The sequence below is a fragment of the Canis lupus genome, chromosome X, assembly GCF_048164855.1.
Source record: "Canis lupus baileyi chromosome X, mCanLup2.hap1, whole genome shotgun sequence".
NCBI classification, from domain to species: domain Eukaryota; kingdom Metazoa; phylum Chordata; class Mammalia; order Carnivora; family Canidae; genus Canis; species Canis lupus.
In genome coordinates, this window is record NC_132876.1 from 34,821,804 (window position 1) to 34,961,209 (window position 139,406).

General features: G+C 36.9%; 1 non-coding gene and 2 pseudogenes across 1 annotated transcript; 1 reads left to right on the forward strand and 2 right to left on the reverse strand.

Moving 5' to 3' along the window:
- Positions 1-11,487: 11,487 nt before the first annotated feature.
- LOC140628990 (U6 spliceosomal RNA) lies at positions 11,488-11,594 on the reverse strand. The gene has a single exon (XR_012026879.1). It is a non-coding gene; the product is annotated as a U6 spliceosomal RNA (small nuclear RNA).
- Positions 11,595-52,294: 40,700 nt separating this feature from the next.
- Positions 52,295-111,518, reverse strand: LOC140628583 (protein GUCD1 pseudogene; annotated as a pseudogene).
- Positions 78,964-80,306, forward strand: LOC140628441 (F-box/WD repeat-containing protein 2 pseudogene; annotated as a pseudogene).
- Positions 111,519-139,406: the final 27,888 nt, after the last annotated feature.

Sequence of the window (139,406 nt, forward strand, 5' to 3'; positions counted from 1 at the left end):
GTGTTAACTGAACTTACTGTGTAGTAATTATATCACAAAATATATGTATATCAAGTAATTATATTAAACACCTTAAACTAATACAGTGGTATATGTCAATTGCATCTCAATAAAATTGGAAGGAAAAAGACAAAGGATAACAAGTGTTGGCAAGGATGTAGGAGCAAAGGAAATCCTTGTGTACTGTTGGGGGGAATGTAAATTGGTGCAGCCACTATGGAAAACAATATGGAAGTCCCTCAAAAATGTAAAAAAATAGAACGACCATCTGATTCAGTAATCCCACTTTTGGGTATATATCCAAAGGAAATGAAATCATTGTCTCGAAGAGTTATCTACATTCCTGTGTTCACTGCACCGTCATTCACAATAGCCAAGACATGGAAACAACCTGCATTTCTCACAACAGATGAATGGAGAAAGAAAATATGGCATAAATGCAATGAACTATCATTTGGTCATTAAAATGAAGGAAATCCTGCCATTTGTGGACAGCATGGATTGGCCTTGAGGACGTGATGCTAAGTGAAATAAGCCAGACAGAGAAAGACAAATGCTATATGCTATCATTTTTGTGGAATCTAAAAAAGCAGAACGTATAGAAACACAGCAGAATGGTGGTTACCAAGGACTTGGGGTCAGGGTGGGGGATGGAGAGATGTCGGTCAAAGGTTACAATCTTCTGGCCATAAGATAAATTAGTTTTGTAGATCTAATGTGCAAAAGGTGATTATAGTTAATAATACTGTATTACATACTTGAAAAATGCTAAGAGAGTAAATCTTAAGTGTTCTTACCACAGAAAATAAATGGTAATTATGTGATGTGATGGAGACATTAGCTAATACTATGGTAGTAATCATTTTACACTCTGTGAATGCATCAAATCAATACATTCTATACCTTGAACTTACACAGTGTTATATCTCAATTTTATCTCAACCTGGAAAAAAAAGTAAATCCACAATCAACCTTGAGTTAATTTTTGAATAAGAGGTGAAGTTGAGGTTGATGTTTTGGGTTTTGGTTTGTTTGTTTGTTTTTGCTTTTGTCTATTGGTATCCAATTGCTCCACCATCATGTGTTAAAAAAAAGCCATCCCTTATCTCATTTAATTGTCTTTACTTTTTTTTTAAATTAGCCATATTTGTACTGATTTAGTTCTAGATTTTCCATTCTATCATATTGGTTTATGTGTATATCCCAAAACTAGTATTATGACATCTCAATTATGGTAACTATATCTATCATACAACACATACAGGAGAGTCCATATAGGAAAAAATGGTTTCTTCTATAAATTGTGTTGGGAAAACTGGATATCCACATTCAAAAGAATAAAATTGAACCTTTATCTTACACCATATATAAAAATCAATCCAAAATGGATTAAAGTCTTAATTATAAGACCTGAAACTTTAAAACAACTAGGAAAAAATAGGGAAAAAGCATTTTGACATTAGCCTAAGCAATAATTTTTTGGATTTGATCCCAAAAGCACAGGCAACAAAAGCAAAAATAGACAAGTGGAACTACCTCAGAACTAAAAGCTTCTGTACAGCAAAGGAAAGAAACAACAGATTGAAGAGAAAACCTATGGAATGGAAGACAATATTTGTAAACCATATGCATGATAAGGGGTCAATATCCAAAATATATAAGAAACTCAAACATTTCAACAGCAAAGAATAAAAGAAAAGAAATAACCCATTTACAAAATGGGCAAAGGACTTGAATAAACATCTTTCCAAAGGAGACATACAAACAACCAATATGTATGTGAAAAGGTGTTCAACATTACTAATGATCAAGGAAATATAAAATATAAATATAAAATGAGATATCACCAGACACATTAGAATGGCTATTTAAAAACCACAAAAGATGACAACTGTTGGCAAAGATGCAGAGAGAAGGGACCCCTTGTGCACCCCTTGTGTAGGTCGCTATGTAAATTGGTACTGTCATTGTGGAAAGTAGTATGGAGGCTCCTCAGGAAATTAAAAATAGAACTATCATGTGATCCAGTAATCCTACTTCTGGATATATGTCCAAAGTAAATGAAGTCAGGATCTCAAAGAGATGTGTGTACTCTCATGTTCATGGCAGCATTATTCACAACAGCTAAAAGGTAGAAACAATCTAAATTTCTACTGGCAGATAAACAAATAAAGAAAATATGGTACATTTCAGGTATGGCATATATGTGATGGAATATTATTCAGTCTTACAGGAGAAGGACATCCTGCCTATTACCACGGCAAGGATGAATCTGAAGGACAGTATGCTAAATAAAATAGACAGAGAGACAAATATTGTATGATCTCATATGTATGTGGAATCTAAAAATGTGAAACTCATAGCAGAGGGTGGAAGAGTGGTAGCCAGGGACAGGAGGGTGGGGCATCTAGAGAGATGCTGGTCAAAGAGTACAAAGTCTCAGTTATGCAGGATGAACAAGTTCTGGGAATCTGATAAACAGCACGGTGACTATATTTAATAATTGTTTATATACTTGAATTTTTTAAAAAAACTAGATCTTAAGTATTCTCATTGCAAGAAAAATGGTTAGTATGTGACATGATGGAAATGTTATTTAGCTTGGTGGTCAGGATTTCAGAGTGCATACATATATCAAAGCATCATGTTACGCATCTTAAATATATAAAATTTTTATTTGTCAATTATACCTCAATGAAGCTGGAAGAAAAGGCATATCATGATTATTTATGGGGTGCTTGGGTGGCTCACTTGCTAAGTGTCTGACTCTTGATTTCAGCTCAGGTTATGATCTCAGGGTTGTAGGATTGAGCCCTGAGTCACTCTCCCTCTGACCCTTCCCTCCCTCATGCATGCATGCTCTCTCTCTAAATAAATGAATAAATAATTTAAAAAGATGGAGAGACATTCCATGTTCTTTGATGCAATAGCTTAGTGTTTATAAAAATGTCAATTCTCTCTATAATAGTCCAGTTAAATTAAAATCCAAGATTTATATTTAACAAAAGACACTACAGACAAAAGTAAGGCGCAGTGACCGAATGGAACTAAATAAATTTAGTGTTTATAACCACACATATGATCCGTGTCTAGAAATCAACAACACAAAGAGAAGAGCCTCAATAGAAAAATGGTCAATGGATACAAATGAGTGGTTAACAGAAATGGAAACCTCAAAAGCTAGCAAACATATGAAGAGTTGCTCACACTAATCAGTAATGAAGGAATTACAAATTAAAATAGTAATGAGCTTTCACTTTAAATCTAAGAGACTAGTGAAAATCAGGAGACTGGATGAATCTGTGTGTTGGTAAGGAAATAGGGCTGTGGGAACTATGCCAGACATTCTGGTGTTGCTCCCATAGTTTTCTACCTCTCCTTTGATTTTAGTTCTGTGGTATGTATGAAGATTTACATCTCCCCTCATGCACATATAATGTGTCCCTACTTTCTATGCTGGGTTCTTCCAGTGTCTTCTCCCTCTCGGCCTCCCCTGGAAGCTTACTCTTGCCTTCTGAGATTACCTTCCAGATAAATGACCTGCAAATATGTACACCGTGGAATATTACACAGCTGTTAGAAGCATGTACATGTACCAACATGGATGGATCCTAAAAACACAATACTAGACGACAGTTTTAAAAAGGAACGGAATGAGATAAGATAGTATTGTTTACATAAATTATAAAAATATGCACAGATTAATACATGTTTCACAAAACACTCATTCAAATATGTGAATATATATTTAACATACTAAAATAGTTGCCTGTGGGGTAAAGAGAAATGGAAGTCAAGTGTAGGCCAAGTGTGAAGTTTAAAAAAAGGATAAATAAATAAGAGGGCCTTCTTTGACCAGTAATAATAATGAGTTATGAATTAAGAAATAAGATGAACTCAAACCTTTTTTTACTTGAGGTCCAAATGAAGAAAACATCATATTTTTCCTCAAAGATAGATAGATTTCTTTATTTCTTTATTTCTTTGAAAGTGAAAGGGAGAGAGTGGGGGGAGGGGCAAATAGAATCCTCAAGCCGACATCCCACTGAACACAGAGCCCCACGTGGGGCTTGATCTCAGGACCCTGAAATCCTGAGCTGAGCAGAAATCAAGAGCCTCCTGCATAACCAACTGAACCACCCAGGTGCCCCCCAAATACCATATTTTTATATACATATGTATTGCCTCATATTTTAAATGATTTATTTATTTTAAAGAGGGTGGGGGAGAGAGTGCTTGAGCAGGGGGAGAGGCAGAAGGAGAGAGAGAGAGAGAGAGAGAGAGAGAGAATCCTCAAGCCAACACCCTGCTGAGCCCTGATCCCAACGCGGGGCTCAATTTCATGACCTTGGGATCATGACCTGAGCTGAAATCACCAGTCAGACAGGTGCCGTGCATTGCCTTATTTTTATCTTTAAGAAATTATATGCTTTTGGGGGTACTTGGGTGGCTCAGTTAGTTAAGCATCTGCCTTCAGCTCAGGTCATGATCCTGGGGTCCTGGGATGGAGCCCCGCATCGGGCTCCCTTCTCAGCCATTAGCCTGCTTCTCCCTCTCCTTCCTGCTCGGGCTCTCTCTCGCTATCTCTTTCACTATCTCTCTCTCTCTCTCTCTCTCTCTCTCTCTCTCTCATAAATAAGTAAGGGGATCCCTGGGTGGCGCAGCGGTTTGGCGCCTGCCTTTGGCCCAGGGCGCGATCCTGGAGACCGGGGATCGAATCCCACATCAGGCTCCCGGTGCATGGAGCCTGCTTCTCCCTCTGCCTGTGTCTCTGCCTCTCTCTCTCTCTGTGACTATCATAAATAAATAAAAAAATTTTTTTTAAATAAATAAATAAATAAAATCTTTAAAAAAAGAAAAATTATATGCTTTTACTACTTAGAGTTTGATTCACTCCAAAGTCTTTCATCCTTTGAAATATAAATAAAATATTCAAGTCTCTTACTATGTACCAGTCCTCCTCCAGATACTTGCAATAAGTCAGTGAAGAAAAAAACAAACTTTGCCCTCATTAGGCTTACCTTCCGGTTAAGAGAACAGGTGCCAGTAAACATAAGTAATTATTGTGTTATGTTAGATTATTTTTTATGGTATGTTAAATGGCCATCAGAACTATGGGGGAAGATAGAGCAGAATTATAATATTAATAATAATAATAATAATAATAATAATAATAAGCAGATAAGAATACCCCCAGAATAATGAGGGTAGGGGAGTCAAGTGGGGAATGGTTTACAATTTTAAACAACATGAAAAGGGTAGGCTTCATGAAAAATTTGGTGTATTTTATTTCCTTTCTCACAATATGCTCCATTTTAGTGGATATAACTTGGGTGGGGTATTTTTTTTCATTATGTATCTTTTTGTTTAAGAATATTTTTGGGATCCCTGGGTGGCGCAGCGGTTTGGCGCCTGCCTTTGGGCCAGGGCGCGATCCTGGAGACCCGGGATCGAATCCCACGTCAGGCTCCCGGTGCATGGAGCCTGCTTCTCCCTCTGCCTGTGTCTCTGCCTCTCTCTCTCTCACTGTGTGCTTATCATGAATAAATAAAAAAAATATATATATATTTTTGTATTTTCTTACAGATTGACATTTTTATAAGGTCAATTCTATAGTTCAGTGTTTCTGGTAACATTGTACTGTGTTATGTTATTACTAATTTAATTATGTTAATTCTGGAACATTCCTACCTCTCTTTCCATATGAATCTGTTGCCTTATTTCATCAACGTTCACAGTTTTTCTCATGGATCCATATAGTAGTTCACTTAAACTTTATTGAATGCAGAAAGCAGATGTTTTCTACAAGTTACTTCTGCTTACTCTAGTAAAAAGTTTTTTAAATGTTCTCTTTTTTCTTGTTTTTTCCAGGTTAAAAATAGGATGAGAATTTATTAATGGCATCAGATCATTTTCAGATAATAAAAACATACCCTTAATAGCTGCCCCTTTTACATGTTTTCACATATCATTGGTGGCAAATATAAATACCCATATGGGATTTAAAAATATTTTGAAATATGGATTTCAGTAGTATACATTTTTAAAAAGCCAATTACAATTTTACTAGGTTAAAAATCTCTAACCTAAAATATGGGATCTACCCTCTTAACAATTTTTAAACATACATTATTGTTAACTATGAGCTCTGCGTTATACAGTTGATCTCTAAAGCTCTTTCATCTTGCATGACCCAAACCTATGCCTATTGGACAGCAGCTTTACTTTTCCTCCTCCCAGCCCCTAGCAATCACCATTCTACTCCGTGCTTCAGAGAGTTTTACCACTTTAGGTACCTCATTTGTATAAATGGAATGACGCATTATTTGTCCTTCTATGACTGGCTTATGTATCACTCATCGTAATGCCCCCAAGATTTATCCACGTTGCTGCCTATGACAGGATTTTCTTCTTTTCGTGGCTGAATAATATTCCATTGTATCATATATCACATTTTCTTTATCTATTCATCCTTTTTTTTAAAGATTATTTATTTATTTATTTATTCATGAGAGACACACAGAGAGAGAGGCAAAGACACAGGCAGAGGGAGAAGCAGGCTCCACACAGGGAGCCTGACATGGGACTCAATCCCTGGTCTGCAGGATCACACCCTGGACTGAAGGCAGACACTCAACCGCTGAGCCACCCGGGCTGCCCTATCCATTCATCTTTTGATGGACATTTGGAGTTATTCCCACCTCTGGGCTGTTGTGCATAATGTTGCAATGAACATGGACACACATATATCTCTTCAAGATACTGACTTTATTTCCTTTGGATATATACCCAGAGGGGGGATTGCTGGATCATACAGTGGTTCCATTTTTTAAAAGATTTTATTTATTCACGGAGACAGACAGAGAGAGGCAGAGACATGGGCAGAGGGAGAAGCAGGCTCCCCACAAGGAGTCTGATGCAGGACTCAATCCCAGGACCCTGGGATCACACCCTGAGCCAAAGGCAGATGCTCAACCACTGAGCCACCCAGGTGCTGCCAGTGGTTCCATTTTTTTTTTATGTTTTAAGGAGATTCCATACTATTTCCGTAGTTGTGGCATTACTTCACATTCCCAGCAACAGTGTACAAATGTTGCAATTCCTACACATCCTCACAAACACTTATTTTCTGTTTCTGTTTTATAATGGCCATCCTAACAGATGTGAAGTGATATCTCATTGTGGTTTTGATTTGCATTTCTCTGATGATTAATGATGTTGAACATCCTTTCATATACCTGTTGGCCATTGGTATATTTTCTTTGTAGAAATGTCTATTTAAGATCTTTGCCTGTTTTTTTTTAATTGGGTAATTTGTTTTTTGCTTTTTCACTTTGATTGTTTCCTTTGTTCTCTACTTCTCCTACTTAAGTCTCATGCTTATCTATTTTCCTTTCATTTTGCAGGATACTTTTATAAGCCACATGCTGGTTTTACAAAATAAGTATTTACCTCTTAATTAGAGCAGGTCCATAGTAAACTGGTCAATGACCCAAATAAGCATAGAAGGAGTCTCTGCAAGCTTGCTCGTTGCGTCTCAACACTATTAGACTTAATGACTCAGAAGTTTTGCAGAAGGCCTGCATTGATGTGTATTTATATCACCAAATTCATGATACTGAGACCTGAGTGGGGAAGAGTTTAGAATTTGGGGGCTGTCCTTTTAGGGAAAATTAGTCTCTGCTTGCTTCCTCTTCATTGTTTGGCGAAGTGAGATTCCATGATTAAGAATTGTGTACCTATTTTTCCTCTGCTCTAAACTCTACTCCAGTTACAGAACATGTCTGTGTCAAGTCTCTTTCCTAGTGTCACTGTCAATTATTGCAGGTAACTGGTGGAAGCTGGGAGAAGGAAAATCCTACCACCGCCAGATTTGGGGTTAGATGTGGTCAGACTCAACTTTGCAGTCAGCTCACTGGTGAGACCAAGTGGTCTGAATCTGCAGTAATGAATTTGCTCCAAGCGCCTGTTCCAGATTGGTTTCCAGTCTTATCCTATCTGCAGCCCACACCTTCCAGTTCAGGAGGTTCTTTCTGGCTTGGATTGGGCTGGGACTTCTCTAATTATCCACACACTGTATTGTGTATCTATGAAATAATATTTGGAAGTTTTTCAGGGCCTCTGATTAATCTTATTCTACCTTTAAATTAGCTAGTGGTAAGTCTTTAAATTATATATAGCATGTGAGTGTTTGCCCTCTTTTTAAAGATGCTTTTGGGATCCCTGGGTGGCGCAGCGGTTTGGCGCCTGCCTTTGGCCCAGGGCGCGATTCTGGAGACCCAGGATCGAGTCCCACATCGGGCTCCCGGTGCATGGAGCCTGCTTCTCCCTCTGCCTGTGTCTCTGCCTCTCTCTCTCTCTCTCTCTCTCTGTGACTATCATAAATAAATAAAAATTAAAAAAAAATTTAAAGATGCTTTTGATTATTTCAGTTGATTTTTATTACTGTGATTATAAAGGAGTATGTTAGAACGCAGTGTTCTAACCTCCATCTTTCTGGTAAATATTGTCATTTAATATATAGTATATGCCTTAACCACATGCTTTAACCACATGTTTACTAATCACAGTTATTGTTAAAATATTAACCAACTCCAAAAGTACAAGAAAATAAAATAACCCACTGTTTACATTTTTTTACATTTTTGTGTATCTTTTCCAACTACTTCTCTGAGTCTGGGAAAAATTTGTGTTCTTACCTTTTTTTTCCACATAACTGCTCTGTTTCATGAAGTAGATCACAAAGACTGTGTGTGTGCAAGTGCACACACGTGTCTATGCTTAATCAAACCCCATTACGTTCTACAGACAGTCTTTACGTTATACAGACATCCCCAACTTAGGATGATTTGACTTACAGTTTTTCACCTTTACAATGGTGCCAAAGTGATACCTGTTCAGTAGAGACTACAAAATCCAAATTTTGGATTTTGATCCTGTGATGGGCTAGCAATATAATAACTCTCTTGGAATATTGGGCAGTGGCATGTTCCAGTTAGCCATGCCATCACAATGGCCTATAACCATCTGGCTGTTCACTTCCAGTAGAGCATTTAATAAATTATGTAAGATAGTCAACACTTTATCATAAAACAAGCAGTGTTAGATTGTTTTGCTTACCTGTGGGCTAATGTAAATGTTCTGAGCACACTTAAGGTAGGCTAGGTTAAACTTTGATGTTCAGTAGGCTAGGTAGAGTAAATGCATTTTCGACTTAGGATAATTTTTTAAAGGATTGTTTTATTTGAGAGAGAGAGAGAGAGAGAGAATGAGTGGAGAGAGGGGCAGAATGACAAGCAGACTCCCCACTGAACCCGGGGCCTGGTGCCCCCCACCCCAACCAACCATGCGTCCAATACCAAGACCCTGGGATCATGACCTGAGCCAAAGTCAGATGCTTATCCACCTGACCCACCCAGGCGCCCTTCAACTTAGGATATGTTTAACTCATCCTAAGTTTAGGAAAATCTGTGGTTAGTGGACATTCCTTCTTAATTTAGGCGAAAAGATGTCTATAATCGTAGTTTTCTGAGGAGTTGTGTGTTTTACTTTGTACAAAATATATTCAGGTATTTCAGAAGGCAGGAGAGGCAGGGCACCTGGGTGGCTCAGTGAGTTAGGCTTCTGCCTTCGGCTGTCATGATCTCAGGGTTCTGGGATCTAGCCCCAGATTGGGCTCCCTGCTGAGCAGGGAGCCTGCTTCTTCCTCTGCCTTTCCCCTCTACTTGTGATCTCTCTCTCTCCTCTCTCTCTCTCTCCTTTTCTCTCTCAAGTAAATAAATAAATAAAAAATAAATAAAATCTTAAAAAAAAAAAGAAGGCAGGAGAAGCTATGACAGCAGCTGCTGGCCAGATGCCACTTATTAAAGACTCTGTTTTTGCTTTTTTGGTGTCAGGGGTATACCAAAGCAAGAGAATTCTTTTTCTTGTGCTCACAAAATAATTAAATCTGCAGGCATTGACTAGAAATCTCCTTCTATTACTTCTTTGACAAGATCGTTTTTCTTAGCTTTATGTTAAAATGTTTATTTTTTGTGGAAAGATCTTTCATGTGGAAGATTAAAATATATGCAATAATTTTATTCATATATGGCATCAAGTATCCCTCAGGATTGCAAAGTTGCTTTTAAGAATGTAATGAATGTAACAAAGTAAAATAAGTAAAATATTTTGTTAAAAACAAAGGCCATGCATGATCTGTAATCAATTTATTCCAAATAACTAGACTGCTATGCACAAGCAGTTTCTATAATACATTATTGCCTTGAACTTTCTCTTTCTTAAATTTTCCCAAATGAACAAGTAAAATTCTCTTAAGTTTGAAGGCAGCAGGTAAACACATATCCTCCTGTTATTGTTTTTATGATGGATTTTAAGATTAGAAAAGTGAACTTCTGAAAATGGTCTAGCTAACTAATGCTGAGCTTATAATTTATGGGGTTCTCCTTTGACACCTTAATAGCACTGGTATATCTATCGACCTAATCTTGTTACTGCATTTACTTCAAGGGAAAGCATATTTATAAATACTGGATTGCTGCCCTTTCTTCAGGAAGGCTGCAGGAACCAGCAGCTGATTGTAACTCTCTTCTAAGTACCCTATAAGCATTTTCACACCTATGACAGATGCACATCCTGTGATTCTAAATTTCTAAAAATGAAATCATCTATGTGAAATCACTCTGTGAAATATTAAAGGTCCTAGATATATTGAAGGTGTGAGATGACAATATGATGGCTTTATCAGAATACTGATTTTTTTTTTTAAACTACGGGTTCATTCTCTATTCTTAATGGTTCTGGGCATTAAAAAGTTATAAAGTTATTCTCAAGGCTTTGAGGGGTTACCTGGGTATCTCTCCTAATTGGATGTAGGTAATTCTGTTTTCAGCTCACAAGAATTTTCTCCAAATCATATTTGATGTGTTTATTTATTAACACTTTTGAAATGTCATCCACCCTTGGTTTACTGATTCTCTCAAGAGGTTTTGGTGATGCTTCTAGTAGTTGAATTTTCTAATTTTTTTTTTTTACTTCCCTCATGCTCCCCCACCCCACTCGTCTTTGGTTCTTTTCCTAGCTTTTTTATTTCAATACTCAATTATTTTCTCTATTTTTTTGTTTTTAAGTATATATACTTAATGTTGCATATTTACCTGTAAGTACTACTTCAGTTTTGATATGTAGAACTTTCATTGTTTTGAAGGGAGTTTTAAATTCACTAAACATGTTTTTTTCCTTATAGTTAGACTCTGTGTCTCTCATTTAATGCAATGTTTTCAGACTATAATTTACATGATATTAACTCTTTGAAATTTCCACTTAACTCCAGTAAATTGTTTTTTCTTTTTTGAAAGATAATGTTCACTGAGTACTGGGAAAGATAATATGTGTTGAGTTGTATTTTAGATTAACTTTATTTCTGCTACTGCTCAAAATCTTTATATCTTTACTTACATTTTGTTTGATTTATCTTTTTTTTAAAAAAAAAATATGGAACGCTTCACGAATTTGCGTGTCATCCTTGCGCAGGGGCCATGCTAATCTTCTCTGTATCGTTCCAATTTTAGTATATGTGCTGCCGAAGCGAGCACTGATTTATCTTTTTTATACAATTGACTTAAATATCTTCAACTATAATTATGAGTTTGTCAACTTTTGCTTCCAGTTTTATCAACACACACATACCTAATACACAAACACACACACGATGGTATTATATGTATTTGGGTTCATACTAATAATATCCTTCTGATTGGTTTTATTTTTTTAATATCAGATGGTAAACCTCTATCACTACGAATGCTTTTTAACTCAAATTTTATATATTTTAGTGTTAAGATTTTTGTGCCATCTTTTTTTGGCTAGTATTTACCTAGTATAACTTTTTAAAAATTATTCTTAATTTTAAACTTCCTGTGACCATTTATTTTAGTAGGTTTCCTTATAGCAATGGATTTCTGGCTTTAAAATATATATATCAATTAATCTTTGTTTCCAATAGGCAAGTTTAATCCTTTTGCATTTATTTTTAATGTGGATATGTTTTGAATTACATATATATTTTTAAAGATTTATTTACTTTGAGAGAGAAATAGAATGTGCATGCAGGGGGAGGGCAGAGAGAGAGGAAGATGGAGAATCCTGAAGCAGACTCCACACTGAGTGTGGAGCATGACATGGGGCTTGATCCCAGGAACCCCAGATTATGACCTGAGCCAAACTCAAGTCATCAGCTTAAATTACTGAGCCACTCAGGCATCCCTATTTTGAATTATATTTTAACATTAAAAATTTTTTCAATCTATCATCCCTTTATTCTTTTTTCATTCTCCATTCCTTACCTTAGCTTAGATTTATAATGTTCTATATGAACTCCTTCTCTTTCATTTGCTAATGTAGAAACAATGAGTTGTATTTATTATTATCTGTTTATTTGACAATTATAATATACACTGCATGCTACTCTTTTGTCCCATCCCCTTCAATCCAAAAGTAGCCAGTACTCTGGAATGCTTTTCTGTTTGTTAAAGTTGTATTGTTTTATGCATTTGGTTTTTTGGTATATTTTAAAAGATACAGCACCATATAAAATTTTGCTTTGTCATTCAACATTATGTTGCTAAGAGTCATGCATTTTGTTGCGCATATCTCTAGAATATTATTATATAAATATACCATAATTTATCTATTCTTCAGTCACTAAGCATTTGGATATTTCATCTTTTGTGACAGTGCTGCTGTAAATATTCTTGCAAATGTTTCTGGCACACGTGTACAAGAGTTCTCATGTTATTGTTGATTTATAAAGTATGTAAATATTCATCTTTATAGAAATACCTGAGTGTTTTCCAAAGTAGCTATACCAATTTATACTCTCAACAGCAAGATATAAGAGATCCTGTGCATGTGACACTAGATCCTCTCCAACACTTCTCACTTTTTGTAAATCAAAATGAGGACATACTGTTATCACATTGTAGTTTGCACTTGTATTTCCCTTACTTGTGAAGTCGAACATATCTTTTTTTTTTATAAAGATTTTATTTGTTTGAGAGAGAGCAAGTACAGAAGGAAAGGGAGAAGCAGACACCTGGCTGAGCAGAGAGCCCAACGCGGGGGCTCAATCCCAGGACCCATGACATCATGACCTGAGCTGAAGGCAGACACTTCACCGATTGAGCCACCCAGGTGCCCCTGAAGTTGAACATACCTTATATGTTGATTCCTCACAAGCATTTCTATCCTACAAAATATTTGTTCAGATTTTGGCATCATTTTTTCTTTTGACTTTATGAGAATTCTTTATGTATCCTGACATAATCCTTTGCTAGTTACTTGTGTTGTAGTATCTTCTCTCAGTTTCTACATTATCTCTTAATGGACAGATATTCACCCTTTTACTATAGTCACATTTACCGAACTATTCAATTCTGGTGTTGTGACTCGTTTTGAAAATTTCTCCTTATCCTAAGGTCAGAAAGATATTCACCTGTATTTTATTCCAAAGTTTTAAAGTTGTTCCTTGAATTTTAAAAGGCTTAATCGACTGAAATTTATTTTTCTAGATGGTGAGATATAAACATATGCTTTGATTTTTTTGCAAATAGATAACAAATGTTCTCAGCTCCGTTTATTAAATATTCTCTCTGTCCTCTAGTGACTTATTTATAATTATTATTTTATTTTTTATTGTAGTAGAGTTGACACAATGTTACATTAGTTTCAGGTGTACTAGTGATTTGACAAGTTTAAACCTTATGCTCTTCACCACAAGCGTAGCTCCCATCTGTCCCATTACATAGCTATTTCAGTATTATTGACTGTTTTCCTTATGCTTTACTTTTTATTCTTGTGACTTAGTCATTCCATAACGGGAGGCCTGTAACTCCCTCTGCTGTTCAACCATTTTGACCAACTCCCACCCCTTTCCCTTCGGGCAACTATCAGTTTGTTGTCTGCATTTATAGTTCTGATTCAGCTTTGTGTTTGTTTATTCATTTTTTAAGATTCCATTCATGAGTGGAATTATAGAATATTTGTCTTTTTTGGTCTGATTTATTTCACTTAGCACCATACCACCTAGGTCCATCCATGTTGTCTCAAATGGGGTAATATCATCCTTTTGAGGGCTGTGTAATATTCCATTGTGTATATATATCACATTGTCCTTATCCATTCATCTATTGACAGACACTTAGGTTGCTGTTGTAAATAATGTTGCAGTAGACATAGGGGTGCATATACCTTCTTGAATTAGCGTTTTCATTTTTGCTGGCAAAATACCCAAAAGTGGAATTATTGAATCTTAAGGCATTTCTGCTTTTAATTTTTTGAGAAACCTCCATACTGTTTTCCACAGTGACTGTATCAAGTTACATTCCCACCAAGAGTGCACAAGGGTTTTTTTTTTTTTTCCACATCGTCACCAACACTTGTTTCTTCTCCTCTTTACCATTCTAACAAGTGTTAGATGACATCTCATTGTGGTTTTGGTTTGCATTTCCCTGATGATGAGTAATGATGAGCATCTTTTCATGTGTCTGTTGGCCATCTGTATGTCTTCTTTGGAAAAATGCCTGTTCAGGTCTTCTGCCCATTTTTTAATTGCATTGTTTGTTCTTTTGGTGTTGAGTTGTATGAGTTCCTTATTTATTTTGGATATTAACCTTGTATTGGATATATCATTTACAAATATCTTCTCCCATTTAGTAGGTTGTCTTTCTTTGTTGTTGATATTTTCCTTTGATGTGCAGATGCTTTTGTTTTGATGTAGTCCCAATAGTATATTCTTGCTTTTATTTCCCTTACCTTAGAAGATATATCTCGAAAAATGTTGCTATGGCTGATGTCAGAGAAATTAGTGTTTGTGCTCTCTTCTAGGAATTTTATGGTTTCAGACCTCACATTTAGGTCCTTGATTCATTTTGAGAGGTTTTCTTTTGTATAATGTTAGAAAATAGTCTAATTTCATTCTTTAACATGTAGCTGTCCAGTTCTCCCAATATCATTTGCTGAAGACACTGTCTTCTTCCCATTACATATTCTTGCTTCCTTTTTCATAGATTAATTGACCATATAATATGTGGGTTTATTGCTACAGTCTCTATCCTGTTCCATTGATTTATGTGTCTGTTTTTGGGCTAGTACCATACTGTTTTGATTACTACAGCTTTGTAGTATATCTTGAAATCTGGGATTTTAATGCCTCAAGCTTTGTTCTTCTTTCTCAGAATTGCTTTGGCTATTTGGGGTCTTCCATGGTTCCATACAAATTTTAGAATATTTTTTGTTATAGTTTTTAAAAAATATACCTTTGGTATTTTGATAGGGATTGCATTGAATCTGTGGATTTCTTTGGGTAATATGGAAATTTTGACAATATTAATTCTTCCAATCCATGAGTATGGAATATCTTTCCATCTGTTTGTGTCATCTTCAATTTCCTTCATAACTGTTTTATAGTTTTCAGAGTACAGGACTTTCACCTCTTTGGTTAATTTTATTCCTAGGTATTTTATTCTTTTTCATGCAATTTTAAATGGTATTTTTTTTTAAATTCCTCTTTCTGTGACTTCATTGTTAGTATATAGAAGTGCTACAAATTTCTGGATATTGATTTTGTATCCTGCCACTTTACTGAATTTATTAATTACTTCTAGTAGTTTTTTAGTGGAATATTGTGAATATCGATCCATCCTTTCATCCCAGTAATGAATCCCACCTGATTGTGGTAAATGATCTTTTTAATGTATTGCTGTATCTGCTTTGCTAATATTTTGTTGAGGATTTTTGCATCTGTGGCAATCAGGTATATTGGTCTCTAGTTTTCTTTTTTGGGGGCCATCTTTGTCTGGTTTGGGTATCAGGGTAATGCTGGCCTCATAAAGTGTATTTGGAATTTATCTTTTCTGTATTTTGAAATAATTTGAGGAGAATAGGTATCAAATCTATTTTAAATGATTGGTAAACTTCACTTGTGAATTCTGGACTTTTATTTTTCGGTAGGTTTTTTTTAATTACCAATTCAGGTTCATTACTTGTAATCAGTCTATTTATATTTTCTATGTCTTCCTGGTGCAGTTTGAGAATATTGTATGTTTCTGGATTTTATCTACTTCTCAGTGGTCCAATTTGTTGGCATATAATTTTTATAGTATTCTATTATAATCCTTTGTATTTCTGTGGTATCAGTTGTTACTTCTCTCTTGATTCTGATTTTACTTATTTGGGTCCTTTCTCTTTTTTTTTCTTGATGAGTCTGGCTAAACGTTTGTCAATTTTGTTTACCTTTTCAAAGAACTAGCTCTTGGTTTCATTGATTTCTTTTCCCTTGTTCTTTTAAAGTTTTTATTTATTCATAAGAGACAGAGAGAGAGAGAGAGAGAGGCAGAGAGAGAAGCAGGCTCCATGCAGGGAGCCCGATGCGGGACTCGATCCCTGGACTCCGGAATCATGCCCTGGGCCGAAGGCAGGCACTTAACCACTAAGCCACCCAGGCGTCCCTCCCTTGTTCTTTTAGTCTCTACATTATTTATTTGTGCTTTGGTCTTTATTATTTTCTTTATTCTACTCACCTTGGTCTTTGCTTGTTCTTTTTTCTAGTTCCTTTAGGCATAACATTAGATTAGTTTTTATTGCTTTTTTTTTTCTTGTTTCTTGAGGTAAGCCTATATTGCTCTATGCTTACTTCTTCAAACTGCTTTCACTGTGTCCCAGAGATATTGGATCATTGTGTTTTCATTTTCATTAGTTTCCATGTAGTTTTTTATTTCTTCTTTGACTGCTTCATTGACACATTGGTTGTTTAGTATCATATTGTTTAGTCTTCACATGTTTCCGGTTTATTTCTGGTTTCATACTATTGTGGTCAGAAAAGATGCATGGTATGATGCAATCTTCTTAAATTTATTGAGGCTTATTTTATGGTCCAATATGTGATCCGTTCTGGAGAATGTTCCATGTACACTTGAAAAAAATGTGTATCCTGCTGTTTTGGGATGGAATATATCTGTTACATCCATCTGGTTAAGTGTGCATTCAAAGACATTGTTTCCTTATTGATTTGCTAACTAGATTATCCATCTATTGATGTAAGTGGAATGTTAAAGTCCCCTATTATTATTATCTTACTATCAATTTTTCTCTGTATGTCCATTAATATTTGCATTATCTTTTTAGGTACTCCAGTGTTGGCTGACTAGATATTTACAATAGTTATCTCTTCTTATTGGATAGACCCATTTATCATTATGGAATGCCCTTCTTTGTCTCTTGTGACAGTCTTTTTTTAAAGTCTATTTTGTCTGATGTAAGTATTGCTACTCTGACATTTTTTTTTTGGTTTTATTTACATGATGAATATTTTTCCATCTTTTCACTTTCCTTCTGTATGAGTCTCTAGGTCTGAGGTGAGTCTCTTGTAGGCAGCATATAGATGGGTCTTGTTTTGTTTTTCTTTTTTTAAAAATTTATTTTAATTCAATTTGCCAACATATAGCATAACACCCTGTGCTCATCTCATCTTTTGTTTTTCTTTATCTTTCCCTCACTCTGTCTTTTGATTGGAGCATGTAGGCCATTTACATTTAAAGTGATTATTGATAACTTTGTGCATATTACCATGTTAAAAATTTGTTTTTGTGTTGTTTTTTTAGTTCCTCTCTGTTCTTTTCTTCTTTCCTTGCTCTCTTTCTTTGCAGTTGATGAGTATCAGTATCCTTAGTGTTTCATTTGGCTTTCTTCCTCTTTGTGCTTTGTGTATCTATGACTGGTTTGGGGTATGTTTACCATGAGGTTCATATATAGCATCCTAAGTAAATAGCAGTCTGTTATTGATTTGATGGTCATGGAATGCCTGGGTGGCTCAGTGGTTGAGCATCTGCCTTCAGCTCAGGACATAATCTTAGGGTTCTGGGATCGAGTCCCACATTGGGCTCCCTGTGGGGGACCCTGCCTCTCCCTCAGTCTACATTTCTGCCTCTCTCTCCATGTCTTTCATGAATAAATAAATAAATAAAATCTTTTAAAAAAATTGATGGTCATTTAAATTTAAACACTTTCTAAAAATAAACAAAAAATACCCCCTTACTTTTATTTTTCCCTTCTCTTCTCTTTTTACTCCATGCTCCATATTTTGTGTATATGTTGTCATATTTTACATCTTTTTATTCATATTTTTCTTATGTCTGATTATGGCCATTTCTTTGCCACTTAAAGAAGTACGTTTAACATTTTGTGTGAGACTGGTTTACTAGTGATAAACATCTTTATATTTTGTTTTTCTGGGAAACTCTATCTCTCTTGTGAATCTGCATGATTACTGGGTAGAGTATTTTTGTTGTAGGTTTTTTCCTTTTATCACTTTGAATATATCGTGCCAATCTTTTTTGGTTTGCAAAATGTCTGGTGTAAAACCAACTGATAATCTTATAGGTTTTCTCTTGTAGGTAACTTTTTATTTCTCTCTTGTTGCTTTTAGGAGTGTCTCTTTATCTTTAATCTTCAACATTTTAATTATTATGTGCTGTGGTCTGGACCTCCTCGGGTTCATCTTGCTTGGAATTCTATGGGCTTCAGGGAAGTTTTCAGTTATTTTTTCAGATATGTTTTCTACATTCTTCTTTCATTCTCTTCTTTTGAGACCCTTATAATACCAATGTTTTTTGCTTAATGTTGTCCAAGAGATCCCTTAATCTATTCTTATTTTTAAAAATTCTTTTCTCTTTTTGCTGCTCAGCTTGTGTGCTTTTTATTACCCTGTCTTCCAGATCCCTTATACATTCTTCTGAATCCTCTCATCTACTATGAATTCTCTCCAGTGTGTTTTGTATTTCAATTATTGTATTCTTCAGCTTTGATTGATTCTGTTCAATATTTTCTATCCCCTTATTGAAGCTCTCACTGAGTTTTTCCATTCTTTTCCCCAGCCCAATGAGTATTTTTACAATCAATACTTTAAATTCTTTTATCAGGCACATTGCTTATCTCTGTTATATTTAATTCTTTTACTGAGATTTTTTTCTTGTTCTTTCTTTCGTAGCATATTCCTTTGTCTCCCCATTTTGCTTGACTTTCTGTGTTTGTTTTTATGGATTAGGCAAAAGGGCTACTTCTCCTAAAGTTGCAGGAGTGGTTTTATGTATGGTAACCCCTATGCAGACTTTGGGTGTTTGATGACTTGCTTGCTGGCTGGAGCTGTGGCTGTGTATGCTAGTTACTCTTTTAAACTGTGGCTTTTTACAAATAGAATAAAGAAAAATAATAATAATAAAAGGAAAAGGAATTCAGAAAAAGAAAAGAAAAAAGAGAACAGAAAAGAATAAAATAAAAAACAAAACCAAAATGAGACAAATTTAAAAAGTAAAAGAAAATAATAAAGCAGAAAAATTTACAAAAATAAAAAACACAAAACCATGGTTTGTTTGCTGTGCCCCAGCACCATAGGGCAGCTGGTGTGGGCTTGTAGATCCTGGGCTCAGTGAGGTCACAAACTCACTGTGAGCTGGACTTGGCTCACATCTGGGCTTTTAAGATGGAGGGGGGAGAGAACATTCCAGCAGTTCCTAAACTCTTTTAATTTGGCTTTTTTTTCTTTGCCCCAGGGTGACTGGGGCTGGCATGAGCTTCAGGACCCTGGGCTTGCTGAAGCTGAAAGCTCCCTCTGATTACTGAACCCACCCTATGGCATTAGGCTTTCCAATTATGGCATCTGAACCTGCCCCTTATGGCAGCCAGATCCTGCTCCAGTCTGGGCCCTTGAAATGGAGGGTAGAGAGCATTGCCTCAGTCCTCTGGCCCCTCTAAACCACAGTTTTTCTTCTGCATCTCAGCACATCTACGGCTGGTGTGGGCATGTGGATCCTAGACTCCCTGAAGTTGGAAGCCCACCGAGATGACTGGACCTGCCCACCGCGGTGTCGAGACTCTTCTTCATATCAGGTTTCCAAGGTAGAATGAGAAAGCAGACTGTATCCTCCAGTCTCTCTGACCTGAAGAGCTTTTCCACAGCAATTCTGCCACTTGGCAGGGTTCTAGTGTTGTCTTTTAAAAATACTAGTTGCTCTTTTAAACCACAGGTTTTTTTCTGTGCTCAAGGACAAAGGGATCTGTTTCTGGTCCCTGAATACTCTTCCTCCCCATTGACATTTTCAGTGTTGAGTACAGGACTTCTTTTTTTTTTTTTTTTTTTTTTTTTTTTTTTTTTTTACTGTGTCTCCATCTCTCTTGCTGTTCTCTTGGCATTCTCTCTGTCTTTGGTTGATCAGTAGCTGCTCAGTCAGCCCTGAGTTCTTCAGGAGGATCATTCTATTAAAAGGTATAATTTGGTGTGTTCTGTGGAAGAGGTGACTTCGGTCATCCTACATTGCCATTTTGAACCAGCCTGTACAAGCATGCATTTAAATACATTTGGTGGAGGTACTTAGAGATCTGTCCTACCTTTAGTGATTAGTGTGCCACACCCTCGACCTCTGGCTTTATAACAAGAGACTGACATTGATCTCATTTCAGATAGAAAATGTTTAGTCTTTAATACATTTCAGTAACCAAACTCCTGGCCCACACTACATGCTCCAGAGAACAGCAATTTTTCTTTTTTAAGATTTTATTTATTTACTCACGGGAGAGAGAGAGAGAGAGAGAGAGGCAGAGACACAGGCAGAGGGAGAAGCAGGCTCCATGCAGGAAGCTGGATGTGGGACTGGATCTCAGGTCTCCAGGATCACACCCTGGGCAGAAGGTAGCATCAAACCGCTGAGTCCCCCGGGCTGCCCGAGAATAGCAAATTTAACTGCCTTTCATTATTGTTATATTTCTGGTTCTTAGCTATGTCCTTTTGTCTTTCTCTTTTTATATTGCACCTCTCTTTGCTAGATATTTAAAGCACAATTGGTATGTTAGACAGTAAAGTATTGACTGATTTTGACCAAACTTAGCTATCCATTTTTTAACGACATAAAACTAGATCATGAGATCTTTAAAAAGCAAGAATTTTGATTTAAATTCATATAATCTTCATATGAATATATAATAATATATAACTTGGTGTATAGTAAATCCTCAAAAAATGTTTGTTGGATAAAAGAAACAAGGGACTGTATGATCATTCATTGCCCTAGAAAGCCTGGAAAACATGAATGGAAAAATACACATGTGCAATAGCACAAGTCACCTTCTTAATTTTTGCTTTACTAAGATGTTTAAAATTGCTATTTTTAGTGATGAAATGATTAAGAAATGAACAGTATATGTAATTATCTGTTTGTCACTGTCATCACATCATGTTTTTACAAAGCTTTTGGGTTTTGTGCTTGAGCAAAATATGCATTCAAATAACCTCAGTAAAAAAAAAATAACCTCAGTATATTTGTAAAACAATATTAAACTGCTTCTATAATGATTTAAAACTGGTTATCACTCTATCACAACACACCTATTTGAACAAATCATTTTTTTGAGGATTTAGTTATCATAAGTTAAACAAAACCCAATTGTCACTGAAATTTTAAAAATGCAATAATAATCTGTTTGCCTTATTCCTTTGCATAATCCAGCACTATACAGGACTAGAATATTCTTTGAGTGATATTTTATACATTATCCATTTAGCAAACTAACTATTTCTTTTTCTTTTCTTTTTTTTTTTAAACTAACTATTTCTATTTTTGGAATTCCCAATACCATTTGCAGCATTAAGATAGCTGATTTTTCTAAAAATTTTTCAAGTTCGGTGTCTAGAACCTTTCTAATAAGCTACTAATTAATGTATCTCTCTGTTTTCCTTCCCCACATTCTTCTATTTGATGTGAAATGACCAACAGTGTTTTAATGGGCTTCTGTAGTAAACAAAATGTCACCATTAATATTGCACCTCTAGATAATTTTCAAAGCTTCTGGAGAAATTTAACATTAGCCAGAATGAATGTATTAAAGGCAATATATAAATAATGTTGGCATTAATTTATTTCAGATCCATATGCTTAAGACATACTAAATTAATTTTATTCAAAGTAGCATGGTAATCAGGGTACTTATACCATTTTATTGCGATATACTTAATAACCATGTAAAATTACTCTTTGAAGAACTAAGCTTAAAGAAATATATCACATTTATTTTGATAATGCCAATATCTTCCCTGAAACAAGGAGAGGTTTGTGCTACCTTGGAATATGGCTAATTAATGTCTCGATTTGAACATTTTAATCAAGAGTAGCATTGCATGCTCATTTACCAGGCAGCAACTGCAACTGACATGCTTCTAAGATTCTCAAATTCTATTTTGATATGCAAATAAGCAACTTTATGGTTGATTCCATCAATATTAAATTAATTCAGTATCCCTATCTTCTTCAATTCTTAATTAATTCAATTAATTAAATTCAATGTTCCTGCCTTCTTTTCTAAGTAAGTTATTGAGCATTAAATTTCTTCAGGTCAAGCATATAATAATTGGCTTAACTTTGTGCTTGGGAAGAGTAGTTAGATCATCAGACCCTAACCTAAATCTTTGAGCTTATTTGGAGTTATGAGTAGATATTGAGCTAAGTCCTAAAAGTGTGGATTGAACATAGACAGCAAATTCCATAAGGAGAAGGGTTTGGGTAGGAACTCTTTCTGGAGTTTTCTCTCCTTGCTGAAAATCTTCAAAAAGCTTATAAAAGAAAGCAAAGTCATTGCCACCAACTTAAAGAATCACTCAGTATAAAAAATGATAAAACAAATTTTACCACATATAAGTACTATTGTTAAGTACAAGTATGATGTTACTTAATCGTCTCAATAATCTATGAAATGGATTAATATCTCTATTTTATGGATAAAATAATGAAAAGAAAGTAAGTAGTAAGCACTTGATAAGTATTGACCATTTGGTTGGTGACCCTTGAGCTAAAGCTGTAAAGTAATCAGGGCCTAATCTTGGACTTAATTCTACTGTGGCATGTTTTGCTTTTGCCTCATTCTATTTTGCACTAGTTGCACTGCAACAATCCTGTCACTAGGGAGACTAGTAAGAATAATGTGGTTTAATCACTGAAATCTATCTTACAGGAATACATAAGTTCAGTATCACAAAAATATAACTATATATAAATGATATTCACAAAAGCTTGAATTTTATTCATACAAATTTAACAAGTTTTATTTATATTTATCACACCTAGCAATCAGATATAGCTGCCAATCAATCAAATAACTATTAAGTCAAAGGAAAAATGTGTTGTCTGACTTAATATGGAAAATGGAAAATGGTTGGCATCTCATTGTTTTTTGAGTTGACACATGATGTTAGATTAGTTTCAGATATACAACACAGTGGTTTAACAAGTTTATACATATATGTTCACCACAAGTGTAGCTCCCATTTGTCCCATTACATAGCTATTACAATATCATTGATTGTATCCCTTATCTTTTGCCTAGTGTCCCTATGACTTACTCATTCCATAACTGAAAGCCTGCAGCTCCCTCTCTCCTTCACCCATTTTGCCCAACTCCTATTCCTCTCCCTTCTGGCAACCATCAGTACTCTGTATTTATAGGCCAGATTCTGCTTTTTGTTTATTCATTTTTTAAGTTACACTTATGAGTGAAATCATGGTATTTGTCTTTCTTAGTCTGACTTCTTTCTTTTTCTTTCTTTTCTTTTTGTAATTTAAGATTACTGTATTTCCTTACAAGAGAAACATTTGAACAAATTCTACAGGTAGTCAATCAACTCTTGTTCAAATTGGGCACACATCAAATCTAGCACTATGGGAGTTTTATTTATTTAGAAGTGAAATTTTAACTATCAATACAAATGCCAAGATACTACACAAAACAACCACAGGAACTCTTTTCATCATTTTTATGAATTGTTCACAAACATTCCCTACATAATCCAACATATAACAGAAAAATGGTACTTCTTTTTCCTTCAATTTGGAAAAACAATATAATAATAAAGTTTAACTACTAGCAGGCTGACAGTTTGTCTATAGGTGAGAAATTAGCTAATAAAAAATAATAAGGATTCATTTAGCATTGTCACTTCCATAACAAAGTATTATTCTGATTAATAAAACTTACTACCATTAGACTTGTGGCATATACTTATACCATTACTTAATTTGTAGTATTACTCCCCACCTTGGTTCTCTTTCACAGTTACTAACATAGAAAACTGTTGCATAGTAGGGACAAGCATTTGCAAGCAAAAAAATCCCCAGGTTATTTTAAGCATAAATGTGTATGATGGAATTTCTTCCCAAGCAATGGACTTTCAAATCATTAAGAAATAACCGAAATGGAATTTGCCAAGATACTATGTCTATGTCCAAGAAGAGATGCATTTATTTATATCCAACAGAGGAGCTGAAAATCAAACTTGGTGTTTAGTTTGGGGTGGGTTGGGGAATCCAGCCATTTGAAAAATGACTGTCTTGAAAAAAATGACCACCAAAAACATAGGTTCGCTAAATTTATTTTTAAAATGATATACATATCATACACACACACACACACATATATATACATATGTGTATATATATTCTTTATCTATTTATCTGTTGATGGACACTTAGATTGTTTCCATATCTTGCCTGCTGTAGAAAGCACAATGTAAATAACTCATTACAACACAAAGGGATAATGTGATAATAAATATATGCATATAATATTGACATCATATTGACATAATATAGTATAGATAACAATTCATTGAGAGGGGGTGGTCTAAAAGAAAGACTGCATAGGAAAAGTGATATCTGAGCATGACTGAGAGATGAGTAGGCATTTACCATGAAGGTAAGAATGGAAAAAGACAGTAAGAAACCATCATTGTTCAAATGTACACAACAGCATGTTGCATGTCTTTGGCTTTTTATTGATAAATTATTTACTTCTAGTCTTAAGAACTTGGATATGCTGCTTCAGAAATAGTATAAATAAAATCATTGTGCATTAATAGAGGCAAAGCAATCCAATTTGATGTGTTTCGAAGGATTATCTTGTACCTGGCACTGTACTAGGGATTATGAAGAATGAGATGCAATACTAAATTCTAAATAGGTCAGAGATGTCTCTTGTTGGTAGCTATCCAAAGTAATATACAGATTTAATGCACATCATATCAAAATTCCAATGATATTTTTCATAGATATAGAACAAACGATCCTAAAATTTACATGGAACCTATAAAGGACTCTAAATTGCGAAAGCAATCTGAACAAAGAAGAATAAAGCTGGAAGCATCATGTCCCTGATTTCAAACTATATTACAAAGCTATAGTTATTAAGACAGTATAGTATTGACATAAAAACAAAGACATAGATCAGTGGAACAGAATAGAGCCCAGAATATAGCCCAGAATAGAGCCCAGAAATAAACCCACACATATATGGTCAATAAATTTATAACAGAAGCCTCTATACAACAGGGAAAAGACAATCTTTTCAATAAATTGTGCTGGAAAAATTGGACAGCCACACACAAAACATTGAAACAGGATGACTATCTTGTACCATATATAAAAATCAACTCAAAGTGGGTTAAACACCTAAATTTAAGACCTAAAACCATAAAACTCCTAGAAGAAGATATAGACAGTAAGCTCCTTGACATAGGTCTTGGTGATGATTTTTTTAAAAATCTAACACCACAAACAAATAAACAAGCAGGACTACATCAAACTATAAAGCTTTTGTACATCAAAGTAAACCATCAACAAAATGAAAGGCAACATACTAAATGGAACAAAATAATTGCAAATCATGTATCATATAGGGGACTAATATTTCAAATATATAAGGAATTCATAGAACTCAATAGCACAAAAACAAATGTAAAAACCCAAACAATCGAATTAAAAATGGTCAGAAGATCTGAATAAACATTTTTTTCCCAAAGGAGACATGCAGATGGCCAACAAGTACATGAAAAATGCTTAACATTATTAATCATCAGGGAATTACAAATCAAAACCATAATGAGATATCATCTCACACTTGTTAGAATGGCTATTATAAAAGATAAGAAATAACAAGTGTTGGGACATCTGGGTGGCTCAGTGGTTGGGGCCTGCCTTCAGCTCAGGGCATGATCCCAGGATCCGGGATCGAATCCTGCATTGGACTCCCTGCAGGGAGTCTGCTTCTCTCTCTGCCTGTGTCTCTGCCTCTCTCTCTCTGTGTCGCTCATGAATAAATAAATAAATCTTTTTTTAAAAAAAGAAATAACAAGTGTTGGCAAGTATGTGGAGAAAAGAGAACCCTTGTGCACTCTTGGTAGGAATGTAAAATGGTGCAACCACTATGGAAAACAATATGGAATGTCTTTTAAAAATTAAAAGTACAGCCATCATATGATACCAGAATTATACTTCTAGGTATTTACTTTAAAATAATAAAAACACTAATTTGAAAAGATATATATACCCCCGTATTAAATTGCAGCATTATTTACAACAATCAAGATACAAAAGCAACCTAAGTGTCCATTGATGGATAAATGTATAAAGAACATGTAATATTATTCAACCATAAAAAAATGAAATCTTGACATTTGTGACAACATGGATGTTCCTTGAGGGCATTATGCTAAGTGAAATAATTCAGACAGTAAAAGATAAATCCCATATATCTTTCTTATTTGTGAAATCTTAAAAAAAAAAAGCTGAAAATAGATTGGTGGTTGCAAGGGAGTGGGAGAAATGGGTGAACTGGTTTTTGTTTTTTAGTTTAAATAAATAATTTTTTTTAAAAAAGAAATGTCAGAAATGTTTCTTACTAGTAGCTTTTAGGACTTTGTTAGTATAGTATTTCATTGTCACTGTTATCGCATTGCTCATAATAGTATCTTTTATATGTTGTGATGAATTTGGATGACAAGAATTATATTTATGGTATCTAGTTTAATAGACAATCATCTATAGTTATATATATTATGCATCACTTCTATCTGGCACATCTTTCCCATGACAGTCTTTATGCCACCAATAGAAGTGTCAACTTTCACAGCATAATACCCTTTGCCAATAAGTTTGGAATGATTTGCTAAATGGAAATGCCGAGTCATGGCTCAATTTCTGGCTAGCACACTTGATGCAAGAGTTCTTTTATGAAGATGTAATTTTGGGGAGAGTTGCATTGGAATAGAAATAATAAATGACACATTTTTTACCTTTGTTTTAAAAAAAAAATTCAACTGAGTAAATTTAAAAGATTTTACTGGCTTTATTCAATGACTCATGACAATTAGACAGCAGCCTGTCTAGCAGATAGAAAGGAGCTACAGGGGTCTGTACAAAATGAAAGACTTTTATAAGTAGAAGGGAATGGGAAAAAGAAGACTAGCAAAAAGCAGATTGGTTGTAGCAAGTTCACTTTCCTTTAGGGGATGGCAGTCTTATCAGGCAGATTATCTCACTAGTGTTGACCAGATGATTCCTGATTGACTGGTTAAAATTCTATTTCTGGGAGAGTCAAAACTGTAATTACATTAAGTATTAAGCCTTGGTTTGATGACACGTGGCTTAGTACAAGTGACTCCATTTTGGGCCTGTCTTGTTTTTAACAATTTCCTAAATTTTAAATCAATGGAGAAATTAACAAGGCAGGAAACAACAAATGTTGGAGAGGATGCGGAGAAAAGGGAACCCTCTTACACTGTTGGTGGGAATGTGAACTGGTGCAGCCACTCTGGAAAACTGTGTGGAGGTTCCTCAAACAGTTAAAAATATACCTGCCCTACGACCCAGCAATTGCACTGTTGGGGATTTACCCCAAAGATACAAATGCAATGAAACGCCGGGACACCTGCACCCCGATATTTCTAGCAGCAATGGCCACGATAGCCAAACTGTGGAAGGAGCCTCGGTGTCCAACGAAAGATGAATGGATAAAGAAGATGTGGTTTATGTATACAATGGAATATTACTCGGCTATTAGAAACGACAAATACCCACCATTTGCTTCAACGTGGATGGAACTGGAGGGTATTATGCTGAGTGAAGTAAGTCAGTTGGAGAAGGACAAACATTATATGTTCTCATTCATTTGGGGAATATAAATAATAGTGAAAGGGAAAATAAGGGAAGGGAGAAGAAATGTGTGGGAAATATCAGAAAGGGAGACAGAACGTAAAGACTGCTAACTCTGGGAAACGAACTAGGGGTGGTAGAAGGGGAGGAGGGCGGGGGGTGGGAGTGAATGGGTGTCGGGCACTGGGTGTTATTCTGTATGTTAGTAAATTGAACACCAATAAAAAAAAATAAAAAAATAAAAAAATAAAAAAAAAATGAAAAAAAAATAATAAATCAATGGAGACATACGAAAAAGAGAAACTGGATAGCATGCATTAGACTGCCTAATGACAAAGACTTTCATTATTACATCCTGGAAAGATCACAGGCACAGCTTAAACACCTCCAGACCACCCCTAACAGATGTAGAGATTGGACCACTTACTCTTCTATATGGTTGAGAGCAGAGCAGAATGTCCCTACTTTGTAATCAGACAGATCTCCCAAAGAGATATGTTGGAGCCAAAAACATCCAGTTCTCTGCTAAACTCACTAACCAAGTAAATAACTCCTCCTCCTCTAGGAGAGAGGGCAGAAGTATTATGGAAATTAATTCCCTTTCACATAGAAACCTGAAGTCCAGTAAAAGGGAGTCCTCTGAACATGAATGAACAGAAAAAAATGCACACATATGACAAAAATAAAACTATAGATATCAGATCAATGCCAAAAAGCTTCACAAAACTCTTATATTCATTGAGGGTGGAGTATGTCCATAAACTTAGATATTAAAGGGTAAAGGCCAGAGTTTTTCTGCCCTAGAAACTAGAGTTGCTGTGCTATCTACTACTAGATCAATTCATTTCCTAGTGGGCATCTTTTAATTAACAACTTAATAAATGTGGCTTTCTCTAATGGTAACTTTTCTCCCACTGTGTTGCCAGCTTTTTAAAGATTTATTTATTTGCGCATGAGAGACACACAGAGAGAGACAGAGACATAGGCAGAGGGAGAAGCAGACTCTCTGCCGGGAGCCCAATGTGGGACTCGAACCCAGGACCTGAGCTGAAGGCTGAAGCTTAAACACTGAGCCACCCAGGCACCCCTGTTGCCAGCTTCTTATTTAACATGACCCTGTTTTGTTTTTCTTTTTTCTAAGTTGTACTTTTCTGAGGACTTATTATGTATAAAAATCTATACTGCTTCATATTTCATTCAAAGAAACATCAATCAGGAATCTAAATATAAATGAAAAGCCATTAAAAATTTTATGTAGCCTTTTGATGAATTGTCAATGGGAGGTTTTATTCACAAAATACCATACAAACAGCAGCTGCTCCCTGGTCTCCTCCCCAACTCCATTGTGGGTGTCTGGTGAATCTCTGTGGCTTTACTGTTTTGTTTTGCTTTGTTTTCTCATTCATTATTGCTACCTTTAACTGGTTAGTTAAAGGGAATTGATTGTCCTTAGAAATTAGATGAAGAGAAAGGATAATTATTTTCCCCAATCACAATGATAATACTGCAAGCAAGGGGATTATTATTATTTTGGTGATGATCGGTTGAATCAATTTTCCAAGGGCATAGAACCAGTAAATGTGGCAAAAGTTAGATTTAAAGTCAGTTCTTCTCTCTCTCTCTTTCTCTCTCTCTCTCTCTCTCTTTTTTCCAGAAAATGAAACCATCAAAAAAGGATCTGGAATAAGTTCCACTGACCTGAAAGGGGTGAAAGAATTAGAAAAGAATGTATGCACTCAAAATATGCCTTGTAGATGGAGCAAAAATTCAGCATTATGAACTCTTGTGGGAATATTCTCTTGGGGAATTTCTAACTTCTAAGGATTTTTTTTTCCTTTTGGCGGTACTGTTTTGAAGAGGTGGACTTTGTGGAATTTATTTTGTGGTGGCGGGAAGAGGCTCTCTGTTCAGGCTAGATTCTTACCTATGTTAATTTTCTATGTTGATTTTCTAATACATTTTATTTTTTGAACAGTTTTAGATTTATAGAAAAATTGACTGGATCATTCAGAGTTCCCACATACCATATAGTTTCCCCTATTATTAACATCTTATATTAGTATGATTATTTGTCAATATTAATGGCCAAATATTGATATATTATTCATTTAAGTCCATACTTTATTCAGACTTCCTGATTTTTAAATTAAAGTTATTTTGTCATTCCATGATTTTACTAATTTTCCATATGTAGTATTTCCATAATTAGTGTTATTAGTTATAATATTGATATTCCATGGATTTTATTAACCCATAATTGCATCCAGGAAACTGTATGTTACACTTAGTTGTCTTATCTCCTAAGGCTCTTCTTGGTTGTGAAAGTTTCTCAGGCTTTCCTTGTTTTTAATAATCTTGAGAGTTTGGAGGGGGTACTGGTTAGGAATATTATAGGAACTCCCTCTATTGGAATTTGTCTGATATTTTTTCTCATTGGGGTTTTGAGTTTCAGGGCAGAACACAAAGCCAAGTGACATTCTCATCACATTGTATCAAGAGTACAGACCACCAACATGACATATCACTCTTGTTAACCTTGACCACCGGGCTGAGGTAATGTTTGTCAGTTGTCTCCACTATAAAGTTGCCTTTCCTCTCTATCTTATGCTCTTTGGAAGGAAGTCACAAGGTGTAGCTTATGCTTAAGGAGTTGGGTATTTTTCTCCATCTCCTCAAAGGCAGAGTACCTACATAAATTATCGGGATTCTTCTGCATGGGAGATTTGTTTATTCTCTCCCTAATATGCTTTTTTTTCCATTATTTACTCAAGTTGCTTGTTTTCTTATTATTGGGTTTTAAGTGTTTGTACATTTTACACACAAACCCTTCATCACATATGCATTTTGCAAATATTTTCTCCCAGGCTGTGGCTTGACTTTTCAATCTCTTAACAGTGTCCTTTACAGAGCATGTGTTTTGAATTTTGATAAAATCTAATTGATTGTTTCTTTGATGACTCCTCTTTTGAGTATTCTATTTGAAAATTCAGCACCAAACCCAAGGTCATATAGATTTTCTCTTATGTTTTCTTCTAGAAATGCCAGAGGTTTTTCTTTTTTAATGATGTCCCAGGATCCATTTTAAGTTCATGTTTATGTAAGATTTAAAATGTATATCTAGGTTTTTTTCTTGACATATGGGTGTCTAATTGTTCTAGCACAATTTATTGAAAACACTATTTTTTTCCATTGAATTGCCTATCCACTTTTATCAAAGATTGGTTGACTATATAGGTATAGGTTTATTTCTGGACAATTTATTCTGTTCTATCGATCTATGTATCTATTCTTTCACCCAACATTATGCTATTTTGATTACTGTAGCCTTAGTGTAAGTCTTCCAACTCTATCCTTCTTCATATTATGTTGGCTATTCTAGGTTCCTTGTCTTACCATTTAAGTTTGTCAATAATTTAAAAATATCTTGCTGAGATTTTAAATCAGACTGTGTTGAATCTATAGATCAACTTGGGGAGAGGTTTTTTTTAAGATTTTATTTATTTATGCATGAGAGACACAGAGAGGCAGAGACATAGGCAGAGAGAGAAGCAGGCTCCCTGTAGGGAGCCCGATGCAAGACTCAATCCCATGACCCTGAGATCACGACCTGAGCCAAAGGCAGACTCTCAACCACTGAGCCACCCAGGTGCCCCAACTTGGGGAGAATTTACATTGTAACAATATTGAGTCTTCCAATTCATTTTCCAGTTCATCTCTCCATTAATTAGATCTTTGATTTTTTAAATTAGTGTTTTGTAGCTTTCAGCGTATAGTTCTTATATATATTTTGTTAGGTAAATACTTGAGTATTTCATTTTGGAGATGTGCTATTAATAACCATATTGTTTTGTTGAATTTAAATTTCTAATTGTTCATTTATGGTATATAAGAAAGCAATTGACTTTAATATATTAACTTTGCATCCTGCAACCTTGTTATACTCAGTGGTTCCAGAAATCTTTTGTCCTTCTTTAGGGGATTTTTTACATAAACAAAGATGTTGTCTATGAATAAACATAGTTTTATTTCTTCCTTTTCAAGTTGTATAGTTTTCATGTTTTTATTTGTCTTATTGCACTAGCTAAGACTTTCATTATGATGTTAAATAGATGTGTTGAAAAAAGACATATTGTCTTAGTCCCGACCTTAGGGGAAAAGTGTCCATTTTTTTCTGATTAACCATAATATTACCTGTAGGTTTTTTGTGGATGTTCATATCAAATTGAGAAATTTCCCCTCTATTTCTAGTTTGCTGAGAGTTATTACCATGAGTGGGTGGTGGATTTTGTCAAATGCTTTTTCTGCATCAATTAATATGATCATATGATTTTTCTTCTTTACTCTGTTGATGTGGTGGATTACATTAGGTGATTAATTTTTAAATGTTGAAACAGCCCCACAGACGATTTAGTAATGATGTATATTTTTTAATACACTGTTGGATTCATTTTTGGTAACATTTTCTTAAGGATTTTTACTTTTGTGTTCATCACGGTTATCGGTCTGTTGCTTTTCTTTCTTGTAATCTCTTTATCTGATTTTGGCATTAGAGTAATGCTGGCTTGATAGAATGAGTTCTAAAATGTTCATTCTGCTACTATTTTTTGGTAAGAGATTGTGAAGAATTAGTGTCATTTCTTCCCTAAAAGTTTGCTAGAATTTACTGGTGAAATCATCTGGACTAGGTGATTTCTTTTTTGGAAGGTTATTAGGTTATTAATTATTGATTCATTTTTAGTTATCTATTTCAGACAGTTTCTGGTTATCTATTTTTCGTTGTGTGAGTTTTGGTAGTTTGTGTCTATAAGGAATTGATTCATTTCATTTAAATTATCAAATTGTGAACATCTTTTTTTTCTTAATATTCATTACTTTTAAATGCACATGAGACCAAAAATGATAACCTCTCTTTTATGTCTTACATCAGAAGTCTGTGTCTTCTTTTGTTCCTGCTTAGCCTGGCTAGAAATTCATAATTTTTATATATCTTTTCAAAAAAACATTTGGTTTCTTTGAATTTCTTTATCATTTTCCTGCTTTCAGTTTTATTGATTTCTGCTATAATGTTTATTATTTATTTTCTCCTACTTGCATAAGGCTTCAGTTGCTGTTTCTGCTCTAGTTTCTTAAAGTATATGCTTAGGTTGTTGATTTTAGATTTTTTCATAATATATGCACTTAGTGCTATACACCTCCCTCTAAGCACTCCTTTTGTTTTATCTCACAAATTTATATAGACATTTTTAGTTTAAGTATTTTTATTTTGTTCAAATATTATAAATTTCTTCTGAGACTTCTTTGACCCATTTGTTGTATATGATTTACTCCTGACGCTGGGAAACAAACAAAAGGGTTGCAGAAGGGGAGGTGGGTGGAGGGATGGGGTAAATGGGTGACAGGCATTAAGGAGGGCATGTGATGTGATGAGCACGGGGTGTTACACTATATGTTGGCAAATTGAATTTAAATTTTAAAAAGTAAAAAAATAAAAAAGAAAGAAGGAAATAAAAAATATGGTTTAATATTCAAATACGTGAGAATCCAGCTATGTTTCCAATATTGATTTTTAGTTTAATTTCAATGTGGTATAAGATCATACTTCTTATAATTTATTTTCTTTTTTAAGGATTTATTTATTTATTTATTTATTTAGGAGAGAGAGAGAGAGAGAGCATGTACAGGAGGGTCAGAAGGTGGGAGAAACTCGAGCAGACTCTGTGCCCAGATCCCTGTGCGGGTCTCAATTTCATGACCAAGATCATGATCTGAGCCAAAACAAAGAGTTGGATGGTTAACTGGGCCATCCAGGTGCTCCTAAAATTTATTTTCTTTTAAATTTATTAAGTGTATTTTATGGCATAGGTCTGATCTGTCTTCTGTGTGTTCTATGTGAACTTGAAAAAAATGTATATTTTGCTGTTGTTGGTGTATTCTATAAATTGCAATTATATCAATTTGACTGATGGTGCTATTCAGGTGAACTATGTGCTTATTGGTTTTTCAGCCTGCTTGACCTATTAGTAACTGATGGAAAGTATTAAAATGTCCAGCTATCATTGTGGTTTTTGCTATTTCTCCTTTTGGTACTATCAGTTTGCCTTGCATATTTTGGTGCCCAGTGTTTAAGTGCACATACACTTGATTCTTAGATCTTTTTGGAGAACTGACCCCCTCAAAATTATGTAGTGTCGTTTTCTATCCTCAATATTTTTTCTTATTTCTGAATTCTTTGTCTTACGTTAATATAGTACTATAGCTTTCTTATGATTGGTATTAGCATGGTATATCTTTCTCCATCCCTTTATTTTCTATCTATATGTCTTTATATTTGAAATGAATTTCTTGTAGGAAACAAATAATTGAGTGTTCTTTTAATCCACTCTGACAATCTTATCTTTCATTGGTGTGTTAGGATCACAAATATTTAAAATACTTATTGATAGATTTGAATTAATATTATCTATATCTGTAACTGGTTTCTATTTATTACGAGAAACTTATTTTTTAACATTTTCTGATTTTTAACTGAGCATTTATATTATTACATTTTATATAGATACACTCTCTTAGTGTATCAATTATACTTTTTTGAAAATATTTTAGTGATTGCAATATACAATCTAAACTAACCTAAGTCTACTTTAAAATACATGATGCCATTTCTTGCATAGTGTTAGTATTTTATAACCAAGCACTCCCATTCCTACCTCCTGGCCTGTATGATATTGCTGCCATTCATTTTGTTTATTCATAGGCTATAATCACCCAATACATGGTGACTATTACTATTTTCAGCAAACAGTTATCTTTAAGAAAAGCCAAGAATATGAAAAGGAATAGATTTTATTTTGCCTTTATTTATTTCTTCTCTGATTCTCTTCCTTTCTTTTATGTAGACCTAATACATTTCCCTTCTCCATGAAGATTTCCTTTAAACATTTCTTGGAGGACCAGTCTCCTGGAGATAAATTCTGTTAATTTTTTAAGGTGCGGTCTGCAAAACGCTTAATTTTGTCTTCATATTTAAGGGTAATTTCACTAGATATAGGATTCTGGGGTTTTTCTTTTAACATTTTAAATATCTCATGCCACTTTCCTTTTGTTTGTACATTTTTCTCCATCTTTAGATAAGCTGGCCCTAATTCTTATTTTTATTTTATTTTTTAATAATAAATTTTTTATTGGTGTTCAATTTGCCAACATACAGAATAACACCCAGTGTTCATCCTGTCAAGTGCCCACCTCAGTGCCCACCACCCAGTCACCCCCACCCCTCCCCTTCCACCACCCCTAGTTCGTTTCCCAGAGTTAGGAGTCTTCCATGTTCTGTCTCCCTTTCTGATATTTCCACTTATTTTTTCTCCTTTCCCCTTTATTCCCTTTCACTATTATTTATATTTCCCAAATGAATGAGACCATATAATGTTTGTCCTTCTCCAACTGACTTATTTCACTCAGCATAATACCCTCCAGTTCCATCCCTGTCGAAGCAAATGGGGGGTATTTGTCATTTCTAATGGCTGAGTAATATTCCATTGTATACATAAACCACATCTTCTTTATCCATTCATCTTTCGATGGACACTGAGGCTCCTTCCACAGTTTGGCTATTGTGGACATTGCTTCTGTGAACATTGGGGTGCAGGTGTCCCGGCGTTTTACTACATCTGAATCTTTGGGGTAAATCCCCAGCAGTGCAATAGCTGGGTCATAGGGCAGGTCTATTTTTAACCTCCACACAGTTTTCCAGAGTGGCTGCACCAGTTCACATTCCCACCAACAGTGCAAGAGGGTTCCCTTTTCTCCACATCCTCTCCAACATTTGTTGTTTTCTGCCTTGTTAATGTTCCCCATTCTCACTGGTGTGAGGTGGTATCTCATTGTGGTTTTGATTTGTATTTCCCTGATGGCAAGTGATGCAGAGCATTTTCTCATGTGCTTGTTGGCCATGTCTATGTCTTCCTCTGTGAGATTTCTCTTCATGTCTTTTGCCCATTTCATGATTGGATTATTTGTTTCTTTGGTGTTGAGTTTAATAAGTTCTTTATAGATCTTGGAAACTAGCCCTTTATCTGATACGTCATTGGCAAATATCTTCTCCCATTCTGTAGGTTGTCTTTTAGTTTAGTTTTTTTTTAATTTTTATTTATCTATGATAGTCACACACAGAGAGAGAGAGAGAGAGAGAGAGAGGCAGAGACATAGCAGAGGGAGAAGCAGGCTCCATGCACCGGGAGCCCGACGTGGGATTCGATCCCGGGTCTCCAGGATTGCGCCCTGGGCCAAAGGCAGGCGCTAAACCACTGCGCCACCCAGGGATCCCCTGTCTTTTAGATTTGTTGACTGTATCCTTTGCTGTGCAAAAGCTTCTTATCTTGATGAAGTCCCAATAGTTCATTTTTGCTTTTGTTTCTTTTGCCTTCGTGGATGTATCTTGCAAGAAGTTACTGTGGCCGAGTCCAAAAAGGGTGTTGCCTGTGTTCTCCTCTAGGATTTTGATGGAATCTTGTCTCACATTTAGATCTTGCCTCCATTTTGAGTTTATCTTTGTGAATGGTGCAAGAGAGTGGTCTAGTTTCATTCTTCTGCATGTGGATGTCCAATTTTCCTAGCACCTTTAAAATTATATTTCTTTGTCTTTGTTTTTCTGTCCTTTGAATAAGATATTCCTAGGTGTGGTGTTTTGGTATTTATTCTATTTGGCCTTTTCTGAACTTCCTGGATCTATGATTTAGTGACTATCATTTTAGAAATTCCTCAGATGTTATTACTTGAAATATTTTTTTCTATTTTTATTTTCTTCTTCTTCTGGTATTTCAGTTATTTCCTTTGAAATTTTTGGATGTTCCAGTTGTTTTCTCCTTTTTTCCTTCATATTTCAACTTGAGAAGTTTCTCTTACTCTATCTTTGAGCTCACTAATTCTTTCCTTGTCTATGTCTACTCAACTGATGAGCCCAAAAAAGGCATTCTTCATTTCTGTTGGAGTTTTTAATGCATAGCATTGCTTTTTGATTCTTTTTTTTTTTTAGAAATTTTCATCTCCCTGCTTATATTATTCATCATTTCTTGAATGTCTGCTTTTTTTTTCTTTTTTTTTGAATGTCTGCTTTTTTCATTAGAGCCCTTAGCATATTAATTATAGTTATTTTAAATTCCCTGATAATTCCAGAATCTGTCTCATACCTGAGTCTGATTCTGATGCTTGCTTTATCTCTTCAGACTATGTTTTTCCTTCTGTCTTTTCAGCATACCTGGTATTTTGTGTTGTTAAAAATCAGATTGGATGCATTGGGTAAGAGGGACTGACATACACAGGCCTTTAGTGTGAGAATTTGTTAATTTTTCTAAGAATTTCACTGTGTTGTATGCTTAGTGTAGCTTAGTGTAGATACTAAAAGCATCAAATTCCTATAATTTCCTCATTTTTTGTCTCCTTGAGTTGGGGACAACTTCTCAGAGAGATACTCTGTTTTGTAACTCTTTCAGTGGTAATCCACTGTTAGTATACTAAAGTCCTATTGGTGTTATTGTAATGTGTAGGGGAGGCAGAGCTTTCTAGAATTTTCTGATTAAATTTAGTTGTTCAGTAGGCTTATGACCTTGGTCTATGATCTTCACAAGTGTTTCTTCTTGTAAAGTTCTCCCACTCTTTCTTTGGTGAGACTATAATACTAGAGTGGGTTGCAATGGGAGATATATCATCCCTTCAGGTCGGAGAAGGTTCTGGTGAGGTCTTCTCCCCCTGAGAGTTGGCCTTTCTTATGGGGAATGCTCTGGGCATATTTCAAAATGGTTACTTTCCCCAATTCCTGCCAGAGACATTGAGGGATTTTTCTTGGCTCTTTAATAGAGAAACTGATAGAGGTCTTGAAGGTCAAACTCATAAAAGTCCCTCCTAAGTCTACGGCCCTCAGTTATTTCTTCCTTTCACATCCATCCACATTTAGCCTCTAACAGTTTATCAGAATGACCATTGAGGTATTCTTGCCAGTTTATGGCTCCAGCACTTTCTGCTTCAAGAAAGCAGATATCAGATGGTTTTCCTGATCGCTTGGCTATCTATTATTCATGGGGTGGTTTTCCTGCGAACCATGTTTTTTTGATGGGTTTCTTTGATTTTCAGTTTGTTCAGCGTTTCTCTTGTAAGGATGGGAGCAGTGACTTGCAACCTGCAACCAGTGACTTGCATGTCAGTGCTCTCTCCATAATGGATTTGGAGAGATTACTTTGGACCAGATTGCTGAGAAAGTAGTAAAAGTGTGTCTCACAAACCAAACTAAATACAAACGTTTTATGTGTGCCTATAATAATTATTCGTGGTTTTGTCTCTTCATAGTTGAATAAGTACGATTCACTTTTTTCCAGTTTGTGGACATGTCTGAAAGGATTTTATCAGAGTTCTGTCAATATTTAATACTTTTGTTACTTAGGGGGTATCCCTGGGTGGCTCAGCAGTTTAGCGCCTGCCTTCAGCCCAGGGCGTGATCCTGGAGTCCTGGGATTGAGTCCCACATCAGGCTTCCTGCATGGAGCCTGCTTCTCCCTCTGCCTGTGTCTCTGCCCCACCCCTCTGTGTGTGTGTGTGTGTGTGTGTGTGTGTGTGTGTGTGTGTCATGAATAAATAAATAAAATCTTTAAAAAAATTTTTTTTGTTACTTAGGGAAAAAGTATAAGAGTGTTCTCTTTATTAAGTCCCCCAAATAGGGTGCTTCGGAGAGCTATTACATCCATTACATTTGAGGAAATAAAATGTTCATGAAACTTATTTCTGACATGAGTCTTATTTCTTAGTGGCACTGATCTGTTTGTTTCAATGAATGTCTTTTATGATTTGTCTCTATCTCAGATATTTAGCTCTAAGTCTGGTTTACCAAGACTGGACTTAGATTTAGTTGCAGAATATTAGAGTTAAAAGAAATCTAAGTGACTATCTAAAGGAGTGATGTGATTTACCCAAAGTCACAAACTAATTTAGAGACTGTTTTGGGACTGGAGCTGAGGTCTACTTCATATAGTTCTTAAATAAATAAATAAATAAATAAATAATTTTTATTTAGCAAACATTTGATGCAAGAATTTACATTATACATTATAAAAAGTTATGTAAGAATCAGTTCTTGCCATCCAAGCGTTTTCAACCTAGCTAGGAAGATAAGACAATTATACAAGTAGTTACTCTATATTGGAGAAAAGATTAAATGCCAGAGGTGGGACACAGTATATCTAGTGGAGAGATCGGTGATGTCAAGTTCCTTTTTTAATCTTTTACCAAACATATTGTCTGAAAAGAATTCCTTTCATGCTTTTCTGAATATTCAGACTTTAAGATTTTATTCTTCTGTTTAATAAAAAATAAGTATAAAACATTGATTAGGAATTTGGACCCAAATAAGACAGACTTATGTTCAAAATCTAGCTCTAAAAAAAAAAAAAACAAAAACAAAAACAAAATCTAGCTCTATGATATGCTAATTATTTGACTAAGAACAAGCTCAATTTGATTCAATTCAATAAATATTTATCAACCACCTTCTATGTACCAGGCAGTTTTCTAAACACTTGAAATATCTTAATGAAAAAAAGTAGAAAAATATGTTTGTCTGGTAAAGTTTACATTCTAGTAGATGTGTATTTTAATAGAATAATTGCATGCAATTTATGGCATGTAATTCAATTGTGCAGAGATCTTCAGGAAATGTAGTGATAGAACTTTTCTGAGCTTCTTTTTTTTCATTTATAAAATGGGGTGCTGATAGTGCTTACCTCATAGGCTTGTTAGTAGAGTTAAATAACTTAACGTGGAATGCTTTTAGTGGAGTGCCTGGAATATAGGCCATCTACAATAAATGTGAACTGTTATTATTGTTAAGGACATAGTAATTCTTATAAACTGAATTATATCCTCCCAATTTACATGTTGAAGCTCGACTGCCAATGTGACTGTCGATATCTCCTATTTGGAGGTAGGGACTTTAAGGAGATAATTAAGGTTCACTAAAGTCATAAGGGTGGGGCCCTAATCCTATATGACTGGAATCCTTATAAGAAGAGGAGGAGGCACCAGAACTCTCTCTGCCCTGCCCTGCATAAAGAAAAAAACATGTCAGGACACAATGAGAACGTGCTGTCTGCAAGCGAAGGAGAGAGGTCTCACTAGAAACCAACCCTACTGATGTCTTGATCTTGGACTTCCAGCCTCCGGAACAGAGAAAAAAATACATTTCTATTTTTTAAAGCCCCAGAGCCCATGGTATTTTGTTATTGCAGCTCAACCGAGTAATATGGTGACCTATTTGGGGATATAATTTGCAGCTGTTGTTTAAATAATGTCCTTAGTTTGTGATTTGCTTATTTCCTTTCTGGACTAAGCAAAGTGCCACCTATTAGCATAAAAGAATAAAAGTGTAATTACTTTTTTAACAGAAAGAATTGTTCCCGTGCCCATTATGAACAGATACTACAAAATAGTTTACTAGCCTAATGACATCATACCACACTACTGGAAAACTTAAGGAACAGCTATGAAGCAAGATCGGGTCAGAGTATATAAATACCATTCAATGATGCAAACTCATTCATTCTGAGGTTACAATTTTGTTTCCTGATTTTTGACTGATTTATTATTTGAATTTGTTAATAGTGTTGAGGTATAAGTGACATAACATAAACTGCATATAATTAAGTTGTACATTTTAATAAGATTTGACATACAAAAACACCTGTAAAACCATCACCATAATCAAGGTACTGAGATAGTCAATACCCCAATTTCTTCATATATCTTGATTCTCCCTTTTGTTCCTCGTGAGCCCCTCCACCCTATCCAAGGCAACTATCAATCTCCTTTCTGTTATATAGACTATTTTGCACTGTGTAGAATTTTATATAAGTGTAATCAAACAGTATGGACTCCTACATCTGGCTTCTTTCACTCAGCATAATCATTTTGAGATTTGTCCTTATTGTGTGTATCAATGATTCATTCCTTTTTATTGTAGTGTTATATATATTTTATTGTATAAATATACCAAGAGTATTCATTCATCTTTTCAAGAACATGGTGGTTGTATAGTTTTTGGTGATTATGAATAAAACTTCTTTGAACCCCCATGAAAAATATTTGCATGAAGATAGGATTTTGTTTCCTTTGAGTAAATATCTAAGAATGGAATGACTAGATCATATGGTACGTATATGTTTAACTTTTTATAAAATTGCCAAACTGTTCTCCAAAGTTACACCTTTTTACATTCCCACTACCAGTGGATGAGAATTACAGTTTCTCCATATCTTCTCCACAACTTGGTAAGGACAGATATCTTAAATTTCACCATCTACTAGATGTGCAATGGTATCTCATGGTGCTTTTAATTTGCTTTTCCCTAATGAATATAAAGCTTAGGGTCTTTTCATCGCTTATTAGCCATCTGTATATCTTCTCTAGTAAAGTGACTATTGAAATCTTTTACCCATTTTTAAATTGGGTTATTTCTTTTCATATTATTGAGTTTTGAGGGTTCTTCATATATTCTGGATATGTCTTTTATATGATTATGATTTGCAAGTATTCTTTCCTAGGCTGCAGCTAGTATTTTCATCCTTAGCAGTGTCAAAAAGTGGGTATTTATTTTTAAAGATTTTATTTATTTATTCATGACTGACACAGAGAGAGAGAGGCAGAGACACAGGCAGAGGGAGAAGCAGGCTCCATGCAGGGACCCCAACGTGGGACTTGATCCCAGGTCTCCAGGATCACACCCTGGGCCGAAGGCGGAGCTAAACCGCTGAGCCACCAGGGTTGCCCAAAAAGTGGGTATTTTGATGAAGTTCAGTTTGTCATTTTGTGATTATGCTTTCGGATCTGTATCTAAGAAAACGCTTAATCCAAAGTCACAAAAATTCCCTGCCAGGTGGTATGTTGTCTCCTGGGAGTTTTAAAGTTTTATGTTGTAAATTGCTCTCTGATCCATTTTGAGTTAATTTTTGTATATGATCTGGATCAAAGTTTATATTTTTGCATTATGAATATCCAATTCTTTATACCCTTTATTTAAAAGACTGTCTTATCTCCATGGAACTGTCTTTGATTCATAGGTTTGTAAGGTATATTTCAAATTTTCTTTTTTTTAAGGATTTATTTATTTATTTGATAGACATAGGGCATGAGTGGGGAGGAAAGACTCCTCCTTATTTATTTAAATAAAATAAGATTTTATTTATTTATTTGTAGACTTTAATGGATTTTCTACGTAGACATGCCATTTTATTTCTTCCTTCCCAATCTGGATGCCTTTTATTTCTTTTTTTTTAAGATTGATTGATTGATTGATTGATTGATGATAGACATAGAGAGAGAGAGGCAGAGACACAGGCTTTTTTTTTAAGATTTTATTTATTTATTCATGAGAGACACAGAGAGAGAGGCAGAGACACAGGCAGAGGGAGAAGCAGGCTCCATGCCGGGAGCCAGACGCGGGACTTGATCCCGGGACTCCAGCATTGCGCCCTGGGCCAAAGGCAGGCGCTAAACTGCTGAGCCACCCAGGGATCCCCCTATGCCTTTTATTTCTTTTTTGTCTAGTTGCACCAATCAGAACCTCTGATACAATGTTGAGTAGAATGAGAGTGGACATCTCTGCCTTGCTTCTAATCTTAAGAGGAAAGCACTCAGTTTTTCACCATTAAGTATGATTATAATTGTAGGTTTTGTGGATGCTTTTTATCAGGTTGAGAAAGTTCTCTTCTATTCCTAGTTTGATAAGAGGTTTTTTTTCACCTTTATTGAGATAGACACTAACCTTCCCAATCCATGGAGAATACATTTCAAGTTGCCCAGTAGATGCCTGAAACTCTGAATAGTACCAAACCCTATACATACTATATTTTCTCTGTACATACATACCTATGACAAAGTGTGATTTATAAATTAGGCACAGTAAGAGATTAACACCAATAACTAATAATAAAATGGAACAATTATAACAACATACTGTAATAAAAGCTATGTAACCATGATCACTTTTACTCTCTCAAAATATCTTACTCTTCTGTACTCACCCTGCTTCCTATGATGTGAGATGATAAAATACCTATATGGTGAGATGAAATGAGAATGACGTAGGCATTGTTACATAGCTTTAAGCTACTAATGACCTTCTAAAGATACATCAGCAGGAGGATCATCTACTTTCAGACTATGGTTGACCACATGCAACTGAAACTGCAGAAACAGAAACCCTGGATAAAGGGGACTACTGTAATTGTCACATAACATTGTGTAGGTTTAAAGTAAACAATGTGCTGATTTGATACACATATATTGCAAAATGATTACCACAGTATTACCTAACACCTGCATCATGTCACATAATTATCATTGAATTTCTGTGATGAGAACATTTAAGATCTACTCTCGGCAACTTTCAAGTATATAATACAATATTATTAACTATAATCATCACGTTATATAGTAGATCCACAAAACTTACTCATCTTACTGGCTGGAAGTTTGTCCTCTTGGACCAGCACCTCCCTTTCAGCCCCTCCCACCCCCAACCCCCTGATAACCACCATTCTGGTCTCTCTTTCTGTGAATTTGTTTTTTTTAGAGTCCATGTGTAAGTGATATCATATAGTATTTATCTTTCTCTGTCTGAGTTATTTTGCTTGGAGAGTTTGTTCTTCATTACAAATGGATGCTTGATTTTGTCAAGTTCTTTTTTATGTCTATTGAGATGATCATATGGTTTCCCTTTTTTGGTTTGTTAATATAGTGAATTACATTGATTGATTCTGTAATGTTATACCAAAACTGCATTCCTCGGATAAACTCCACTTGGTCATGATCTATTATCTTTTCATATATTGTTAGATTCAATTTGCTAAAAATTATTTCCTGTTTCTTTACATCTTTACTTGTTTTTGAATCAATATTTGTAAGGTATATTGGCATGAACAGAAATCTCACAGAGGCCTGTAGTTTTCTTATCTTGTAATGCATGTGTGTGTTTCTGCTATTAGGATAATGCTGGCTTCATCAAATGAGTGAGAAATATCCCTCTTCTTCAATGCTTTGGAAAAGTATGTGTATATGTAAATGTAGAAATGACATTTTTTCCTGTAAGTCATTGGTACAATTCACCAGTAAAGCTAATAGGCTTTGAGTTTTTTTTTTTTTTTTTTTTGTGGAAAGATTTTTAACCAAAAAATAATTACTTTTGATAGATAGGTTGTATATTTCTTTTTGACTAAGCTTTGGTAGTTCATGGCTTTCAGGGAATTTTTCCATTTCATCTAAGTTGTTGAGTTTGTAGGTATAAATTTGTTCATAATGTTCATTTTTATCATTTTTTAGAAGAATATGTAATGATGGTACCTCTCTCATTCCTAATACTGGTAACTTGTGTCTTCCTTCTTTTTCTTCCTCATCTGTCTGGCTAGAGGTTTATAAATTGAATTGATCCTCTCAAAGAGTCAGTTTTTGGTTCTATTGTTTTTGTGGGTTTTTTTTATTTTATTGAGTTCCCCTTTTAACTGTTATTTCCATTGCTTACTTTGTCTGCTTACTTTGATATATAATTAGCTCTTTCTCTTACAAGTTTTTAATGTTGAAGAATATTTTTGTCCTTTAATGTAGGCATTTAGTGCTAGAAAATTCTCAAAAGTACTGCTTTAATGGCAGTATTAAACTTTCTGGATGCTTCTCCCTCTACTTTTTACCCCTGATTTACAGGAACTTGATTATGATGTGAGTTGGTATAGATTTCTTCATGTTCCTAAACATGGTGTTTGTGAGCTTCTCCAGACTGAACATTTTCATATATCTGGGGAGATTATGCCCATCATTATTTATTCAAATATATTTTGTATCACCACTATCTCCATTAAGGAGTCTAATTACATGTATATTAGGTTACTTGAAATAGTCCCACAGATCACAGATGCTCTTTTTTATGTCTGTAGAGTTTATTATTTTCCATTCTTTTACATTCAATCTGCCTTAATTATTATATATATTTGAAGCAAGTTTCTTACAGACTGCACCTAGTTGGATCTTTCTTTTAATTGAAGTATTGTTGAAACACAATGCTACATTAATTTCAGGTGTACAATGTAGTCGTTCAGTGTGGATGCTCTTTTAATTTCACTAAATTATTTTTTGTCTGAGTGTTTAATTTTGGATGGTTTCTATTGTTACACCTTTGTTTTAAAGATTTATTTATTTGTTTGAAAGAGAGAGAGCGAGCAAGAGCACACAAAGAGAGAGAGAGGCAGAGGGAGAAGCAGACTCCCCACTGAGAATGGAGCCCAATGTGGGGCTCTCTCCCAGGATCCTGGGATCAGGACCTGAGTGGAAGGCAGGCGCTTAACCAATTGAGCTACCCAGGTGCCCTATATTGTTGTATCTTTATAACCTTATCTTCTGCAATGTCTAATTTATTGTCAATCTCCTTCAGTATATTTTTTATCTTATATATTTTCATTTTCACTTCCAGATATTTCATATGAATCTTAACTTTTGGAGCATATGCAATATAGTTACAATAATTTTTCATGTTTTCTCCACTAATCCCAACATTTGGATCAGTTTTAATCAATTGATTACTTTCTTATTATTGTGTGTTTTCCCATTTGTTTGCTGATCTTGTAGTCTTTAATTATATGTCAGACATTGGAATTTTTACTTTGTTGGGAACTGGATATTTTTTGCATTCCTGTATATATTCTTGAACTTTATCTTGGGATGAAATTAAAATACTCAGAATCAGTTTGATCATTTTGAGTCTTTTATAATTTGTTAGGAGGGACAACAACATTGTCCTAGGGCTAATTATTCCCATCTGCTGAGGCAAGAACTTCTTAAACACTATACCCATTGCCACATGGAATATGTGTTTTTCCAATCTGGCTGATGAAAAGAGGCATTATTACTGGCCCCATATGAACATGGGTCAGTCGTCCCGGATTTTTTTTTGTTATATTTCCCACTGCCCCCACCTCATGTAATTTCCTCATACATATGCACTTACCAGTTCTCAGCCAAATACCATAGGGGCATCCTCTGAAAATCCTTAGTATTCTCCGTCTGTGAAAGTTTCTTGTGTGGTATTCTGTTCTTTGAACTCTGGTCCCCTTGTCCTCTTTAGACTTTCTTTTTTTTTAATATTTTATTCATCCATTCTTGAGAGACAGAGAGAGAGAGGCAGAGACACAGGCAGAGGGAGGAGCAGGCTCCACACAGGGAGCCCGACATGGGACTCAATCCTGGGACTCCAGGATCATGCCCTGGACCAAAGGCAGACACTAAACCGCTGAGCCACCTGGGCTGCTCCTCTCTAGACTTTCAGCTCTATTTTCTTATCTCAGGGATACCAAAGTTAACCCACCTGAATTGTCCTACTCTGCTTAAAAGCTTGGAAACTCGAGCAGATAAATTCTCAACAAGATACTAGCAAATTGAATCCAACAGTACATTAAAAGAATTATTCATCATGGTCTAGTGGGATTTATTCCTGGGCTGCAGGGGTGGTTCAGTATTCACAAATCAATCAATGTGGTATAGCAGCACATTAATAAAAGAAAGGGTAAGAACTATACGATCCTCGCAATAGACGCAGAAAAAGCATTTGACAAAATACAGCATCCATTCTTGATAAAAGCACTCAACAAAGTAGGTATAAATGGAACATACCTCAACATCATAAACGCCATATACAAAAGACTCACAGCAAATATCATCCTCAACGTGAAAAAACTGAGAGCTTTTCCTCTACAGTCAGGAACAAGACAGGGATGTCCACTCTCACCATTACTATTTAACATAGTACTAGAAGTCCTAGCCTCAGCAATCAGACAACAAAAAGAAATAAAAGGCATCCAAATCAGCAAGGAAGAAGTCAAACTTTCACTATTTGCAGACCACAGGATACTATACGTAGAAAACCCAGAGTCCATTAAAAATTGCTAGAACTAATACACAAATTTAACAGAATCACAGGATATAAAATCAACATACAGAAATCTGTTGCATTGCTACATACCAATAATGAAGCAGCAGAAAAAGAAATCAAGGAATTGATCCCACGAACAATTGCACCAAAAACAATAAGATAACAAGGAGTAAACCTACTCAAAGAGGTAAAAGATCTGAAGTCTGAAAGCTATAGAACACTTATGAAAGAAATTAAAGAGGACACAAGGAAATGGGAAAAAATTCCATCCTCATGGATTGGAAGAACAAACATTGTTAAAATGTCTATATTACCCAAAGCAATGTACACATGGAATGCAACCCTTATCAAAATGCCACCAGCATTTTTCATAGAGCTAGAACAGCAATCCTAAAATTTGTATGGAACCACAAGAGACTCCAAATAGCCAAAGCAATCCTGACCAAGAAAAGCAAAGTTGGAGGCATCACGATTCAGGACTTCAAGCTATATTACAAAGCGGTAGTAATCAAGACAGTGTGAAACTGGCACAAAAAAGAGACCCCGAGATCAATGGAGCAGAATAGAGACCCAGAAATGAACCCAAAACTCTATGGTCAACTAATCTTCAACAAAGTGGGAGAGAATATTCAGCACGTCTGGTGAACTTCAGGTCTGTCCTGTATTGGGACATAGTCATTACTTCATGATGTAGAGGTGACATGGAAGCACATGTTCTCAACTTGATAATAAATCCAGTGCTGAGGGAGAGAAGGGCTTAACCATGCTTGCACAGTTCATTCTAACAGGCTTACTGGTCAGCTAAGCCACTTCTCCTCTGATGGGAGAAAGGCCAAGAGTATTACACTAGGGAAAGTCCTCTCACATAGAACAAGTGGAGTGGAGGATAAGTAACCACCCACCTCCAAAAAAGCATTCAACTTTTGGAATAAACAGACAGGTAAGGGCTGCCTAGTATTCAAGTTGAATTATAAATCTCATTTCTTAATGGTTCCAAGTTAGATTAGAAGAAGTAATTGTATGAACTATCCTAAAAACATATATACACCAATCAGAATATTCGAAGAAATTAAAAGTAAGATTTTCTGTGGAAGATGTACTCTCAGATAATAAGGCTTTGACTATAATGGCATAGCCCCCATTGTAGTCTTTTTTTATGGAGGATATTCCATGCTAGATAATTGATCTTCCCAAAATCAAACTTTGAGAAAAGGATTTAGGGTATTGAGACAGATGCTCTTTCTGTGATTTACAAGAAATACCATTTCTTAATAAGACATTGATTAGTGATCACTCTGCAGAAAACATCCTGTGTACTGAAGCATGTAATAAACTGTCAGGAAACAAATTGAACCAGCAACTAACCTTTTGAAAATTCCCTTTAAATTTACTTGATCTTTTTCATAAAAAAGAAGGTGAAAAGACTTATTTCTTACCATTTTATTCTTGATTTGGATGCAGGTCAAATATAAGCAGGAATTATAAGTGATAATGTAATATCTAGCATGCAGAAGTGTGCGTCACCTGTGGTTTAGCTATTAGAATTGTATTGCTATTCTCTTTTCAGTTTATTTTATTACATGGATAAAAGTCTTTCTTTTATTTGTCTTAAATACAGGAATTAATATACCAACAGTAGGAAAAATCGTTATCCCTCCCCACAAAACATAAGGTTAATAGTATTTGCATAGTTAGACCAAACTAAGCTACCATGCCAGGTATTTGAATATATTGTATCTTCAGTCTTGGTTTCCATTTAACTTGGCAAATAAACATCAACTTCTTCATTTAGAATACAGTGCCAATAAAACTCTTAAGCAGAATAGATGGATTAAATTCCAACTATATAATATACCTTTTAATGCAAAATATATAGCTTCTCCGTCAAAGATTTTCTAGTCCAGTGAAATCACAAAACCATCAAATGCCCTTCAAAAGCATTGTTCTCTGGAAGTCTAAGAAAAGAGTGATAAGTACAGGTTTGGATGAATAGGAAGACTCTGTGGAGGAAATGTCCAGAAATGAGATTGGTGTGAAAGAACAATTCATGGGGAAATCTCACAATGAAGAATTAGTAGAAATAGGAGGGGGGATATAAGGTAGATCCCAAACATGGAAATCATGCAAAAGTGTTCAAGATTGATGCACTGACAAATGCATCATTAATGAATTCTGAGCAGAAGAACAACGTGCTCAAATTAGAGGTTATAAGGAAAGACAAGATACAAGAAAATTTAACAGGTCTCTGTAGTCACTGAGGCTTAAAACATAGAGGAAAAATGGAGAGCATTGCATAAGAAAATAAACAAATCTGTAATTATACCTAATTATACTAGGAGATTTTAGCACAAATTTTCCCAGAAATTGATAGATCACACAGACAAGACACAAATAAGGATATGAAAGATACGAAAAACAGTTTAAAATCTCTATCTGGAGAATATATATTTGCTCCCATCACTTAGATGATACGCATTCATATAACACAGATATTGACCACCTATAAGTCACAAAACAGGTCTAAAAACAAGATATGTAGCCTATTTTTGCTGATGACTATGTGATAAAATCAACAAAAAGAGAGTAACTTCCAAATATCTAGAAAATAAAAAACAAACAAAAAAATTTAGGCTATTAATAGCCCAAAGAAGAAGTCATAATAGAAATAAAACACTTGCAACTAAACAATAATAAAAACACTCCATTTCAGATTAGGGATGAAGCTGAAATGGTACATAAAAGAAAAATGTATATTCTTAAAATCTTTGCTTACAAGATAGGATTTTATTTTTTTATTTTATTTTTTTTTCAAGATAGGATTTTAAAAATAAAAATTGCATTTGTACCCAAGTTAAGAAGGTAGAAAAACTACAACAGAGTCAACTCAAAGAACTGGAAAAAGGAAATGATAAATAGATAATAGATAAAAGAAAATCAATTTCATGCACAAATAGTAACAAAAAGAGAAAACTGACAAAACCAAATGTTGGTTCTCTGAAAGGTCTACTGAAAGAGAAAAACTTCTCTTTCAAGATTCAAACTCTCTAAGAGAAGTTCCATGACCACAGAGATTACATGTGTGGTTTCGATGTTGTTAATCATTTCCCCCAACACTTTACCCCTAGAACCTAGTACAGATACTGAAAGACTGGAAATTCATTCACATTCCTTCTAGCTCTGACTTAAAACCTGAATCTGTTATTTACTTTTCTCAATTCGAAATCACAGATCTATTGATTTTTCATCCGTTTGTCATACCTTTTTGCCCACTAAGCTTCCTTGGATAACCTTGTCTGTTTTAACTTCTGATGTAGACCCAAGACCCGGAGCTGTTCCTAGTGATTACCAGCACTTGATAAATAAAGGTCAGCTGATTGAATAAACACTACAATGGAATAGATTCAAGACACAGAGTTTGAAGAGAGACCTATTGGTCATGAACAGTGAGATATACATGTACGTGACTTCGGTGAAATGTCCAGGGAGAGTTGTAGTTTTAGGAGGCCTTGGAATAGAGGTGCCAGCCAATGCTGTGAGGAAAAGGAATCATTTTTAAAAAATTGCGGACCTCTCCATTTTTTAATAACACCTAATTTTCTACTTTAAAGGTAATGCAGAGTCATTGTATAGAATTTGAAAAATTGAGAAATGTACAAAGGGGAAAACCACACACTTTAAAAATGGGTTTGAAAGTGCCTGCGATTCACTTAAAACTCTGGTTATAACAAGATAGATCAATTGTCTGATTGCTGAGGCTAGGACTTCCAGTACTATGTTGAATAGCAGTGGTGAGAGTGGACATCCCTGACTTGTTCCTGATCTTAGGGGAAAGGCTCCCAGTGCCTCCCCATTGAGAATGATATTTGCTGTGGGCTTTTCGTAGATGGCTTTTAAGATGTTGAGGAATGTTCCCTCTATCCCTACACTCTGAAGAGTTTTGATCAGGAATGGATGCTGTATTTTGTCAAATGCTTTCTCTGCATCTAATGAGAGGATCATATGGTTCTTGGTTTTTCTCTTGCTGATATGATGAATGTGTTCCGTGTAAGGTTGTGGGTGGGTGGGTGGCAAAGGATTGGGAGTTGTTATTAAGCAGGCAGAAGACAGGCTCCTGTCCCTTAAAGAGTCCACAATTACATTGAAGGGACAAAACAAGCCCCATGAAATAATCAAGAATAATTCCCAAGTACTACATTATTAGGGGCGTAACCACACATAAAAATTAAAACTGAAATGCTGTGCCGAGAGCCAGAGGAGTAAGTCTATGATCAGTGTGGGCTGGAGAATGGAGTTAGTCAGAAGTTTCACAAAACAGGTAAATTTTTGCTTAGGCTCTGACTGGATCTCCAGGCTGGTAGGTGGTGAGGGTGACAAACAAGGGTAGGGAAGCAGGTAAATGGAAGGGAGAGACTGTATGCTGTTTGTGAGCTCTTGTGTAATGCAATGGTCTGGCAGCCATGAGACCTGAGATCTAGTTTCATCTCTGTCACTTATTCGATGTGAGTTCCTAGAGGAGTTGCCTCAAGCTCTGTACCTTCTTAGGAGTAGAGTTTCTTCTAGCTCCAGATAGTAAAGGAAATACACATCAAATCTGTCATTTCCACCACCACTCACCCATCCTGCCTCCTTTGATTTTCAGAGAAAGCCTGTTGTTAATGGAGAGTGCATGTTGATTTGAGAGGAAGAGCATTTATTTAGGCAAAACATGACTTCCCCAACTATGCTAATTTTTACAGATTTGAGAATGTTTTCCACCTGAGGCAAAGCCAAAGGCAGATTTACATAACGATTGGTATAAAAGCTACATCACCTCTCACTCAGTTTTTCAGCCTGCACCCAGGATGGGAAGAAGCCTCTGAAGCACAAATTTATGTAATGTGAAACTTTCCCTAAGAAGTACCAAATTGCATACTTAAGTACTTGTAACCAGGGATATGTTCAATGTTTTATAAGTACAGTGTAATTTTCAGAATCCACAGGCAATTTGCCTCCCGTGGAGAAATCCTCCTCAATGACTACTACATCCTCCTGCCAAAGGAAGATGAAACTCTGCTGTTTTAAAGGCAATGCCTTCCCTTTTTACCCCCTTGACAGTTTTAACAGCTCTTTCTTTCCCTTCCTTGTCTCTCGCTCTCGCTCTCTCTCCTGCCGTCTTCCTTCTTTCTCTTCATTTTCTTTCTGTTCTTTCTTACCTCTCCTTTCCCTTCTCTCTCTCCCTCTCTTCTCTCTCCCACTTCTTCTGTCCCTGTTTCTCTGTCTCTCTCTCTCTATTTCTAAGTTCCTTTCATTTTTCATATATAAGGCAGCTACACTCCCTCTCTTTTCCAATTATCCATTGAAGTTAAACTTCCCTCTATAACCCTTATTGACAAAGTTTTTTTTTTTTTCCCTTTCTGGGAATCTACATTCAGACAGTTGAAATCTTTCTTGTCAGCTTGAACTCATGGAAAAGAACCAAAGGTGTGTTCAGGTTGCATAATAATAAGAATAATGAAAATTCATGTCAACATGTCAACAAGAAGCCCATGAAAGTGAGACCACACAGTACATTGTTTTATTAATACACCAGTTGAGTAAAAATGTGAAATCTGTCAGCTAGAGAAGCAGAAAATGAGAAGTCTCCGTTAGTATTCTGAAAAGCAAGCTCTTCATTGAGTCAATTAGTTCTTGCATTTCATTCTGGAAATGCAGGAGTTAGATTCTTCACAGGGTTTTTCATTCTCTTCCGCGGTCTGCAACACGTCTTTTTTACCCTGTTGTTTCAGAAATAGCTTTGCCATCATTTAAATGTCATTGGTAGATACCTCTTGAACTCTCATCCTCCTCTCCTCTTCATGTAACCCTTCTCTGTCTTCCACAGAGCCCCAAATGTGAACTTTCAGCCTACATACCAATCAAAATGTGTTTTTCATTTTTTAATTTAGAGCTGCCTAGAGATGGTATTACTAATGGCCATGATTTTTATGCTTTCAGAAATAACAAGATTATTCAGGACCAAAAGTACAGGCATTCATTTTCTTTCTTTCTTTCTTTCTTTCTTTCTTTCTTTCTTTCTTTCTTTCTTTCTTTTGCAGTGAGAATAATGTTTATTGAGAATGGCTCATTACAAACAAAAAATATATATGTAGAAAATCTCTGCAATGCAAAAGATCCCTTTTGTCCCTGTGTGGCTGGAGTGAACAAAACCAACTGTCCAGGTGGCTTTGCTGGGCTCCCTGCATGTGGGCAGGGGTCATGGGTGCCACGTGCCATGGGCAGACGTTCCTGAAGCCTGGGTTTTCTCCAGCCTTGTTTTCATGACATGTGCAAGAACAGGTTTGCATTTGCATCCCATTCCCATGACCCTCCCAGGCAGACGGTACTATCGCAGGCACAGGTAGCTTTCTTGTTAATCTTCTAGAGGGTGACCTCTAATATGTGGCTGGCCCCGGGGACTCAGATGCTGTGACCACCCTCTGTGGAGGCTGCTTTCCATGACAGTTCCACCAGTCATCCAAAGCGTCACTTCTTCATGGCTTTCCTTGATGCATCTATTCTCACCACAATTTTAGCCAGACCCTTCCTGAGGATTTCCAAATCCCACAGCTGCCACACGTGGTATTCCTGGGTATGAAACTGGAGCTCCCTGGGATCTCGGGCCACCCAACATTAAGGCAAAAGAGTAAGAACAGTCTGAAGACACTGCTAATCTCCGACACCAAGGTGGCTAACCTATTAGCTAACCAGCTAACAGCACCTCCCTCTGGGCCAAAGGCTGCATCTGGTGTTGAGGAGCAAATAGGCTGGGTGGTCTGACGGCCTTCTTCAGCAAAGCCCGTCTCTGGCCCCCAGAGCAGCCATGGTGGGGAGGTGCCAGCTGGCTGCTGGGAGAAGATGCTGAGCCTGTTTGCAGTCCAGAGGGGTAGCAGCTGCCACTGCATCATGCCTTGGCCAACAAGAGACCAAGACGCAGGGGGACGGGGCAGTGTGGTTACTGGGGCAGCCCTGCTCCTCTACCAGACAGCTCATGAGGGGTGGGTGTCCTTGTCTCCTTTGGGAATGATCCAGTTCCCTTTGTTTTTCAGAGCAGATCTGGATTCAAAACCCAACCCCATCACTGTCCTGGACAAACTCTCCCCAGACTGATGGCCAGATTTTGTCTGTAAGGTAGGGTGAGGGGCCCTGGCACTCAGCATCCTCAGCTGTGAGTCCCTTTCTCTTTGAAAGGGAACTTGGGCTGGCTTCTCTGCTCTGTGAAGAGAGGTGTCAGTGGTTCCGAAGTACCTGTAATCTATTATTGTCTTACTTGAGGGTAACTCTCACTCCCCACAAGTGGAAAAACTTAATTCTCAAAGAAACCAAACAAGCCCCACCCCCCAAGAAAAGAAAAAAAAAATTTAAAAAGTAGGAAACAGCTCTAGTCCATGCTATGTGCAGTGCTGTGTGATCCTGGGCAGGTACCATCCTTCTCTGTCAAGACGGAAAAGCCTCAACATTCTGTGCAAAAGGTCCTGGCATGAATATTAGGGTGAGTGGGAGGCCAACGGCTGTCTCCCACCATGGCCTCAACAGCAGGCCCTAGCACCCCAGCACTCAGCCCTGTGAGGCCTGGGGCTCCCCATGCCCGGATAATGGGCCCCACTATCAGAGCTTATGCTAGTGTCAGGAGGCCTCATGGGTTAGGGGGGATCTTTGGGACACAGGTGGCTGGCTGTGTCTGGCCTTCTGGGTCAGGCATTCTTGTACACTCAGCACTGCCAGCTAGCAAGAGTCAGGGCCCTGTCTACTCCCCTGAGGGCCCTCTACTCCACAGTGCTATGGTACCTAGAGGGTGAGGGGTACGGGGCCCAGGGTCCTTCTGGCCTGAGGCCCAGCCATCTCCAGGGCCCAGAGGCCTCACAACCAGCCACAGGAACTTGGGTGGGTTCCCATCTTGTGGCAGGAGGGAGTGGTGGCATCCACCAAAGGGCCCAGGGAGGTCTGTAGCACTTCTGGGGGTAGGCAGTTCTTAGCAAGGCCTGGAGCAGCCCACAGTCCTGGGGGCCAGAGTTGGCTACATGGTCTCCAAACACGTGGATACCATCCTGACAAGTGGCATCTCCAGCGTTCAGCCCCCAGATCTGTGGGGAGACAAGCTCAGGCTTCTCCTGTGCCCTGGATCTGGTATGCAGGCAACAAGGGCACCCACAGGGCTGGAAGTCCCCTGGGCACAGTTCAAGTCAGGCTTGGGGTCCTAGGAGAAGCTCTACTCAGATGCTCTGGGGACACCTCCACCAACCAGCAGGTGCATAAGGTAAGTGGCAAGATGACACACGCAACGCTGGCAGACAAAGCAGGCATGCCTCCAGTGTCAAGAATTTCCTGGGGCTTTGTCACACAGGCCAAGGCTGCAGTTCTGCATCCAAGCCCGAGCATCTCGGGGCCTGGGCCAAGGCCTCCTGAGTTGGCCAGGCTAGGGTGGGGCAGGGTGGGGAGCCAGGGCCTGGGCACACCAGGCTCCTGCTGTCAGCTATCCAGGTAGACTAAGAGGATGTCCTCATCTGTGCCGTAACTGGTTCTGGCTCCCTCGAAGTTACTGATGCTGGTGCTGCACATTCGGTCGGCGTAGGCTGGATTGTTGTAGAAGATGCAGCCCGTGGCCCGGCTGTAGCCGCACAGCACGATGAAGTGGCCCTGGTAGTCAGGGGTGCCACAGAAGCAGCGGTGGCCACTGGGGGCAAAGCAGGAGTACTTGACAGGACTGGAGCAAAGGTCGCAGTGCAGTACCCCAGAGTTCACCAGCACGATGGCCACGTGGCCCTGTGCCAGGTGCTCCTGGATGTCCTGCACGCTCACTGTGCATTTCTCCACGAGCACCTTGCAAGCCTTGGCTTGTGCAAACAACTGGTTCACCCGGGTCTCCTCTGTGTCAAAGTGCTTCCTGTAGAAGGACTGGTTCTTGTAGCCCTTGTCAACACCCAGGGTCTGTGTGCAGAAGCGGTGCCTCACACCAAAGTGGCGCATCAGGTAGGCCAGATCAATGGTCCAGATGTTCCTGGTTAGCTGCAGCTCCCGCAGGGCACTCTCAAACTCATTGTCGTCCACCTGGCCCAGGTACCGCAGCACCATCTTGGAGCAGGCCAGGCCGCAGTCCCAGTGGGAGAGCTGCTGGATGATGGGCACGGGCAGCTGCACAAAGTCTCCCGGCTCCAGCGGTGGCCCCGCTGCCTCCACCTCCGTCCTCAGGCCCCAAGGCCCCCGCCCGGCTGCAGCTTCGGCTCCGAGTGGGGCGGGAGCAAGGCTGGTGCGTGGCGGGTTCCTCCGCCGCCGCCACAGCCAGAGCCACAGCCGCCGCCGCCAGCGTGGCGGGGAGAAGACGGCATTCATGGTCTTATTTGTCTTCAGTTGATTTCCATCAGAAGGATTGTCAAATGTAAGGCTGAAGGAAAATGAATATATCGTAGGTAAGATGTCCTATTACTTTCTTTCATATCAATCATTTTTAGTGTTTGCAAGTCATCAAAAACAACTAAAACAACCAACAAAACAATAACAGATGCCCAACAAACCTCTAGGTACTTGCGTGTTTTTCTTTCTTGAGATCTATCCACTCTAAATTTGATTTATCATCATTGGATTCTGTTGAGCTTGGTGGGTAGTTCTGATGACGTAGGGAACTTGTTTGTTCCCCTAGTATAAGTCAAATAATTGTGGCACATTAATTCATTTATACATTTTGATCATTTTTAGATGTACCTGTCCACAAAGGGGTGGGGGTTGATGTTTACTGCTCTGGTTCTGTGCTTAGTAATGTAATCAACAAAAAATTTAAAAAAAACAAAAAACAAAAGGAAGGCCCAGATATGCAGGGTTTCTGAGGAAAATTGCAAAGGTGTTTTGAACTTTGGCTGCCTTACTTGGAACTGCTCCAGAAAACCTATAACATGTGGTTACTGTAATTATAAACCACAACCATTAGAGAAGTTCATAGTTTTTAATTATTCACTAAGAAAAAATAATTACTATACTCATACTATTGAACAAGCTTTGCATTAAATTATTAATATAAAATACAGGCTGTACCTTCAAAGTATTCATAGGCCCTTAATTATTTTTTTTTACTTTTTATTTTATTTTTAAGTAATCTCTACACCCAACGTGGGGCTCAAACTCACAACCCCAAGATCAAGAGTCATATGCTCTACTGACCCAGCCAAAGCCTCCATAGGGCTCTTATTTTTAATCTATCATGTTCAAAAGTGTCATGGTTGATGTCCTCAAGCTCAGAATAACAAGGTACAAATGGATCTCCATTTCATCTTATTTTTTCTTGGAGGCTAACCTCTAAGTAGACAGGAATAAGACTTCCTTCACATACTCATAATATATAAGGCCAAACTCATTTGGGCATAATCACTCTGTAGATGACACAAAGATACAGTTTGTCTCCAGAGAAAGCAATCTCTCAAGCATTGTTTTATGAGATAAAACAAGAAAAAATAAAGAAAACTATCTTTTTCATTCATACTACCATCGTCTTGTGTCAAGTACTCATTATTTCTCACTAATGTTAATCTAATACCTCTTACTGTGTCTTGTCCCCTTAAATATATCATATATCCTCTACACTACCTATAGAAGCATGTGTCTACAAATACAAATCATATCACTTCATTCCCCTGAGGAAAAAAAGTATGGATTGCTCACCATATCATTCAGATTTGATTCTAAATACAGCACTTTAACTCCCTTTATCCACTAGTCCCAACATACTTTTTTTTTTAAATCTCATCTCCAACTGGAGCCCTCTACACACACAGACTACAACCACACTGCCCACAAAGTTTAACAAGCAAGCAGCATAAGCTCAAATCTCCATGTATTTACTCACAGCTACTCCCACTACCTGAAGTACATTTTCCATCTAACGAAATTCATTTTATTCATTGCAGCTCACCTCCATGCCACTTTTATTAAACCCACCCTGATTCTTTCAGTTGAAATCAATCTGTCTTTTTTAAGTAACCCCTTGCCCAAGCACTTTGTTTAAACCCTTGTTATAGCATGTAGGTCATTCTAGTACGTGCAGATGGGAGCAACATCCTATGTCTTCTTGGGTGAGTTTCAGTAGTTTGTGTCTTTCTGAGAATCAGTCCATTTCTTCCAGGCTATCTGATTTGTTGACATGTAGTTATTCATAGATACCCTCAAAATTATTTTCATTTTTATATTTCCATAAGGTTGGTAGTAATGTCCCTGCTTTCATCTCTGATCTTAGCAATTTTTAAAATCATTTTTAAAAAGATTTTATTTATTCATGAGAGATACATAGAGAGAGGCAGAGACATAGGCAGAGGGAGAAGCAAGCTCCCCGCGGGGAGCCCAATGGAGGACTCAATCCCAGGACCCTGGGATCACAACCTGAGCTGAAGGCAGACACTCAACCACTGAGCCATCCAGGTGCAACTTGACCTTAGTAGTTTTGAGTCTTCTCTGTTTTCTTGATCAAGCTAACTAAAGGTTGAGGTAACACCCTAAATAATCCTTTGTCTTCACGTGTGTATGGTAATTCTGCTTGTGGCTGCAGTACACTTTTAGTAATATCTAAGCTAGCTTCACAGTGACAGCTCTGACAATACATGTGCAGTGTACAAACTCAACTATTATCAATATATCAAAATACTTGATATGGAAAGATTAAAAGTTTAACACAAATTCATATTATGATAAGAAATTGTAACATTAAATTTACCAATGAAAAAACAGATAAACTGAGTTTTTTTCCAAAGTATCTAAATATACCCTTTAATTTCTTCACCTTTAAGAAAATTGAGGTATAATTTACATATAACATCACTTTCAGATGTACAACATAATGATTCAATATTTGAATAAATTGTGACATGATCACCACAATAAGTCTAGTTAATTTACACTAGCATAGGTAATTACAATTTTTTTCTTATGATGGGAACTTTTTAAGATCTATTCTTTTAGCTACTTTCAAATAGGCAATACAGTATTAATTTCTATATCTTTATTAACTACAGTCACCATGCTGTACATTGCATCCTTGTGACTTATTTTTAATTAGAATCTTCTACCTTTTGACTACTTTTACCCGTTCTACCCACTCCCCACACCTGCAACCACAAATCTGTTCTTTGTATTTGTGAGCTTGCTATTTTTTTGACTCTACTTGTTAGTGAGATGATAAGGTTATTTGTTTTATCTGATTTATTTCTTTTCACATACTGCTCTCAAGTTTCAACCATGTTGTGGCCAATGGCAAGATTTCATTCTTTTCATGGCTGAATAATAGTTCATTAAATATATATACCACATCTTCTTTATCCATTCATCCATCAATGGACACAGGTTGCTTCCATGTCTTAGTTTCTGTAAATAATGCTATAATAAACATGAGGATGCATATATCTTTATTAGTTCATTTTCATTTTCTTTGGATAAATACCCAGAAGTGGAATTGCTGGTTCAAAAAAAAAAAAAAAAAAAAAAAAGGAATTGCTGGTTCATATAGTACTTCTATTTTTAATTTTTCTTTAAAGATGATAGATAGATAGATAGATAGATAGATAGATAGATAGATAGATAGATAGAATAGAGAGATTTTAAGAGTGCATGTTGTGGGTAGGGGCAGAGGGATAAGGAAAGAGAGAATCTTAAGCAGACTCTGTGCTGAGTGTGGAGCCTCACATGGGGCTTGATCTCATGACCCTGAGATCACAATCTAAGCCGAAACCAAGAGCTAGCCACTCACCTGACTGCACCAAACAGGCACTCCTATTTTTAATTTTTTGAGGAATCTCCATACTGTTTTCCATGGTGGCTGCACTAATTCTTATTCCAACCAGCAGTGCATGAGCACTACTCCTTAGTGGATAGCTGAATGATTTATCTTCAAGACTGCTATCTTCTACTTGCTCAAATCTGCTGTTGAGCTCCTGTAGCGAATTTTAAATTTTAATTGTTTTACCTTTCAGCTCTAGAATTTCTATTCCGATCCTTTTTAATAATTTCTATATCTTTATTGACAATTTCTATTTGACATCATTGTTTTGGCTTATTTTTAGTTCTTTGTTTATGGTTTCCTTCAGTTCCTTGAATGTATATAAGCAGTTGATTTAATTTCCTTTTCTAATATGTCCAGTGCTGGGGTTTCCTCACAGTTTTTATTTCTATATGTTTTTATGTGAATGAATCATAGTTTCTTATTTCTTTTCATACCCTGTTATTCTTATTGAAAATTGAAATTTTGAACATTATAATGTGGAAACTGTAGAAATCACATTTCCTTCCCTCTCTGGAGTTTGTTTTGCCATTTTTAATGGCTTTTTTACTTGTTTAGTGACTTTTTAAAACTTTTTTTGGTAAAATCTGTAATCGTTGTCATGTGTGATCATTGAAGTCTGTCTTCCATTAGTCATATGGTCAGCTACAGTTTTTTGACAGTTTTTTTAATTAAAAAAAATCTGAAGCATAAATAAATAAATAAATAAATAAATAAATAAATAAATAAATAAATAAATCTTCCAGTCTTTACAGATTGAATAAGTGTTAGGACTTTTCTAGGCCATTGATAACTCTGCCTTAGCTTTCACTTCCTGCTTACACAGAGTCTTTAGATCAGCAAAAGGTGATGATTAGGTTTTCTCTGGACTTCCCTGAGGAAGTGGGCAGTCTTGGTCATACCCATGGCCATTTTTAATTCCTGGTATATATAGGGCCTTTTAAAAATCCCTTATTCCATCTCATATCTTCTTTCCTAACATCATCTTTCCCAGGTTTTCTGGTCTGCCTGCTGCTTGCCCCAACTCTTGTTTCTCGCCACAATCTGCCAAGAACTAAAACTTGCACCTTTAAATACTTCTGAAAATTCCAGTCAAAAAGCCATCCCTGCCCTGGGAACACTCCTCATTAAGCAAAACAGATGCAAGCTCATGGGTTTGTCCTTCATGAACCATCAGGCAGCTCAAATAAGACAACCACAATTCTTTAAGAATAAGGTCTTTATCATTCACTCTGATACTAGCAACCTGCACCATTACCTCATGGCCACTCTCAGTCTAGGAGTTGGCTATTTAAAATGCCACATTACTGTCTTATTGCAAGGCAGCACCTTCTTACTTCATTAAGCCTTACTTTGGTTGTTTCAAAAATTCTACTCTATTCCAGAGTTCTGTAAAAGTTGATCATGACAGTTTTTACCAGCTCATTAGTTGTTATTGTGGAGATGAAATCCTGTAGTTCCCTACTCCATCATTTTCCAGAAGGCATCTTTTAAAACTAATATATACATTCCATATTGGAGCATTTCAATTTTTCCCCAAAAGATAATGTCAGTTTTTGCTTCTGGCTATAAGGGAGTAAAGGTATATAAAATTAACTTCCAGCCATAAAAAAATTAGAAAATTGGATCACATATATGCAACATCTGTTTTCAGTTATTAGACCGAAATGGATAACATAGGATTATGATCCCAGAAAAAAGAAAAAGAGCTTAGCTAAGCCCTAAAATTACCTGGCTTTCTATCAGGAGGAAATTTCTGGGCCTCAGTGCAGGGAGGGGAAACTCAAACAGAGCCTGGTGTACTTGTTGAGTTCAATAAAATAATATATGAGTTTTAAGAGGCTGAGGTAGCTAGATTTGAAAGGCAGAATACTGCAAAAGAGGGAGCTACAAAGAAAAAGACATCTAGAGATTTGTATGAGTAGCTGAATGTTCATTTGCATACATATAAGGTGAAATCCCCCGATGTCTGGAAAGTACAACTTCTCGAGAAAAAATAATTACAAGTGCTGTAAGCCAAACTATCCCGGAGCTCACACAGGGCAAGGGATCATTTGAGTTCCTATTAAGCAAGGTGAAGAGACCTCACTGACAACACAGAGCATTCAGCATGGGCCCTAGGATTAGGCTTTAGTAGTGGGACAAAATTAGCTCTGGTCCAAAGGATAGTGTAGACCCACCACAAAAAAACTATAGAACAATCAGAGAAAGGAGCAAGGTATCTGCAAGTTACTAAAATGTCTGCCATATGCTTAATATATCCAGTGATTTAAAGAAGGATATAAAGAAAATGAGAAAACAGCAAATTATTTTTTTTAATCTAGAGGTGAAAATGCCATATTGGAAATTAATATTTTACTAAATGAGATTAATATCAAATTAGACATTATAGGAAAACAGATACATGAACTTGAAGATCTAGCAATAAAAATTATCCAACACAAAGCACAGTACAAAGACTTATAAGTCAAGATAACATAAGTAAAACATGACACAATATCAAGTATTCTAATAGACGCATGACTGGATTATATATATAATATATACTAATTAATATAATATAGTAATATATACTATATTATACTATGTGTATATAGTACACATAATATAGTATAGTATATACACTATAGTATAGCATCATATAGTATAGTATAGAATAGTATATACTATGTGTATAGAGCATATATTACTTTATACTATATGTACATATATACAGTATATAATATGTATCTTAGTATATGTATCTTAATTAGTGTATGTGTACTAATATTAGTACAAAGGAAGGAAGGGGGAAATGGAAGCCTACTTTTGAAAGGTTCTTATATTTGACATGAAGTAATACAGTATTATTTGAGGTTAGACAATGATAAGGTAAAGGTATATATTATAAAACTTAGAGCAATGATTATAAGAGTAAAACACAGATGGTTAATTAATAAGCTAATTGTGGAGACAAATAAAATCCTAAATAAATAATTAGTTATTCTAAATGAAGGCTGGAAATTGAAAAGAGGATAAAGAGATGAATCAAAAGCAAAGTTGGAGGACTTACATTCCCAAATTTCAACACTTATGAAAAGTTGCATTAATGATACTGGCATAAGGATAGAAAGACAGATAAATGGAATAAAGTACAGAAATAAACCCTTACATTTATGGTTGATTTATTTTCAATAAACGTGCCAATATAAATCAGTAGGGAAAGGAAAGTCTTTTTAATAAATGGTGCTGAAACAATTGGCTATCCATATGGAAATAAAATCACTTTGAAAATTACCTAACGCCATATGCTAAAGTTATCTCAAATGTATCACAGACCTTAATGTAAATGCTTAAATTATAAAACTTCTGGAAAAAATACCTAGGAGAAAAGTCTTATTAGAGAAGGCAAAGTTTTCTTATAAGGACACAAAATGTATGAACTCTGAAAAATAAATTAACAAATTGGATCTAATCAAAATTGAAAACTTTGTTTTTCAAAGAACACCTATAATACTGAAAAGAAAAGCTCCAAAGCTATTCACAATACTTCTTTCTGACAAAGAATCTGTATCTAGCATATGTAAAGAATCCTTACAAGTCAGTAATAAGAAGATAAGTTCATAATAGTTAAAATAAAAAATGAATGGCAATGCCAAGTGTTCACGTATGTAGAGCAAAGGTAATCCTTTTTTTTTTTTTTTTTTTTTTTGAGCAAAGGTAATTCTTATGCACTGATGGTGGGAGCATAAAATGATACAACCACTTTGGGAAACAATTTGACAGCTCCTTAAATGTTAAATGAATAGCATGGAACCCAACAATTCCACTGTAAGGAAATCTATTGGAAAGCAATGAAATACATATTCATACAAAAATCTGAACATGAATGTTCATGAAATCTTGATTCGTCCTAGCCAAAAACTGTGAGCCACCCAAATAAATATCCATCAAATGGTGAATGGATAGGCAAATTGTGGTCTAGACAACAATGGAATCATGCTGAGGAAAAAAAACAATGGGTGACTGATACACAAAATAACATAAATGGACCGCAAAACCATTATGCTCAAGTAAAGGAACCAGAAAAAAAGTAATACTACTCTATGATTCCATTTTTTATAAAGCACTCTAAAGGCCAAATTTAATCTGCAATCACAGAAAAAACAGTGATTCTCTGAGCTGAGGGCTGGAGAAGGATGTTGACTAGAAGGGGCACAGGGAAATCTTCCATGATGATGGGAGTACTGCATATCTTGACAGTGGAGGTTGGTATACAAGTTTATATATCTCAACATGCCTCAAACTGTGATCCAAATGGGGGCACAACATTGTAAGTAAATAATCTTTTAATAAGGTTAAGAAGAAGATGGTTTCTTAAAAGTGAAAAAATAAAACAGTATTTTATGGTTCTGTGTGATATGGTGGCTTTTCTCAGTAATAAGATCGATCTGTGTACCTTCTGTCCTTTGAGGGACACTGCTTATTCCTGCTCCTCCATTTACCCTGGATCACTTGCCTTTACCTGGAACTAGACACCTAGAAAAGAAATTATAGTGTACTCAGTGCAGCCATTTAAACATGCTGGTTTACACAAATTCAAAGGGCACACGGAAGAAGGAAAAAAGGAATAAAAGAGAATGAGAAACAGGAAGGAAGAAAAGGAAGGAGGAATAGAGGAAGGGAAGAAGGGGGAAAATCGTGACAGAATAATACAGAGAACATCAAGAGCCATAAGTCTGATCTAATCCTGGCTCTCCCATTGTTTTAGCCCATTCAGGCTGCTGTAACAAAATGCCACACACCAGGTGGTTTATGAACAACAGGAATTAATTTCCCATAGCTCTGGAGGCTGGAAATCCGAGATCAAGGTGCCAGTGTGCTCAGATGAGGGCCCTCTTCTGGGTCTCAGATTTCTTATTATGTCGTTATGTGGTAGAAGGGTCTAAGGCGCTCTGTGGAGTCTCATATAAGAGCACTACTAACTTTCTTCATGAGGACTTCACCTTGAGGATTTGGGCACCTCCAAAGGCCTCACCTTCTTTTTTTAAGATTTTATTTATTTACTCATGAGAGACACACACAGAGAGAGACAGGCAGAGGGAGAAGCAGGCTCTCTGCAAGGAGCCTGATGTGGTACTCGATCCCAGGATCCCAGGATTATGACTTGAGTCGAAGGCAGACGCTCAACCACTGAGCCACCCAGGTGCCTTGGCCCCACCTTCTAATACCATCATATTGGGCATTAAGATTCCAACATACGAATTTGGGGGGATGCAAACATTCAAGCCATAGCAACCATATATTTTCAACCCCAAATGAAGCCACCTTTCCTCTCTGTGCCTCCTTTTCCCTACTTGTAAAAGAACAGAGAGTAGGGGTGGATTAAATCATTTCTACGTTCTAGATTTCTAAACTTCTGAATTTTATATCTCTAAAAAAGTGATATATACATTCAAATCCCATTTTTCAAAGAAATCAAACTGATATGGTTATGTATTCTGATATAGTGAGGTGAGAGGTCAGCGGAATAGGTTCTGCAACCAGACTTCTTGGGTTTAAATCCCTGCCCTGCCACCGGTTTGTTTGTGACCTGAACAGATGACTTCACCTTGGTTTCTTCCTCAGTAATACAGAGACCAATATGAAGTATCACGCGGCTACATTATGTAGCTGTGGGTCTGATGAAATGAGCTCTATGATGCATGTAAAGTGCTTAGCTCAGTGCTTAGTCCATGGCAGTCCTCTACAAATGCTTGGTATGATGCAGGAAGTCAGATGGCAGGCCTTCGTGACGCTAGTGCCACACCTACTGATAAACATTCAAAGAAGAGGTAACCGCAGAAGGTCTGCTCCAGAGACCAATGTCAGCATGATGCAACTACAGAACACTATCAATAAACTTACACCTCCTTTAAACATTTATAAGAGGGCAGCCTAGGACGAGGCACCTGGGTGACTTTGCCCTGCCTCTTTTTCATGCTTTGCCCTGTCTCTTTTGCAGAGATGTCTTTATTTGAGGGGTCAAGCATCTTCCATAAAGCGGCTTTCATTTTAATGGAGCCTGTGAAAGCTCCCATAGAGAATGGAAAACACTCCCTTTGTTATAGTCAGCCAGGCTCTTCCTCAGTAGATGCATCCTAATGATCCAAACACGAGTAGGTCAATAGAATATTCAACTTTGTAGTTGGCTTGGAACTTTCTGCTAATATATTCATAATGGTTTTCAGCACACATCTTCTCAGCTTTCTTTAAGAAAAATCCTATCAGGTTGGTAATTTGGTCAAGTCACTGAAGGAGGAACATTGTCAGTTATTCTTATTGATAATGTACAAACTGCTTTTTTTTAATGTTTCTGGGAAATACTGAGTTTTTTCCCAAAGCATTACAGACTGTTTAAAAAACTGATTAAAAAATATCTGTTTTGGATTCATTAATCAAGTCCTGAAAGCAATAGCCTTAAAATGAAGCCAATTTAGAGACAATGAGGAGCCTTCTTTTTTCCCCAGAAACAAAGGTGCAAAATTAATAACTCTTTTGTCCCCCATCACCCTCCTCCCACCACGACGTCCTAATTGCCTTCAGGATACATCCAGAGAAATTAACTGGATCCGAGAATTTTCTTTGATTTCCTCCTTTTTCTAACTCTCTCTTTCCCAAACTGACATCTTTTACAATTCACCTTTTCCTCATAGATTTTCTAAGTGAATTTTTGTCAATAATATTGCTATCAGAGAATCTATTTGTGTTTTAGCATCACTTTCAATGCCTTAACCCAAAAGAATATAACAATTTTTGATAAGGGCAAGCCTTTAAGGACATTGGGGACATTTCCTTGTGCTTTTTTTTCTTGATAGAGATAATTGAAACTAGAATGTTCTGAAGGTAGCCCTTTTCCCCTAAAAGTGTCTCTGAAATATTCTCTGGAAATATGCAAGTGATTAAAAAAAGAAGATATAGCTAAATTATTGGAAATTCTTTAAAAAATTCAGTGGGGTATCCAGGAGGCCGGGGATTATCAGTTGTCTTGGGTGGTGTGCTGTTTTGAATAAACCAATATCAGCTGGTAGAGATTTTATGATTCTTTCTACTCCTGGGTATTATAAAATAGAAATACCATATTACTCAAGACTTTCAAGTTACAAAGTTTGTTTTATTTTTTCTTCCCTCACATTTATAGTTTTAATGTAAACTGAACAATGATCTAAAGATAGAGCAATTAGCATTAGACCCTTTCAAGGATTCAAAAATCTGTACATTTTTACCTTCTCCTCTCCTTTATTTTCAACTGAATGCCAATCAGTCAGTCCTTAATAAGCTCTTTCACCCTCTCTGTCTCTCCCCTCACTCCTCTCTTCACTCCCTTTCTCTCTTTCTCTCAAAGCCAAATATGGCTGATCATCAAGTACTGGTACACATATCTATAGTCCTATCCCCATAACTCAAAATGAATTAGTATTGCCAACAACTTGGTCAGTATAAACAGCCAGAAAAATCAAGATGACCCATATAACCAGAAACACTTGCTGAGATCACTTTTTTATAGCTAAAGACTACAGATTCCCCATTATCCTATACTGGATAATATCCATTATCCTATTATTGGATCTAGGCAAACGATAAAGGGAAGGCATAGATCCACTCATTCATATAGCTTTCATTCATGGGAGACCGCTGATCCCTATTATTTCTGCCTATAATAATGATTGACACTTACTGAGCACTTAATTGGGACAAGAACTGTTCTAAATGTTTTTTTTTTTAATTTTTTTATTTATTTATGATAGTCACAGAGAGAGAGAGAGAGAGAGAGAGAGAGAGAGAGGCAGAGACATAGGCCGAGGGAGAAGCAGGCTCCATGCACCGGGAGCCTGATGTGGGATTCGATCCCGGGTCTCCAGGATCGCGCCCTGGGCCAAAGGCAGGCGCCAAACCTCTGCGCCACCCAGGGATCCCTGTTCTAAATGTTATATATGCAATACCTCATTTAATCTTTTCCCCTGGATTATGCAATAAGTGCTATTTTTGTCTTCATGTTAAAAATGGGAAAACTAAGTTACAAGGAAGTTAAGTAGCCTGCAAAGTCACAGAGTTAGTAACAGACAGAGCCAATGATTTGAGTGCAGCGGTCTGGTCCCTACAGTAACTGTATCTTTAGAGGAAATCTGGACATTCTCTGGTGATAATAGTAGACCTGAACAGAAGTGGTTCTTTTGAAGGATGAAATAGGTTGCCTACTTTTAGGTAGGAATGAAGGAGTCAAGATATGCACTAGCCACATCTAAAATTGTTTCCTCACCACCCAATTACAATACTTGGAGTTTGTTTGTTTTACTTTGAATAGGATCATAAGGTTGCTTTTATAACAAGAATTTACCCAAGAATGGTAGTATATTAAAACCATGGCCATCCATTACCAAGTTGGCTACTCATCAGATTTATTAGTAAAATGAAGGAACACTCAAAACAGGGAAAAGGACACGAGATATGGTTTCCAAATTACACCAGTGTACCACAGGAAGATACAGGAAATTCACAGGGGCGCTGTGGGATATTTTAAAACTTAAAGGGAAACAGTATGATATTTGACACATACCAGTCAGCACACTGAGTACTAGCTCAAGATATTTCACAATTTCAACATTAGATTGTGCTACATTGTTTCTGATGACATCAGACATTTACTAAGCTGGGATTTTGGCAATTCTTGTGATTGAAAAGCAAGTACTATGTGAAAACCATGTTGAACATGAAATGATGATATCCAAGCTGATTTTAAAAGTTTAAAACATTGAGGAGGAACATGTATCACATAAGTAAGCAATATAATAAGTAAGTGAAATATAAATATACTTTCCTCAATTTATGTATACAGTTTTTTTTTCAGGTTGCCACTAAGCTGTTAGGACATAAAGAGTTTCTAAGACTTCCAGGGAAGATGGCCAAGAGGACTGTAAGCTCACCTCATTCCATGGATACAACTAGATAACACCCATAAATAGTGTAAATAGCCCAGAACACAACCTAAAGACTGGCAGAACCAACTCTCTGCCTCTAAATGTAAAAGAGTTACACTGAAGAGGGCAGGAAGGGCACAAAAGCTATCAGGAGATAAATGGACCTACAGGTCCATCTATGGGAGTAGGGACACTGCAGGCATGGAAAGAGGAGAGAAACAGATTCTCACACAGGGGAGCCCACATGGGAAGATGAATCCCCATAACATTTGGCTTTGAAAACCAGAGGGGCCGGGGATCCCTGGGTGGCGCAGCGGTTTGGCGCCTGCCTTTGGCCCAGGGCACGATCCTGGAGACCCGGGATCGAATCCCACGTCGGGCTCCCGGTGCATGGAGCCTGCTTCTCCCTCTGCCTATGTCTCTGCCTCTCTCTCTCTCTCTCTCTCTCACTATCATAAATAAATTTAAAAAAAAAGAAAACCAGAGGGGCCAAATTTCATGAGTTCTTACAATTAGCAGGACTTAAAAGCTAGAACCTTAAAAAATCAACAGGCTCAGGGCACCTGGGTGGCTCAGTTGGTTAAGCATCTGCCTTCAGCCCAGGTCATGATCTCAGGGTCCTGGGATTGAGCCCCGAATCAGATTCCTTGCTCAGTGCGGAGTCTGCTTCTCCTTCTGCCCCTCTCCCTGCTCATGCTCTCTCTCTCAAATAAATAAATAAAATCTTTCTTAAAAAAATCATCAAGCCCATGGAAGAGCCAGGAGGGCAAGAGGAAACTGAGTCCTGCACTTAAAGAGACAGCATAACAAACAGCCCTGCAGAGATACAGCACGGAAACAGCAGTTTGAAAAACACTTTGGAGGTATGAGAGGAAGACTTGTTTACTAATCTCAGAGCACATGCTATAGGAATAGGGATCATTGGGACACTTCTCCAAGAACAAAGGAACTTTAGGGCACCGTCTCCCACTCTAACCCCCCAGCCTAGACACATGGACATCTGTAGGAACTAATGCAATGCTAGCACTCACTGCCTAACTTGCTAACAGTGATCCCTCCGCTGTGTTTCAACACACATATCAGACTATCCTGAGGCTCCAGGTTCTGGTGAACAAGAGACATTGCGCTGCAGGGCACTATAGGACTTCTTCTTCATAAGGACAGTACTTTGAAAAGCAGAAGACAAAGCTGAATTTCCTAACACAGAGACACAGACAGGAAAAATGAGAACACAGAGGAAAATGTCTGAAATGAAAGAACAGGGAATAATCACAGCAAGAGACCTAAATGAAATGGAGATAAGTAATATGCCTGATAAAGAATTTAAAGTAATTGCCATAAAGACCCTCACTGGATTTGAGAAAAGAGTGGAGGATGTCAATGGTACCCTTAACAAAAAATAGAAATCATAAAAAAGAATAAATTAGACTTGAAGAACTTGATAATTGAAATTCAAAACACACTAGATGAAATATATGGACTAGAGGAAGCAGAAAATATCAGTGACCTGGAGGACAGAGTAATGGAAAGCAATCAAGCTGACAGGTGAGAGAAAAATAACAATAAAAAATAAGAATAGACTTAAGGAACTTAGCCAGAACATCATGCATAAAAACATTTGCCTTATAGAGTTCTCAGAAGGAGGAGAGAGAGAAAATTTATTAAAGAAACAATAGCTGAAAACTTCCTAAATCTGGCGAAAGAAACAGAAATCCAGATGCAGGAGGTACAGACAGCCTTCAAAATCAGCCCAAAGAGGTCCACAACAATACACATAATAATTTAAATGGCAAATAGTAGTATGATGAGAGAGTTTTAAGAGCACTAAGAGAAAAGAAAACTGTTACATACAAGGCAAATACCTTAAGCTAATTTTTTAGCAGACATTTTGCAGGCCTGAAGGGAATGACATGATATATTCAAAGTGCTCAAAGAAAAAAACTGCAGCCAAGAATACTCTATCTAAAAGGCTAGCTTTAAGAAAAGAAAGAGACATATAGTTTCCTAAACAAATAAAAGTTAAAGGAATTCATCACCACTAAACCAGCACTACAAGAAATGGTAAAGGGGACTCTCTGACTGGAAAGGTGAGACCAGAAGTAATTTCTCTGACATCTGCCATAGTGACATTTTTCTAGATATGTCTCCTGAGGCAAGGGAAATAAAAGCAGAAATAAACTACTGGGACTACATCAAAATAAAATGCTTTGCACAGCAAGGAAATAATCAACACAACTAAAAGACAACCTACTGAATGGGAGAAGATATTCTCAAATGACATACCCAATAAAGGGTTAGTACCCAAAATATATAAAGAACTTGTACAACTCAACACCAAAAAACAATCTATTTAAAATTTAAAAATGGACAGAAGACAGGAACAGACATTTCTCTAAAGAAGACGAACATATGGCAAACAAACACATAAAAAGATGCTCAACATCACTCATCATCAGGGAAATGCAAATCAAAACAACAATAAGATATCATCTTACACTTGACAGAATGACTAAAATAAAAACCACAATGAGTTTTGGCAAGGATGTAGAGTAAAAGGAACCCTCATGCACTGTTGGTGGGAATTCAAACTGGTGCAGCCACTGTGGAAAACAGTAGGGAGTTCCTCAAAAAATTAAAAATAGAATTACCATATGATCCAGTAGTTCCACTACTAAATACCAGTACTACTTGGTATTTAACCAAGGAATATAAAAACACTAATTTGAAAAGAAATGCATTCCTCTGTTTATTGTGGCATTACTTACAATAGCCAAATTATAGAGTCTATCAGTAGATGAATAGAAAAAGAAGATGTGATATATATCATATATATGTAATGGAGTATATATATGTATACACACATATATATGTATAGTGTGTATATATATATATATATATATAATATATGATGAAATATTCCTCAGCCATAAAAAAAGAATGAAATCTTGCCATTTCCCATGACATGGATAGATCTAGAGAGTATGGTGCTAAGTGAAATAGTTCAGTCAAAGAAAGGCAAACATACGATTTCACTCAGCTGTGGAATTTTAAGAAAAAAAAAGCAAATAAAATAAAAAAGAGACAAACCAAAAAAGACTCTTACCTATAGAGAACAAACTGATGGCCACCATAGGGGAGGTGGATGGGGGGATGGGTGAAATGGGTGAAAGCGATTAAGAGTACACTTATCTTCATGAACACTGAGTAATTTAGGGGATTTTTGAATCATTATACTGCACACCTGAAATGAGTATAACACTGTATATTAACTACACTGAAATTAGAAACAAACTGCAAAAAATACCACTTACCAAATTGTTTGAAATTAACTACTAATTTGTTTGAAATTGAGATCTTTTGGTCTGGTGGGGGTGGAAAGTGAACATAATTATTGAGACACTAAGTGATCTGTGAACAGAGGAATTTGGGGAACCTCTGTGAACAGATTATAGCACACATTTATTTTGTGAGTAGAAAGTAGAAAGAGGGGCAGTCCAATATCTGGGCAGGCAGGCATTGCACCATCTGAATGGGCATGTGAATGGGAAGAAAGTGTCACAAAACAGAAATGGAGCAGCTCTAAAGAAAAACTATAGACCTAAATCAGCCATGAGTCCATTAGACTTCAGGCTCTGTAAGGAAAGACAGAGACTATGTGAATTTAATTCTCTTGTGATTTCTCCATTTCTAGCATATTTTCTGACAGAGCAAACATTTTCTGAAGGAAGAATGAATGGTATCTTTTTTCTAGCATTATCTCAATAGTTCAGTTTGGTCAGCTGGCAAATAAAGTTGATAATTGCACTTCTTGTCTTTAGCCATCTAAAATGTAAAGACTGTGTTTGATTATATCGTAGCTCACAAGCACTGCTCTCTGAGCCAACAATGACTGCCTCTGTAGTTTAGGGACACCTTTACTCTGATACTACTTATGACCTAAACTGGGGATACCTAAACACCTCCATTGGGAAATAAATTTAGTATCAGGCTCAAGACAATTGATGACTTCAGAACACTGCTGTTGGGGACATTGATATTGATTCATTGATTTTTTTTTTTACTTGTCTTGTCTTGGTTAATTTAAGTATAATTAGGAGTTTGTACTACAGCCTTTACTTGCTAAGCAATTGGTCTTGAGCTTGTTTCTGACCCCTGGTAATCTGAAATGCCATATGACTCACACCTGAGACACACAAAGGGATAGAAGGGAACTTCCTCAATGCAGTATAGAGTATTTAAGAGAACTTTATACAGCATATCAGACATTATGGCAAAAACGGTGGTAGTGTTTACTTTAAAATCAGGAACAAGATAGTATAGCTCACTATCAGTATTTGTATTTTTCATGGGCCAGAAGTCCTTGCAGTGTAGGAAACAATGAAAAGAAGCACAAAGTGTAAGTTTTGGAAAGCTTGAAACAAAAAGTTATTATTTATACATGATAAAATGGGCTATATCAAAAACTAAAAAAGTAACCACAGATAAAGTATCAGAACGTGCTTAGAAAAGTAAGGCTACTGGATGTAAAACATTGAAGTTCATTTCTATATACCAGTATCAAAAAACTAGAAAGTACAATTCAATATCAAACAACTTATAAGAGAAATTTTTTACAAGTCAGTTTCCATTTTCTGCTTCTAGTATGATGGAATAAATGTGGGGTTTTTTGATGGAATAAATGTAAAAGGTACTAGTTCTTCTAAAACAACTAGAAAGCTGGAAAGTATTTTTAACAACTGTTTACAAACATTAGACAATAGAAAGGGAATGACTTTTACCCTGGGGAGGAGTGAAAATAATGAGATGAGCTTTCTGATCATTTTGTCTCTCTTCCTGGAGACACTCTCTGGACCAAAAGCACAAGGAGTGGAAAGCTAAGCACAGAATAGACATTTCACTGATTTAAGAAGATAGATATTGGCATTTGGGAAGGCTGAGGCACTTGACATTTGTGAACAAAAGGGATCTATTCAAAGAAAGTGTTCTAGAGTATTTGTAGGTGATTCCCCGAGTCTGTTGCACAATACTGACACCCATGAAGAAGGTGAAAATCCGTGGTGAAATCAAAATAAAATAGCTCTGAGACAACAATTCTCAGAGATTTCCCAGGGCAGCAAAATAGTCTGATTCTAAGCAGCTAGTGTGAAATTTGCCATGCATCTAAATAATTCAGTTGAGATCCCACTGGTGTCATACCTTAGAGACAGGACTATGCAAGCCCTAGAGAAGTGCCACCCCAAACTCATGCCACAAAGCCTAAAACTGGCTTCAAAAGAATCAGGCTGATCCAAAAGTACACTTAATGCCAATCATAACACAATCCAATACTGGCTAAAGCAAGATAACAAATTTCCACTATTTGGCAGCATAAACTTCACACTCTTGAAGCATCCAATTCCTATTAATAGACATGCAAAGAGGCAGGAAAATGTGACCTATAGCTTGAAGGAAAATAAGTCAATAGGAACCGACCCAGAAATTAGAAAGATGGTAGAATTTGCAGACAAACATTTTAAACAGCTGTTGTAAAGATGCCCAAGGAATTCCAGAAACACAGGAAAATAAGGAGAGAAACCAGGGCTGCAAAAAGAGCCAAATGAATATTCTAGTGGTGAGCAATATATTATTGAGAATGAAAATCTTACTGGATGAGAAAATCAGTGAGTTAAATACTGGAGAATAAAGGATAGACTCTTTAAGATACAGAAACAGAAACTATCCAAACTGAGCTACCATGTTAGAAAATAATGAATAAATTTGGCAGACCATCAGGGAATCTGGTTAACATATGTATGACTGTAATATCAGAAGTGAACAAGGGCAAAAAATTTAGAAAATAATGGCTGAAGTTTTCCAGGTTTGAAAAGAAGTATTAATACAGATCCAAGAATCTCAGCAAACTTCAAGCAGGAAAAAAAAAAAACACCACCAAAGCACATCATGATCAAATAACTGAAAACCAGTAACAAGGAAAAAAGTCATTCAATCAACCAAAAGAAGGATAAATACACAAAGAGAAAGAATTATTTTTAAAAAATTAGTTTATTTTAGAGAGAGAGAGAGATAGTATAAGCAGGAAGGGAAGAAGCAGAAGGAGAAAGAAAAATCTCAAGCAGATGCCCCACTGAGTGCAGAGCTCCATGTGGGGCTCCATCTCATTACCTTAAGATCACAACCTAAACCAAAACCAAGAGTCAGATGTTCAACGAACTGCGCCATCCACGTACCCCAAGAAAAGATTCTTTTTAAAAGATGGCAGGTATATGATCAGAAAAGAAATGTATACCGGAAGACAGTGAAACTCAGTAAGTGCTGAAAGAAACAACAAAAAAATGTTAGAAGGCACAATGAAAACACAAGATTAGTCAAACAAAAGCTGTGATAATTCAGTGTCAGTGGTCATGGATTACAAAAACTAGTTAAAGGAGGTTCTTCAGATTGAAGGCAAAATTATATCAGTGATGATTTAAAATTATATGAAAGAATCTCAAGCAATAAACATGAATAATATGTGGGTGAATACAGTAGTTACATTTATCATTGACTTACCATCTGAAACAACAAATAAACCATGCAAGTATATTAAAATTGATCCTTCAAATACTGGACACTGGGTAATTATGGCCATTGATCTCCAAGAATCAGAGAAGAAATAATCTGTTCCCTAATATTGCCCAAGTAGTGCCTAGAGCAAATCCCCAGGCCACAGAGAATAGAATGGGCGACTCTAGTGGAATACAGCAGTCTCCCTGAGTTGAAGAGATGGAGCTGGGAGTCTGGGGAGGTCAAGGCAGCTAGAATTCATAGGGACAAGTAGGGAAGGGAGTACTGCACAAAGAAGTCCATATCTGCAAAGCAATCTCCCGGAGTATTTTGTTTAAAGATTTTATATATTTACTTGAGAAGAGAGAGAAAGCATGAGCAGGCAGGGAGGAACAGAGGGAGAGGGAGAAGCAGACTCCCTGCTGAACAGGAAGCCCAACTCAGGGCTCAATCCCAGAACCCTGGGATCACAACCTGATCCAAAGGCAGACACTTAACAGACTGAGCCACCCAGGTACCCCTCTCCTAGAGTACTTAGTTAAATATTGATCATTACATATGTGTGAGGTTGCAGAAAGAATCATAATAAAAGAATTACAGAGAACAATCTTCAGAGCTTATACAAGGCTAGGCATAAAGCCCATTCCCACTATCCAGAGTGAACAATCTCATAATTAAGAGCATCGAGTAGATTCTCAGAAGTTTTTTGTTTGTTTTCATTTTTGTTTTTAACTCAGGAACGGGAAAAAATAAGTAAGACTAGACTAAACACTGCTTTCGTGTCACCTAACAACAATAAAAATAATACCCAAAGGTATAAAACTTTTTCCATGTAATTTAAATATGTCCCAGAATGAAGCTTAAGAACATTTTTAGGAATGCCGGCATATCCATCACCAAACAAGATGAAATTCACAATGGCTGTTATCCAGCCAAAATTAACAAGGCATGCAATAAATAAGGAACATAGAAACTTAACAATGAAAAACATTTATCAGTCATATACGACTCCAAGTTGATATTATACATTAGGTAGACAAAGACATGAAAATAGTTATTGGTATAATTTCCATATTTTTAAGAAGTTACAGAAAAATTGAATATATTACATAGAGACATGGAAAATATAAATAGATCCAAATAAAATTCCTAGAGAAAAAAATCCCAACATCTAAGATAAAAAAAATACACGGAATGTTATTAACAGCAGAGCAGACAGTGCAAAATAAAGGATTAGTGAATGCAAGTGTTGTAATAGAAACTATCTGAAATGAAGCAGAGGGGAAAAATAAATAGGGCATACATGCACAATAAAAAAAATCCAAACTGCCAATATATGTGGAATTCGAGTTCCTGAAGGAGAGGAGAAAGTGGGGGAACAGAAAGAATATTTGAGTCAATGACTCCAACGTTGATGAAAATATTCAACTTACAGTTTCAGGAAGCTGAATGAACTCTAAACATAAGACACATGAAGAAAGTGACCTTACGTTACGCTGAAATCAAATCATGTAAACACATCAATAAAGAGAAAATCTTTAAAGCATTTAGAGGAGAGAACATGCTTATTATATGCACCAGAACAGAGATAAGAATGATGATAGATTTCTTATTGAAAATATGAGCTAGAACACGGTGGAGCACAAATTCCTTACTCAGTGAAAGTTTTTTTTTTTTTTTTTTTTTTTTTTCAAAAATGAAGATGAAGAAAGCGGAGGTGGAAGGGACTTCCAGTATGTTGAATGACCATCTTGGTCATTACTGTCCTGGAAAAGCAGTAATAAAAATGGACAAAATTATTAAAAAAAAAAACAACTACAATTTAAAGACTCTGGAAATTTGTCAAAGGCATTAAACAATGTAAGAAGTGTTCAAGAAAGTTTGCTGTACTTAGTAAGAACAGTTGAAATCCATGGTGTTTTTACCTAGGGCCGCTCCCAACACAACCACCCCTCCTGATGCTGTAATGAAGAAATATGACCGGGCAGTAGGAGGACTGAGCCCTAACCGAAGAACTAGCAACATGCACCTGACTGGATTCCTAAATTGCTGTGGACCAGTGACTCCAACATGCCTCATGCTTTCCTCCTTTTGCAAAGGAAAATCTGTGGCTGTCAAACATTTCGTGTTGGCGTTTGTATGTTTGTGTGTGGGTGTGAGTGACAGATAACATCTCTTTAATTCACAAGATTTTCAAATCAAGAGGAGCTATACTTGACAACATGTATATGTTGATTAGGTATGACAGCTGAGCAGCCTCATCCAACATAGGACAGATCTAGGTGGGAAATTGGGTCTTGAGTTTGAACCTGTTACTTAATGGGATGAGAGTCTGGGGGTTCTGTAAGAGGCACATGTGAATTTTGTATGTAAGAGAAATGTGAATTATTTTGATCAGTGGACAGATTGTGGTAAATGGCAGATCCATGGCAAATATATGTCACATGTATATTACAATGTGAGTGATGTCTCCTCCCTCTGATGTCCCTCCCTCCCTCCTCCCTCCCTCCCTCCTCTCCTCTCCTCTCCTCTCCTCCTTAAAAGTCTTTAAGTCTTTGAGGTTTCTGTTCTCTCCCAGTTGAATCTGGGTAGGGAATTGTAACTTCTCTGACCAACACAGTGTAGTAGAAATAATGTTGTGTGATTTCGGGGTAGGTCATAAAATGGATATAGTTTATATATGTTCTTCCTTTTTCTTGAGATAGTTGCCCAGACACCATGTTCTGAGGAACTCTAGGTCACATGGAGATGCCATATGTAGGATTACCAACTGATAATACAAACTAAGGTCCCAATGGAGAGTTGGCATTAACTTACACATTAGTATAAGTGTCTTCAAAGGATTATAATTCTCAGGTATTGGGTCTTCCAACTGGGGTCCCAGACATCACTGGGGCCCCAGTAAGACAAGGCATTTCTACTAAGCCCAGTGTTAATTCCTGTCCCACAGAATATGTAATCCAACAATTTTTTGGATCGATTTTTATCTAGCCTTAGTCAAACAAAAAGATTTTCTTGGCACAGGCAAAAATGGGTCACAAAATGCATGAACTATAAAAGAAAAAAGTTAACAAATTTGACATTCTGAAAATCATACTTTTATATACTTAAAGGTGCCATAAAGAAAGTGAAAAGCTAAGCCACTGAATAGGAAAAAAATAATAAGGCCCCCAAAAGTTTTGTTTTTCTTTCATGAGCATATTTTTATACAAGCATACTAATTTTATATATTGCAAGGCAGATTAATAAAGCTTATTTTTTCATATTAAAAATGAATAGGAAGATATACTTGAATACATATATCTTTAAAAGAACATTTTAGCCAAAATATAAAGATTCTTTTTTTAAAGGCTTTATTCATTTATTTGAGAGGAAAAGAGAGCACAAACAGGGGGAGGGGCAGAGGTTAGAGGGAGAAGCAGACTTCCCACTGAGCAGGGAGCCCAACTCAGAACTCCATCTCAGGACCCCAAGATCATGACCTGAATCGAAGGCAGACATTTAACCAACTGAGCCACCCAGGTGCCTCTACAATTCTTTATTAAGAACTCTTGTACATTGCTGGTGGAAGTTAAAAATGTTGCCACTGGTGCCAGAGTCCTTTGTCTTTCTTTTACTACCTGCAGGTGCCAGGGATGCCCAGCAGACCTGCTACTGGAGGCTCTGGCAGCCCAACTCACCTACTTGGTGTGAGCCTGGCACGAGGTCCCTGGCCCTTGGGGCACTTGCTCAGGTCAATTTTTCTATAACTTCATGGAGAGAAGGGACTTGGAGGCATGGCTTGGTAACATTTCTGTTACATGTCTTTCTCTAAGGGACTGGCAGAAAAATTAAACTCTGGATCACCTGATTAGTCTGAGTGGGGCAGTCCAGCTCAGGCATCTCTCCAATAACTTGGAGACTTTTTCAAACTCCTCCCCCAGGAGCTCCATTTTTATTTGTTAAAATGGCTCAATCCTCGGGCTTGACTCACATGCTGCCTCATGTCTAAACAGTGGAAGAAGGTGATAAGTGCCCATACAGAGGTGTCACAAACCACATGTAAAAATTTGAGCTGGTACATAGATGATTCTGTTCAGAATGCCTTGCACTGGTAGAAGCTTTGAAGGCCTATTTGAGAAAGAGGCAACTGGAGGACCTTGAAGCCTTTGAGACCTCATCATTAATTGGACACAGTGCCAGAGCGTATGTGCTCTACTACAAAGATGCATTTCTCTGCACACGGTCAGATGACTTGTCTGCAAAACTGTGGTATGTGAGCACAGGGGAGTGCATTTATGGCATTCAGACCCACAGTGGTGCAGCAGTGAGGTTTGATGAGCAGAAGCTTGTGACAGACTCCTTTGACAACACTGTGGCCTGTTGGGAATGGAGTTCTGGAGCCAGCACCTAGCACTTCTGGGGGCACACAGAGGCGGTATTTAACATTGACTACAATGATGAACTAGATACCTTGGTGAATGGATCTGAAGATTTCACTGTGGAAATAAGAGCTTTGTCTCCTGGGACAAGCCTGAAAACACTCAATGGCGCATGGAATGGGTCACCAAGGTGGTTTTGCAAAAGTGCGAAGTCTTTTTTGCACAGCCCTGGAGACTACATACCCCCACGTGTGGACAAATATGAGATCAAGATTTGGCCAACTGGGAGAGAAATCAATTGTAAGTGCTTAAAGATGTTGTCTGTCTCTGAGGACAGAAGTATCTGCCTGCAGCCAGGATTTCAGTTTGATGGCAGATACATTGTAGTTTGGCACTGCATCTCTACCCATGAGGCTTTGCCAGTTGTGATATTCGCAGGGTCATCAAGACTCCTGAGGTAGCAAACTTGGCCTTGCTTGGCTTTAAAGATATCTTTGCCCTGCTGTTTGACAACCATTCCCTGTATATCGTGGACTTGCAAACAGAGAGCCCAATTCTCTGCTGGCCTCTGCCAGAGTAGCAGAAATCAAGGATAAGCTCAAGCTTCCCGCGGGTGAAGCATCCTGGCTCGATGGATTGGATGGGCACAATGATATGGGCTTGGTCTTTGCCACCAGCATGCCTGACCACACCATTACCTGGTGTTGTGGTGTTGTGGCATGACTGATGCCACAAGCTTACCATCGCTGACTGACTTAGGTGCTAAGGGTGTGGGTTTTCAGTGCCCCCTCGATGGCAGTTAGTCAACTGCATGAACCAAAGTTCTCGCCTAACAGTATCATCACACAATGCACAATCATTTACCTGCATTTGCCCCAGGGCAGGGGTTCAGGGCCAAGGAAGGCTTGTTTTATTGGTATACAGCCTAGGACGCTAATGGGGTACACCATTGACTTCATTTGTACTTAGCTATGTTGTTCAGTATAGAAGGATGCATTTTGGGTCATATTTCTCAAATTTTAGTTTAAAGTAAAGAGAGTTATATGGTTCATTAATCTGCTCATTGGTTGCCTGTAAAACATACCCATCTTTAAAAAATTTTTTTAATAAAATGCTACTACCAGTTTGGATGCCATTTTAGCTATTTCTTATAAAGTAAAACATATATTTAACATACAACCCCACAGTTACAATCCTAGGCATATATCTAAGTTTAAAGAATACATATCTTCTCACAAAACATACGTTCAGCCATTTTCTGTTTGTGTTTTAATATTTCCATGGGAGGGTAATGAGGAGCTGGAGCTTCATAGCTCTTTTACTCCTGATATGTTTGCCATGTTTTAAGACAAACCATGAGAGACTCCTAACTTTAGGAAACAAACAAAGGGTTGCAGAAGGAGACGTGGGTGTGGGGATGGGGTAACTGGGTGATAGGAACTAAGGAGTGCATGTGATGAGATGAACACTGGATGTAATATGTTGGCACAGTGAATTTAAATAAAAAATTAAAAATTAAATAGAAATCAACTACACTGTGATATAATTTCATAGCAGCCTTATTAATAATTTCCAAAAATTGGAGAAAAAATCCAAACTTTTCTCACCAAATTATGAATGTGTAAACAAATTGAGGTGGGGGCCCCTGGGTGGCTCAGTGGTTGAACATCTGCCTTCAGCTCAGGTCATGATCCTGGATCCTGGGATCGAGTCCCCATCAGGCTCCTCACAGCCTACTTCTCCCTCTGCCTATGTCTCTGTCCATCTTCTCTGTGTCTCTCATGAATAAATAGCTAAAATCTTAAAAAGAAAATTGAGTTGTATCTGTCCAAAGGAATAATACTAAGTGATAAAAAGGAAGGAACTACTGATGCATTTAATTAAATAGATGTATCTTAGAAATGTTATGCTGGGGTGACTGGGTGGCGGGCACTGAGGGGGGCACTTGACGGGATGAGCACTGAGTGTTATTCTGTATGTTGGCAAATTGAACACCAATAAAAAATAAATTTATAATTAAAAAAAAAATAAAATAAAATCCAAAGAATACCCATCTCATCAGAACAAATAAAAAATCAAAATTACTCACTCAAAAAAAAAAGAAAATAGCTATATATGAAGTATGATTCACTTTATATGAAATTTTAGAAGAAGTCAAATGAATCTATAGTGACTCTGGGGCCAGGATTGTTGGGGGAATTGATTGAAAAGATTTAAGGGGAAACTGTTGGAGTGATGGAAATGTTTTCTGTATTGAGTATAACAGCAGTTATGCAGATATATACATTTGTCAAAACTCATGAATGTTTGCATATAACGTGTATATTTTATGTTATGTAAATCATACTCCAATAAAGTTTATATAATCGGATGTATCATCAATATCACAAATAATTAGGGAAATGCAAATGAAAACCATTGCCTACTAATTAGGATGGTGTTTCTGTCAGAGTTCTCTACGAAAACAGGACCAATAGGATGTACAGGTGTGATTGTGTGGTTGATTTAAAGGCATTGGCTCACAAGATTGTGGAGACTGGCGAGTTCACAAATTTCAAGGTGGGCCAGCAGAATGGAGATCCAGGGAAGAGTTGATACTGTGGTTGGGATCCAAAGGCATTCTGCTGCAGAGTTCCCTCTTCTTGAAAGGAGATCAGTCTGTTTCCATTAAGATCTTCCAGTGATTAGATGAGGCCCACCCACATCATGATGGGTAATCTAATTTATTCATTGTCTACTGGTTTAAATTTTAATAACATCTAAAAACAGACCTCCAAAGAAACATAAAGAATAATGTTTGAGGGATGCCTGGGTGGCTCAGCAGTTGGGCATCTGCCTTCGGCTCAGGGCATGATCCAGCAGTCCCAAGATTGAGTCCCGCATCCAGCTCCCTGCAGGGAGTCTGCTTCTCCCTTTGCCTGTGTCTCTGTCTCTCTTTGTGTTTCCAATGAATACATAAATAAATCTTTTTTAAAAAAGAATAATTTTTGGGATCCCTGGGTGGCGCAGCGGTTTGGCGCCTGCCTTTGGCCCAGGGCGCGATCCTGGAGACCCGGGATCGAATCCCACATCGGGCTCCCGGTGCGTAGAGCCTGCTTCTCCCTCTGCCTATGTCTCTGCCTCTCTCTCTCTCTCTCTCTCTCTCTATCATTAAAAAAAATAATAAAGTGGTACATTTAAAAAAAAAAAAAGAATAATTTTTGACCAGATATCTGTCTGTGGCCTAGACAAGTTGACACATAAAATTAACCATCACAGATGGCAGTTATTGAAAAAAATAATAACATGTTGGCAAGGATGTGGAGAAATTAGAAAGCTTGCAATTGTTTGGTGAAATGTAAACTAGTGCAGTCACTGTGGAAAACAGCATGGTGGCCCTTCAGAAAAACAAACATAGAATTACCTCATGATGTAACAAGTCCCCTTCTAGGAATATGCCCAGAGCAACTGAAGGCATGGACTCACAGAGACAGTTGTGCTAATGAAAAGAACCAGACTCAAAAGCCCACAGATTGTCTGATGCCATTTACATAAAATGTCCAGAGGAGGCAAACCTAAGGAGATATAAAGTATATCGGTCACTGCTTAGGCCTCAGAGACAGATGGAAAAGGTTAGAAGTTGAAGACTAACAGAACTGGGATTTTTTGGTTGGGTAAATAAAAGTGTTCTTTTTTTTAATTTCATTTATTTATGATAGTCACACAGAGAGAGAGAGAGGCAGAGACATAGGCAGAAGGAGAAGCAGGCTCCATGCACCAGGAGCCGGACGTGGGACTCGATCCCGGGTCTCCAGGATCGTGCCCTGGGCCAAAGGCAGGCGCTAACCCGCTGCGCCACCCAGGGATCCCCATAAAAGTGTTCTAAAATTGATTGTGGCAATGGTGACACAATTCTGTGCCTATAGTAAAAACCATTGAATTGTACACTTTTTTTAAGATTTTATTTTTCATTAATCTCTACACTCAACGTGGGGTTAGAACTTACAACTCCAAGATCAAGAGCTGCATGCTTTACTGACTGAGCCAGCCAGGTGCTCTGAACTGTACACTTTATATGAGTGAATTGCATAGTATGTGAATTATATTTCAATAAAGATTTTTAAAAATCATAATATATGGCACTTATAGTTGAAGTAATAAAAGATATCTAAGAACATTATGGTGGCAGTTATAAAACTGTATTGAAAAATAACTAAAGATGACATAAGTAGATGGTAAAATTAATTTTGTTCTTGTATAGGAAAACCAATGCAAAATGTCACTTCTTCCAATATTCATCTATAGATTCAATGCATTCCAATGCAAGTAATGGCAGTGTTTTTCTTAGACATGATAACATGATCTTGGAATTCATGTGGCAAAGCTAGAAGCGAAGACACTGCTGAAGAAGTAAAATGAAAATATTGCTCTATCTAGAAAGTTTATATAAAATACAGAAATTGAGATGATATGGTGCTGGATCAGGGCTACATAAGTAGATCAGTGGATCATAATGGAAAAGAAGGAAGGAGGGAAATGAAGGAGGAAGGCAGTCTGGGAGGGAGGGAGGAAAGGAGGAAGAAGATAGATGATAATTGGACGATAGATAGATACATGACAAGGGTGCCATTGCAAGTAAAAGGAAAGGGAATGACCATTCAGTAAGTGATGAAATAGTGCTGAGAGAAATGTTTAGAGAGAAAGGTTTATCCATTTTAGATACAAAATATAAAGGTATATTCAATTGAAATACAAAAACCATACACCACACACACACAACAATAAATTCACAGTAGATTAAATGCTTAAATGTGAAAATCAAAACTTTCTTAGAAGAATGTATGGAAGAATATCTTTATGATCTCAGGTAAGAATGGATTTCTTTATAAATCTACAAAATACAAATTCTATAAAGGAAAAGACAGATGCATTTGATTATGTTAAAATTAAGATAGTCTGTTCATCAAAAACACTATATAAAGACAAGTCAAAAATTAAATGAAGATATTTACAACAGTGCATATAATTGCCAAACTACTGATATAATAAATAACCCCTATGATTAAACATAGAAAACCACAAATGACTCAACACAAAATGGACTAACTCTATGAATAGAATTTCACATAAAATGAAGCTCAAAAATTACAGTAATATTTGCTAGTTTTCATTAGTGTTCAAGGAATTGAGAGTTAAAGGCACATGAAATACAGTTTTATACCTTCCAAACTACAAAAATAAAAAGCCTGCACATTCCAATTGTTTTCCAAAATATGAAGTAATAGGAACTCTTACATACTACCGTTGGGATTCAAATTTGGGAAACTACTTTGGAAAATAATTTGACATTATCTGAAAAATTCAAAAATTCACATATCTAGGAATCCTACTTTTATACATACACCTTTAGAAAACTTCTTACACATGAGTGCCATATGACATGGACAAGGAGGAGCCCAAATGCACATCAGCAGGAGAATGGATAAATAATGGTATATTCTATATGAATAAAAAAGAAAGCAACTCTGGCAGCATTCATAAATGGTTGATTTCAGATTCATAATGTTGGTTGAAAAGACCAAGTCATAGACGAGTACATATAGTATGCTACTGTTTATAAGTTCAAAGGTAAATAGTAGCTTTCTTGTTAATGATCTGTTCTGTGCATGGAGGTGTGTCATCCACATGGCACTATTCTTCCCAATTAAAAGTGGGAGCTATGTTTTCAAGATTCCTCCTCCCTATATAACTCTTCATTTGAGTTGGCCATTTGGAGAGCAGAAGTGAAACAGAAGCTAATACATTAGGAACTTTGTGGAAGGGAGTTATAGTGATAGACAAAGAAGCTTAGAGGACCCTATCTTGTCCTGCTCTTCTGTTCCATTCATTGCCAGCTCATCTTTCTGATGAATGGCCTTACCAATCAGTGGCAGGCTCAAGGGCATCAACAAGGGCTTGGGCATGGTCTCAGAGAAGCAGTTTCCACTAACGGAACAGCTATTGCAGAGATGACAGTTTCCATAGAACTCTCCATTAAATCTTTCATGGTATGAATTAGCAGCCACATGTATTCTGTTTCTCAAATGTCCTCACATTCTCTGACATTCTCTTCCATCCACCCTTATTAATGATTCCGGTGGATGTAAGATCTGATTGCCACCGTAAACCATGTATTGACATTGGATTAGTCTGTTAGGGCCACAATAACAAAATAACACAGACTGGGTGGCTTACACAACAGAAATTTATTTTCTTACAGTTTAGTCCATAACACTCATAATATGTGTCATGGTCCTGTTTTCCTGACACATCTACACATGTAATCCCACTATAATAAGAAGCAATGAAACTATAAACACACAAATGAGGATAGTAGTTACTCTGGGCAGAAATATTTCATTTAGCACCTTTTTTAGCAAAACTCCATTTCCTGGGTGCTCTTTGCCCAAAGAAACCATTCAGTTAATATTTTCCTCTGTGACCTGGGAAGTGTCTTAAACCATTGCTAACTCATCATTTTTCATCCTTTTCACTCTCTTCAAAACTGTCCATTTTCCTTTCTTATCTCTCTCATTTCACAAATCTTTTCACTTATAGAAGAGAAATTGTGAAGTCGTGACTCCCAGGCCACATCTTGGCTACAGATACATATTTTGTTTAGTCCATAATTTAAAAAATGGTTAAACATGTAATGAGTTAACTGCCAACATTTTAAAATTGGGAGATTTTACATTGCAATCTAGACTTCTGACTTTTCTCACAGTTGAAAGATCTGGAAATATTGACCATATATACTCCTGTAGTGGCAGCTGGATGGCAACTGTGCTCTGTAGTTGCGTGATCCAGTTCTCTACAACCCCCCACACTATATCGTCTTACATGCAGCCAGCTTCCTTCACTTGTTGGTATTTTATTGATTCTTGCACTGTTGGCATGTGAGCTGGTCACCACAATCCCTGGTAAAAAAAGTTAGCATACACAATATTTTCTTCATTTTCAGTTGTTCATGACTCCAAGACAATGTGTTCATTCTCTCCTGATCCCTACTCTCAGGAGAAAATGCAGCTGATCCTAGTGCTTTAAAGATTGAATCATTTATGACTGATTAGTAGATTAGTTGTCAGCTCTCCCAGGAATATCTTCATTTTTAACAAGGTTACCTGGAGAAAGGAGAAAACTCCGCTATGCATCCCACTGCTCATTTGCTTTGCTTTTCATTCAACTCACATGTTATTTGCTTGATGTTATTTTCCACAGTAGGTAAGTTCTTATGCGGGCAGAAATCATGTCTGTTTTTTTTTTTTCACTGCTGTTTTTCCAGTATTATCTCAATCTGTATCATTCAGCCCTGAATAAATATTTTTGAATGAGTAAAAGGATGAAATGAGTATTATATCCCTGTTTTTCTTAATAATCTTGGTTTGAAGCAAGCATGATGATTGCTGTCTAGATTAGCTTTGTTTGATAGCAACTAATCCAGAAGACTAATCCTATGGAGTTGGTTTTGTACCCTTATCTAATCTACTGAACCAGATTTAAATAAGATAATTTTTCAGCAGATCACAGAAATTGTATCTCTGAGTAAACACTTGTTGGTTCACAACTTGGGAGTTTCCCAGGTGAAATTCGAAATTGGCATGTACTATGGAGAAAGAGACCACTCTGGAGTGGTAGGTGACAGGTTTAATATACAAGGGAACTTACATATGGGGCTTGTCTTGGATGGCCACAAGACAAGTAGATCTCTGCATCTGCCCAATAGAATATTAAAAGTTTATATCTCTATACAATTATATATTAATAATATGTATCTCAGCTGGGTTCAGTTATATACACAGTCCAGAGTGTCTCAACATCACGTTACTGTCTCAAGGCTACATTCTTAAAATGGCTCCTGGTGTGAAATGATTGGTGGAATGTATATTCCAAGGACAGAGAAGTAGGTGAGCAACCGCCAGTTCCCCTGGTTCAGCATTAAGGTAAACAGACAGTCACATCATCTCAATGACCTACTTCGACACCATTATGCAGGAGGAGTGTATTTAGATAAAATGCAAAAGAGTTTCTAATGCCTTATGATCAACCCAACCTCCTTTAAAAAGTGTGTGTGTGTGTGTGTGTGTGTGAGAGAGAGAGAGAGAGAGAGAGAGAGAGAGAGAGAAACAGAGACAGAGAAGCAGAAAGATAATGATTGGTTCTGTCCTCTGTGCTATTAAATGCCTAAACACAACAGGAGAAATAGGCTCCACCAAACTAGAGACTAGGGAACAAAGCAAAAATTTTCAAGAACCCGAAAGAAGATACAGACTAGGGCTTGGAAATATTAGAAGATCTGAATTTTAAGTTTGGCCAAAGTGCTCTTTCAATTTGCACAATCTATTGATTAAGTGCCTCAACAAATTAAATCAAAATTGCATTTCTCATTTCAAAAAGTCTTTTTCCATTTATCCAAACAAGCATGACTTTACTTTAAATACATTTTATCCATTATAGGTTGGTGTAATGTAATTTACAGATCGGTCTCAGAGAGCAGGATTGGAATGGTGAGCTATTTTAAGTCATTTGAAGATTTCATTTGAGGCCAAAGATCCTTTCTATACTCATCATTAGGTGAGCAAATTGGAGTGCCTACTGAATTGGCTTCTCTTTTTTTCCTCCTCAGCTTTACTGAAGTATAATTGACAAAATTGTAATATATTTAAAGTGTGAAACCTTGATGATTTGATATATGTATACATTGTGAAACAGTCCCCCTCATCGAGTTAATTAACATATCCACTGCTTCACTTTTTTGGAGGGAGGTGAGTACATTTAAGTTCCACTCTTTTAACAAATTACACTCAGACAATACAGTATTACCAACTGTAGTGATGATGTTGCACGTTAGATCCTCAGAACTTATTCATCTTATAACTGAAAGTTTGTTATGATTTTACCAAGGTCTCCCTATTTCCCCTACTCCTGATAATCATTTTTTTGTTCATTGTTTCACTGCATTCAACTTTTTAAAAAATTCCACATATAAGTGATACCATGCAGTATTTGTCTTTCTCTGTTTGGCTTATTTCATTTAGCATAATGCCCTCCAAGGTCATTCATGTTGTTGCAAATGACAGGATTTCTTTTTTTTTAAAGGCTGAATAACACTCCATTGTGAAAAAAAAAAAAAAACACTCCATTGTGTGTGTGTGTGTGTGTGTGTTACATTTTCTTGATTCACTTTTCTATTGGCAGACACTTAGGTTGTCTCCATACCTTGGCTATTATGAATAAGGTTGCAGTGAACATTGGGAATACAGACATCTCTTTGAGATAATGGTTTCATTTCCTTTGGATATATACACAGAAATGGGATTGGTGGATCAAATAGTTCTTTTTTTAATTTCTTGAGGAACCTCTGCATAGAGTCCTACAGTGGCCATACCAGTTAACATTTTCACCAACAGTGTATGAGACAACTTAGATAATGGGAGACAATATTTGCAAGCCACATATCCAATAAAGGGGTAACATCCAAAATATATAAGGAACTCATACAACTCAATAGCTAAAAAACCCCAAACAACCCAATTTAAAAAAGGACAAAGGAACTGAATAGAAATTTTTCCAGAGAAGACATACAGATTACCGACAGGTACATGAAAAGGTGCTCAACATCACTCATCATTGAGAAAATGCAAATCAAAACCACAATGAGACATCACCTCACACCTGTTAGAATGGCTATCACCAAGAAGACATGAGACGACAAAAGCTGGCAAGAATGTGGAATAAAGAAACACTGAAACTGGCTTCACTTTTAAAATAGCTCATAGACATTAATTTTGTTACTATTTTCTCTGAGAAAGCCCACTATAACAGTAAAAGTATAACAATGCATGAACATGACCTTTCTGCTCACCAGCATAGATATCAGGAGAGCACCGTAGTAAGACTAGCTGAAATTATTGTTCATATTTTCCTCTCAGGGAAAAATATGCCTTTTAAAATGTAAAACCAATCTTAGTTTGAAGGCCATGCAAACACAGGATGTAAGCTCTCAGACAGTGGTTTTTCTGACCTCTGTCCCAAGGCAAAGCTGATTCATTTACTCATTCACCTATTTGCTACTAGGCTTTGGAGAAATCACTTCACTTATGTAAACCTCAGACTCCTTCTTATTTATCTTTATCGAATGATGTGTTAGTAAATATTTCACAGCTGGCTGGAAGATACGTTTTTGTAGCATTTGTTGGGGACAGGTACGTTTCTGTAGCATTTGTTGATTTGCAAAGCGCTAATACTTCTACTATGGCCAATTTCAAGCTATTGCCATGACACCACTGAACATAGACTTGGTGAGAGATGCACAAAATTGGTTCTTACAAGCTGATGTCAATCAGGGCACTGACACTATTTCTCTTGTCTACTTCACTGGATTGTTTTAAGAATCAGAATCAGGGTGCCTGGTGGCTTAGTTGGTTAAACGTCTGCCTTTGGCTCAGGTCGTGATCTCAGGGATCAAGACCCTAAGATCAAGACCCATGTCAGCCTCCCTGCTCAGTGGGAAGCCTGCTTCTCCAACTCCCTCCACTGCACCCCCTGCCCCCCACTTGTGCTCCCTGGCTCTCTCTCTCTCTGCCAAATAAGTAAACAAAATATTTTTTAAAATGCTTTGAAAATATAAAGTATTTGTGAGTGAACGAAATGATAATTATTATGTGAAGAAACTTTTTCCAAGATGGCATAGTCTTGGTAGAAATTTTTTTCTTCAAATAAACCAAAATCAACATAGGAAAATTTTGAACCATTAATATGAACTGTATGTCTCCTAAGTCAAACAGAATAATTTTACTCTTTCACATGGCAGCCATTCAATATCTTAAGGCAGCCATTCTATTCACCCTCAGGCTTTCAGGATACTATTTCAATTATTTGGATTACATTCTGTAGGCCATGGGTAATTTTCATGTACTTCTTTATTTGACAATGGAGAGTGGCTGTGCAGATTCATTTAATACACCTGAATCACTCATGTACCCTCCAAACCAGAACACAATGTGCAAGCTTTTTACAATTTTAATATACTCTTTGATTAAGGCGTGTGGGAAACAAACATTTTGTCCACTGAATGGTGTCCCTTGAACTTCCAGCAGGATTTCAGAAAAAAGTCCTGACAGAAATAAATATGAGTCCATATCTAATCAAACTCATAGTGCAAAATTCTGGCATTCAGTTCCAGGAGTGATTTGTCTTTGTCAGAAACATTTTGTTTTCTTTGATAGGTTGATCAAAAGGCAATTTGCTCACATGCTCTCTGGCACACTAATTCAAGGCCCATGTTCGGTTTGACTATGAATCAAGGAGAAAGAATGTTGATCATTGTTGTAACAATTTTATATCGATCAAGGGGCAAACTTTGCATAGTCACCTTAGAATGTTCTCCAAGTTCTGACTGGCACAGTGCTGCTAACCAACCAACCCGTGGTTGAACTTCTCTGAAAGTCTCCCTGTGGCCCTTCAGAGGGATCATTTAGTTCTGCCCCCTTCCCCCACTGGGTTTAGAATGTATGTTCCCTGGACCACCATATACAAATTCAGAACCCAGGACTCCCTGAGATGAGGAAATGGTGCTGAGTGTGGGGAGACCAAAACACCTAGACAGGACAGAATGCCAGAGTGGGGAGAAAACTCAGGAGTCCTCAGAAAACCCCTTGCTAGTATTTAGCCAAGGACTAGAAAGTTAATGTATGCAAGGAAACTAACTGACACTGGAAAAATGACTGTCCTAAAAGATTAGAGATAATGATGCCTGGTGCTCACACAGGGAAAGAAATAGTGTTGACTTCTACCAAAAAGATAAGAAAACATCATGACTCATGAAACATTAGGTACAGTGTACATAAAGATCTTGCCTTAATAACTGGAAATAATTCACCCTAGACTGAACAATTCTCTGGTCCCATCCCAAATAAGCCTAAAGTAAGATCCAAAAAGATAAAAACAGTTTCCAAGTAAATTCACCATGTCCCAGAAAAAACGCTTAAGAATATTGATGGGAATAAAAATTATTCAGCAGTTAACAAGGTAAAATTCACAATATCTGACTTTTAATCAAAGATTACCAGGCACATGGAGCAGGTGGGTAGGTCAGTTGGTTAAGCATTTGCCTTTGGCTCAGGTGGTGATCCCAGCTGGAGTCTTGGGATCAAGTCCTGAGTTGGGCTTTCAGCTTCTCCCTCTCCCTCTGCCCCTCCATCTTCTCATGCTCTCTCTCTCTCTCTCTCTCTCTCTCTCGTGCACTTGCTTTCTCTCTCAAATAAATAAATAAATAAATAAATAAATAAATAAAAATTTAAAAAGAAATATTACCAGGCATGCAAAAAGGCAGAAAGATATGAGGAGAATAATCAGTTAAAAGCAACCTGAAACTGATGCAAATGTTAGAATTAACTGAAAAAGACATTAAAAAAGTTATTGCAACTGTGTTCTGTATGTTCAAAAGTTTAAATATGCAAGAGATTTTTAATAAGTTAAAATATGCAAGAGTTTTTTAAAGAAGAACCAAATCAACTGTCTTGAAATGAAAATGACACTATATGAGACGAAAACTATGCTTGATAGGTTAATGACAGATTAGCTATTGCCAAAGAATAGATTAGTAAACTAGAAGACACCATGATAGAAAAAACTAGAAATGAAACAGAGAAAAAAGTATTGAAAGCAAAGAAAATGGCCTCAGTTAGCTGAAGGATAACTTCAAGAGCCTGATGTACAATACAACATAAACACATACAAAATACAATAATAAATAAATAAATAAATAAATAAATAAATAAATAAATAAATAAGAAATACATTATTTTTTCTGTGCCTCCCCTCCTTTGGAGGCACAGGAAAAATATTTCATGATATAATGTCCATAATGATCATTTATGTAGATAATGTTACAGAATTTACAACAAAGCTGATAGAAATAATGAATTTAGCAAGGTTGTAGGATACAAAATCAACATATAAGAAACAATTTTATTTCTATGTTCTAGCAATAAACAATGGTAAACTGAATGAAAAATCATCTAAAAGACCATCGAGAATATGAACTATTTGGCAATAAACTTGACAAAAGACTTGAAAAACGTTTATGCTAAAAATGACAGAACCTTGCTAAAGGAAATAAAGGAAGGCCTAAATAAATGGAAAGATATAATTTCTTCATTGACTGGCAAGCTGGGTATTCAATATCAATTCTCCTCAAATGGATCTCTAGATTTAATGTAATTCAAATCAAAATACCTGAACTCTTTTTTTTTCTAGAAAGTGACATTCCTCAAGTCATGTGAAAGTCCAAAGAAGTTTGAATAGTCAAAAAAACTTTGAAAAAGAACAAATATTGAGAACCAATGTTACCTAATTTCAAGACATATTATAAAATCACATTAATCAATGATACAAATGTTGATACAAATAGAGACAAATAGGCCAGTGAAAGAGAATTTACTGTCCAGAAATAGACCCATACATATATGGAAAACTAATCTTTGACACAGGTGAGACGGGAAGTCAATAGATAAAGAATAGTTCCACAGATGGAACTGGAAATCAGATATCCATTTGCTTATAAAAAGGAAGTTCAATCCATACTTCAAAGAAATACAGAAATTAATCCAATATGGATCATACATCCTAATGTAAACCCTACACGTGTACAAATTCTGGAAGAAAGCACAGAATTTGTGTGTGTATGAGTCTGCATTAAGGTAAATTTTGCAGGAGGGCTCAACACCAGTAGTCCATCTATAAGAGGATGAATTGGCTAGGTTTTACTTTGTCAAAATAAAAAAACTCTTATCCTGAAGGACAACTATTAAGAATGAAAACACAAGGGACACCTGGGTGCCTCAGTGGTTGAGCATCTGCCTTTAGCTCTGGTCGTGATTCCAGGGTCCTGGGATCGAGTCCCACATCAGACTCCCTGAAGGGAGCCTGCTTCTCCCTCTGCCTGTCTCTGCCTCTCTATGTCTCTCATGAATAAAAAAATAAAATCTTAAAAAAAAGAATGAAAATGCAAGCCACTGACTAAGATAAAATATTTCTGAGTCGTCATGTTTGCTACAGGACTTCTATCCAGAACACAGTGTGCACTCTCAAAACTCAATAATAAGAAAATAATTAAAAATAGGTAAGACGTTTAATAGACACTTTATAAAAAAAAAACCTGTTGAGTGGAAAAGGCACATGAAAAGTTGATCAACATTAATCGTCATTAAGGGATGCATAATAAAACCACAATACAATACCATTACTCATATATTAGACTTGCTAAAATTCAAATGGGTCCTACCTAGTTTCAAACACTGCTGGTAGGAATTAAAATGATGCAACCACATTGGAAAAAGGTTTGACAGAACTGTTTTAGGTTAGACTTATACCTACCATATGATCCAGTCTTTCTATTCCTAGTTATTTGCTCAAGATGAAGACATATATTCCCACAAAAATTGATATACACAAATATTTATAGCAGCTTGATTTTAACAGACCCAAATTAGAAATAATCCAGATGTTCATCAAATCAACAAACAATAATCCATGGTATAGTCACATAATGGAATACTCTTCAGTAATATAAGAGAATGAACTATTGATACCCACAACATGGATGAATCTCAAAATAATTATACAGAGTGGAACAAATAAAACAACCATTAAAAAGTACAGACTTTAAGAATAAATTTATATAAAATTCTAGAAAATGCAGACTACAGTGTGAAAGGAAGCCTTGAGACAGAATGGGTGGTGGCTAGGGGTGGGAGAAAATATGGGCCTACAGACTAGACTGTGTCCTTGCAGAATTTCTGTGTTGAGGCTCTAACTTCCAATAGGATGGTATTTGGAGATAGGCCTTTGGAAGGTAATTAGGTCTGCAGGATGTCATGAGGGTGGGGCTCTTGTGATGGGATTAGTGTCCTTCTATAAAGAAACACCAGAAAATTTGTTTTCTCTCCCTTTGAGATGTTAACCCAACATCCTGTGGGAAGTTGTTCTTAAGAGGCAAAAAAGCAGAGGAAAGACCAAAAAAGTGGGAGTTTCCAGTTTTGAAAAGGCTCAGGATTTACCAGACTAAAATTAAGGAAAGGAAGAAAACACAACAAAGTGAGCCAGACATTCTGAGCAACTTTTCTTCTCCAGACATTCAATAATTTCTAAGTGGCATAGAACAAGAAAGAGAAAAGCCAAGCAGATAGCAGCTGCTAATAAATTGAAAAGCTAAGCATAGCTATTGACTGTCTTCATAGTACTAAGGATGAAAAAAAAAAATAGTGATGATGGCACCTGATGGTTCCTGGGCCCTAGGAAACAGCCCAGACTATCAACTGGGACCTCAGAGAACTCTATTAGTGGAGTTAGGGAGAGCTAGAAATACACCACACTTACAAACTGAACTTATCCTCAAAGTATCTCAATTCCTTATTGGATTAAGATAATCTGATCCATTTCTAGCTGCTTGCTAGATCTTAAAGAAAATCTTGCCTGGAGAAAGATAATATTTTCCATATGACGCTAATGTAAACTTAATTGCAAAAATGGGACATGAACAGTTTAGGAAAAGGAAAATCAGAGGTCACTCTCACTCTTAAATAGAAGGGCCAAAATTCTAACAAAAGGAAAAACAAAAGCAAACTACGTCTATCAGTGTTCAGCAAAAACGTGAGGACTTCTGGAATGGTGGATTGAGGACTTCTATAAATGTAATCCTCTATAAAAGCAATGAAGACACTGACTCCCCAAAATGGTCTAAATCAACTTTTTTTCAGAACTCTGGAAATTTAAAAAAAAAAAAGGCTTTCAAAAATCTCAGAAGGATTTTTTCAAGAAAACTGGAGGACCTCCATGAGAATAGCAGGATTTGAGGTATTTTGAGTTAGACTACTCCAAGTCCCTCTCCTCAGCTCAATGGCAACCTTGAAAAAAAAAAAGCAGCCTTCCATCATCCCCAGTTCACAATCACTGTGAAAACCAGCAGCCTTATAGCCACAAAGGGAGATGACTTGATCTAGAGCCTCTTGAAAAGCCCCATTCCCAGAGAATGGTCCCTATTTCACCTGTCTCACATCTCCCTAGAAAAGCCCTAATCACAGGGCCTTTTCATTATTTGAACTGAACCAAAAGTTCACTTCTTGGGGAAAGCATTACCACTGGGGTTTGGTGAAAATAGTCAGGGGCAATGATGTGTGACATTGCAGCTGGGACAAACAAGAGCCTGACCAAAAACCTAAAAAGAAGATCTGAGGAGGAATACAGTGTCCATGAGGACCTTTGAAAAACGTCAGTGAGTTTTTGAAGAACTAAAAGGCTGTATAACTATTCAGGGTTGGGCACATGTCTGAGAAAGACCTGAAAAGACCCATAACCCTCCACTCTGCCTGACCTTGGGGCCTTGCAAAATGTTATGTAAATAAATGAAGACCAACCAAATGAGAACTTAAAGTGAATGTTGTTTGCTCAGGGCTTGTTATATAGTAATAGATTCAGCCACTACCATGTATGCTTTGGCAGAGACTCCAAGTCAGGAAGGGGTGTGAGAAAGCTTTCTAAGTAGATAAAAGAGACAGCTTCAAGTATGCCCTGATTGGAGGCCATGGCCATGGGAAAGCCATAAGTGGGCTAACTAGAAGCCTGGCATCGCATATGATTGGTTAGGGAATACATATTTGGCTTTCTCTGGTTGGTCCTCAGTTAGAAACAGAGACAAAGATTAGCGAAGCTGCCAGTTATTAATCAAGTTATGGCCCTCTGGGGTCAACTCTTATAGGGATCAATATTCAGCTTCCTGAACTGGTTGTTATAGATAGTGACCCGATTTCCTACAGGTCTGACTTTTAGATAGCATGCTGGCTTCCTGGGCTGATTTCTGTAGATAATGGGTTGTTTCCCTAGGCTGATGATGCAGATTGTGGATCTGAGTTCTATTTTTAAAAAATATTTATTTATTTGAGAGAAAGAGATACACACACACACACACACACACACACACAGAATCTTTAAGCAGACTCCCTGTTGAGCATCGAGCCCAATATGGGACTTGATCCCAGGACCCTGAGATCATGACCTGACCAAGTCAAGAGTTGGTTGCTTAACTGACTGAGCCACCCAGATGCCCCAGAGTTTTATTTTTATATATAGTCTGGCCTATTGTACATATTCAGTCTATTATATTTTAATGAACAGTTTTAATATTTTGAAATAAACATGTTATATAATTAGAGGAGAGGAAATGAGAAGGAAATAATTTAGAATAAATGCTGGTTAGAAATATAACTTAAACTAAAGAAATTAAGCAAATCTATGAGAATAAATGAGCTTGAAAAGACAGAGACAGATTGGTTAAAATACAATTTTGTTGCTGAGGCCAAAGATTCCTGAAAGAGGCTCTATAGACCCTTCAAGATGTGAGAAAAGACCAGTCTTTCAGATACTGGATCTAAAAATCTCAGTTATTAAGTGGAAGTATATATCATACTTAAGTCAAATTACCACAGAGAGAAATGTATTGGTGAGAATCATAAAGTGGAATCAAAAGAAAGGGTTGCAGGGTATGGGGGACCCCTGGGTGGCTCAGTCAGTTAAGCATCTGACTCTTGGTTTTGGCTCTGGTCATGATCTCAGAGTCATGGGATTGAGCCTCACCAAAGAAGACAAATAAAAATATTAGAACACACAAGAAAAATTAAAATAGGAAGAAACAATCGTGAGGAAATATGATTGGAATTTGTACAATTTATACAATTACCTCCAACAAATTCCATCTTGAAAGCAAGATCAACCACAAATTTCTTTTAAAAAATGGGGAACGAGGGGTGCCTTGGTGACTCAGTTTGTTAAGTGTCTGCCTTCAACTCAGGTCATGATCTCAGGGTCCTGGGATCAAGCCCCATGTCAGGCTTCCTGCTCAGCAGGGGTCTGCTTCTCCCTCTCCCTCTGTGCTCTCTCTCTTTCAGGTAAATACAAATTAATCTTTAAAAAAATGAGGAAGGAAAGAAGGTTTGTTACAGTAGGCATGCAGGGTGTTTTCTTCCTAAAATGAACTTGACTGTCATGGAAGAAGCAGACCATACAGGAAGACAGGAAGAACCTACCTAGAAGGAAACTTGATTGCCAAAAGCAGAGAGACTTTGATCCTGCTGGGTATTAGAGAGGCAGGCTATGTGTGTTCAGGATGGGCGCAAGACCCTGACATTTTTCGTAGAAGTGTAGGCTAAAGAAAACAATCTATTCATAAGGAGGATTTTGCCCAAAGACATGAAGAACCATAGCAGAACTCAGGTTTTCCTTCTTTTTTTTCTTTTTACTTTTTTTCCTCTCCCAGGAGGAATCTCTTCACAGACAACCCATCTGTAAAATGTAATTTAAATAAATGGGTCTGTCCTAAAGTTACATGAATTCCAAAGAAAATAAACCATCTAAAATTCTTATTCCTATAATTCAACATCTGTTGTTTTTCTTTTCACTTTTTCTCAAATACAAGAAAAAATTTCACTGCTGGACTGAATGGAACATTTCATACCAAATTTTTATAGAAGGGTTTTTTAATACTTGAGTGATTGGGCTATAAAGTGAAAAATTCTAAATTAATTTGAGATGATGCTAAAATGTATCCCTTCATTTCTCCCATCTTTTCTTGGAAAAAAGCTTTATCACCTTGCCTTCAGTATTCCGTGATCTTCCTTCTATAGTGTTCCAGAAACTGTTTAGCTTGGCTGCTGAAACATGGGGTTGAATTTACAGGCCATGCTTGATTACTAATCTTCATTTGGAATGCAAATTTAAGTATGGATATGAGAGGTGGGGCTGAGTGGCTAAGAAGGGTGGTGGGGAGAAATGCAAGTGGAGAATATGCCAGTTAAAATCTATGATCTTTCAGAAGGTATCATAGAAAACAGCAATAGTTCTCCCAAAAAAACCCTACTACTGTATGTATTGCCTATACTGCTTAGATGGTATTGTAGAAACATATTGTTTGGCATTGTGGCTAATTCTGTGTTCTGCTAATGCCTTTTGCTAGACAACAAACTCCAAGAAAGAAGTATCTTAGACACTATACCTGTGATATTGTCTGGTACCAAAAATAAAAAAGCAGGGGAGGCACCTGGGGTGGCTCAGAGGTTGAGCGTCTGCCTTTGGCTCAGGGCGTGATCCTGGGATCCAGGAACGAGTCCCTCATCGGGCTCCCTGCGGGGAGCCTGCTTCTCCCTCTTCCTGTGTCTCTGCCTCTCTCTGTGTGTCTCTCATGAATAAATAAATCAAATACTAAAAAAGAAAGCTCAGCAAATGTGCACTGAATGAATATACATAAGAAAGAAAGGAGGGAAAGAGAAGGAAACAGGAAGGCAGGGAGGGAAGTCAGTAGGAAAGGCTATGCCGGGAACTGGCAGGCATCACTACATGGAAATAGAATGCTTCGTATAACAGTAGTGTCCTCCAAATCAAAGAGTAAATTGGAGATGCGGGATGAAATCCTTTCTCTTTCCTAGATTTGTTTTTGTCTCCCACCTCGGCCATTTTCACCACTCAACCAACAAGCAAATCATAAGAAAATAACATAATGATTGGATAGCAGGAAACCCCAAACTCCTTTAAAAACATCAGTAGCTTTTTTTTTTAAATGAAATTGCTTTTAATGTAATGATCCTTAGCTTAAATTTTACTTTCCCTCTTGTCTACCTCATCCGACACTAAACTCTTTTGACTTTGATAGTTTTAACATTTTACACTACTAGGAATCTTTATTATATAAAACTTGTATTCCATTTAATGTCACTATGTTCTATTCAACTACATATATTGTAAACTTCTAGAGGGATTTGGATATGGCTTAGCATTCTTAAAATTTTTCATATCGCCTGCATGATGTTTTGCATCCAGCAGTTATTCAGTAAATAAATTTTTTTAATTAAAATACTGTGGAATGCAAGGTGCCTGGGTGGCTCAGTCGGTTAAGTGCCTGCCTTTGTATCAGGTCATGATCCCAGGATCCTGGGATCAGTCCCACATAGGGCTCCCTGCTCCTCGGGGAGCCTACTTCTCCCTCTCCTTCTGCTTGTGCTCTCTTTCGATCTCTGTCAAATAAATAGTCATAAAATTAAAATAAAATAAAATAAAATAATAAAATAAAATAAAATAAAATAATAAAATAAAATATTATGGAATGAGGGGCACCTGGGTGGCTTAGTTGGTTAAGGGTCTGCCTTCAGCTCAGGTCATGATCCCTGTGTCAGGCTCCCTGTTCAGTGGGGAGTATGCTTCTCCCTCTGCCTCTCCCCCTGCTTGTGCTTGCTCTTTCCCTCTCTCTCTCGCACGCGCTCTCTCACATAAATAAAAATCTTTTAAAAATAAATAAATAAATAAATAAATAAATAAATAAATAAATAAACAAAACTTCCATGGAATGGGATACCCATTTCTGCTAAAACGGAGCATCCCTATTCCTCCCATGTTTTTCATCTTACTATTAATAAACAAGAACGGGGAGATTCTGAAAGTTGGAAGACGTAGATTATCTGCCTAAGGACATGGGGACTTGAGGAGTGACATGGTCCTGAGTTCTCTAGGTTTTCCTATTGCCTCCTATATATCAAAGAAAAGGTGCTATGGAATCCTCCAACCTAAAACTGCCAACAAGCCCAGGCCAAAAAAACATGATCCAAGAAACATCTGTTCCTTCCACAAGGACCAGAAAAAGCTTGACCCAATAACAACAAAGTTTTTGCAGCTCTCACAGTACTCCAGCCATCCAGTCAACAGAAAAACCACACACTACTCTCCCGTGGTTTCAGTAGGGCCGAGTGGGGAGTAGTTGATCCTCCACTTTATCCCCAACCCTGACAAAAGTCGGTAGCAGTGTTCTCATTCCCCAACCAGTGGTAAGTGCAGTCAAGCATGAGACTAAACTTTCATCTGCCACCGGGCAGAAGACAGTGGTCCTCCAATTCCCAAGCCATGGAGTGTCAACACAGACCAGCAGTGATCAGAGCCTCCACTCCCATGGGCATAAAGAAACTTAATGAGATGAAGTGACGTGAATTGGGCCAGTCACCACCATATTTCACCTCCTGTCTCATAGCAACAGGGCCAAGAAGTAGGCTGAGCCTCCACCCTGGCCTTCAAGCTACATCTCGCAGTAACTGCCTGCTGAAATAGGAGAAACAATAGGATCCAGAGCCTCATAATTATTATATACAAAACACTCAGGATACAAGAGAAATTAACCTATAGTACAAAGATCCAAAAAATGACAATGTGAATGAGGAAAGTGAATAAACAGACACCAACACCAAGACTAACGAGGTGTAGGAGCTTTCTGACATGAATTTTACAGCACCCATCATAAAAAAATGTTTCAACAAGCAATGTTTTTGATACATTCTATTTTTTAAGGGCAGTTTAGGTTCAAAAGAGTATTAAGATGTAGAGATTTCCCATATACTCTGTGCCTCCACCTATGCATAGCCTCTCCCATTTTCAGCATCTGCCACCAGAGTACATTTGTCACAGTTGTTCAGCTGCTAAACCTACATTGACACATCATTGTCACCCAAAGTCCATCGCTTGCATTAGGGTGTTGGTGGTGTACATCCTATGGGTTTGGACAAATATATAATGACATATATCTTCCACTATAGTATCATACAGAGTTGTTTCGCTGGTCCTAAAGATCTTCTGTGCTCTGCCTATTTATCCCTCCCTTCCCCCTAATTCCTAGAAATCACTGATCTTTTTACTGTCTCCATAGTTTTGTCTTTTCTGGAATGTCACCCAGTTGGAAACATACAGTATGGAGACTTTTCAGATTGGCTTCTTTCACTTAGTAAAATATTTTGCAGAGAAACTAATCTGAACATTTGTGCAGCCATCAACACCCAAGTTCGGATACAGAAGCAGAGAAGACTAATTTTAAGATTGCTCCAAATGTGATGATCCGTAAGGGTGCTTAGAAAGAATTAAGGGTGCTGGTCAGAGAATACTTCAGTGATCGGCCATTGGATCGAGGCTGGGAAAAAGTCTACTGAGTTGAGAGCTAATGAACTGAGAGTTGAAAAAATGTGACAGAAAAACAATAGTTTCATAAAGCAGGTGTAATGGGAAGGAATGAGCTGGAAAAAGAGAAGGTGGTGGTCAGAGAGTAGGATCAGAATTCAAGACGTCACGTGGAAATGGGTTAGTAAAATCCAGCTCATGTGAATGTTTGGGGAGTCAAGGGCCTGTGAGTGGTTAATGGGTTTTCAAGTCATCCTAGAAAATGAAAGGACCAGGAGTTGGGGGGGTGGGGAGAAAGGTAAATAAGGAGCAATGTGCTTTAGATGAACAGATCAGCAGCAGCAGCAGCAGCAATACTCATATAGCTTTTGCTAAACACAGGGAGTGATCTAAGTTCTGTTTATATATTATGTTCTGTAATTGTCACAGCTTCCTTATTAGGAAGGCATTATTGACACTTTATAGATGAGAAAACAGACACGGGGATGGTAAGTACCTTGTCCAGCTGCACTGCCAAGTACGTAAAAGAACTAGGATTGAGGGGATCCCTAGGTGGCGCAGCGGTTTGGCGCCTGCCTTTGGCCCAGGGCACGATCCTGGAGACCTGGGATCAAATCCCACATCGGGCTCCCGGTGCATGGAGCCTGCTTCGTCTTCTGCCTGTGTCTCTGCCTCTCTCTCTCTCTCTCTCTCTCTCTCTCTCTCTGTGTGTGTGTAACTATCATAAATAAATAAAAATTAAAAAAAAAAAAAGAATCCTGAACAAGTATTCCGCTTGGAGAAAGATATTTAAAAAAAAAAAAAAAAAAAAAGAACTAGGATTGAAACACCATCTGGTGCCAGGGTTCCCATTCTTTCCTGCTATGCGGTGGCACCTGAAAGTCGGCGGAAGAGAGGCAGAGGCCGTAATAACTCGGTGGCTAACAATATAGGTCATTAAGTCCGTGGGTATTAACAGATATTAACAGTATCTGTTTGAGAAGGCCACTCGTGAAACAGTGTGTTCCTTGAAAAGATCGATCATGGCAAGGAATTTATGTCAGAGAAGGCTGGTGCCCCAGGCATAGGCTTCCCTTCTATGCCAAGGAACTTCGGCTGCAAGCTGCCCTAACTCTCTGCGGGAAGACTTCCTGTGTGGCCAGGAGCCTGGGGATGTAACGCTGGGAAACAGACCTTCTGGAAGGGGGCATACCGGCCCCCTGCTGATGCCCGAAGCTTCATTCTAGGAAACTGCGACTCTGTCAGGTAACACACAATAAGAAAAATCCAAGGTTTCCAATCAGACAACCTTGCTTTAGGAAGATCATCCTGAATTATCTGGGTGATGGAAGTGGGAGGCAGAAGAGGGAGAGCCAGGCAGATGGCCCGTGAGAAGGACTTCGCTTAACGTTGCTGGCTTCGAAGTTGAAGGAAGGGCACTGTGAGGCACAGGAAGCCTCCAGAATTGGAGAATGCAAGGAAGTATGTTCGCCCCTAGGGCCTCCTGAGGGAAATGTCGCAGGCTGACATTGTGGTTTTATTTTATTTTTATTTAAAAAATTTTTTGTTGGAGTTCAGTTTGCCAACATATAGCGTAACACCCAGTGCTCATCCCGCCAAGTGCCCCCCTCAGTGCCCGTCACCCAGTCACCCCATCCCCCCCACCACCTCCCCTCCACCACCCCTTGTTAGTTTCCCAGAGTTAGGTATCTCTCATGTTCTGTCTCCCTCACTGATATTTTCACTCATTTTCTCTCCTTTCTCTTTATTCCCTTTCACTAACATTATATGGTCTCATTCATTTGGGGAATATAAAAATCAGTGACATTGTGGTTTTAGCGCGCCGCGATTCACCGTGGACTCCCGACTAACAGACCTGGAAGATGATTGATGATCGTAACCTTAGGCATCATAATAACAAGCAAGATAATATGACTTTTGTGATGCTTTTTAAATCAGCCGTGGTAAACTAATACAACCCTAAGCCAACAATAGCCGGGAACTGGAAGAATGAGCACCCCTGCTTCCTCTCCCTTGCATGGAGCACCTTAAATGAATCATTCTCAGAGGTCCCTAGGAAGACGGAACACTAGTTACCCACACCCCGACCTGCTAATTAAAACACAGTATTGACGTTCTTCCTTTACCTGTTTCACTTCTTTACTGATACTCCCTGGGGGATCGTTTCTCTCGTGAACCACTTACACACTAATCCCTGGGACTGCTTCTGCTTCTGCGGGAACCCAAAGTAGGATAGGTATTGAAGAAAACTTACTATGAAATTCAGGAGGATGCAGGGGACATTTTTTTCTTACAAAGTGACGATTTCCAATAGAAACTGTCTGTAAGGAGGATTGCGGAGAGATAATGAGCCATATTTCTGGGACATTCAGAATGATACCAGTTTTGATCAAGATTTTCAATCGCATAGATGGTGCTTATTCGTTTATTAAAACATAATTATTCAAATGGAATTAGTTTCTTAAATAGATTAATATGATTTTGTCTCATCTCTTAAATATCACGGAAATGGTCAAAACGTAATTTTCATGAAAATAAATTGAATTTAGATTTAATTAAACCATCCTTTTGAACTTTGCAAACTGCAATGCAAAGTGAATTGTTATTAATACTTTAATTAACCATCTTTCTAACATTTATTTAATTTATATAAACCCTGATTTAGAATAGTACCTTCAAGTTTAAAATGTACATATACCCGATATTTTCCTGAAAAACTAAAGATTATATCCATTTTGTGCCATGCATCTATCCCCATTTGATTTATGTCTATAACCATATTCCAATAAGTTAATAACTTAATTTCACCTATTCACAGGCCATCTAAGAGTTCTGGTTTATGTAATGAAACTCAAGTGACATTACCTGCTAATCATTTTTTTTTTTAATTTTTATTTACTTATGATAGTCACACACAGAGAGAGAGAGAGAGGCAGAGACACAGGCAGAGGGAGAAGCAGGCTCCATGCACCGGGAGCCCGACGCGGGATTCGATCCCGGGACTCCAGGATCGCGCCCTGGGCCAAAGGCAGGCGCCAAACCGCTGCGCCACCAGGGATCCCCCTGCTAATCATTATAGTTGAAATTATGGTTGAAAATATTGCCTTATGAAGTCAGTCAACTTTTTTTAATTTAGCGGATCCTATACATGTAGAATTTGGCTCACTTCAGTAGCCTTCCCTGGATGTTTTTACTTCTAGGCAGTGGAAGAGTAGTGGTTTAAATGCTACAATGGAAAGAGAGCAAACAAACGCTTCTATAATCCTGGCCCCATCACAGCTACACACACTGCTCTGTGCTCTGTCGCATATGGGAAATGGGATGACATGCAGGATCCAACAAGAGTGATGAGGGAGGGGGAGAATCTTCTTTTAAGAACAAAGAGGAGGGGGATCCCTGGGTGGCTCAATGGTTTAGCGCCTGCCTTCGACCCAGGGTGTGATCCTGGAGTCCCGGGATCGAGTCCCACATTGGGCTCCCTGCATCATGGAGCCTGCTTCTCCTCTGCCTGTGTCTCTGCCTCTCTCTCTCTCTCTCTCTCTCTGTGTGTGTGTCTCTCATGAATAATAAATAAAATCTTTTAAAAAAATAAGAACAAAGAGGATTAAATGTTCAGTGATAAAGTTGAGCATGTCTGGAGGTTAGTTAATCCTTGAGTAGAGGACCCAATCAAAAATCTTAGGAAAGAGTCAAGAGAGAGAAGGATTACAAACAATAAGAGGGCATGTTTAGAACTTTGGTAGATACTTGTGTTCATACAGAGGGGTAGAAAATCAGTATTCTTGGGCACTAATGAGTATCATAACCATATTTTCCAAACTTGTGATTGGAACATATAATCTGACAAAGGTGAATGTATTTATAGAGTAGAATGGGATAAGACGTTTGAAATTCACACGAGATTTGAAGATTCAGATCCCCATAGCTTTGGAGAATACATCATTTCACCCACAAGAACGTAACCATGGGAGGTTGGAGAGGCTCACACAAGTGAAATTAGCAGTGTACAATGTAAGACGGTGCTTAATTCTCTGAAACCAGCTTTGCCTGTCTCAAAGGAAATTGAAACGGACCTAAACTTGGAAGAACATATCGGATTCGAACAAATAAAAAAATGAAGAAGAAACGTTGTATTTTAGGGGATTAGTTCAGTCTGGCACAGTTGTAACTTCAGGGTATGGGAAACAGGGTTCACAATATCTGTGGGATGTGTGTTGAGAGGGGACGTAGAATGGAGGGACATGGGAAGAAAATACAACCCATTTAAGACTTCCTGATGATTGACACTGTGTGCAGCCAACCATCTTACAACTATCTAGCCTTCAAATGATTTCTTTTTAGAACAGGTCTGTATCATAATGCCACTGACCTTATGATCTCTCTTGGAATGATTTATTATCATGTTTTGGGATCGTGTTTGATCAGAACTGGAGACAAAAATCATGAAATTACGGAAAATTTATTATTAACGTCCTAGACTTTCCTTTCTTTCCTCTATTTTGGCTGTCCTCTTGTCCTTTCCTACATATCAGAGTCTCAATCCCCGAACTCCCATGTTGCCGACCCATCTTTCATGTCAGAGAAGAAATAAAGCTAAAGAAAGAATGCACAATTTCTAATAATCATGGAACCCATCTCATTTTTAGAAAGATTTTCTCATAGGTGATATAATAACATTCAATTCTGAATTGCTAGCTGTGGATTTTTTCTACACTGCTGGATAGAGGACTACTGTGGGTGAATGGTGTGAATCGTATCACATGGGTCATTAATTATTGACTATATCTACCTTTGAGGCTATGCCTGCCTATGCAAATTCAGAGTTGTGACTTGTTCCATCATGCAAATAGGGTTTTCTCTGTTTTTTGCCTCCTATGCTAATCCTAGAATATGAATATTCTTGCGTGGCTAAACTTTCATATTGCAATATGAAATTACAAAACCTCAAGTGTGGGCATTTTTACTAATTTCTCTACTTGTACCAAAGGACAAGCACCCAGAGTGTCCTCAGGATTACTGGTTATGCTTCTAAATAAACAGCTTATCTGTGTCTCTAATTTTATGCAAGTTGATATTGACAAAAGAACTTGGTGTTTGTGTTTATATATCCTGGCTCAGTGGTGCTTAAATATGCAAATGAACTTTCTATTTACATATGCTTAAACAATACCATTGATGCTGGTTAGAATTAAAAAGTAAAAAAAAAAAATCACATAATAAACTACTCTAAGTGAAACTGTATCAGATATGTAGAAAAGAACAAAGCAATCCAAAGGCAAAAACAAGGGGCCCTGGTGGATGATGAGATATAACCTAAAATTAATTTCTGCTTCCTTTTTTAAAAAATATATTTTTATTAGAAAAAAAATGTCATCTTGTTCTTACTGCTACTGGGGTCATGATAGACTAAGATTTTTGAATGCCTGTATTTCTTTTTATCCTTCCCCCTCTTTTCCCTTTTTGCTCTTTGTGGAGAGAAATTTTCATTTCTTTATTAAATGGAGAAAATAAATCATCATTTACTTTCCATCTTCCCATATCATTTTTTAGGTGTACAACATAGTGACTGAACATTTATGTGCATTATAAAATGCTTACCATTTTAAGTGTAGTTACTGGGATCCCTGGGTGGCGCAGTGGTTTAGCGCCTGCCTTTGGCCCAGGGCGCGATCCTGGAGACCTGGGATCGAATCCCACGTTGGGCTCCCGGTGCATGGAGCCTGCTTCTCCCTCTGCCTCTCTCTCTCTCTCTCTCTGTGTGTGACTATCATAAATAAAAATTTAAAAAAAATATTTAAGTGTAGTTACTATCTGTCACCATACAACATTATTACAATATTATTGACTATAATTCCTTTGCTGTACTTTTTTCATCCCCATGACTGACTTATTTTATAACTGGAAGTTTGTAGCACTTAATCCCCTATACCTACTTTGCCCATTTCCCCAACCCCTTCCCCTCTGGCAACCACCAATTTGTTCTCTGTATTTAGGAGGGCTTTTTTTTTTCTTTCCTGTTTTTGTTTGTCTGTTTTGTTTCTGAGATTTTGCATGTAAGTGAAATCATATAATATTTGTCTTCCTCTCTATGACTTATTTTACTTTGCAGAATACCCTCTATGTTGTCCATCCATGTTGTCCCAAATGACAAGATTTGATTTTATATTTTTATGGCTGAGCAATACTTTATTGTATATGTATATATACCACCATTTCTTTATCCATTCATCTATAGATGATACTTAGACTGTTTCCATATTTGGCTACTGTAAATAATGCCACAGTAAACATAGGGTTGCAGATACCTTTTTGAATTAGCACTTTTGGGTTTTTGGGTAAATGCCCAGAAGTGTAATTACTGAATCGTATAGTCTATTTTTAATTTTTTGAGGAACCTCCATACCGTTTTCCACAGCGGCTGAACCAATTTACATTCCCACCAACAGTGCATGAGAGTTCCCTTTTCTCCACATCCTCATCAACACTTGCTATTTCTTGTCTAAAATTTTAACACTAGTCATTGTGACTGTTGTAAGGTGATATCTCCATTTTGGTTTTGATTTGCATTTTCCTGATGATTAGTTATGTTGTATGTCTCTTCATGTGTCTGCTGACCATCTGTATGTCTTCTTTGGAAAAATGTCTATTCAGTGGTACCTTGGTGGCTCAGTGGTTGAGCCTCTGCCTTCCACCTGGCTCAGGACATGATCCCAGGATTCTGGGATTCCCACAGGGAGCCTGCTTCTCCCTCTGCCTATGTCTCTGTCTCTCTCTGTGTGTCTATCATGAATGAATAAATAAAATCTTAAAAAAAGAAATTAAAAGGAAAAGGAAAAATGTCTATTCAGATCCTCTGCCTAATTTTAAAGCAGGATTGATTTTTTTGGTGTTGAGTTGTAACCCCTATATTTAGAGGCTATTAGCCCCTTATTGCATATATCATTTGAGTGATTTCTGCTTCCTTAAGCAAATAAAAATACAGATCAATCTGTGTTTTACATAGAAATGATACTGAATGGATTTATTTAAAAAGGCATAATCACCCTGAGCCAGACTGACCAGGTTCTGTGGTTTTGATCTCTACATCAAATCTATTTAATTTTTATCAGTAGAAACCCAGACATTCTGAACTAAACCCTTTGGGCGACACTTTACATTTTTTACTAATTATTTCAACCATTATTAAAAATTAAAACACTTCTACAAGACTAATTAAGAAATTCTCCACCACTACTGTCTATTGGCACGGTTAGATCAACATTCAGAGCATAGACATTACGATTAAATCAGATTCACATCTGAGCCATGAATTGAAAATAATTACACATCCTTCCTGGTACAATGTTCTATTTCCTGAAATTTCTTTTTTTTCTCTTTAAAAATTTATGTACTTATGACTAATTTTCTGGAAATGCAAATTTCCTCTCAGTACATATGTACTGAGAAAATACTTTTGGTAATCTATTAATTTTGTCTCTTTTCTGGAGATAGTTTTACTGGAGCCCTCCATCATTCTATTTCAACTTAGACCAGTGTTAACTAAGCCTCAGTCACTCTTATTGATCCCCTGTTTCTGGATCCCATTTTTTTCTGTTTCTTGCTGTCTCCCACTTATTTTGGTAGAGCACTTCTATTGCATACTTACAAGGGATGTAATGGAGGCAAATATTTGAGAACTTGTACATGTGAAAATTCTGCACTTCTGTTTAGTTGACAAAGAATTCAAGGTTGGAAATAATTTTTCTTCAAAATATTGAAGACCTTGCTTCCGGAGTGTTACTTTGAAGAAATCTGTTGCCATCTTGATTGAATTTTCATCTGCTGAAATTCATGTACTTCTAAAAACTTACTTTTATGTGTTGCAACCAGAAAAATTGCATAGAATGCTATGTGCAATCTGACTATGATTCCATACAAGATTAGTATTTTGCTCTCTGGTAGTCACAGAAGTTGGGGAGTGGGGGGGTTCTATTATAAAATTTTAAAACCCATTTTTTCATTATATTTATTCCTAAATCTTTTATACTTCAAAACAAAACAGTCAGGTGATGTTATTAGTGTATTTTTCTTTTAATCAAATGCACAAGACTACTACATGTTATTGTTAAAGATACATTTTTGCACCTAGATGCCTGGAAAATCACATTGTTCAAATCAGATGTTTATTAAAGCATTACTTAGATGTTTTTTAAGATTTTATTTATTTGAGAGAGAGAGCACAAGTGGGGGAAGGGGCAGAGGGAGAAGGAGAAGCAGACTCCCCACTGTGGATGGAGCCTGATGTGGGGCTCAATCCCAGGGCCTTGAGATCAGACCTGAGCTGAGATAGGAAGCTTAACCTACTGAGCAACCTAGGCACCCCTAGATATTTTTATGATCTGGATGGGCAACCATTTTAGGCTATACTTGTCTGTTTATAAAAAAAAAAATATGTTAGCCATTAACTAATCTTTCATAATAATGGTTGATGGTCATTTTAATGTTTTATTTGTTCCTGTGTAATAGGAATTATCCAGAATCATATTTCATAGAAAACATTGCTACTATGGTTAGTCTATATTCAGCTATTTTAGTGCCTCACCTAGGATAGAATTCTCAAGCAAAAGGATACAACCACTACTTCAGTGTTTAAAGTTTATGACACCTATCTATATTTAGCAACATACAATCCTTGCCCACATAACTCCAGAGAACTGTCTGTTATTGTCTGAAGGACATGAAATACAGCCACTCTATTGTATGATGCGAATGGAGACAGTGAGCATAATAATTTTAATAATAAGAAAAGTAATAATAATAGCAGTGGTCACTTCCTGGATTGTGTCCAACAGGCCTTATCTCATGCAGAACTTAAAATGTATTCATGATTTTCTTCTTTTTATAATAAAGATTTTATTTATTTATTTGAGAGAGAGTATGTGAGAGAGAGAGCACAAGCAGGAGGGAGAGAGAGAAGCAGACTCCCCACTGAGCAGGGAGCCTGATGCAGGGCTCCTTCAAGGACCCTGGGATCATGACCTGAGCCAAAGGCAGACGTTTAACTGACTGAGCCACCCAGGTGCCCCTTTATGAATTATTAATATAATTCTAGTTTTATAAATAAGAAAACTGAGGCTCACTGTGTTTGAGTAACTTGCCTATTCTAGTGTCAGGCCGGTATTTGAAACTGTGTGTTGGACTCCACATCAGGGGCGCGGAAGAACATGAGTCTGTGTTGATTTATGCTGGGGACAGTGACTTGGTAAGATGTGAAAGTGTGAATTTAGAAATTTAGAGAGGACCAATACTTCTGGGTGCACAGTGACATTCATCCTTCTGGGTTTGTCAATGAGGATGCTCATAAATTGTCTCTGGGGATTATGGAGGCTGGTGAATACAATATCTGCAGTGTGAGCCAGTAGACTAGAGACCCAGAGGAGCCGAAAGTGCCCACCAAGTCCAAAGGCAACCTGCTGGAGATGTCACAAATTAGAAAGATTAAACTTGCTGGTGGTAGCAGGTTCTTCTAAGGTTGTACTTAGCCAGAGAGAAGGAGAAAGACTGATAAAGTACCAACTAGGAAAAAGGGGAATTAAAATAAGATTCAGTTAAAAATTGAAATTAGAAATAATCCTTGCTTACCTTTATCACTTGGCATCTAAGCTTCATTGAACACGGTGTTTTTCCTCCTCTGATAAAAATCTCACGGGTAAGGATGGCACCAAAAAATGAGTCTTTGACCTCATTATATATCTTTAAAAATTATTTTAAGAGCAGTATCTTCAATTCTCTGTTTTTTTTACAGTAAAACAAAAGTGTGAGAAAGGGAAAAAATTAAAAACCTAGCCCCTGACATCTGGGAACTGGTCTGACACTTCAAGCTAGGCCTCAGGCTTTTTCAGAAGCTGGCCTGACACAGCTAGTCCAAATTGTTCTTCTGTTGGGCATAAGCAATTTCCCAGAACACCAACATCAGACAAGGTCACTCTGTGACCATGATAGAGTAAGACAAAATGAGGTCCCTTCATAATATTATCTAAGCACAGACTGAAATAAGGTCACTGTGCAACCTACAAAATATTGTATACATACTCTCTTGGACAGAATGTTATTTCTTTATCAGTTTTAGTCTGTCCTCCCTTTAAAGACGGTTTATTGTGATACATAGGATTGCCCCTGAGTTTTAGGAGCACCCAATCCCCCAAATTCCCCAACCAAAGCAGGGAGGCCATAATAGGTTCTTTCTAACACCCTCTTCCTGAGACACACTGTGGTTCCCCAGGGTGTTCGTCCTCCCTCACTCCAATGAGTAGTAAATCCAGCTTGTTAAACTACAGGTGTGTGCCTGGTGGTCTTTGGCTGGAGGGCAAAGAATCTTTGGGGAAATATATCATGGTCTTCTTGTTGTTTCAAATCATTTCAACAAGACAACATAAAAAAGAAAACAATTGATCCTGAAACATCCATTATGAATCAAGCAAAAATCTATTCAGGGAATAGAAGGGGAATGCTTTTATTGACTAACCTGCCTTCTGTTGCATAAGACAAGTACAATGCTTTATTGTGTTTTTTAAATTATGTTTTTCATCAAGGAAATAAGTGTATGTCCAGCATGACATCATGATAATCAGTTCGTTCAGTCATTAAAAAAAAATCTAAACACTTAAACTCATGCACACACCCACCCACACACACTCCAAACTAAACGAAAATCAATTGCTAGACAGAATGGAATGACCAACTATTCCCAAATACACCTTCATTACAACAACCATTTGAAAATACACATACTGGCATTTGTGATTTCACCATTTTTTCTAAAAGCATCCAAAATCATAAAATGCAAGTTCCCCTTATACCTTCATTGTTGGTGTTAGTATACAATGGTGGAATGGGATTGCTCAGCAAAGAGTACATGTATGTGCATATATGCTTCTATCACGTGAAGTAGCCTTAAGTTTTTTGGGAGGATGGGGAGACAAAGGAAGGGTAGTTCTTATTTTCAACAAGAAGTTCTCTCTACTTCACTTAACATTTCTGAATTTTATTTTATAATACTTAACATTAAGCCATGAGCTAACTTTTTATAGCTTTGGTACATTTCTTCAATTTCAACTAAACAAGAAATATTTAAATTGACACATTCTTTAAATTCTGTCATTTTGATTTCCAATTTAGTCCTTTTCTGAATCAAAATAATTGAAATAGTCACACTAATGACCGCATGGTTATATCATGAAATGAGACCAGTAAACATGCAATTAAGTGATAGAAATTCTATAATCTAATAAAGGCCTTGCCATCATAGAGGACAGATAAAAATTTGTTGTGTTAGTTGCCTGAGATATCTTTTCCCTAGGTAAATGTCAAAGCTAGATATGTTTTAATTCCCAGTTATATAGTAAAGATTCCCAAACTTCTCTATTTCTGGATACCGATGAGAAAATGTTGCAACGTGGTGCAGAGTTAAAAGCAGTTAAAACAGAGTATAAGGCCAGGAAAAGACAAGAGAACAGACTACACGAGCAAGAGATGAAATAAGCATAAATGTAAAATAACTCAGCATGAGTTCTAAAGATTTAAGAAGAAGCTTGACTTAAGCTCACATCAAAAGATGAATGTTACAAAAGTGAACTTCAGCCAAAAGAGGAAAAGGGCATAGAATCCACAAGACATAGTTCCATTTTTATAAAGTTGAACACCAGGCAAAATCAAATTATATTTTTTAGGAATGCATGCAATGATGGTTAAATGTAGAACTACAAACTAGGAAATCATTACCATAAAAAATCAAGATAGTGATTACTTCTAGAGGGCTGGGGAGAAATCGTGATCAGGAAAGGACTCAGGGTAATGTAAGGATTGCCTCTTACAAAGTTCTATTCCCTGATGTGGATAGCCAAGATGCACGTTTATCTTCTAACTGTTTGATGGGCTATATGTATTTGCTTTAGGCCTTTTTTTTCTTCTGTACATTTCAGAATTTTAAAAAACTGTTTACAAGGGTTTTTTTAAAAAGGTGTTTGAAATGGTTCTCAAAGGTACCTTCTTGTCTTATTGCCCACACTTGTAGCATGTTCCACCCATCCCCACATACCATATATAGAAATAGCTACAAATACAAAATTACGAAGAAACCAGGAAAATTAGAATGACTGCAAAACCAAAGGAATGACGCTTAGTGTAATATATTTAGGCTTCATTAAGGAATATTGCTTTTGAAAAAAAAATTCACAAGACCAATAAAGTTCAGATCTCTTCTCTAGATTTTGCCGTTAGTAAACTTGCTTGGCCCATATGATTTGTTGACATTACCCACAGGATCTGCTCAGCTAGATTAAATTAAAAGTAGTACAGTCAAAGAGAAGAAAAGATTTAGCTCATAAGTGCCTTAGGGTAGGCACATATAAACTTGACATTAAATATTATTTTTTAAAAGATTTTATTTATTTATTCATGAGAGACACAGTGGCAGAAGCACAGGCAGAGGGAGAAGCAGGCTCCATGCAGGGAGCCCGACGTGGGACTCTATCCCAGGACCCCGGGATCATGCCCTAGGCTGAAGGCGGCGCTAAACCGCTAAGCCACCCGGGCATCCCTAAATATTATATTTTTGAGATGTATTTCACATAGGTTAAAATGAACTGATCTTAATTGTGTAAGTTAATGAATGACTGACAAAAATATGCAAATATAACCATCTCCTGAATTGAGTTGTAAAATATTTTCACCACCCCAAGTGGTTCTCTCATGCCTTTCTCCAATCACAATTTCCTAGAGGGAATAATTGATCTGGTCTCTTTCATCACCATGCAATAATTTTGTCTCATATACTTAGAATAATACACTATATACTCTTTTATGACAGGCTTATTTTGCTCGACATTGTGTCTGTGAGATGTGTCATGTTGTTTGTATCAGCAGTCTGTTCCTTTTGACTGCAGAGTAGTATTCTATTATTTAAATATTGCACCCTTTTTATCTATTTTCCCACTGAAAGACATTTACATTGTTTTCCATTTCTGGCTATTCGAAATAGAGATACAATAAACAATATTGTACAAATCTTTTTGAGTACTTATGTGTTGAATCCTTTTGAGTAAATACAGAGGAGTAGATCTTTATCAGTTTTTTAAAATAGCTATCTTTTTGTAGTATATATGTACAATGGAATATTACTGAGCCATCAGAATGAACAAAATCTTACCATTTACATCCATGTGGATGGAACTGGAGGGTATCATGCTGAGTGAAATAAGTCAATCAGAGAAAGACAATTACCACATGGTTTCACTCATATGAAGAATATTAGAAACAACACAGAGGATCATAGGAGAAGGAAGGAAAAAATGCAATGGGAAGAAATCAGAGAGGGAGACAAACCATGGGAGACTCTTAACTATGGGAAACAAACTGAGGGTCGCTGGAAGGGAGGGGGTGGAGGATGGGGTAACTGGGTGATGGGCATTAAGTAGGACACGTGATATAATGAGTACTGGGTATTATATGCAACTGATGAGTCACTGAATTCTACCTCTGAAACTAATAATGTTCTATATGTTGGCTAACTGAATTTAAGTTAATAAAATAAAATAGCTATCTTTTGGTTTCATTGGATTTCCTCTAAGTTTTGTTCATTTTTTCAACTGTTTTGACTGTGGAAAAATTCACATAACAAAAGATCAACCACTTTAAAGCACACAGTTTAGTGGCATTCGGTACATTGACAGTGTTGAGAAAACATCTCTTCTAAAAAGTGATCCTTTTCCAAATACTTTTCCTCACCCCAAAAGGTGATTCCCATGCCCATTAAGCAGTCACTTCTCATTTGTCTCTGTTCCCAGCCCCTGAAAACCACTTATCTACGTTCTATCTCTACGGTTTTGTCCGTTCTTAAAATTTCAATAAGTGCCATATACAATTTGTTACCTTTTGTGTCTGACTTCTTTCTCTTAGCACGTTTTCAACGTTCCTTCATGTTATAGCATGTGTCAGTACTTCATTCCTTTTTATAAGAGAATAATTTTCCTTTTCATGTATATACCACAAGTTGTCTTTTCATGCATTAGTTGATGGACATTTGGGTTGTTACCACCTTTTTTTGATGGCTGTGAATAGCTCTGCCATAAACATTTGTGTACAATATTTTGAATACCCATTTTCAATTATTTTGAAATATACCTAGGAATGGAATATATGGGTCACATACTTCGAGCTTTACCTCTTTGATAAACTACTAAACCCTTTCTCACAGTTGTGGTACTGTTTTATATTCCCACCACTAATTATGAAGATTCATACATTTTATATTTCTGCCACTAAGGTATGAGAATTCCAATATCTGCACCTCCTTGCCAATGCTTGCTGTTTCCCACTTTTAAAACTATTATTGTTACAGTCACTCTAATGGTTATGGAGTGATATCTTACGGTTTTGATTTGCATGCCTCTGTTATCTAATGGTGTTGAACATCTTTTCATGCATTAGTTGGTCATTTGCATATCTTCTTTAGAGAAATATCTCTTCAAAGCTTTTGCCCATTTTTTAAGTGGGATGTGTATCTTTATATTGCTGAGGTTTTTGGTTTTTGGGTTTTTTTAATATCTTGGAAATTTGACCTTTACTAGACATATGACTAGCAAACATTTTCTTCAATTCTACAGACTTTCACGTCCTTGATAGTGTCTTTTGATAGGTTTTTAGTTCTAATAAAAGCTTTTAGTCCTAATAAAGTACAATATGTTGTGTTGTTGCTTTCACTTTTATTGTCATATTTAAGAATTGCTAAATCTACTATCACAGGGATTTTTTGGCATGTTTCTTTCTAAGTTTTATAATTTTACCTCTTAAGTTGAGGTCTGGGTCCATTTTGAGTTAATTTTTGTATATGGTATGCAGTATGATCCAACTTCATATTTTTGCATGTAGATATCCACCATTGTCATAAAATCAATTCTTTCCTCATTGATTGGTTTTGGCACTTTTGTCAAAAATCAGATGGCCATACTAAAATCAAAAACACAAGAAACAAGTGTTGGTGAGAATGTGGAGAAAAAGGAAATCTTGTGCCCTGTTGGTGGGTATGCCAACCAGTGCAGCCACTGTGGAAAAGAGTATGAGGTTCCTCAAAAAATTAAAAATAGAACTACCCTATGATCCAGTAATTCCACTACTGGGTATTTATTCAAAGAATATGAAAACATTAATTTGAAAAGATATGTGTGCTCCTATGTTTATTGAAGCGTTATTTACCATAGACAAATTATGGAAGCAGCCCAAGTAAACATGAGTAGATGAATAGATAAAGAAGTCATGAGATATCTATATATCTACATATCTATATTATAGACTATTATCCATAAAAAATGAAATTTTGTTTTTTGCAACAACATGGATGGATCCAGAAAGTATAATGCTAAGTGAAATCAGCCAGAGAAACACAAATACCATATGATTTCACTCATATGTGGAATTTAAGAAACAAAACAAAGAAAAAAAGAGACAAACCAAAAAAGCAGGCTCTTAACCACAGAGAACAAACTGGTGGTTACCGGAGGGGAGGTGAAGATGATTAAGAGTATGCTTATCATGAACAACACTGAGTAATGTATAGAAATGTTGAATCACTATATTGTACACCTGAAACTAATATAACATTGTTTATTAACTATACTGCAACTTAAAAAAAGTCAATCAACTGTAGATGTATGAGTTTTTTTCCAGACTCTCAATTTTATTCCATTGGTCTATATGTTTGTTCATCCTTGCATCAACACTAGCTTTGTAGTTAAGATTTGACATCTTGGAAGCATGAGTTTTACAACGTTTTCTTTTATTTTTTATTTTTTCTATTTTTTTAATTTTTATTTATTTATGATAGTCACACACAGAGAGAGAGAGAGAGGCAGAGACACAGGCAGAGGGAGAAGCAGACTCCATGCACTGGGAGCCCGACGTGGGATTCGATCCTGGGTCTCCAGGATCGCACCCTGGGCCAAAGGCAGGTGCCAAACCACTGCGCCACCCAGGGATCCCTACAACGTTTTCTTTTTCAAGATTGTCTTGGCTATTTGGGGTCACTTGTAATTCCATATATTTGTTAAAGGTTTTTGTTATTGGTTTGCTTGAGTTACTTTTCTAAATAATTTTTGTAAAATCTGTATTATTTGTCCTGGGCACCGTTGGACTCTACATTGTTAGTTTATTGGACCAGCCAGCATTTTAATGGTTTCCTTGAATTCTGGGAGCAAATGAAAAAAAATAGAAAGAAAAATAAAGGGAAAAAAGAGAACAAAATAAAGCAATAAAGTATTTTCCCAGGTGTGGCAGACTGGCACTCTGGGGGGCACTCCTTAGGTGCTTACCTAGGCCATTTACAACTCTGCCTTGGCCTTCACTGTATGCTTGTTGGATCTTCATGGTCAGTCAGGGGTGATAGCTCAGGGTCTTCTCAAGTCTTTTCTGTGCAGGCATCCAACCCTGAGCATGTGGTCAGTCTTTTCTATTCCCCAGTGTATGTGGGAGCCTTTAACAACTCCACCCCCCGCCCCCACACTGTCCATGTATCTCCTTTCTCAATTCCTTTTCTCTCAGACTTTGTAGCCTGTCTGTTGCTTATCCTGGCTGTTATTCCCTTGCCCTGAGCTGCTGCGGCCAATACTTTTGCTTCAAAGGCTCTCAACAAATGCCACCTGGCAGCAAATGCCACTTTGGAGGATACTCCAGGCCTAGGAATTCTCTTTATTTGTAAAAATGAATGAATGAATGAATGAACAAATGAATGAAGTCCTTGCACTGGTTCCTAGAGAGCCACCACACAGAACAACACAACCACAATTCTTTGAGCATATGGTCCTCACTGCCTCTCTGCATGAAAAATCTTGCCCCCCGCACATAGGTTTCTATCTTTGTAGCCATGGGGCATCTGAAGGATGGGAGACAACCCAAGGTAGTTAGTTACTTAAAATGTCACAGGGCTCTCTTACCACAGGGCAGCAGCTTCTTTCTTCGCTAAAGTTTCCTCTAGTTGTTGTAAATTTTTTATCAGATCTCAGATTCTATGAAACTTGATTCTGATTGTTCTCACCAGCATTTTGTCATTGTGGAGGGATGGAGCCCCAGAGTTCCCTACTCTGCTATTTTTGGTGATATCATTCTCATTTATGTTTATTTCCTTATTATCCACCTAGGAGAGACTAAGCTGTGTACTCCCCCACCCAAATTCACATGTTAAAGTCCTCACCCCACCCCACCTCACAGCTGTACCTCAGAAAATGATGGTATCTGGAGAAAAGGACCTTTTTTTTTAAGATTTTATTTACTTATTCATGAGAGACACACAGAGAGAGGCAGAGACACAGGCAGAGGGAGAAGCAGGCTCCATGCAGGGAGCCCGATGTGGGACTCTATCCCAGGACCCCAGGATCGCGCCCGGGGGCCCATGGCGGCGCTAAACCGCTGAGCCACCCAGGGATCCCTGGAGAAAGGGACTTTACAGAGGTAAGTTAAAATGAAATGGGGGCTAGTCCAACATGACTGGTGTCTTCATAAGAAGTTTGCACATAGACACAGAGGAAAGGAAATGTGAAGACACAGGGAGAAGATTATTGAGAGATAGATGTTGTAATCTGTGCCGCTTATTTTAGATTTGTTTATTTATCCTTTGAATTTTACCAAATTTTGTCCAATGTATTTTGGGCACAGTATTAATTTTATAAGTATCAGGAAGATAATAATAATATTTTAATTTGAAATCTTTTCCTGTTAAATACAATGTCTAAATACAATTGGAGTCATTTTTAAAAAATTTTTTTAGAAAATCAACAATTTATGTATGTATTATTCTCCAGCTTTGTTGACATACAACTGACATATAACATTCTGTAAGTTTAAAATATACAACATAATGATTTGTTGTATGTATATACTGCACAATGATTAACACAGTAAGATTGGTTAACACATCCATAACCTTACATTGTTACTTTTCTCGTGGTGAGAATTTTAATAATCTACTCTGTCACTTTTCAAATATACAATTGAGTATATTAACTATGGACACCATGATGTACATCACATCGTTAGAACTTGTTCATCTTAAAACGATGTTTGTATCCTTTGACCACCTTCACCCGTCTTTCCCCACTCCCCAACCCCTACCCCTGAAACCACTAATCTGTTCTCCATTTCTGAGTTGTTTTTTAGATTACACATATAAGTGATATAATACTGTGTATATATATATATATACACTCATACACACTGTATTATATCACTTTATCTTTATTAATTCATTGATGGACACTTAGATTTTTTCCATGTTTTGCCTGTTGTAAATAATGCTGCAGTGAACACAGGGTGCAGAAGTCACTTTGCAATAGTGATTTCATTTCTTTTGGACATATACCCAGAAGTAGAAGTGATAGATCATATGGTAGTTGTATTTTTAATTTTTTTGAGGCACTGCCATTCCATTTTCCATAATGGCTGTATCAATTTACATTCACATAAAAAATGTATAAGGCTTCTCCCCAGCACTTGTCATCTCTTGTCATTTTTGATAATAGCCATTTTAACTACCTTTGTCCAGTTTTGGTATCAGGGTAATATTAGCGGTGTAAGATAAAGTGGAAAATATTTACACCTCTTATTTTCTGGAAGAGCTTGTGTACATTTGGCATTCATTCTGTAAACATTTTGTGGAATTTTCTAATGAAACCCTTTAGATCTAGAGATTTTTGGTGGGGAGAGTTTGTAAATTAAAACTCCAATTTCTAAAAACAAAAATTCTCCAATTTCTTCGAGACTAATATGACCATTTGAATTATCTATTTTGTATTGTATCAGTTGTGATAGATTGAGACTTTCAATGAACTGGTATATTTCATTTAAGTTGTCAAGCTTATGTAAGTTGTTTATAGTGTTTCCTTATGAACCTTCTGATGGAGTGATAGCCCTTGTTTCATTCCTGATACTAGTAATTTGTATTCTTTCTGTTTTTGTTAGTCTTAGTAGAGGTATAATTAACATTTGTAAGATAAATCTTTTCCCATCGTTTTAATTTCAACCCACATCTAGCATTACATTTAAAGTGAGCTTCTTGGGCAGCCCCGGTGGCGCAGAGGTTTGGCTCCACCTGCAGCCTGGGGTGTGATCCTGGAGACCCGGGATCGAGTCCCACATCGGGCTCCCTGCGTGGAGCCTGCTTCTCCCTCTCCTTCTGCCTGTGTCCCTGCCTCTCTCTGTGTCTATGAATAAATAAATAAAATCTTTTAAAAAAATAAAGTGAACTTCTTATATACAGTGTAAAAGTTGGTTCTTTATTTTTTCATCCAGGTTCCCAATCTCTGTCTTTTCATTGGCATATTTAGTCTTTAGAGTTTAAAAAAAATTTTTTTATTTATTCATGAGAAACACACAGAGAGAGGCAGAGACGTAGGCAGAGAGAGAAGCAGGGTCCCCTAAGAGAGCCCGACACAGACTGATCCCAGGACCCCGGGATCACAAACTGTGCCACAAGCAGATGCTCAACCGCTGAGCCACCCAGATGTCCCTAGTCTTTAGGTTTTATGTAAGTCTAGATATGATAGAATTTAAATCTTCCATTAGATTTTTAAAAAAGATTTTATTTATTTGAGAGAGACAGTATGCACAAGCAAGGGGTAGGTGGTAGAGGGATGGGGAAGGAGCAGAGGGAGAGGGAGAAACAAACTCCCCGCTGAGCAGGGACCCTGAGGTGGGGCTTGATCCCAGGACTGGGGGATCATGACCTGAGCCAAAGGCAGACACTTAACTGAGTGGGCCACCCAGACTCTTCCACCATTTTAATTTTTGTTTTTTTTTTTTGTTTTTTTTTTTTTTTTTCAATCATTTTAATTTTTGTTTTCTGTTTTTACCTCGTGTGTTTCATGTCTTTGTTTTCATTTTCCTGCTTTCCTGTGGGTTACATTAATTTTTTTTAGAATTCCGTCTTAACATATCGATTGTTTTTGTTATATTTTCGTATAGCTTTTTCAGTGGTTTCTGTAGGCATTCTATGTTATATTCATACCTGTAACAGTCTGCTTGTTCCGTCATTTTTACAGTTTAAGTGATGTGTAGAAACTCATCTCTCTTTATGTTGCTTTACCTTCACTCTATTAGCATTGCCTTAAATAGTTCTCCTACATACATTTAAAACCACAGCGTTATAACAGTGTTAGACAGTGTTATAATTTTTACTTCATCTTGCTTATTTTAGAAAACTGAAGAGCAGAAGGAAAGCCTGTTGTATTTATTCATTTTTTGCTTTCTGTATTTATTCTTTTTGATGCTCTGAAGTTCCTTGTTGTATTATTTTATTTTGTTTTTTTTTTAAGATTTTATTTATTTATTCATGAGAGACACAGAGAGAGAGGCAGAGACACAGGCTGAGGGAGAAGCAGGCTCCATGCAGGGAGACTGATGTGGGACTCGATCTCGGGACTCTGGGATCACGCCCTGAGCCAAAGGCAGGTGCTCAACCACTGAGCCACCCAGGCATTCCTTATTATTTAATTTTTGTTTAGGGAACTTCCTTTAGCCATTCTTTTAGAGCAAGCCTACTGGTGACAAATTTCTTTTCCTTCATCTGAGAATGGCTTTATTTTCCCTTTATTCCTGAAGGATATTTTCACTGGATATAAAATTCTGAATCAACAGCTCTTTCTTCTCAACGCCTGAATAATGTGTCATTCATATTGCTATCCATAGTTTCAAATGAGAAACTGCCTGTCATTTGAGTTGTTTTCCCCCCATAGGTCAAGTGTCTGTCACTGTTTTCAAGATTTTGTCTTTTGCTCTCAAAAGTTTTAACTATTATTTTTCCTGACATGAATTTCTTTGGTTTTATCCTGTTAACTCAGCTTCTTCAAGTTGTAGATTTATGTTGTTTGTTAAAGTTGGAAAAACTTCAGCCTTTATTTCTTCTTCTTTTTTTTTCTCACCCTCTTTTTTCTCTCTTTCTGGGACTCTGATTACACAAATGTTAGATTTTTTATTTTTATTTTTTGCTATAGTCCCCATGAACAGGAAACACTTGAATACCAATAAAATTGTTTCTTGACATTGCATTTGGAATTTATGTGAGCTTTGTGGAGAAGGTAGTAATTTCAGAATAAGCCAAAGTAATAGTTTTGGAATGAGCTACAATGGACTATACTTAATTAAATGTGAAGCAATTACATATATTCCCTTCCTCCGAGAAAAAGAAGATAAAAAAGAAGTAAAGGAATACATAGAAAAATAATCTTTAAAATAATGAAAACATTCAGACATCATGCTGACAACCAATGTAAAGCAGCTCCTAAACAAATGTTTATGTGCTGAGGGGTGCCTGGTTGGCCCAGTCAGTTAAGCATCCAACTCTTGGTTTCAGCTCAGGTCATGATCTTGGGATCATGGGATTGAGCCCTGGGTCTGGCTCTGCACTGAGCACAGAGTCTGCTGGAGATTATCTCCCTCTCTGTTTTTCTCCCTGCTCACTCTCTCTCTCTCTCATAAATTCAAAATCATTTAAAAAATTGTTTATGCACTGAATCATGTCACTATGGATGGAGTAAAGATAATGTATGGTGAGACAAAGGGCAAACAAACAAATATGGCTGTGTGTTTTAAGGATAAATTTGATGAACCCCAAGAAATTGTTATACTTTAAATAAATTGATGAGTATAAACTCCATATAGTTTTTGCATGTTAATTGATTCAAGTTCTTAAACAAAATATATTAAAATTATGTCTTTCCATTATTGATTATTATCCAAACTTCCTGCCATAGTCAGTGTCATTGTTACCTAACAGAACATCATTCTCATTTCTTTCTTGTAATATTTATGATGTTAGACCCCAAATATGGACAAAAGCTGGAATAATTAAGTCAGTTGGAAGTTATTGGTTTTAAGTGTTGTCAACAGTTACTAACTTCAACTTACTAAGTTCCTTTCTGGATATTTGAAATTGTTTTTTGAAGGCACATTAAAAACAAACAGACAATGAGATAGGGTCCTAGACTTTCCATTATGCCATTCTGACTGCCTTTGATGAATGGATCCAAGGGCTGACCAAGTGAGAATTTTCATACCATTATTGCCAATAACTGAAGTAGTAAAGATTTACTTCATGTGAGAAATCTAGTTACCTAATGAAGCTCTCTGAAGTTGAGCACGATTAAGAAAGTATGGAGTAAGATAACATTAAAATTGGTAGGAGGAAGGAGATAAAAAGTTAAAAGCAGGGACATCTGAGTGGCTCAGTGGTTGCGCATCTGCCTTGGGCTCAGGTCAGGATCCTGGGGTCCTGGGATCCAGTCCTGCATCAGGCTCCCCACAGGGAGCCTGCTTCTCCCTCTGCCTATGTCTCTGCCTCGCTCTGTGTCTCTCATGAGTAAATAAATAAAATCTTTTTTAAAAAGTTAAAAGCATGTTTTGGAGGTATAATTGAATACTGAAGATATATCAAGTGAGGCACTGTGAATTATCTTTTTCTTTCACTTTAAAATTTAATTTATGTTGTTTGCAAAAGGAATAATGATCTATAATTAGAATTTTAGGTGCATAACTTACAACAAGCATTTACTCATAAATATTTTCAACATGAAACCCAGTATGTACAAAATGTTTACTCATTTGAATGCAAAACCCAAAGTATTTGAGCATATTTATTTTATTTAGCTAGTTAAGGGCTTTGAGCATTTATAACAGGCTCCCTCATTTATAACATGACTGAGAGTGCACAGAAATGTGCCTGTAATGGTAAAAAGGTTGATGCATCACTTTCCTTTGCTAAGCTCAAATCCCAATATTTATTGGATTTTTTCCCCAATTACACCTATAACAAGCTGCAAGAGCACAAATATGTAAAAACATGGATCACTGGAAATAGAGGTTCAAAAATATATCCTGAAGACTTTGTTTCTTGGTGTCTTTCCCTCTTAATTTTTAGATTACCCAAGCAAATGGCCTCTTGTCGGTGCTTCCAAATTTTTGTTCTTGCAGTATAATGCTGTTGACGCTACTGAGATTCTTTCCTTCCTTGGTTTCTGAGGCTCTATTCTCTTCTTCTCACACTTTCCTGACCACTTTTTCCATGTCTCTTCCCAGAGTTCAACCTGTTTTTAAACATGAGTACTCCCCTGAGTTTCATTAAGCCATAGTTTTCCCAATCAAGTGGCCTCCCTGAGTTATGATGTCCACTTTAAAGACTTCGACTAACACATATATAATCAACATAATTCAAAATATTTCTCTTTTGAAATAGAGATCTGCATATCTAATGGATTACAGAACCCTTCTGCCCAGATGACTGTCAGGAATTTCACTTACTCACCAGTACCTTATTCAGCATCTGTGATGTCTTAAAGAATACACTAAGTGCTAGGGATAAAACAGCTGATGAATTGGATAAAGTTCCTGACCTCACTGTCCATGTAGGATAGAAGTTGCTAGAAACAAGTAGCCAAATTACAGGAAAAAAAATGAAGTCTAAGCTAAGTCCCAGATAATAAGTAGGAGTGAGCAAGAGGCAGGAAATCATGTTTAGTCAGGTGTGGAGGGGAGGACAATGTATAAACAAAGATACAAGGATTCAGTGGTTGGAGAGAGTGCAGCATTTTAGAACTGTATAGTTCAATATGGCTGTAATGGATGGAAAGTGGGGAGTGCTAACTGCTTAAGTTAACGATGTTGGTCACAATTCAACTTCTAGAATCTTAGGTCATGGAACATACTGAATAGGATTTGGACTATGGAAAAGAATTATCTTAAACCTTACTTCCTTTTTTCTTCATTGTTTTTGAAGAATAACTGACAAATATAATTGCGTGTAATCAAAGTGTATATTGTAATGGTTTGATATACATTGTGGAATAATTACTGAGATCAAGATAACACAGCCGTCATCTCACAGAAATAACTCTTGTTTTGTGTATGAGAAGAACACTTTAAGATTTACTGTTAGCAATTTTCAAACACATAATACCTTATTATTAACTATAGTCACCATACTATACATTAGACTCTCAGAAGATATTCTACTTATAACTGAAGGTTTACCTTTTAACATACATCTCTTCATTTCCCCCTCCCCTCAGCCCATAGAAACCACCATTCTATTTTCTGCTTCCATGAAATCAGCTTTTTTTTCTTTTTTTTTTTTTAAGATTCCATATATAATAGATACCATACAGTATTTGTGCAGTACTTGTCTTTCTCTGTCTGGCTACTTCACTTAGCATAATGCCATCCAGTTTCATCCATATTACCACAAATGGCAGGATTTCCTTCTTTTTTTTCCTTTCCAATTCTTCTTTTTAATTTAAATTCAATTATTCAACATACAGTACATCATTCGTTTCAGATGTAGAGTTTAGTAATTCATCAGTTGTGTATAACACCCAGTGCTCATCCCATCACATGCCCTCCTTAATACCCATTACCCAGTTACACCATTCTGCAACCCATCTCCTCTCCAACAACCTTCAGTTTGTTTCCAATAGTTAAGAATCTCTCGATTGCACTACTAGTATTTACCCCAAAGATACAAATATAGTGATCTGAAGGGACACCTGCACCCCAATGTTTATAGCAGCAATGTCTGCAATAACCAAAATATGGAAAGAGCCCAGATGTCCATCTACAGATGAATGGATAAAGAAGATGTGGTACACACACACACACACACACACACACACACACACACAGGAATATTACTCAGCCATCAAAAAGGAGGAAATCCTACCATTTACATTGATGTGGATGGAACTGGAGGGTATTATGCTGAGTGAAATAAGTCAATCAGAGAAAGTACTATCATATGGTTTCACTCATATGTGGAATATAAGAAACAATACAGAGGATCATAGGGGAAGGGAGGAAAAACTGAATGGGAAGAGACCAGAGAGGGAGATTTCCTTCTATTTTATGGCTCAATCATATTCCATTGTAAATATATGTACCACAAATTCTTTTTCCATTCATCAGTCGAAGGGCACTTAGGTTGTTTCCACATCTGGATTATTTTGAATAATTCTGCAATGAACATGATAATACAGATAGCTTTTTGAAGTACTGATTTTATTTCCTTCAGATATATACTCAGGAGTGGGATTTGCTGGATCCTATGGTAGATCTATTTTTAGTTTTTTGAGGATCTACAATACTCTTTTCCGAATTGACTGTACCAGTTTACATTTCCACTGAGAGTACACAAGGGTTTCCTTTTCTCCATATCCTCACCAAATTGTTATTTTCTCATTAACAGCCATCCTAATAGGTGTGAGGTGATATTGTGGATTTGATTTGCATTTCCTGATGATTAGTAACATCAAGTACCTTTTCGTGTATGTATTGGGCATTTGAATATCTTCTTCAGAAAAGTATCTATTTAGGTCCTTTTCCCGTTTTTTAAATGGATTATTTGCTTTTTTGCTTTTGAGTTGTAGGAGTTCTTTATGTATTTTAGATAGTAACCCCTTATCAGATATTTGGTTTGCAAACATTTTTCCCATCCTGTAGGTTGTCTTTTCAGTTTATTGATTTCTTCCTTTGCTGTGCAGAAGCTCTTAACTTTGATACAGTCTCATGTGTTTGTTTTAGCTTTTGTTGCCTATATATTTTATGTCTTATCCAAGTAATCATTGCCAAGACAAACATCAAGGAACTTTTTCTCTATGTTTTCTTTTATCAGTTTTACAGTTTCAGGTCTTACATTTAAGTCTTTAATCCATTTAGAATTAGTTTTTGTAAATCGCATGAGATAGGGGTCCAGTTTCATTCCTTTGCATGTGGATTTTCAGTTTTCCCACCACCCTTCATAAGGAGACTGTCCTTTCTCCACTGTGTATTCTTGATGTTGTCAAAAATGAGTTGAATGTATATGCATGGGTTTATTTCTTGACCTTTTATGCTGTTCCATTGGTTTATGTGCCTGTTCCTATGCCAGTAAAATATTGCCTTAATTACTAAAGTTTTGTAGTATAGTTTAGGATCAGAGACCATGATGCCACCGGCTTTGTTCTTTCTCAAGATTGCTTTGGTTGTTAGAACCGTTTGTGGTACCATACAAATATTAGGATAATTTATCTATTTCTATGAAAAAGGTCAATGTAATTTTGAAAGGGATCTCACTGAATCTGTAGATTGCTTTGGATAATATGGGTCACAATATTAATTCTTTCAATCCATGAGCACAGAATATCTTTCCATTTATTTGTCTTCATGTTCTTTCATCAGTATCTTCTAGTTTTCAGTGTAGAAGTCTTTTACTCTCTTGGTTAAATTTATCTCTAAATATTTATTGGTTTTGATGCTATTGTAAATGGAAATGCTTTCTTAATTTATTTCTGGTAGTTTATTGTTAGCAGATAGAAACACAACTGCTTTTTGCACATTCATTTTGTATCCTACCACTTTACTGAATTAATTTAATCTGAAGAAAAATTTTTTGGTGGAGTCTTCAGCTTTTTCTATATATATTATTGGCAAACAGATGATTTTACTTCTTCCTTTCTATTATGTACTTTTCCCCCTATCTCTTGCCCAAGTTTTGTGGCTAGGACTTCTAGTTTTTGTTGAATAGAAGTGGCAAGAGTAGGCATCTTTGTTGTGTTCCTGATCTTAGAGGAAAGGCTTTTAGCCTTTCATCATCAAGTATAATATCAGCTGAGGGCTTGTCTTATATAGGTTTTATTAGTCAAGGTATGTTCTTTCTATACCTAACCTGTTGAAAGTTTTTATCAGGACAAGTTGTTGAATTTTGTAAAATGCACTTTCAGCATCTATTGAAATAATCATATGATTTTTATCCTTCATTTTATTAAATGGCTTATCACATTTATTGATTTGCATGTGTTGAAACATCTTGGCACCACAGAGATCAATCCCACTTGATCATGGTGCATGATCTTTTAAATGTGCTATTGAATAAAGTTTGCCAGTATTTTGTTGAGGATTTTTGTATCTATGTCCATTAGGGATATTGGCCTGTAATATTATTTTCTTGCAGGGTCCTTGTCTGGTTTCAGTAGCAGGATAATGCTAACCTTGTGAAATGAGTTTGGGAGAGTTCCTTCTTTTTCATTTTTTGGGGAAGATTTTGATAAGGATCAGTATTAATTCTTCTTTAGATATTTAGAAGGATTTTATTAGTGAAGCCATCTAGTCCTGGGTTTTATTTGTTGGGAGATTTTTGATTTGTGATTCAATTTCCTTGCTTATTGGTCTGTTAAGAGTTTCTACGACCTCATGATTCAGTCTCGGTAATTGTATGTTTCTAGGACTATATTGATTTCTTCTAAGTTATCTCATTTGTTGGCATATAATTGTTTATTGTAACATCTTATAATTCTTTGTACTTTTGTGGTATCAGTTGTAATATCTCCTCTTTCATTTATAATTGTGTTGAGTCATGTTTCTTTTCTTAATCTAGTTAAAGATTTGCCAATTTAAAAAAAAAAGATTTGCCAATTTTGTTTATCTTTTTAATAAACAAACTCATTTTTATGGGTATTTTCTATTGTCTTTCTAGTTTTATTTCATTTATTTCTGCTCTGTTCTTTATCATTTCCTTTCTCCTACTAACTTTGGGCTTAGTTTGTTCTTATTCTAGTTCCTTGAGGTGTAAGTTTAGGTTGATTATTTGGGTCTTTCTTTTTTCTTAATATAGACAACTATTGCTTTAAAACTCCCTCTTAGATCTACTTTTGCTGCATCCCATAAGCTTTGGAATGTCATGTCTCCAGTTTCATTTGTTTCAAGATATCTTTTAATTTCACTTTTCATTTTTAAACCCATTTGTTGTTCAGAAGTGTGTTGTTTAATACTTATCTGTGATATTCCAGCTTTCTTTCTGTTTTTGATTATTTAGTTTCATATCACGGTGGCTATAAAAGATACTTGGTACTAATTCAATCTTAAATTTGTTAAGACTTGTTTTGTGACCTAATATATGTTCTATCCAGGAGAATATTCTATGTATGATTTAAAAAATGTGCATTTTGCTTCTGTTGGATGGAAAGTTCTGTATATGTCTATTAGGTCCATTTGGTCTAAAGTGTCTTTCGAGTCCATTATTTCTTTATTAATACTCTGTTGGGATGATCTAACCATTGTTGAAAGTGGAATGTTGAAATCACCTACTGTTAATTGCATTGCTGTCTCTTTCTGCCTCCAGATTTGTTGATAACTGTTAAACATATTTATATGCTCTGATATTGAGTATGTGTATATTTACAATTATTATATCCTCTTGATGAATGGGCCTTTATCATTATATAATGACCACCTTTGTCTCTTGTTACAACCTTTGACTTAAAGTCTACTTTGTTTCATATAAGCATTATGACCTCTGCTTTCTTTTATTTCCCATTTGCATGGAATATGTTATTTCACCCCTATGAGTGTCCTTAAAGCTTAGGTGAGTCTCTTACAGGCAGTAAATAGATGGGTCATGTGGGTTTTTTTTAACTGTTCAAGCCATTTTATGTCTTTTAACTGGAGAACTTAAATTATTAGCATCTAGAGTAAGTTTTGATTGATAATCACGATTTTGATAATTGTTTTCTGATTATTTTGTAGTTTCTCTGCTCTTTTATCCCCCTCTCTTGCTGTCTTTGTGAAATAATGATTTTTCATAGTGGTATGTTTAATTCTTTTCTCTTTGTCATTTGTGCATCTATTATAGGTTTTTGCCTTGTTATTACCATGAGGTTTCCATAATACATCTTATAGTTATAACAGACCATTTTAAATTGATAACAACTTCAATTGCATAAAGGTGTTCTACACATTTATTTGTTCCCCATATTTTATGTTGTTTGTTATATTTTACATCATTTAATATTGTGTATCATTCACAAAGTATTGTATCTATAGCTTTGTTTAACAATTTTGTCCTTTAATCTATATGCTAGAGTTAAAAGTGCAAACAACAGGGACACCTGGGTAGCTCAATCAGTTAAACATCCACCTTCAGCTCAGGTCATGATCCCTGGTGTCCTGGGATCAAGCCTGACTCCAGATCAGGCTTCCTGCCCAACAGGGAGTCTGCTTCTCCCTCTGCCCCTCCCCTGCTGGAGCATGCTCTCCCTCTCTTTCAAATAGGTAAATAAAGTCTTTTTTAAAAAGTGAAAACAATAACATGAATTGGTTTTACTGGTTTATACTACATTATTCTGGAAAAGATTGGCCATTTTAAAACATGAAGCTAAGATTTTTCTAGGGTATATGTTCTGTAAAATAAAAAGGCATAACTGCATTTTATTGACAAGTGGTTAGAACTGTACAAAGGACAGCTGTTGTAGGAAAATAAGGTATTGATCAGAAAAGTGGCATAAATCCCAGAGGAAAGTTATAGACATATGACAGATTGTATTCGCCAAAGATATCTGAAGTCGTATCTTCCTCTAAGTCCTTTTGTCTGAAGGGTCTAGGAGGTGCTATCATAAGTCTTTTGGAGAAATAAAAAAATGTTTCACAGTAATATTTACCTGGAGATATTTTCTTTACCAGGAGATATTTTCTTGTAACACCTTAAACTTGGTCTTTGCTTTGAAGCCTTGTGATGGCTATTTTATGTGTCAACTTGACTGGTCTGCACCATTCCCAGATATTTGGTTGAACATTGCTGTAAGTGTTTCTGTGAGAGTGTTTTTTAGATGAGTTTCTCATTTAAACCAGTAGACTGAATAAAGCTCATGTGGGTGGGTTTCATCCAATCAGTTGAAGGCCCTCCTAGAACAAAGTTTGACCCTCTCCTAAATAAGAGGGAACTCCTCCTGTCTGATTGGCTTCAAACTGGGACATCAGTTTTTATTCTGGCTTCAGATCCAAATTCAAACATTAGGTCTTCCTTCCATTCAAGCCTACTGGCCTTCAGTCTGGAACTATACCATCAGCTCTCCTGGTTTTCTAGCTTGTTGACTACAGATATTGAGACTTATCAGCCTCCATGATCATGTGAGCCAATATAACTAACAATATATAAATATATATTCATGTAAATCTATATGTGTAGATAGATAGCTAGACATCCCATTAGTTCTGTTTCTCTGGAGAACTCTAATACAAGCCCTTTCTTTGATAACCTTCTGTTAAGAAAATTGGTAGCTATAGTCTTATTTTCAAAAACAGTAAGTTATTCAACATAGTACTGGAAGTCCTAGCCTCAGCAATCAGACAACAAAAAGACATTAAAGGCATTCAAATTGGCAAAGAAGAAGTCAAACTCTCCCTCTTCGCCGATGACATGATACTCTACATAGAAAACCCAAAAGTCTCCACCCCAAGATTGCTAGAACTCATACAGCAATTCGGTAGCGTGGCAGGATACAAAATCAATGCCCAGAAGTCAGTGGCATTTCTATACACTAACAATGAGACTGAAGAAAGAGAAATTAAGGAGTCAATCCCATTTACAATTGCACCCAAAAGCATAAGATACCTAGGAATAAACCTCACCAAAGATGTAAAGGATCTATACCCTCAAAACTATAGAACACTTCTGAAAGAAATTGAGGAAGACACAAAGAGATGGAAAAATATTCCATGCTCATGGATTGGCAGAATCAATATTGTGAAAATGTCAATGTTACCCAGAGCAATATACACGTTTAATGCAATCCCTATCAAAATACCATGGACTTTCTTCAGAGAGTTAGAACAAATTATTTTAAGATTTGTGTGGAATCAGAAAAGACCCCGAATAGCCAGGGGAATTTTAAAAAAGAAAACCATATCTGGGGGCATCACAATGCCAGATTTCAGGTTGTACTACAAAGCTGTGGTCATCAAGACAGTGTGGTACTGGCACAAAAACAGACACACAGATCAGTGGAACAGAATAGAGAATCCAGAAGTGGACCCTGAACTTTATGGGCAACTAATATTCGATAAAGGAGGAAAGACTATCCATTGGAAGAAAGACAGTCTCTTCAATAAATGGTGCTGGGAAAATTGGACATCCACATGCAGAAGAATGAAACTAGACCACTCTCTTTCACCATACACAAAGATAAACTCAAAATGGATGAAAGATCTAAATGTGAGACAAGATTCCATCAAAATCCTAGAGAAGAACACAGGCAACACCCTTTTTGAACTCGGCCATAGTAACTTCTTGCAAGATACATCCACGAAGGCAAAAGAAACAAAAGCAAAAATGAACTATTGGGACTTCATCAAGATAAGAAGCTTTTGCACAGCAAAGGATACAGTCAACAAAACTCAAAGACAACCTACAGAATGGGAGAAGATATTTGCAAATGACATATCAGATAAAGGGCTAGTTTCCAAGATCTATAAAGAACTTATTAAACTCAACACCAAAGAAACAAACAATCCAATCATGAAATGGGCAAAAGACATGAACAGAAATCTCACAGAGGAAGACATAGACATGGCCAACATGCACATGAGAAAATGCTCTGCATCACTTGCCATCAGGGAAATACAAATCAAAACCACAATGAGATACCACCTCACACCAGTGAGAATGGGAAAAATTAACAAGGCAGGAAACAACAAATGTTGGAGAGGATGTGGAGAAAAGGGAACCCTCCTACACTGTTGGTGGGAATGTGAACTGGTGCAGCCACTCTGGAAAACTGTGTGGAGGTTCCTCAAACAGTTAAAAATATACCTGCCCTACGACCCAGCAATTGCACTGTTGGGGATTTACCCCAAAGATACAAATGCAATGAAACGCCGGGACACCTGCACCCCGATGTTTCTAGCAGCAATGGCCACGATAGCCAAACTGTGGAAGGAGCCTCGGTGTCCAACGAAAGATGAATGGATAAAGAAGATGTGGTTTATGTATACAATGGAATATTACTCAGCTATTAGAAATGACAAATACCCACCATTTGCTTCAACGTGGATGGAACTGGAGGGTATTATGCTGAGTGAAGTAAGTCAATTGGAGAAGGACAAACATTATATGTTCTCATTCATTTGGGGAATATAAATAATAGTGAAAGGGAAAATAAGGGAAGGGAGAAGAAATGTGTGGGAAATATCAGAAAGGGAGACAGAACATAAAGACTGCTAACTCTGGGAAACGAACTAGGGGTGGTAGAAGGGGAGGAGGGCGGGGGGTGGGAGTGAATGGGTGACGGGCACTGGGTGTTATTCTGTATGTTAGTAAATTGAACACCAATAAAAAAAAAATAAATAAAAAAATAAAAAAAGAAAAAAAAAAAACACCCTATTCTAAAAAAAAATAAAAAAAAAAAATAAATAAAAATAAAAAACAAAAAAACAAAAAAAAAAAACAAAAACAGTAAGTTATTGATTCTTTATATTTTGTGTAAATTGTGCTTGAAACTTATAAATAATTCCTTCTTTAGCCTTTTTCTAAACATACCTTATGATACTCAGCTAACAAGAAAAACTGATGCTTTTGATATCTTACATGGAAATACTGAGCCAGACCATCAATTCATAAGGGATATCTTCTCCATTTCCCATATAATCATAAATGATAATTTTGCTAAACTTTTTGTTGGTACACATCAAAAATCTCATTTCCTCCCACTTTTTAAAAAAGATTTGTTTGTTTGTTTGTTTGTTTATGAGAAACACAAAGAGAGACAGAGACACAGGCAGAGGGAGAAGCAGGTTCCTTGCAGGGAGCCCGATGTGGAACTCAATCTCAGGACCCTGGGATCACACCCTGAGCCAAAGGCAGACACTCAACCACTGAGCCACCCAGGCGTCCCTCCTCCTGCTATTAACTTCATTTTTCCCACACTTTTTTAAACTCACATTGGCAGCCTCCTTGAGGCCCCTTTAGGCTCACACCAATAGTCTGAGGACCATTCCAGTTTCTACTACATGGTCCCAAACCACCACTACATGTTTTTTGTTTTGGGTTTTTTTTTTTTTGGCTCAGCAATAGCGTCTCTCCAGGTACCAAAATCTGTACCTTTTCATGATTTTATGGGTCAGAAGTCTGAACAGGAAGTGGCAGAAATGACTTGATCTGTTTTACAATATCAGGGACTTCATCTGGGAAGATTCAAAGACTTGAGTGACACAGTAGTAGAGCAGGGAAAGGAAAAACAGCTATAAACTTCTTTACTTACACAATTTGTGCCTAAACTAGTATGATTTGAAGACTAGAACTATTGGCCAGACTGCTACAGGCAATCTCCCCATAACTGTTTGATAGACTGGCAACTCCAGGATGGTAAGACTTCTCAGATGGTGGCTCAGGGCTTCTACTGTGGTTGCTCAAAGAGAACCAGCCAGGAGCCTCATGGTTTTGTTTGACATAGACTGAGAATTGCTCAGTGTACTACCGCTATAACTTGCTTGTAATAGGTATAAAACTAAAGTCAACCCAGACTCAAGGCAGAGGGACATAGATTTCCTCTCTTGGTAGAAGGAGTTTAAAAAAAAAAAATCAGTGGCCTGTTTTTATATCATTGCACAAAACTAGAAGACAAGGAAGCCCATAATTTGAGAGAAACTTATCATGAAGAATGTTTGTGCTCTGAACATGAGGATGGAGGCCTTCAAAACATCAATATTTATAATCTTTCATTTAGATACAGAGGAAGAAAAATGTATGTAAATCAGAGGAAACAATATAGAGTTAGGCAATGTTTCTTGGCTACATATTAGAAAAACCTGAGGAGCTTTTAAGAATTCTTAGGCTCAGGCAGCATTCCAGACCAATGAAACTAGAATCTCAGTGGGGGAGTGGGGATGGTGGTGGAAGTATGTAGGCATCAGTAGTTTTAAAAGTTTCCCAGATGACTCCATTGTAATGTTGGAGTCCACTGACTGAGCTGATTCTGAGGTTATCAAAAAATTAATGACCTTCATTTTAATTGACTCATAACAGGCCAGATTAACTGACCTCTAATGGCTCTCTAAGAGACCCCTAATAGTGACTATGGGCCGGTAATGTATGTATTGCAGAGAGCCTGAGAAAAGTTAACTCTTACTGGAGTTGTTAGATGATAAGCCTGGGGTCCTAAGCTTTGTACCACCCCCCAAAGAATCTGATTCCAAAAAAAGCACAACAGAAATATATTAAAAAGCATACTAGAAAAAAATTATAATGAGTACCAGGGTTGTATTAAGCTGTAACAGATGATAGTCAACTGTTAGGAGAAATTTTTACATTTCTGAAAATTTGCTCTTTGAGATAATCTACTTTCCTATTTAATTTTATACTTTTGATATGCTAAGCCAGTAATGGTGCCTTTATGTGTTAATGTTGGATATACATGTGTTTGTTTCTCCAGTTTGGTCTTGAGCTATTTGAGGATAGGAAGCAAGTTTTATTAACCACTGCAGCCTAAGTTCTTGGAAAAATTTCTTTATAGATTTTGTTTATTTATTCATGAGAATACACAGAGAGGAGAGAGAGAGAGGCAGAGACACAGGCAGAGGGAGAAGCAGGCTCCACTCAGGGAGCCTGACGTGGGACTCGATCCAGGGTCTCCAGGATCAGGCCCTGGACTGAAGGCGGCGCTAAACTACTGAGCCACCCGGGCTGCCCCAGTACTTGGAAAATTGTAAGGCTCAATAATGTCTGTTAAGTTAAATCACTGGACTGAGAAACCAAAAATTCTGTTAAGACAAAGAGGGGCAATTTTCATAAGTAAGTAAAGTGCTTAAGTGGGAAAACATGAGATTGAGTGCAGAAGTATATATGAAAACAACAAAGTGATTAGAAATGGTATGTACTGCCCTAAACAATTTCCTAAAAAGGCCACTAATACATCTTAAGGTTTTGAATAATCTAGCAAAAGAAGCAATGATGATAATAACAAAATGATATGAAACTATGAACGTATACTCCCATTACACACACACACACACACACATACTCCCATTACACCATTTTATTTATGCTACCTAAGTGTTCAGCCTGAAAGAAAGAGTAGTGGTATGTAACTAAGAAAGCATTCTTTATTTATAACTACTGAAAATAGTTTCTGCTACAGGTAGAAAAGGTAAACTTTATTTGTCCTGGATTTTTATTATATTAAAAATTGTAACATATGCAGCAAAGACTTGGGAATGAGATTTTGTGTGTGGTAGCATTCTTTGAATGAATAAGTTGCTCTGAATGCCAGATATCAAGACTTTTGTTATTAGGTAGCAGTTATTCAAGGTGAAAAGAACCCTAGGAAAAATCTACTCTATCATTTCTTGTTTGAACCTAAGATCCTTGGCCTGCAGAAAACATTCACATGGGCTCTCTGGCCCTGACTACAGATAAATCTTTACTCATGTACCTATAGATTACTTTAAATTGCCATAGGCTGACTGTGCCCTTGAATCCTGCAGCTCCAAATGTTGAAAAATGCCAAAAACATTTAATATTCCTACAAAAATAATGTAATTTCCTAAAGATATTTCTAAGAAGTCTTCTCTAGAGAGGATCCTGATTTCGAGTTAATTCTATGTTTGTGATTAGATGCTATCTATCTAATCAGGTCCTTTCAAGAATAAAGGAGCCAGGACATTTTCATGCTGAATACAGCATCCATAGACTTCTGCTTTTTTTCCCCTGTCTCTGCCCTGTATATAAAGAATGTGTAACTGGACTTCAACTATAACTCTTAACACTTTTAAAAGATCTGATGTTTGCCGACACTGCTAAGTAGCCCAGAAATTGGAACCAAAAACTTCACTTTACCTTGGCCCCCTTTCAGGACCAAGAAGTCACAAGGGAATATCTTCCCACTGTACGTCCAGCAATCGTTTATGTCATAGGTGTTATCTCTCTGTGAATTTACAAACATTGGATTTTAACAAGCAGAAGAATTGCTCTAAAAATCTCTCCATGTGAGCACACTATTTTCTTAGCTCCCTTTGCCTTGAGCTTCCTTTTCGTGCATGCGGAGCTTCATTATTTAAATTCAGACAGATGCATAGAGCTGAATGGTTCTTTGGAGACTTGAAAGTCTAGCCTTTTGCTTATTCTGGGATACTCATTATAAACCAGACATAACAGCTTAAGAAAATATCATAAATGCTCTGTCTCCATGTAATAGCATCATGAATATTGATGTTCGTTTCTGTCAATCCTGTGGCTCTTTTTCATTTCATTCAAGTGATAAGATAAGAAGATAGTCTTGCTATGATATACGCAAAATCACAGACTGAAAGTTTATGTATAATACTTTCTTAGGCTTTCGCTTGCCCTGGAATGGAAATACTAGGTAAAGGTGTCTTTGTTCTTAGAGTAGCGATACCTATCTTTAAGGAGAGAAAATTGAGTCTCATAGTATTTGTTTGCCCAAAATCTCACTTACTAGCTAATAAGTAGCAGAGCTGGTATTTGAATCCAGATCTTCCCTATATGAAAGTAAAGTGGCCTTTCTGTATCTAATATTATGTTAGCATTTTCTCAATAAATGGTGTATGAAGAAATAATTTTAAAAAGAAACAGTTGATCAGCCCATGCTGATGGCCTGGATTACAAACAAATGAAAGCAAATTTAAAAAGGGTTTTCTTAGAATTAGAGGATCTTTGGCTGCTAGATACCTACTTCATATACCACGGCAAGGCAGGCAGCTGTATTCAGCCTATATGTCCTCTCCAATACGGTAATCAATTCTGTCAAAGGATAGAGGTTCTATGCATTGGGGACAGAGGATATGCCCACATGAAAACTGATTTGCTATAGCTTAGTTTCAAAATAGCAGAATGATTCATACATTAAATTGAAAATGATAAAAAAAGATAAAAAAATTGAAAATGATAGCTTTTATTAATAAGTGAAAATTGTTCAAAATCAATTGACTTTGAAGAAACTTAACAGAACCAAAATAAGAACAAATGTGAGACATTTGTTTTACAAAATGTTATTTCTTTCAAAGCTGTAGATTAAAGAATGTTTATTGATGTTAAATGTTGTATGGTAGCGAACATTTGAAATGTTAGATACTAACTGGTCAAATTGCACCACTTACCAGCAGAGGGACTATCAGGTTAGTCTTGATTATTCAACACCCTCCTAGCTACTATCACCAGTACATAAAAACATCACATTAATCTCAAGTGCAAACACTTTTAAAGGAAAATATGATATCTCTCTAGCTTCTATTTGTCTGAGAAAGCACCCTTAGGATTAGTGCCTATTCATCTGAAAACATGGAATCTACTTTAGACAACACCTAGCATGCAAGATCCAAAAGATTACAACAGATTAACACTCCAGACAGTTCAGGAGGATTAGAGATTGTGTCTTATAGCTTCTTGGTACAGAAAATCCTTATATAGTTAAACAGGCACGGGCAGCATAGGAACTGTAAAGTCATCAGAAGGTCTATGTAAAGACAGTAGATTTTCCCACAAAGTATTAAAGGCCTAAAAGTTAAACTTGGAGGTCAAAACATTTGGAAGTAAAGGATTACAATCTACCTGGAATTATTTCCTCTGTCAAAAGAACTTCATTTAAGGGTAGCCCTAGTGGCTCAGTGGTTTAGTGTCGCCTTCAGCCCAGGGCCTGATCCTGGAGACCCAGGATCGAGTCCCACATCAGGCTCCCCGTATGGAGCCTGCTTCTCCCTCTGCCTGTGTCTCTCTGCCTCTCTCTCTCTCTCTCTCTGTCTCTCATGGATAAATAAATAAAATATTTTAAAAAAGAACTTCATTTAGTATTTCTTGAAATACAGGTGTGTGATTGGTGAATTCTTTTTATCTTTTGCGTATTTGATAATGCCCTTATTTTCATTTATTTTTGAATGCTACTTTTCCTGGGTTTAAAATTCTATGTTAGAAGTGTTTCTCTATGCATTTAAAAATATTATATATATATGAGAGAGACAGAGACAGAGAGCAGAGGGAGGGGCAGAGGGAGAGGGAGGCAA